The sequence below is a fragment of the Enhydra lutris genome, unplaced genomic scaffold (assembly GCF_002288905.1).
Source record: "Enhydra lutris kenyoni isolate GAN:26980312 unplaced genomic scaffold, ASM228890v2 scaffoldscaffold24, whole genome shotgun sequence".
Lineage (NCBI taxonomy): Eukaryota > Metazoa > Chordata > Mammalia > Carnivora > Mustelidae > Enhydra > Enhydra lutris.
Window position 1 is genome coordinate 196,980 of NW_019154108.1, and position 143,549 is coordinate 340,528.

Consider the following 143,549-nt stretch of genomic DNA (forward strand, 5'->3'; position numbering starts at 1 on the left):
GGCCCAGGCTCTCTGTGGCTTCCACAACCACAACTTCTCCAGCCCTTAATACCTTATCCCAGCCTGGCAAGTCTTCCCCGGCCAAGGCCCCTTTCTTCCAGGAAGCCATGTCAAGGTGCGCGCCTCTCCATTTTGTCCTCCCACAAGCCCTGTGTGGTTCTCCCCCAAATCCTGTGTTTTAATTGCCTGTTTGTTCCCTTTGAAAGGAGCTTACCTGAATTAACTCCTATCAACCTATGAAGGCAGCCAGTATTACCGTCCCCGTTTTAACACACGGGAACTGGGGCGCCTGGGGGGCTCCGTGGGTTACAGCCTCTGCCTTCGGCTCTGGTCATGATCCCGGGGTCCTGGGATCGAGCCCCGCATCGGGCTCTCTGCTCAGCAGGGAGCCTGCTTCCCCCCCTCTGTCTGCCTGCCTCTCTGCCTGCTTGTGATCTCTGTCAAATGAACAAAATCTTAAAAAACAAAAAACAACAAGGGAACTGCCCACGAAGAGGTTAGCCTGCCCAAGGACACAAAGCTGGTGCCTGGCCGTGTGGGGATCCCGTTCAGCGATGTCCCGGACCCACGCGTCGGTAACTACCAGGCAGACGGGCCCTCACAGGCCTGTCCTCGAGGCTCCAGCACAGAGCCCAGCCCCCGCAACTTGTGCGGGTCACCTTTGCTCATCTCCATTAGGGTCCACGCGGTTCAGCCGCTCAGTGCACGACGGGTCCCAACCTCTCGGGGGCCTGTGGAACGTGAGCACCTCCCGCCACTGCGAGCTCTTCCCGCCCACTTCCTGCGCGCCCAGCCCCTGGGCCCCAGCCTGGCGGTGGAGGAAGAGGACAGAGCCCCAGGCCTCCAGCGACCTGCAGAGGGAAGGGGGGTCAAAGGTCGTGCTTAAAGCAAGAAGCCTACATCCTGTCTTCTCCGTTCCTGGCGCTCCTGAAGCCTCATGGATTAGGCGCCGTCTCCAGGGAACTCTCGGCCGGACACACCTGCTCCCGCAGTGCTGCAGGCGGGGTGGGGGCAGCCGGGCACTGCCGTGGACGTGGAAGTGGTTCGAAGGGTCTCAAGATGCGTGCGACCAGAACGGGTAACGCTGTGACAGCGGCCACAGCGGGAGGCGGCGCTGCCATCTGCTGGCCAAAGAGGGGACGTGCCCGCGCCCGTCCTGTGCGTGGGAGGCGGCGCGCCACCTGGGCGGGAAGCAGGCCAGGACGGCCTCCCGGTGTGTGTACTCTGGATGTGGGCAAAGTGACGGGAAGGTCACATAACTGGTTTGAGGCAGGCTGGGGGCCGGAAGTGCAGGGTTCCTATACAGCCTGACGCAGTCCCCTGTGGGCTGAGCGAGTGCGACGGCTCATCTTCCCAGCGCAGTCTGGGAGTTAGGGGGCTGCACCTCCAAGAACCCCTGCCTTCTCCCTGTCCACCTCCGTCCACCTCCCAGCCTTGCCCCTCTTCGCTCTGCCAGGGGGGAGGTGGGGTGGCTAGGGAGGGGGACCAGGCTCACTCCAGGACGGGGCAGCCTCCAGAGCATCTGCTGGCCCAGAGGGGCTCACGCGAGGCTGTCATCCACGCCCACCCATCTGCACCCCCACCTGCCCTCCACCTGCTCACGAAGAGACAATGGAACCCAAAGGACTCGTTTCTGAGGCAGCGCAGCTAAGTCTTCTGAGATGGCTTTCGTGGGTGCTGCTCCCCACCACTCGATTTTTACCCTGCCGACGGCGGGGGCTTCACTGGTGGCCCGCTTCCTCTAACGGCTTCATGAGCTGGTCAAGGTCAAGGATCAGCCCTTTATGTCTTTGTGTCCCAGCCTCCCCTCCGTAATCAGTTCCTGGTACGTTGGGACTCGTCAAGATGTGTTGGTTGGATGAGAAAGTGAATGAATACGATGATGTATGAAATAATGAAGAAAACAAGTAATTTTTATGTAGCACCGGAGACGAGTCCCCAGCTTCCAGACAACCCGACAGCTTTGAAGGGGATGATACTCCCATGCAGGCTACCATTGGATGTGTTTATTTTAAAAGCAGTCCTCTGTCAAATAATAACTTTTTTTACTTGGACGGCACGTTGTCTTTTCCAACACCTTTCCCCTCTGTGACCTGCGAGCCTCACACATGTGCTGAGACAGGGAAGTTCGGAGACGAGCCACGGGAATAAAGCTTGTGTGTGGCAGAGCGGCTGGAGCTCAACCCTGTAATTTCCCGGGCTGCTCGTCTTCCCACCGTCCCAGGCCCCCAGGCCTCTGTGCAGCACAGTTGTGCCACCAGGATGAAAAATACACACCTTCACTTGGCAGGACAGTGAGATTCCAGCCTGCGAAAGAAATGCCGGCCTGGGGACACTGCCGTGGAAGTCACTGGGAGAAATCTGGGCGTGCGTTACAGGAGGGCAGGTCGAGGCCCCCAGGAGAACCTGCTGCGGGATCAGAAGATGGCTGGAACCCACGAGTGGAAATCCTGGGAACCTGCTTGAGATGGCCACCGGGGCCCGTGGGATGATCCGGCACAGGGAGCTGGGCCGTGCAGCAGTGGGCTGAGTCCCCATGGGTCCCACACACGCAGGGGCACGAAATGCCACTGAGAGCAGTGCTGTCTGCGGCGCCCGTGGGGCTGCGCCGGGCTCAGGTCAGGATCCCCGATGCCGTGCTGTCGCCCAGCCCTGCTTATGCTCTCGCTCGCTCGCTCGCTCTCTGCGAAAAGCTTAAACAAAACAGCTGTTCTGTCTGCCAACAGGAGAGAGACTCTGCAGGTGGCTCCCCGCGTCTGGGACACGCACCTGAGTGCTACCACTTTCCTTTTTTTTTTTTTAAGATTTTATTTATTTATTTGACAGAGAGAGACCAGAAGTAGGCAGAGGCAGGTGGGGCGGGGGGAGCAGGCCCCCCGCTGAGCAGAGAGCCCGAAGTGGGGCTGGATCCCAGGACCCAAAGATCATGACCTGAGCGGAAGGCAGAGGCTTCACCCACGGAGCCCCGGCGCCCGGAGCGCGGTCACTTTCTTAAGACAAACAAGCGGACTCCGAGCTGCACCTGTGCCCACCTCGGAGCTGCTGGTGTTTCAACCGCAGCGAAACCCGTTTCCACCGAGAGCGGCTGCGGCGCGCACGAAAGACGGACGCCCAGACGCGTGAGTAACCGTCGGTTTAATGGGTTCACCCGGAGCGTGTCTGTCCCCGCACGGGCCGCGTGGGCCGCAGTGAGCCGGGCGAGCCGAGGACGAGAGGCGGTTGGGCGAGGCGGCCAGGGCGTGACCCCGCGGGCCCTGCTGACCCTCCGGGAGCGGCGGGGGACGCGGGAGCCTGGGGGCCGCGGCCGCGGGGAAGGGGTCGGACCGGGTCCTCGCGCGCCCGGCCGGAGCTGCGGTCCGCGGGGCTAGAACGGGTTGTCCAGGATGTTGACCCTCATGAGGAACTTGTTCTTCTGCACGTCCTGCGCGCTCGCCTCGCCGGCCGCCACCTTCTCCCAGGACGGGAGGCGAGCGAGCGTCTGCGGCCAGCGGTCGTCCGTGCGCTCCGAGCTCGAGTACCAGCGCTCCTGCGCGGGCGAGGCCGGGCGTCAGCGCGTGCGGCCGGGCCGGGCTCCCGCGGGGTCCGCGCTCGTGCGGGGTCCTGGCCCTCGAGCCTCCCGGGCCCCGCGCGCCCGCGGACAGACGCCGACCCGGCCCGGCCGCCCGCGCGCAACCAGCCCGGGGAGGGCGCGGGGGTCGCCGCGTGTGGCTCGCGCCCGGCAGGGGCTCACGTGCCCCCGGGGGAGGGACGGGCCCCGGGGAGGGACGGGGACGGGCGAGGGCCTCGGAGGGCGAGGGATGGACGCGGGCGCGCCTGCGAGAGACGCTCCGCGGGCCCCGAGGGAAAGACGGGGACGCGCGCGGGGCCCGCCGCTCGCAGCCGGGGCCGGGAAGGCCTCCGGGCCTGGGAAGCCGGACCCGCCGCGAGCTCCCGGGGCCCCCGAGGAAGGCGGGCGTCCCCGTCCCAGCTGGCTGGGGCCGCACCTACTTTGCTCATGTTCAGCCAACACTTCTCCAGCACGTTCCCCTGCGTCTCCGCCAGCTGCAAGGCCGTGTTCAGGAACAGGTCGCAGTTCTGCCCGTCCCCCATCAGGATGCACGCGTAGGCCATCAGGTGGTAGAGCCTCGGGTAGAAGACGGGGCCGGTGGTGTTCTGGGCCACCAGACTCTCCAGGCCCTGAAGGAGACACGGCAAACGCGAATCAGAAAGCGGTCGCAAGCCGCCAGGATGGCTGCCGCCCAGACGACCTGGGCACGTTCCAAAGCTTCAGCCCATGCGCGCTCCGGAGCCTCAGTCCGAAGCCGTGGCCAGGAGGGGACACGCGTGGGGGCGTAGTCTCAGCTGTCCACCCAGACCAAGAGTGAGAGGTGGGGGCTCGCTGAGAAAACTCTTTTATTCTGATTACCAAAGCAATAGAAGTTACTGTTCAGAACTCGGGAGCATAGAATAAGAATTACCCATAAGCCTAGCGCCCAGAAAGAGTCTTTGTCACACTGGGTTACATGCCTTCCCACTTATTTCTCCGTCCTTCCCCTTCTCTAAAAACAAACAAACAAACAAACAAACAAAATAAGCAGGCTGGATGTAGCCTGATAAGAAGCAGAGGTATGCTTTTCATGTTGTGACAGAAGACGTGTCCTTTCCAAGTGTCATCTCTCAGTCCCAGCCAACGGCTGCCTGCTAGGAATGTGGGCCTAGAGTCACCAGATATACCAGATTTTAAAAGAATCGGAAATTCAGAATTTTTATGTCAAATATCCCAGTGTTTAAATGCACCGTGTCCAGCTTAACCAAGACTTCTTTGTGAAGTATATATAGTTTTTCTTTGCGGGGGGGAGGTTATTTATTTCTTTATTTGGGAAAGAGAGAGAACAAGCTGCGGGGAGGGGCAGAATGAGAAGCAGGCTCCCTTTAGAGCAGGGAGCCCACCCCAGGGGTCCCAGGACCCCAAGATCATGACCTGAACGGAAGGCAGACGCTTAACAGACTGAGCCACCCAGGCGCCCCTGCATTTAGTTTTTCTTTTCTCCTAGTTTTATAATGCTGTCAACCTGAGATCAACATCTTTATAGATAAATTTTTTTGCCATCTGATTATTTCCTTGTGATAATTCCCCGGGAGAGAAATGAGGCGATGGGGGTATCTGAAAGCTGTTTTGCCCGAGTGCTCCCTGGAAAGTTAACGGGGGTCTCTCAGAGTAAGGATGGGTCTTCCTCACGTCTTCGCTAATTTCACGGTCAATGAACTAGCGTCTTACTGTGTTGTCGCACTTACTGCAGTATTACAGAGACGGACCCAAAACGCTGAGGTTTCTGGACTGACCTCTTCCATATCCATTTAGTCCATCGATTATTTAAGAAATGAAACATCTAGGGACTCCTGGGTGCCTCAGTCAGTTAAGCATCTGCCTTCGGCTCGGGTCACGATTTCAAGGGGCCTGAGATCGAGCCCCACCACGGGCCCACGTGGAGTCTGCTTCCCCCTCCGTCTGCTACTCTCCCTGCTTGTTCTCTCTGACAAATAAATGAGTAAAATCTTAAGGGAAAAAAAAGGAAATGAAACACCTACTGTGAACAGGACATTGTTCTGTGGGAGACACACTTTGCTCTCCATCCGTGGTCCTGTACTCTGTTCCCTCCCTCCGTCATGTCCTCCCAGCCCCAGGCTCCGTCCCCTACCTGCTTCTCCAACTCTGAGAAACCCCAGACTCCTTGTGAGTGCAGAGAAGGGTTTTCTCATCTTTACTCTAAGCCCAGTGGTCCCTGCGGTATTTTGAACCGCCCTGACTTTGGGATGGGGTTTCATCGCTCACTAAGATGTGCTTCCCTTTCAGCACCTGCTGGTTTGTCTAGTGGATCCGCACTGGTCGCTTTGGCGGGACACATGGTGCACCTTTGCTAGTAACCGATCGCTAGAAGGGATAGTGAGAGTTGATTCGCTTGTCACAGGTAATGTGCCTGGTACTTGAGGAGAGAGAGAGGACGCTAGAATAGATCACGTGCAAGATGGTTAAAGAAAATAAACAAACACTTCTTTCTTCCGAGCACCGGGGAGTTATACATGTCTCAAGTCCCTCATAAGTCCTTTCCACTTAGGAAAGACGTTTACTCTATCAAATTACACGAAGTCACACAATACATAATTAGTCCATTATGTATGCTGTCAGCCTGAGATCAACATTTTTTTTTTAAAGATTTTATTTATTTGACAGACAGAGATCACAAGTAGGCAGAGAGGCAGACAGATAGAGAGAGAGGTGGAAGCAGGCTCCCTACAGAGCAGAGAGCCCGATGTGGGGCTCGATCCCAGGACACTGGGACCATGACCTGAGCCGAAGGCAGAGGCTTTAACCCACTGAGCCACCCAGGTGCCCCGAGATCAACATTTTTATAGATAAATTTTTGTGGTTTTAAAAATATTTTATTTATTTATTTGACAGAGAGAGAGAGAGAAATCACAAGTACACAGAGGCAGGCGGTGGGGCGGGGGGGGGGGGGGGGGCAGGCTCCCTGCTGAGCAGAGAGCCCGATGCGGGACTCGATCCCAGGACCCTGAGATCATGACCTGAGCCGAAGGCAGATGCTTAACCCACTGAGCCACCCAGGTGCCCCTAATTTGTGTTATTTAAGCTGTTAGGTTTGTGGTAACTGAGGACCTGGCAATGGGGACTGGATTCCTCTGTGCTCAGTGTTTAAGAGAACAAGGCAGGCAAGGGTCAAGCCCACCCAGAGATTCAGCTCCTCACTCCCTTGGAGGGCTTGCCCTGTCCAGGCTGGAAACCTAGAGGCGGGCACCAGGTGTAACTTGCTCGCCCGTCCCACTCCCACAGCTGCACCTGCTGTTACTGCCTGTTAGCTGCTGTTCTAATTAGACGTGTGATTTTGCACTCAGCGCGATTTTGTTCAGTGAGTGGAAGATACGCACGTTCTGATGCTTACACTGAAGTGTTTGAAAACTCACTTTACGAGTTTGTTTATTTTTTTTAAGAAGTTCACTTAAAAGACACATTCAGGATCAGCTGAATATTTTAAACTTGCACGTGCAAAGACTTACCTACCAAGATGTCTATCACAGGAGCAGCAGGAAAAAGCTACGAAAAGGGGCGCCTGGGTGGCTCAGTGGGCTAAAGCTTCTGCCTTCGGCTCAGGTCATGATCCCAGGGTCCTGGGATCGAGCCCCGCATCGGGCTCTCTGCTCAGCAGGGAGCCTGCTTCCCTTCTTCTCTCTCTGTCTACCTCTCTGCCTACTTGTGATCTCTGTCTGTCAAATAAATAAATAAAATCTTTAAAAAAAAAAAAGCTACGAAAAAATTTCTGTCCCAGAACAGTTTGGCATAGTGATTTTATCTATAAGAGAAAACACTATGCTTCCCTTTAACTCGTGCTGTAGAAAACAATGTACTGACAGGAAACCATTCACAATTTATTTTATTTTGATAGCACATTTTATAAAAATGGAAACGTGTGTGTGCGCACACACAGGAGAAACCTCAACAACGGTGTCTCGATAGGTAAAAAGCTGTTATCTCTGGGTAGTAGGGTTGTGGGCAATTGGTATTTTCTTCTGATTCGGAGGGGAGTGGTTACCTTAAAAATTCGTACTATAAACATGTAAGTTCGGAATCCGAAACAAGAATTATCACAAGGAGGTAGACAGAGTCCACTTAAGGCGCGGCTCAGCCTGGACTCACCTTGAGCAGCTCGACGCCACTGTCCTGGGCATTCTCGGACTGACCCTCGATCTGCTTTTGAAGGTAGAGAACTTCCCCCTCCATGTACCTACTGATCCCTTCGTAGTAGAGCGTGGTGGGCGTCCTTCTGGGCACCAGGTGTTTAGCTCTGCTGGAAAACACGCGGAAGCCATCCCAGTCCTGCAGCCGGGCGTACCTGCGACAGCATGGAACGAGGACGTGAACCCGGGGCGCTCGGATGGGCTGCGGTTCTGACTCGGGCCTCTGGGCCCCGGGGCGCTCGGATGGGCTGCGGTTCTGACTCGGGCCTCTGGGCACCCGGGGCGCTCGGGATGGGCTGCGGTTCTGACTCGGGTCTCTGGGAACCCGGGGCGCTCGGGATGGGCTGCGGTTCTGACTCGGGCCTCTGGGAACCCGGGGCGCTCGGGATGGGCTGCGGTTCTGACTCGGGTCTCTGGGCAAGTCCAGCTCCCAGGACCTGGGCCGGGCAGCCGGCCGTGCGCTCCCCAGGGGGGACCGTGGGCTGGGACGCCGGGCAGGATTAGAGGGCTCGGGTGCTTTGAAGCAAACAGGGTGCTCGGACGCTCAGGTAACATTAGCAACCGGTCATTCAACTCTTTGGGCTGTTTTAAAGCAAAGGCAGTCGGACGCTTGGGGCTATAAATCCTAGAACTTAGACGTTGCTCCAAGTCCGGAGAGAGGTGGCCTAGGCCAGTGCTGCTGCAAGCGGGGGCCACAGACTGGCGTCACCATTGCCACCGATGCTCTTTAGAAAGGCTCGCAGGTCCCGGCCACGCCTGCTGAATCACACACGGGGGAGGGGCAGGACGCCGTGTGGACGAGTGTGAACCAGCTGTGCCCACTGAAATGTGACAAGCCCTGGCCTAGGCCACAGCTGTGGAAAGGGGTAGAGCAGAATAAAAAATTAGGATGAGTTTTGGACCTTAGATGCCTTGAATGTTAATGCGCATGGGCAAGCTGTCTTGACTCTTTGGACTTGGAAGGGTAGTTAAGTTTTAGGGTTTGATTTCTCCAGGGAATTTGTAACGGAGTTCTACTCAATCTTGGAACGGCTCTGGTGTGGGGCATTTGCCTAGGAATGTCCCCCTGTTGCCAGGTAGTCTCAACACGACACTGACATACGGGACTAGAGAAATGCGTGGAGGAGACGGGAAGTCGACGTGGTGACGTGGGGAATTGCTGTGGAGGACGTCAGTGAACGTTCTGGAACCTTGCTGCTGATCTGCTTCCTTGAAGGTACGATGGTAGCTGCAGCTTTCTTGAGGGAAAAACTTGATGCGTTAAAGGCGTGAAGCCCCAGGCTTGGTGGGTTAGTGGGTTCCCAAGGGCGCTGCTTCCCCTCCGGCGGTTTCCTTGCGTGTGGGGGAGCCCCGTGACCTGTCCTCCCCTGCTTCCCTCACTGCTCCAGGGTCCAGAGGGACGGGCGGTCAGTGACAGTGGGACCCGAGGTAGGCGGGGTAGCCCAGGACCTGGCCCTCTCTGTCCCCCACAGGGAGCTTCGTGCGGCTCCTCTCTGCCTCGTGGGGGCCAGAGGCCTGTCTCACTGTGGCCGGACAGCGGCCTTCCGGAGCTGCCTGCTGAGGAGTGGGCAGGTCTGATGCTGGGGTTCAGAACTAGGACGCCCACCCACCTGCAGACACCGGCCAGCGTCATTCCATCTCGGTGGGGGCGGGTGGGCAAATGGTGCTGTTGGGCCTCTTCCTCAAGCCCCAAACCCTCCCCAGAAGCAAGGCTTCTTACTCCCCTCTCCTCACCACACCTGTTGCACTGAACACAGCCCAGGTGGCCTTGCCTGGAGGAGATGAATTAGGGGACCCCCAAGTCCCCTTCCAGTGGGAGCCCACGCTGCTGCCTTCAATCTAGCTCACATATAAATTGTATATTCTTTCTCTTTTCTTTTTTAATCTCCTAGAAGTCTTCTTCAGGGTTCAACCTGTTCAAATTCGGGACTTCGGTGATAGGCGACCCCCGTTACCAGATAGCCACGGAGGAGTAGAGACCCAGGAGGATGCCACTCTGGAACTTGAGGATTCTGTTGTCTTCATTCTGGCGTATGAATTCCAAACATTCTTCAAACGTCTTATAAACAAACCCTAAAGAAGAGAGAAGCAGAAGAGCTCTGGTGGTGGGACGGGGTGGTCCTGCTCTAGCCTAGAGCCCCTGGGGGAACTTCCCACCTGTGGGGAGAGCCCATAACCCGTTTACTTTAGGAATCGAGAGGCTCCCGTGGCAGGGAACAAGCTCGAGACCACGCTGCCCAGAGGCCCAGCTCCCACGCAAGCGAGCACGCACGGGGTACCATCCCACAGTGCCGGCCAGGCGGCAGTGGGGTGACCCAGCCGTCCCCGGGGCAGCCCTGCTGGAGTTGGCCTGAGTGCGGCCCGGGCTCTGCCGTCTCCCGACCCTTGCCTCCCCTCCGGCCGCAGCATCTGTATCCCTTCCCAGAATGCCAGCTTGGCACCCTCGGTTTACTGTGGACACTGAGGGCTGCCTCCTGGGTGTAACCAGGAGTATCCAGGCGGCGCTTCTTTTCCAAACCTCCAACAGCTACCAGGGCCTGGACCCATTAGCCATTCTGCCCTTTGTCCTAAAGCACGAAGCCTTTAGTACGTCCTGCTAACAAGTCCTCTAGAAAAGGCACACAGAAGACACTGTCGGTCCCTGCACTGGGCTGAGGTTGGACTCACCCTTCAACTGGCAGCTCACACCCCACAGTTTCCTCGGGACCGAACTGTCCTCCTTGCACCTCCCAGAGGGCTCCTCAGCTCTCCCACCACGCTCTGCCCTTCCCGGGCCTAGAGGTCTTTCCAACCCGAAGCCTAGTGGTCTCAAGACCCCACACGTGGTCCCAAGCCACCGCACCCCGCCGGCCCACCCACCATACCCCGCTTTCCTGTATATCCCCAAGCCACACGCACCAGAATAAAGCATGATGTCCAGGCAGACAAAATAGAAGAATGCCTTGCTGAAGATGTGCTCCTCTGTTACCGAGAGGTCCCACAGCCACCCCAGCACCTGGATCAGTTGCTTGTTTCTGCGGGAAAGGAAGGGAGTAAGACCAGGAGGTGCTGGGAGGACAGGACAGGACAGAGCCGACTGCTGGCCTTGCTTCCATGGCACCCACGACTCCAGACCCACACGGCCCTTACGCAGATTTCAGACACCCCCACCCCAAATCTCAGATGGGCTCTTTGCTTAAACTGTTGTCCCAGACCTTTGTATCAGGGCAACCAGAGCCAGGCCACGTCAGCTGGAGCTTCTGGCCCCGGTGCTCTTCTCTGGGCATTTGTCTCCCCTGTGAGGCTCTGCCCTTTCCCTCCAGAGAAAGCCTGATCCCCACAGCAGCACAGCTGGTGGACCCTCCTGCAGTCACTGGCCAGAGTAAACGGACTAGGGACGTCGTATGTGCAGGGGCACCTGACCAGCTTGGTCAGGGGAGTGTGTGACTCTTGATCTTGGGGTTGTAAGTTTGAGCCCACGTTGGATGTAGAGAGTACTTTAAAGAATAGTAACATCTTAAAAAGAAAAAAAAAAAAAAAGAACGCTGTGCGAAGAACAGGTATCCCAAAGACTATGATTATCAGTTGCGTCTTACTGTAAACCCTGGCCCTTTGCCACCCAACGGCCAGGGTAAAGCAAGCCCTGGAAGCTCAATTACCACAGCTTCCTCCCTCTAGTTTTGAAAAATGCTTTCAGCTAAATACCTGCTTTGCTTTTCTTTTTCTTTCTTTCTTTCTTTTTTTTTTTTTAAGATTTTATTTATTTATTTGACAGAGAGAGACGCAGTGAGAGAGGGAACACAGGCGGGGGAGTGGGTGGGGGGAGTGGGAGAGGGAGAAGCAGGCTTCCCGCTGAGCAGGGAGCCCGATGCGGGGCTCGATCCCAGGACCCGGGGATCATGACCCGAGCCGAAGGCAGAGGCTTAACCCACGGAGCCCCCAGGCACCCTGCATACCTGCTTTTCAAGAAGAGAGATTTGCTGAGCCAGCAGAGGACTATGTAATGTCTGTTGGGGTTCCGCAGCAGTGCCCACATCTTGTGGGCTCGAGAGCCTGGGAAGGAAACAGTTCCGGTGTAGTCCAGTGTTACCTGTACCCCGCGTGCCCCTTCTTGCCCGACAAACCTTACCTAAGTCAATGGCCAAGTCCAAGTGACCCATGAGGAGCTTGGTGTAGCCCAGTGTATCAGCCACATACGACACGATTTCGATGCCCACGCCTTTCAGGGGGAGGTGGAAGATCTGCTCCATAGCCACAAGCTCTTGTTTGAACCACACGCCCTGGTAGCCGGCCAGCTGCTTGTGCAACGCGTAGTCCAGGTAGGCCTTGATGATCTGAAACGGCAGCAGTGGGGAGAGGAGGGCGACGCTGAGACGGAACCGAGGCAGGAAGTCCAGGGTCGCGGCCCAGGGCTGGCCCGTGGACACATGTTTACTGAGCTTGAGGACAGAGCTGGTCCTTTGGGCGAGGCTCGGGCTGGGGGGCAGACATTAGCCTGTTTATTGGACAATTCAGGACACGCTCAATGGCTCCCACAGAGTCCTTAAGCCAAATATAAGGTTTTTAATTTTGTGAACAATGAAAGCAGCGGCTTCTCTATGTGACTGTATGGCCGCAGAGCAAAGAGCTGGGCAGGGTTCGCTCCAGGGTGCGGTACGCATCTGGGGGAGGAATCTGAGGGACAAGGGGGACTTTACTCTTCACCTTCTACATCTCTGTGATGTTTAATTTTTATAGCAAGGATGTCTACTCCTGTTATTTAATAAACAAGAAAAGGGGGTTTGGCTTGTTTGCTTTCAAAAAGAGGAAAGCGTGCTTTGAACGGAATCGAGAGACCTCCCGGGAAGTCGGCTGCTCCATAAACAACGCTTTTAAGCGGTCGAGTCGCTCCAGGGTATAAAAGCTTGGGGCCAGGTGAGCAGGAGGCAGCTCCTGCTCAAGAAGGTTCTGATAGCGGAAGGGCTCGCAGTAAGGGCCACCCGCGGGGAGGAATTTAGGACAAGGGGCTTCTTTCCCAGAATTCTTCAAGTCACACATTCTGTGTTACAGACAGTACTGCGGGCACCTGTGCAGCCACAAAGCCCGTCAGAGGGGTTCTGTGTTTGCGGCGGGGCTGCCAGAGGGGACGGGCAGCTGGAAGCTGTGGGCCAGGAGCCGACGGCCAGGACGATGACATGTCCACCGCTGTAACGGAGCCCGGGACCCCTTGGATTTGGACCCAGAGCACAGAGTCCAACTGCTTTACTTCTTGGAGAAAGTAGGAAGCTCAGAGGTTATGTGGCTTGGCAGCGGTCACGCCGCAGGAAGGGGAAGTTCCGGAAATCGCTCTCTCGGGGCTCATTCTGGTTCCTTCTGTTGTCCAACAGTGAGTGTCTCGTCAGCTTCTGAGCACCCAGGGGACCACTTGCCAGGATGCTCTGCCTTCAGCCACGGGCATATTGTTAACGAGCCTCTGTGGATTCACTTTCCAGTTTTGGCTTTCCCATCGCAGTCTCCTGTCCCCCAACGCCACTGTGTTCTTAAGAGACAGCCCCAGTGGGGAGGGGGATGAAAGGATTTCATTCACTGAACGTTTGTTGAGACCCCACTATGTGCCAGACGTTGTCCAAGAGGAAGTCACTGCCCCACAAGAAACCCAGACATGATGTTCTTTTTTCTAAAGGGACCCGATCAATCTTTAGATGAAATGGCTTTAGCTTCGTGATCCTTGTTTTGTCTCCCGGAGTTTTCCACATCCAGCTAAAGACTTCCCCGTTTATCATTTTGTAGGGGCCAAGGGCAGTTTGCTCCCAGATGGGCCATCAAAACCCAGCACATTCAAGAAAAGCTTATTTTTTAAGGCTTAAACAAGTTGATTTATTTCTTCAGCTGAAACAAAATTAACATCTGGTGTTACGCCAGTTTCAAGGAAGGGTGGGTTCCCTGTCTTTCGACTGGCCCCGCTTCACTAGGAAGAGAGCGACTAAGAGATCCCTCTTCCTCTAAGCAATTCCTCTGCACAACAGGGCAACACCCTTGTTTTCCCAACCCACCTTCCTGCTGACAGTCCTCCTCCCCTTTGTGCCCTCAGGCCCCAGCCCCTCTCCCTAGCTCCTAGAGGCCTCGGGTTGCCTCCTCGTCTTTGGAATTTCTGGTCTCTGTGGATCCCCACACAGACGCTGTAACACTTGACTTTCTCCTGTTAATCTGTCTCACGTCAACTGACTCTTGGTCCAGTTAGAAGGACCCTGAAGAGTAGAGGAGCTTCCTCCTCCCCAACAACATGGACTCGTAGTTCTGCCTGGGGGTCCTGAGACCATTCCAGGGAGGGCACGAAGAAGTCCCAGCTACTTTCAGGATTTCAGGGCATTGCCGTGTGCGGGAAACACGGTGCCAGGCCAAAACCACCGCAGAAAATCTTCAGAGGGTGGTCCTGTCCAGCTCCTCGAGGGCATCTCTGCCTTTCACTGTCTTTGGGCTGAGGAGGGAGAAGGACTGGCCGAAGACCAAGCGTGAGCTGTCACCTGCGGCCTCCTCCTCCCTCAACTCCTGGGGGGAACAGTGTGACATTCTTCCAGGAATCTCCCAACTATCTTACCCTTAATGCCTTGCTAGTGGGGGAAAACAACCTTAGCTTGACAACGGCAAGGTGGTACCCTGTAGGTCTACTTTAACATGTAAATATCCTTTGGAACCTCCCTTTTTCCTCACTCCCCCAACCCCATAGTCTATAACCAGCCACCCCTCACAGCCCAGCTCTTTCTGCCCACGGGTCCTGTCCCGGTGTTTTAACAAACCGCCATTCTGCACCAAAGACGTCTAGAAATAAAAAGCTCCGAGGTCCTCGGGGATTATTGAGTCTAAAGTGATTCTGGGACCAAAGTGTCTGAGAGTGGCTGACCTTGGCAAACAGCCCAGCCCTGAAGGGCTTTATCCTCCACCTCCATGATCTTGAAGAGTTTCCCTCTAAATGAGATGCAGAAATTAAAAACCGCTACAAAAACAGCCTACCTGGAAGTCATCTTGCGTCTCCAGGGCCGTGTTCACTTGCATGAGAGCGGCCAAGTGGCCGTAATACTTGTGGTGGAAAAAGTAATTTAAGCTGTAGATCTGCCAGAGCAAGGAGAAGCAGGCCGTCTGCCTGTGGAGCTGCGCCAGCCTCCTCTTCCTGTGAGAGAAAACAGACACATGCGACGGAGAAAGAAGGTGTCGTCGCCCGCGTACTGGAAGGGAACGCGGGGACAGAATCCTCGCTCCTGTCTGGGAGGTGGAAGCCGGGGGAGCGCGAGTCCTGCCTCCGTGACGAGCTGGAGAAGCCCAGGCGCCTGCACTTTGATGCAGCACATTTCCCCCACGGAATGGGGGCGAAGCACCGGCTTTGTGATGATTGATTAAGATAATTTATGCAAATCAGTTGCCCCCTGTCAGGTCATCGCTACTTAAATGAAGTTACTTTAGAAGCAAGTTTATATAATTCATCCCATTGGATTCTGAGAACAAGCCTAGAAGCAAGGGAGAGATAATGAACCCCATTTTACGCCAGCAAGCGAGACTCAGGTTAAACGACTAACCCACAGTCACACAGCCGGAAGTGGCAGTGCCGGGGCTCTGTCCCCTTCAGCCTGGCCACTCCAGGGGTCCTGTTCTCCAGTGAGCATCACTGCTGGGAGCTGGGCCTCAGTGCTCAACAAAGGAAATGATCATTTTTCACAGGCGCATTCTGCCATGATCTGAATTCATACGTTGAGTCCCAACCCCCAAAGTGAGGGTCACAGGAGGTGGCCCTCTGGGAGGGAATTAGGTCATGAGGGTAGAGCCCTCACGAAGGGGGTTGGGCTCTTATAAAAGAGACCCCAGAGCTCCCCAGCCCCTTCCCACCATATGAAGATTAAAACGTCTGTGACCTGGGGGCGCCTGGGTGGCTCAGTGGGTTAAGCCTCTGCCTTCGGCTCAGGTCATGATCCCGGGGTCCTGGGATCGGGCCCCACATCGGGCTCCAGAGAGCCTGCTTCCCCTTCTCTCTCTGCCTGCCTCTCTGCCTACTTGTGATCTTTCTCTCTGTCAAATAAATAAATAAAATCTTTAAAAAAAAAAAAAAAAAGTCTGTGACCTGAAGAGGCCCCTCCCTGACGAGTGGGTCTCTGACCTCAGACGTGAGCAATAGGGCTCTGCTCACTGGAAGCCAGCCAGTCTGCGGTGTCCGTTACAACACCCGAGTGGACTAAGACACGTTCCAGCAAGGGAGGCAGTGAACCGCCTGTGCCGGCGGGTGTTCAAGGGAGGACGCAGGAGCGCCTACAAACAGCGTGTGGGGTCCCCATCTCGGCTTCAACAAGCCGTTCGCCTGGTCATGCAGCCAACCGTCCCTTCTAGGACGACAGAAACGTGAACCTTATCTTTATGATAAGCGAGCCGGCTGCAACATTAGAGAATTAACAAAGCCCAAAATTTAGGAATTAACAACATTGACTCTGTTGTGGAAATTATTTTTTAAAGCCTCCCAGGAAACAAGGTAAAATCCCTCACAGCGTAAGACAGTCATGAGGGCCATAGGAACTCTGACATTAACATTGCTTCTTGTCCTCGTTTTGAGATCAGAACCTTTTGACCAGGTGGTGTCGGAAACCCACAGCTCTGCGGTTTCCTCCTCCCAGCACCTCCCCCTTTTCCTCATGCAGGGAACTTCTTACTCCTGTTACAAAACATGACTGTTAACGACCCGGGTCAGATTTCGGGAATGAACATGTGAGATGCCCAGTTAAATTTGCATTTCAAAACAATCAATGATATGTTGAGAGTGCATGTGATCAAAATATTTGTGTGACATGTATGTATCCTAAAAAATACTCGGGGCTCCTAGTTTCAGCTCAGGTAGTGATCCTGGGGGTGTGGGATCAGGCCCCCCCGCACTGGGCTGGGCCCCGTGCTGAGCACGGATCCTGCTTAAGAGGGGGTTAAGCCTTTGCCTTAGGCTCAGGTCATGGTCTCAGGTTCCTGAGGTCGAGCCCCGCATAGGGCTCTCTGCTCAGCTGGAAGCCTGCTTCCCCCCACCCCTGCCTGTTGCTCTACCTACTTATAATCTTTCTCTCTCTAATAAATAAATAAATAAATAAAATCTTTAAAAAAAAAAAAAGATTCTCTCTTTCTCCTTCTCCCTCTGCCCCTCCTCCTTCATGCACACTCATTTTTTCTGTCTTTAAAAAAAAAAAAAAAAGAGTAAAAAAGGGATTCATGGCTCCTCTGAACTTCGAAGTGAACTCGGTAAGCAGGCTGTGCTTGATCAGACAATCCGCCGGTGACCCAAACTCTGATTCCCTCCTACCTCTTAGAGAGATCTCTGCTGAACTCTTCCAGCCCCCTCCCTCCTGGTGTCTCCTGAGACGGGGGCCACCGTTCCCACAAGCCTGTCCCTAACCTGCAAAGGAGCTCATTTCCACTCCAGGCTCCCCCACACGTCAGGGAGCACTTCTGGGGGAAGGCAGTGGGCTCAGAGGGGTGCGTAGCGACGAGCTCCTAGAAATAGATGTTTGCGTCGCAGGCAGAACCTGGAGGGATATTGCCCTGGCCTCTCTCAGCGTGGGAGAGGTGGCTTCTGTCAGCTCTGCAGATGCCCAGCGAGGTGGCATTCCCCTTGGTGCCGAAGGGTTAGGCGGAGTACATCCAAAAATTTTTGTTGTGGAAGATTCCAAACATACACACAGTAAAGCAGAAAAATATCATGAACTACATGCACGGAACACCCAGCTTCAATGACTCCGAACCCAGGACTTGAACTCACACCCTGAGATCGAGGCCTGAGCTGAGATCAAGAGTCAGATGCTTAAGTGACTGAGCCACACAGGATCCCCTCCCTCCCCCGCCATTTTAATTTTTTATCGTTTTTTATGGGTACAATTTACATCCATTGAGAAGTATAAATCTTACTGGTTTAATCTTGACTGACAGCTACCCCCCTCACATCCCCACATCCCCATCCAGATCTGTACATAGGGGGGGCGGTCTGTCCTCTGGCCAAGGTCTTTAGGACCTTCTACTGCAGTCTGGGGCAGGGACGATGCCCAGTGTTGTGTCTGTACCCCTGGCTGGAAAAGGGCTTGTGACTGAGGCTTGTGAGGAGCAGCGGTGCCACCGGCTTCCAGGAAACATGTCGGGTCAGAGGGATTGAGAAGGGATTGACCGGGGCAGGGCACCGGCACTCAGCTTGCAAGGGGCTCCCTGCACTCCCCTTCACAAAAGCTGCTGGGACGCCATCTGGGGCAACCCCACCTTGCCTGGGAGCCCCTCACTCCCTGACTGGCTCCCCCCGGGCACCAGTGAGCCTCAGGGCAGAGCCGCCAGGCCTTCCCGAACCCATTGGAGGCCCAGGCTTTGGGGGCTGGTGGCATGTGTGCAAATCTCTCTCCCAGGGACTGAGACCTCCAGCTCATCCCAGCTCCTTCCCTTACCCTGGAGGCGAGCTCTCTTGGGCCTGCGGATTCACGTGGTAGAAGTGTCTGTTTTTCTCCACGTGGGTGTGAAGAAACAGGGAGATTAAGTTGTAGGGAAAGACCCTGTTGAGGAGCTTCAGGGCCTTGCGCAGCATTTTCTTGGCAAGCACCATCTGGCCCATGTTGAAACAGACCTACAGGGAGAAGGGAGCGGGACAAAGTTCATGTCCACGTTTGGAGCTTGTTAGAAAAACCTTTCATGACGACGTCCCCACAAAGACGAGGAGGAGCGCGCTGTCGGCGAGTGACCGCAGCAGACGGGAGCGGCCGGGCTTGAGGTTCTGCTGTCCGTCCGGGCCAGGGTTGGTGGCTGGAGGGTGGCTGGAGGAAGGGCAGGGAGGGCTTCTGCTGCTTCTGTCTAATGCCCCTGGGACCGCCAACACATGACCACGTCTGTAATGGCTTCTTACCTGACCTTTGAGGCTGTAAAAGGTAGCGGACTCAAAAGTGTGACTCCAGGATTTGTCGTCCTTGAGCATTTTCAGCAACCTCTCTCCCTCCTTCAAATACATGTATGCCTGCAGCCGGCGGAGGGGCACAGAGTATCCGTTCAGCGGGGGTCCGGCCACAGAGGGCCACCGCGCAGCCTCGATCGAATAGGCAAGAGCGGCTACCGTTGCAGGACCCTCTTCCACCCTCAGCCCCGGCTCCGGACTAGAAGGGCCTCCCGACTCGAGGCAGCCCTGGGTGGGTCAAGCCCCTGCTGAGGATCCTGGACACCGGATCACTTGCTCGAGGGGATGGAGCCAGGGCAATTTCCTCCTCTGAGTAACTCCACCCCCGATGGCCCCTAATTCCAACAACGTGCGCCCTGCCCCCGATGGCGTCCCCACAGCTATGAGAAGCTGATCTCCATTTTTGAAACAAGTTATGAACCACTCCCATTTCCTTTGCCAGGGCCATCTTCAGGAAGCAAGGTCCTGAGCAACTCTCCCTACCTCGTTTATGACCTACTAGGACGTGGTTAGACAGGATGGCCTTGGTACTCGTGAGCACCAAGGCAAGGTCAGATTTGAAGAGTAAAATAAGGGAAGGTGATATCCTCAAGTGTCACATAGTCCAAGATGGGAATGAGAGGCAGAAGAGGGAATGTGAGTTGACCCGAACCTACTAGATTATTTTTGATGGGAGAGAGGACACAAATGGCACATTCTGGGTGACTTGCATGGGGCTCTGCTTCCCTTCACTGTCTTCCTGGCCATCCCCACTCCCTGCTGACTGAGAGGGGCGCTTCACAAGTTGGTCCTCAGGGCCACTTAAACCTTCTCTTCTTGGACTCACTGACCATATCCTCCTTTTCTATATGTCTCTGAGTGTGTATACATACATATATTAATACGCATATTGATACCTCATACACATGGATGTGTGTATGAGAGAGCTGGGGCTTACCAACATTTTTAATGGTTTAATTTTAAAATTTTATAAAAATCTAAAGTATGAGGGTCGATCAGGCTGCTGTGGTTGTAAATATGGAAGAGACCACCAGCGTAGACAGGAACCGCAGGCCTGTCTACTCAGAAATGGGGGTCAGATGGAGCAAGGGCTGGGGGCGTTTCCTACAGTGAGTTCATGCAAGGTCAGTCTAGCCAGCTGCTCTACGGAAAGTGGTCTCTGGTCAAGTATGTTGGAGAAACACAGAACTAGCCAGACCCTGTAGACGATTACACGTGTCTTAGCATATTAAGGCCTTGAAATATTTGCAGGAAAGAAACCCATGTAGCTATTCAGCTCAGTGCTTCCCAACTTACTTAAGAATGAATTCTTATTTCATTATACATTGAATCCCCACATTTCTAGGGGCACATTGCCCTGGAATATTATTTACAATTATCCTAAGAAACACTAGTGTTTTGGGGTCTAAAGGAAATGCATGATAATGTAGCACAAATGACACGAGGACCAAAGTGGGTGAGCTCCTTTGGGGACCACAAGACAAAAACCGGATCTGTGCTCATCCAAAGACCTACAGGTGTTTGTGCTCACAGGTGTTTAGGAAAGACAGAAGGCCGGTGCCATGGGGACATTACTGAGGAAGCCTCTGCTGAAACGGCAGCATCGATACATTTTGGGGATGAGATAGGACGTCCACCCCCTTCCCGTCTAGGTAGACAGTTCTTGGCAGGTTTTTCAAAACGGCACTCTTTTAAACAGTGTGTGATGCTAGTTGCAATTTGGTCTTTCATTTCTCAATCTCAGGTCATTTCCCTTCTCAGGATTCGATTTTCAGAGTAAAGGGGTGCTGGCAGGTGTCAAGAGCATGAAGTATGACAAGAGAACCCTAGAGCTGCCCTTCAGGTGTTGTGTCTCAACTGTCTCAAAGGCAGGGCGGGGGGCTGGGGAGGTGGGAACACCTTACCATATAATTGTCACCCAAGTTGAGATAAGCAGATGTAATTTCTAGGAAGTAGTATAAGGCTTTGTTGTTTTCTCCCAAAGCCAGAAAATGGTGGGCCAGAGGCATGATGACCATCTCTACGATCTCCTCACACTGGCAAGACTCCAGAGGAATGATGTCTTCTTCAGGCATCTTCATTTTTGTTATGATGACATCAAAGAAACTCAAGATCTTTTCTCTTATTTCCTCAGGACTGTCCAAATGCAGAAATAAATAGGAGGAATAAGTGGTAGCCACACCGCTTTCGATGTGAAAATATCTTTAAAAACTAATAAAAGAGCAAGATAACCCTGACGTAGATGCCATCGACCAAACTCACCATGCACACACCCCGACATGTCCCCACTCGCACCAAAGAGGCCGAAAAGAACTGGCCAGACAGAAGATTTTAACAGTATTCTGTACTCAATGACAAATGTTTATGCCTAAACAATTACGTATGCCTGTACCTGAGATTTTCAGAAAATATCTCCGATTTCTTAGGAGTCTCTATTTTGGAAAAGGTGATCTCTTCTTCAGCTAGAAAATAAACAAAGAAATGAGTCGTGTGCGTCATGACATGTTCCATATGGGAGAAATGTCGGGTCCGCCAAAGACTCTCGCTGCCCCTCTCCTGACCCAGCGCAGGCTGCCCGCACAGCCGCCGCAGGTGAGCCCACACGATCGTCCAAGATGGAATTCTGTCAGACGTGCTGTATGGCACCTGTGAGCTGAGATGGTCTGGTACCGCCTCCACTCTTTCCTTCTGCCAGAGAGCAAACAATTATGAGTATCTAAGGGACGGCAAAAGGACAGAATGGAAGCAGCCTGTGCCCCTGACTTACTGTGTTCAAGACCGTTTGTCAGAACTTTCACTGGATCATTACGTGTGCAGGAAGAAAATTATTCTCTTGTGTCATTGGGGAGGACGGAAGAACTTCCTCTGCCCAAAGACAGTGAGGAGACATAAAGCTTATAAGAGCCAAGGACAAGGGGTCCGGGGGGTGTCCTGAGGATACAAAGGAAGGAAGGACCATTAGCAGGACGGTGAGAGGAGATGTTTGGGAAACAAAGGTCGTCATCTTATGCAGGGAGACGTCTTAGGTCAGGAGGAATCCCTGTTTGAAATGCTGTCTTGCTGGTAAAGCAGGCCGTTGAGGGGCAGGGGAAGAGCTTTCTCTGAATCTGCTGGATCCAGGTTGCTTTTAATTCAAAATGATGTTTGTGCAAAACGGCCCATGTCAGAGGGACCTGCGGTGGCTCTGAGAGTGTTAAACCACTGCAATGTTGGGGTTGGTTATAGATGATAACATTATACTAATTTACCCTGCAGCAACTAAAACTGTGAATAAAGGGTCTGTTTCCAGTGGAGAAATATAGACTTTAAGTACGTACTTCAAAGGCTACCTAAAGGGCAGAGAGCTTTGAACTCATAAACCTTCTGTCTATCCAGACTCCAAGAGGTTAGAAAATTCCCTAATGATCTTAAAACAGAAACAAATGAGGATGGTCGGATCTTCCCCATGCAGAAGGAAGGAAGAACCCTGGACAGGGGAAGGGACTGCCTCAGATTGTCTGTTAGGGATGGAGGTAGGACTGGAATCGAGGTCTCCCAGCTCCAAGGGCAGCGCATTACTCCACCAATCATTCGATTTCTAAACATGCAGTTTAAGCATCCAGTTATCATCTTCTTTTGAAAGTCTTCTGTGCCCTCGTCCCCATGGATTTAGTGCCCCGACTCACCTGTGCCCTGTGCAGAGCTCCGTCATGGTCCTTACTGTCACACTGTGTAGAGAATAATTTGCCCACCTCTCTCCCTAGACATCCAGCCTAGTGTATTTCTAGTGACGAGATGTGGAATAAATTGAATTATGCCTTTTCCTTCTACTCTTCTAAAATTGGTCCTGTAACGGTTACCTGTGGCTACCATGTTGCCAGATCCAAAGTTCACGTCTGTCCACATGTTACTACACCTCTGAGCAAGCACTCAATACAATCAACCACTCCCTCTTTTCACCAGGTTTTCTAACAGCCGTTCTCTTGGTTGCTTTTGTCATCGGCCGCCCACTTCGCTCGCGCCTACTCCTCTATCAACATCCCCAGTGCTGGTGAGCTTCCCTTTGGTCCTGGGCTCCCTTCTCCATCCACGTTTTTCCCAGGTGACCTCCTCTGCCCATGACAATGAATTCTAGTCACATGCCCACGACTGCCAACTGTTTAATCTCTGAGCCTGACATCCACCCTTAACTACAGATTCGTGTACCCAAACGCCTCTTCGGCAACGGCTGTTTGAATGGCTGACAGGCATTTAAAAATTAGCATAATCCAAGCAGAACTCGCGGACCTCTCTTTCAACCTATACTCTGATCTTACTAAGCATCAGAGCCATATATCGGTTTTCTCAATGGCAAAAAACCTAGGCGCTGTTCTGGATTCTTTCTTTCCCTCATCACATTCAGCCCATCATAAGTCCTGTTGACTTTCCCTCAAAACACACCTGAATCCATCTTCTTCTGTCTTTACTCTAGCACCACCCCAGTCCACCACCAAATTTTATCTGGACAAGCATGAAACACTGATCTCCCTTCCAGTCCCATCTCCGTAATCTGTTCTCTACAGAGAAGACAGAATGTGTTTTTAAAAACATGACTCAGATTTCCATGCCAGAGATTGTTGGTCTCCTATCTCAATTCTATTGTCCTTTTTCTCCTTACAAATAAAATTCAGTTTTACTCAGGGCAGCTACATTTTCCAGCCTCCCTTGCAACTAGATATAGTCGTGTGACTAAGTTCTGTATAGGATTTCTAGAAGATCCCTTAAAAGGGAAGGGGGCATCCCTTTCTTTCTTTTTCTTTTCTTTTTTTAATTTTTTAAAAATTTATTTATTTATTTTGGTTTCTCTTCTTCTTCTAGTGTTAAATGTAAATATGATGGTTGGAATTCCAGCAGCCATTTTCAGACCAAGAGTTTCTGATGATGATGAAGCCTTCACATAGTCCCAATGATCAGACAAAACATTTTACATGAGAGAGAAATAAATTTAACAGTAAATAAATTAAAGCCACTCTAACTGGGTCCTTGTCACATGTAGCCAATACTAATTCTAATTAATAAATCTCCAAAGTCTTCCAACCCCCTTAAAATAGAAGTCAGACTATTTATCAAAGCCTAAAAGGTTCTTTTATGGTTTTCTTAATTAATCTGTTTATTGTCTATCACATCTATCACCAGTCTTCATGAAAATTCTAATATATGAGAATAGACACATGTCTATCATTTTCAGCACTATATCTCTGGCACCTAGATCGCTGCCCAGCACATAGTAGATGCTCAATAAATATTTGCAGAATACATATTTTTTGAAAAAAATTAATATGGGGAGCCTGGGTGGCTCAGTGGGTTAAGTGCCTGCCTTCAGCTCAGGTCATGATCTCAGGGTCCTGGGATCAAGCCCCGCATCGGGCTCTCTGCTCAGTGGGGATCCTGCTTCCCCTTCTCTCTCTGCCTGCCTCTGCCTACTTGTGATCTCTGTCTGTCAAATAAATAAATAAGCAAATCTAAAAAAAAAAAAGATTTTATTTATTTATTTGACAGAGAGAGAGAGCTAAAGAAGGAACACAAGTGGGAGCAGAGGGAGAAGCTGGAGAGGAAATAGCAGACTTCCCTCCAAGCAGGGAACCCATGGGCATCGATCCCAGCACTCTGGGATCATGACCTGAGATGAAGGGAGCCGTCTAACGGACTGAGCCACTCAGGTGCCCCCAGTGTCTCTATTTTTTTATGTTTCAAATTGTAATAGTGATAGAATGGGATGCGGAAACAAGCAATATTGGCTAGAAAAGGAAACAAAGTTGGGGAGTACAAGATACGCTTTTGTCACTCTGTCATTTACCCCGCAGGTGAATCATATTATTTTTAGTTCTCAATTTTCTTCATTTATGAAGGATATATTTTTTAAAAGTTCCCTACTTCAAAGGGGATCTGTAAAATTCAGAAGAAAAAATATATACAACATGCTTGTAGGTTCTCAGAAGCAAGGAGAAAAGCAAAGATACCACTTGCTCATCTCATGGTTTCAAACACCTGGAAATAAGACTTCAGGTTCAAGGTGAGAGTCTGAATTCCTTTGTTTATCTCTAGTACCTCCGGGTCCAGGACATTTTACCCCATTGAAATGAGAATAAAACAATCTTAAAAACCATAAACCCACAAAGTATAGAATGGAAGGGATCAGTTCCTGTCCAGGGTCATTGCCGGGGCTATCCTCTCTGCCTGGACTGCCCTCCCTGGCCATCGTCACTTCCTTGGTCTAGGAATCTCACCTCTCAGTGCTTCCCTAATGACTCTGCATTGCTCATCCCCCTCCTACCAGACATTCTTTCCAGTTTTCTTCCCTGCAGTGGATTTTACCTCCCACAACATATTGTAGATTTCTTACTTCTTATTTGTTTTTTCCTCCATTGCTTCTCCACAATAGAATGAATGCACTTTTGTTCACTGATGTATCCCAGTGCCTGCTGCAGGGACTGGCACAGAGCAGGAACTCAGTATTTGTTGAATGAGTAAACAAACTGTCGGGTGGGGTTTCACTACCTGTTCAGAAGGCGAAGGCTTGAGAGGAGTGGTCTCCGATGAAGTGGGTGGAGGGCTTTGAAGGGCAGATCTTTGGGGATCAAGACTTAAGAAAATAACTTAAGAAGGACTTGAGGAAAGAGAGAATTGAAAAGAGAATCAACTTCCTCGCTACCTAATCTATGCCTATGGTCTTTGAACCTCTTCCGATTACAGCTGACTCTTGAACAGCACAGGGGCTTAGGGACGCCCGACCCCTGCGCCCCCCAGCACTGGAAAATTCACATATAACCTTTGACTGTCCCAAAACTTTACTTAACAGCCTGATGTTGACCAGAAGCCTTATTGATAACATGAAGTTAACTAACCCGTATTTTCTATGTTTTATGTATTATATACTCTAGCCTTAGGATAAAATAAGCTAGAAGAAAGAAAATGTTGCTGAGAAAATCATAAGAGAAAATACATTCATAGTACTCTACTGTATTTATTGAAAAAGATCTGCATATAAGTGAATCTGCACAGTTCATACCTGTGTTGTTCAAAGGTCAACTCTATGTCCTTTACCAGTATTACCTGCAGTCACAAGGTTCAAGGGTAATGGACAGAGTATCCAACCAAGACAGGATATTATAAAGAAGACATTGCCAAAAAAATTATCCTAGAAACGCAAGGAAAAATGGACTTTCATTAAGAACTCCATTTACAGTATATTACTTGGTTCTGGAATGAATAGCATTTACATGGTCTTCCTAATGATTTATCCAACAATGGTCATCAATGGTACCGGTCCTGAGGAGTAGTATGACAGGGTAAGTTTTCACCCTGACATGCTGTATCTGTTCACCAAATTAAGAAGAAAACAGATAATGCCAGAATTTGTTTTGTTTTGTTTAACTGTATGAACACATCATTTCGTCCGTGGAGGCGATGACCAGAAAGAACAGCTAAGTTAAGATGTTGGCCCCTGAGAAGTACTGAAAGTGTGTGGGGTACTGGGGCTTGGCATTATTGCTCCTATTGTGAAACTTTTAGGAAAAATTTTGAAGATGTCTAGTTGATAGCCTTTTAAACAGGTGGAAAGTTCTGACAAGAGAAATAGTAGCGCTTTGGCCTCAAGCAGGCAGAGGAGTGGACAAAAGCACAGACATTACCCAGAGTCACAGGAGGGCACGGAAGCACCCGAGAGAAACCGCTAAGGTATATGGAGAATCCAAAATTACCTGAAGTTGCTTTCTTTGACAGCCCTCGCTAGCCTGCTCGAAACCAACTGCGGGTGCAGCTGGGTGGCTCAGTCGGTTGGGCGTCTGACCCTTGATTCTGACTCAGGTCATGATCTCAAGGTTGTGGGGTCAAGCCCCGTGTCGGGCTCCACTCTCGGCAGGGAGTCTGCCTAGGATTCTCTCCCTTAGCCCCTCCCCCCTCTCTAAAATAAATAAATCTTAAACAAAAATCAATTGCAATTCCCCCCCACACACACTGCCACCAAAACATATATATATATAAAGACATACATGGAGAGACTCACTGGTTCCACATAGTCTGGAATCTTCCTTCCTCATTCATTCATCCATTCACTTGGTAGGGTCCACACCCAGCATAGAGCCCAACACAGGGTTTGAACACATAACCCTGAGATCAAGACCCTGGCTGAGATCAAGAGTTGGACACTTAACCAGCTGAGCCCCCAGGCTGCCCCTTGCTTCCTCTGTCTCTTATCTCCCTCAGTCAACGCTCTCCTACTGGCACTTGCTCTGGTTCCTTGAACATGGCTCTATGTTGGGATCATCCCTGAAGCTTCTTGGGTTTGCCCATGCACCCTGGTCAGCCCTCATTGCCTGCCCTCTGGGCACCTGTTTTGTTTGTTGTAGGGGTCTGCCCTCTCTCGGTCTTCAAGTCCTTAAAAGTTGTTATTTTCTTGAGTCTTCCATTCCAACATCTAGGGCTCTTCTCATACTCCCAAGAAGTACTTAAAATGGCTCCAGGCTGGCTTTTTCTCCCATCTGACCCATGAGAATCCGGACTCTAGGAATCAGAACCTAAAGTCTGACTTCTCTTTTTTGAAAAGGGAGATGAGCAAGTGTTGGTTCCGGGTCAACACTAGACTTATGCCACAGTGCAAGCTGCTTTCTTCCTGAACGAGGACGGAGACAGCATCGTCTTCTTTACTCTCTGATTCCACTGATGGCTGCATCCAGAAACCTCTTCCAATCTCCCCTGCCAGCCTTGCCCAAAGGTCCCACCCTGCACTTGGGAAGCTCAGGTGTACTGGGCACAGCATGAGTGTGGGAATGAGACTGACCTGCGATTGAATAGTCTATCACTCATTCTGTGGCACTGGACAAGCTATTGAATCTTCCAGAACCTCAGTTTTCTCATGTATAAAGTAACAAGAGCCTTCCACCTTGAAAGGTTAACATGAAGATCAAAGGAGAATGCATGTGAAATAAAGAATGAATGAGAATAAATATTTATTTGGGGGGGGGGCGCCTGGGTGGCTCAGTTGGTTAAGCATCCGCCTTGGCTCAGGTCATGATCCTGGGGTCCTGGGATCGAGCCCCACATTGGGCTCCCTGATCAGCGGGGAGCCTGCTTCTCCCTCTCCCTCTGTTCTGCCCCCCACTCACATTCTCTCTCTAGCTCTCTCACTCTCTCAAATAAATAATTAAAATCTTTTTAAAAATTATTTTTGTACCTACTATGTGCTAGGAACTTTAGATACATTTCTTCCTAATTTTTAATATCCATAAAATATAAGAATCCTGTCCTTATATCCTCTGCTTTCCCAACCAGATTTAGCCATAATCACCAAGGCCTCTGGTTCGGGCGCAGAGCCCCGTGATGTTCCCTGATCACCCATGAGGGAGGGCTGGAGTTGGGGTTGCTGCCTCTAGCCTCACGCCCCTCACGCCTGTGCTAACAGTCCCTGGTACCTGTTCCCTTGAGTCCAGACTGTGTAGCTGATTCGCGCCCCCAGACTGCTGCTTCCTCACGTTTGCGTCACAGATGATCTGGAACGTCTGCCCTGAGCCGGAGCCCCTGACCTGCTTAGCCCTGCATGGTTCCCCCCACTCACATTCTTTCTCTGAGGGAACCTTGTTTCAAACCTGACTGCGAGCAACATTCTCACCTGCCAGGAAATGGTGCTCCCTCTCGCTCTTGTTCCCACTTCAACATGTGAGGACCCCCCCCTCTGCCCCCCCCGCCCCCAGCCCTTGGATCCATCCTTGGTGTGAATTAAGCCGGGTCAGTGTCATCCCTCTGGATATTTTCCTTTGAGCTCAGCTGCACCCCATTTTGCCAGAGTCCTGATCTCCGAACCCCTGTGAGTGTCACAGCAAGGCTGTTTCTGATGCACTCAGCTGCCCACATGCCCCCACCCCGCCCCCGTGATCTAGGGGACTCAAGTCTTCAGCCGCTCGCGGAACCCACGCCTCGGGGGACTTGAACCCTCAGGGTCCAAACCCATGCCGTTCCCCAGGAAGAGAGGACGGACGAGGCCCGAGGCATATTTACTTTTATATCCGTGGGACTTGGCCATCTTCTGGATGGTGTCCACGTCGAGCGTGTTGAGGCGGATGTCCACGGTGAAGTGGTGGTAGGGGATGAAGTCCCCGCTGCGGCAGTGGTCGCACCGGTGCGCGTCCTCCTCCAGGAAGCGCGCGCACTTGAGGTGCATGGCCCTCCTCTCGGCCTTCAGCCACAGCTCGTACGCGGTCTTCTGCATCACCGGCCGGCAGAAGCGGATGACGTGGCACTCGATGACCTCGCTTTCCAGCTCGTGCAGCTCTTCGCCCTCGTCGCGCGCTGGGGGGGCAGGAAGGCACCGCTCGGCCCCGCGCCCCACGTGGGGTCCGCGGCCGGAGCGCGGGGGAGCGGCTCCCGGGGCGCACTCACCCATGCCCAGGCCGGGCCGCAGAGACAGCGAGCGGTGACTGACCTCGCACGAGGCCGCGTTGTGTTTCAGGGCGGTTCGCAGCTCCTTGCCGTTGCGGAAACAGTCGAAGACGTTGGAGTCCACGAGCGTCGCCAGGGCCTTGACCATCATCTTCATGTTCCAGCAAGGCAGGACCTCGAACAGCAGCTCCGTGGTGAAGGTCAGGCCGATGATGGCGGCGCACCTCACCAGCATCTGGTGCGACAGGCTCATGCTGTCCAGCTGCACCAGCGAGATTTCTGCGGGGGGAGAGCCACGCGGCGGGCCGGCGCTCAGTGCCCGGGGCAGGGGCATCCGGCCCCGGCCGCGGCCTGCCCCGCGCTGCCCGGCGCGCGGGAGCCCGGCCCGGCCAGCCCAGGAGGGGCTCCCCGCCGAGGCCTGCCTCAGAGCGCGAGCTGGGGGCGCCGAGCGCGCAGGGGCCGCTCCCCGAGACGCGCCGGGCGTGGGGGCCGGACCGGAACGAGACCCGCTGCGGGGGTTCGGGTTTGGGGCCGAGCGTGACGGGGTTTGTGCGGCGGCGGGAGGTCACGGCGGGCCCGGCAGTGGGAGGAGCGCGCCCGCTGGCCGCCAGCTGCGTTGACTTCTGCAGCTGTCCCTCGCCTGCCCCCGCACTGCCCCCCGCACTGACTCCCTCACGGCCTCTGCCTGAGGCAGCCTCGTTCCTGGGACAGCCGCCGCCATCCCTGCGCTCAGGGCACACGCCAGAGAGCCTCGAGCGCCAATTCCGACCTCTCGCCTAAGCGCGGCCTGCTGAGATCCTGGCCAGGATGACCTTCCGTGACCTCCCCTGTCGGGACAAAATCTGAATCTCCTGCCCCCAGAACAGTGCGGAAGCCGAGCCCGTCGCCCTCCTACGCGGGCAGACGCAGCGCTTGAACAACGACGCTTTCTGAAGACCGAGAACCTGGACGTGTCCCCAGGTCAGCCTTCAGACACTTTCAGTTATCTGTGGATGGCATGACTTGGAGCCGAAGCCGCACCAGAACACTGCCTGAAAGTCATTTTTCTTTAAAGGAGTAAAAATACAGCTTGGATATAAATTCTACGCTTGCCATTTCTTATAAAAGTAAGCGGCAGGAAAAGTGTCAGGTTTTGATTTTCTCCCTCATTATTTGTTTGTTGCTTTTTTTTTTTAAGATTTTATTTATTTATTTAACAGGCAGAGATCACAAGTAGGCAGAGAGGCAGGCAGAGAGAGAGGAGGAAGCAAGTTCCCTGCTGAGCAGAGAGCCCGATGCGGGGCTCGATCCCAGGACCCTGAGATCATGACCTGAGCCGAAGGCAGAGGCTTAACCCACTGAGCCACCCAGGTGCCCCATATTTGGCTTGATTTAATGAAAAATGTATACATCTTATTCGTCTACGCAGTTGAACTAAACTTTGTTCAAATCAGATTCCAGAACATGCCCCAGGGGAGCAGGTGCTCCAGGTCAGAGGCAGAAAAGCTAAGCCTTCCCCGGAGATCCGACTGTCTGGGTCCACACCACGCGGGTGGCCGCCGCAGTCTGTTACTATCTCCCTCTCTCCCTTTTCGACAGCCACGCTAGAGAAAGGAAAAGGGGAGGCAAGGTCCTGGAACACCGGGCCCAATTTTCTTTACCTTTTAACGATGCTGGCGGTGACAAGTTTTTCAGTCTGACACCACTGGCGAGGGTACAGACTTCTTCACTTCTCTCCTCGTAATTAGGGGTCAATATTTTTAATTCCTCAGTTGGCCTACTAAAATTCTCTGAAGGGAGACGAAAAGGAAGAACAGATGAGAGTTACTGTCACCATCTCAGTTTCGCAATAAACTTCAAGGTGGGTCTTAAAGATTTTATTTATTTGTCAGAGAAAGAGAGAGAGAGCACAAGCAGGGAGAGCAACAGGCAGAGCTGAAAGCAGACTCCCCACCAAGCACTGAGCCCGATTTGGGGCTCAATCCCAGGGTCCTGGGATCATGACCTGAGCTGAAGGCAGAGGCTTAACCGACTGAGCCACCCAGGCGCCCTTCATCCAGTATTTTGGAATAATGATTTAAGTAAACTAATATAAGACAACCTAAATGTACTCAAAACGTTCTGCCCCCCCCCCCCAAAGCATTGGGAATCACTATTAGAAGTCTTCTGTAGTATATGCAGTTTAAGAGAAGTTCGATCCAAAGATTATCAGGGTGTATCTTGCAGTACACACCAGCGTACACCGTGTGCACATTCAGGTGCCCACTCGGATGCCCACGCACTCTGGGAGACAGCACTCGGCTTACAACACGGTTATCTGAACGAGATACTTAAAATGGTGAGGCCGGCGCGCACACTTGCCTGGTCACTGTGTGTCCCGGCACTCACAATGCGCCACTCCCTGACTCCTGCAGCCACTTGTGGGTCCCCGTGGGCTGTGGCGTGGGAACATGAAGGTGAGCGCGGCTCCGCTCCTCATGTCCTGGAGGGAAGGTGTGTGCACGGAGCTGCACTTCCAGGCGGGAAACGCGCCACGTGAGGGGCGCCGCCTCGAGATGAGCCCAGTGTCGCTAAGAGTGAGGACCCCTGGCGCACCGTATGGCCGGGGACAGCGACAGACGCGAGCGGTGCCTGCTTCCCACCTCGAGGAGCTCAGTGTCTTAGAGACAGACACGGACGTGACCAGTCAGGCGCCGGCGGGACACAGGAGGTAGAAGGCAAAGTGCAGTGAGCTGGGAGCCCAGAGAGGAGACACAGCTCCGTCTTCGTGGATTCCGAACGGCCTCATGGAGGAGGACGTAGCGCGATGGTGTGTAGGAGGAGGAGGTTTTCCAAGTGGAAGGGTGAGGGCCGACCAGGGCAGGGCACAGAAGCCGCAGACGCCCTGCAGGTGAGGGGAACGTGACGTCACCCGGGCCGTGGGCTCCAGCGCGTGGGGCGCGGGAGCCCCTCCAGGGCACGTGCGCTGGGGATGCGGTTTGGGAGCAGACCGCGGCGGGCGTTTGACGTCGCACTGTCAAGTCTGGACTTGACTCCTGGCACACTCCTGGGACTGACAGGTGCCTGGGAAGGGGGAAGAGTCGGCCACCAGCCACTTCTCGGAAGGCAGCCCTGGGTGCGGATGGGGCAGGCCAGAGAACGGGAGAGGGGACACTGCGTAATACCGGTCACGATGGAGCGTGACGACGAGACGGCGGGTAGGACGTCATGGTCCCGCGTGGCACAGCGAGGAGCCGGGTCCCAGCCAGGCGGGGACGGAGCTGACGGGTGTTGCTAGGAACCCAGCGGGGAGACGCGGGAGGAGGTGCGGTGGGGAGGGCGGGCGCTGCCTCGGGGTCAGGCGGGTGGAGTCTGAGGGGTGAGCGGGTCCAGAAGACCGTCCACGGGCAACTGGAGGGGGGCATCCAGAGAGGAGCGCGCAGTGGCTACTGTGGGAGACGACTCGCGCGCAGACACCACGAAGGCTGGGGACAGAGGAGTCCCACGGGGAGAAGGAACCAGCTGGCGAAGAGGAGGGCTAAGGGCAGAGCTTGAAGCGACTTGTCATTGCCGGAGACCCACAGACGGGAGCCACGCTCTCAACTGCCTGGTCAGAGAGGTGCGGCAGGGGACAGGACTGCAGATTCTCCCTGAGAATGGGGAGGCCACGGCAGGGTGGGACACCCGAAAAGGGGCCGCGTGCGAGTGTGCGCGCGCGTTAGGGTGGGCGAGTGGGGTCCCAGGGTATGACGTGGCCCGTGCTCATTCACACGCTCTCGTGTCCCTGTCTAGGACCCAGCGGCTTTCAGCGCTCAGCCAGGGTCCACCGAGCGCCCCGAGGTCCTGGGCGTCGTTCCGCTGTCAAAGATCCCGGAGCACAAGACCTCCTGCCGCGCGAAGTTCGACTTGCAACAGTGGCAAAGAGACAAGGAACAACAGATACATAAATGCGGAGGCTAATGTCACCATGTGATTCAGTTTGTGGCAGAAATAAACCTGGTGACAGAGACTCACAGGAAGGTCAGGGCCAGGGGGGCTTCTTCGGACAGACCGAGGTGGAGGTAGAGAAAGTCACGCTGGGCAGGCGACACCTGAGCTGCGGGGAAGGAGCCCTCCATGGAAGGCGCCTGAGGAGGGGGACGGCGGTCTGGAGCAGAAAGGAGCAGGGCCTGTGCCCCAGCCCTGGAAATGCCAGGGACGCAGCCCGTGCAGCGGGAACACATTTCAGAGCACGGAGGAGGCCACGCAGGTTGGGAAATCAGGTCCTGGAGCGCTTCCCAGTCCTCGTTGGGACGCGGCATTTCATCGCAAGCTCCGTGGGAAACAACTGAATGTCAGGTGTTTTTAAAAAATCTTTTTATTTAGGAAGTTTCAGACTTAACCAAAAGTTGTAAGAATAAGACTGTGTACTCTTCATTCAAATTCACCTGTTGTTAACGCTTTGCCTCATCTGCCACAGCCTTCGTTTTCTCGGTATGTACAGATTTTTCCTGAAGCATTTGAACACAAGTTGAACAATTCATGTCCCTTTACCCCAAAGGCTTTATTCGGTATTTCCTAAGAACAAGATCCTCTTACACAACTGGAGCACATCTTTCAGTTTCAGAATATTGCACATTGAAATAGGAATTTACTGTCCATTTTCCAATTTTGTAGAGTGATGCAATAATGTCCCTTGGCGTATTTTTTTTTCTTCCAATATAGGACCCAGTCTAGGATCCTGTATTGTGTATAGTTGTTGTTTTTTTTAATTTAGGTGAAATTCATGTACAGTTAACCAGTTTAATGTTCAGAGCTCAGTGCCATGTGCTGCATTCACACTGTTTGCAACCAAAACCTCTATGGTTTCAAATTTTTTCTTTTTTTTTCTTTTAAAGATTTTATTCATACATTAGGGAGAGAGAGACGGAGGGAGAGAGAGAGAAAGCGTGAGTAAAATAAATAAGTAATATCTTCAAAAAAAAAAAAGGGTAAGATGTCAATTTGTCCCAAATTGATCTACGATGTAATGCATATATATTGAAATTCCTATCAAAATCCCTCCAAGGTGGCACCTGGGTGGCTCAGTTGGTTAAACAGCCAACGCGGTTTCAGTTCTGGTCATGATCTCAGAGTCCTGGGACTGAACCCCACGTCTGGCTCTGCACTCCACACTCAGCAAGGAGTCTGCTTCCGGATTCTCTCTCTCTCCCCTTCCCCAGTTCACTGCCTCTCTCTAAAATAAAAAACAGATCTTTAAAAAAAAAAATTCCCCAAAGATTTTTTATAGGTACAGACAAGATTATTCTAAAGATTTATTTATTTATTTGAGGGAGTGAGGGAGAGGGACAGAATCCAAGCAGACTCCCCACTGAGAGCAGAGCTGACTCGGGGCTCGATCTCATGACCCTGAGATCATGACCTGAGCTGAAACCAAGAGCTGGACCCTCAACTGACTGAGCACCCAGGTGCCCCCCAGACAAGATTATTCTAAAATTCATATGGAAAGGCAAAGGAACCAAATAGCTAAAACAACTTTGAAACAAGGAGGAGGAATCCGTTCCCACGGTTTCAAGACGAGATACCTATAGTAATCAAAATTGAATGGTATTGGCAAAGGGATAGACACACAGATCAATGGAACAAAATAGGAAACCAAAACCCACCCACACAGACACGTCCAGCTGACTTTAGACAACGGCGCCAAAGCACGTCAAGGAAGAAGATAGAGCCGTGTGACCGATGGTGCCGGGACAGGTGGACACGCGTTAGGGGTAGGAAGGGGAAGAGAAGGGCCTCAACCTAAGTGTCACACTTTACACGAAAATTAACTCAAAATGGATTACAAACCTAAATGTGAGATGTAAAGAAAAAGGAAAACAGAGGAGGAACCTTTGACCTTTGTTTATCTAGGGATGAACAAAGACTTCTTGGATTTGGGACTCCTGGGGGGCTCCGTCGGTTAAGTGTCTGCTTTGGCTTCGGTCATGATCCCGGGGCCCTGGGATTGAGCCCCGCATCGGGCTCCCTGCTCAGCGGGAAGCCCCCTTCTCCCTCTGTCGCTGCTGCTCCCCCCTACTTGTGCCCTCTCTCCCTCTCTGAAATAAATACATAAATCTTAAAAAAAATTTGGATTTAACATGACTCATAAAAGGAAAAATTGATAATTGAATTTTGTCAAATTTAAAACACTTTGAGAGACCCTTTGGTGAGAATGAAGACAAGCTACTGAGAGAAAATATTTGCAAACCCTCATCTGACAAAGGACCCGTATCTACATAGATTAGAAACTCTCAGAACTCAACATTTAACAAAAAACAACAAAAAACCCAAACAATCCAATTAGAAAATGGGCAAAATGCATGAAGAGATAGTTACCAAAGAAGATGCAGCGATGGCAAAAAAAAAAAAAAAAAAAGCACATGAAAAGATATTCAACATCATTAGCAATTGGGGAGAAGCAAATTAGAACCACAGTTAGATATCACCAAATACGTAAAAAAGGATTTGAGTTCCTTTACCCCCATCTTAATCACAGCCTGACAAAGAAAGTCCAGGAATTTTCTCCCCTCACTTAACGTGGAGCTCCTGCTTCAGTGTTACTGGCTTTCAGGTGCCCCAGTGTTTTTCCGTGTTCTTTCCCGAAGCACATGTTCTCCCACCAGTCCCGTCAACTTCTCTCGCCATCTCAGATATTGGATACCGGCTCCAGCACCCCTCACCTCCCCAAACCTCCTGACCCTATAGGATGGCGTCTATGGAAAAGCCCCTGCCTGCCCGCTCTGCAGAAGCCTTAACCAGGAGACTTAACCAGGTGACTTAACCAGGCGACTTAACCAGGCGACTTAACCAGGAGACCTAACCAGGCGACTTAACCAGGAGACTTAACCAGGAGACCTAACCAGGAGACTTAACCAGGCGACCTAACCAGGAGACTTAACCAGGAGACTTAACCAGGAGACCTAACCAGGCAACTTAACCAGGAGACTTAACCAGGAGACCTAACCAGGCGACTTAACCAGGAGACTTAACCAGGAGATCTAAACAGGCGACTCACTGAACAGGTTGTTCCAGGTCATATTGGTCTTTTCCTCAGACTCCACGGGTTGGAAAACGAGGACCCTGTGATGGTCAAGGTTCTTCAGCAGTTCTTCACAGTAAAACGGAATCCCACAGCTTCCCTCCACCAGGTACCTGCAGTAGAAACACAGCGACCTGTTTACACCAAACAACCATCTCTTAGGAAGGAAAAATATTTGACTCTAATCTAATTATTTGAAAATAACTCCTTATTTGAAAATAATAGTATTCTCTATTTGTTTCCACTTGCTTTCCTTTTTTAGGGTTGCTTTCCCCCTCTTTCATTTTTAAAAAAAATTACATTTACATTTCTTCAAAGTATTTCAAAGCACTTGAATACAGCAATACATTTATTCAAAGATAATCTATATAATCGGTGTTGCCTCCCTTGCTCGCCTTATAAATAACCATATCAGTTAGTTTCTGGCTTATCTTCTCAGTGTTTGTTTTTAAAGATATCAAAAAAGCACACAGATGTATTTCACTCTTTCTTACCTAAAAGACAGCTTGTCACCCCTACTGCATGTTCTGCTACACCTTGTTCTTTCACTCAAGAATATATCCTGGGGCGCCTGGGTGGCTCAGTGGGTTAAGCCTCTGCCTTCAGCTCAGGTCATGATCTCAGGGTTCTGGGATCGAGTCCTGCATCGGGCTCTCTACTCACAGGGAGCCTGCTTCCCCCTCTCTCTCTGCCTGTCTCTCTGCCTACTTGTGATCTCTCTCTGTCAAATAAATAAATAAAATCTTAAAAAAAAAAAAAAAAAAGAATATATCCTGACCGGGGTGCCTGGGTGGCTCAGTCGTTAAGCATCTGCCTTTGGCTCAGGTCATGATCCCAGGGTCCTGGGATTGAGCCCCACATCAGGCTTCCTGCCCAGCGGGAAGCCTGCATCTCCCTCTCCCACTCCCCCTGCTTGTGTTCCCTCTCTGTCTCTGTCTCTGTCGAATAAATAAATAAAATCTTTAAAAAAAGAAAAGGTTAAAAAAAAAAAAGAATTTATCCTGCCCATCCCTCCCTATCAGTAGATCTTCTCATTCTCTTTAATGCTCTGTAGTTCTCCATTGTGTGCACGTATCCTGTTTTATTCTACCTATCCTCTTAGAGATGGCCTTCCGGGTTGTTTTCAGTCTTTTGCTAGCACAAACAATGCTTCGATAAAACTTTGTCCATATGTCTCTTTACAGTTTTGTTAATATGTCTTTGAGATAGATTCCTAGAATTGGGCTGCGAGATCAAGAGGTAAATGCACACACACACACAAAATGTACACGTTTAGAGAGAGAGAGGATGAACGAGAGGCAAAGGGAAGGAGCCGGATTCATGCCTGGAGTTACTTTAAGTGAGACTTTGTCCCAGACATTAAGCAAAAGCAAAGCAAGCAGCAAAGCAAACTCATTAGAAAGAACGGACGCAGATACCAAGGTGGGTTGTAAGTGGCCGTGTTGTTAAGGTGACCACTGTCTGGACCCCAGTGGGGGAGTCCCCAAGAAGCTCGGAGAGCAGTGGTGGAAAGAGCCCGCCTTCGGCACCTGCCACAAACAGTGATTCCAGCCGACGGCACCGAGAGCCGAGTGAGACCTTGCTTCGTCGCAGGTTGTGTCCTTCAGGCTTACCAGTTGGCCTCTTGTGACAACCGTTGTGCCCATGACAATGCCCTCTGTCACTGCTGATTAAATGGAGCGTGCCCACACCCAGCATGATTAAAGGGAAACAAAACTGACGTCACTGAGTGAAGCTGGAGAAGGCGCGACGGAGGGCTAACCGGGAAAAGGGCGGCACGGTCCATCACACCAACCGCGACAGACGGCTCTTTTGAAAGGTAGGATCAGCGGAGATGCTGAAATAGGCACCGTCAGGTGTGTTTTAAGAATCGTGATCAAGTCTGGATCTGGGGAATGGACACGGGCAAGAAGACCTCCAGAGAGAAACAAGATACCCACGTGTCCAGTTCTTTGGGGATGCACCTGACGTTGAGGTCCAGGCAGACCTTGTTGCGGATGTCCTTAGGCTGCACGGCCCCGAGGGTCACGTAGGTGGTGTTCCTGTTCTTCATTATGGTGCGGGCCGCTGCGCAGGGCATGTCCGTGAAGGGAGACAGGGACATGATGATGAAGATAGGAACCGTCCGGATAAGCTTCTCCATAAAGGCCCAGGAGGCTGAGTCAATAAACTGGCCCTCGTCGATGATGAAAATAATCCTTTCCTCTCTCACTGTCTGGACAAAATGGAGAAACAGAAAAATGCTGGAGGACTTTGGATTTTTATTCAAAAATTCAAAAAACCCATTCATGTATGGGTATGCATGTGTATGCATTTTTTTTCAACTTCTAAGATTTTGTTAACATGAGTTTTTAAAAACAAGTATCCATATCAGTGTTGGGGTGAGGATGGGAGAGGGGAGGGGAGGAGGAGTGAAGGGAGGGGACGGCATGGCAGGGTACAACAGGGGAAAGGAATTCTGCTCTATTGGTAATAAAGCTCCAGGTTCATCCCATCATGGATTTCATAGTCCTCCAGGGACACATGGTCCTTATGTGGTGCTAAATTAAAGTCTTTCCAACAAATTTATACTAATTTAGAGTCTACTATCTTGGAATTTGTGGCAGTTTAGACAGAGCTGGCTGGAATGGATTCTTACTTTGTCAAATCCTCGTGTGAATATAATGCAAATTTTGTAGTGTAAATGGGGTTGTAGCCAAGTGAAAGTACCCACTACATTAGAAGAATTAATATGCGGGGCACCTGGGGGCTCAGTTGGTTGAGCGTCTGCCTTGGCTGGGGTCATGATCCCAGGGTCCTGGGATGGAGTCCCGCGTTGGGCACTCTACTGGGCAGGGAGTCTGCTTCTCCTTCTGCCTTCTCCCTCGGCTTTGCACTCTCTCTCTCTCTCAAATAAATAAGTAAAATCTTAAAAAAAAACCAAACTGATAAGTTTACCACACGTCATTTTAATCTACTGGCAAACGAAGAAGATCTCTTGGGTTTATCTAATGGACATTTGCTCAACCGACGTGTATGTATCCAACACACACTAACTGGGCACCGACTGGGCTGGGTGCTCCATGCGCAGGGCTGAGGGAGACTAAGCTGGCCGGCTACCTTTCCCTCGCAGGTCTGCACTAGTTGCTCATGCGTTAACCATTTGTTATGCACCCATCAGGGGTGCACAGAGCTGGGGATATGGCACTGAACAAAGTAAGAGCTCACGTGGTCTCAACAGAGCGGGAGTCCCGTGGAGAAGACCTCCCCACTCTCGGGGCTCCCCACAGCTCTTCCTTTCTCTTGGCTCCTTCTGGGAACACAGTTGGTTAACCCATTCTCCCCCTCCATGTCTTTACAAATGATAAAATTTCAGATTTTAAATTTTTTCACTTTAAAAAATTATAAAGTATCACACCCTGTTTGGTTACATGAACTCAACAAGACTACTTGTCGGGCCCCGTTCTGTCACCAGAGATTTACTCTTCACTGACCTTGAGGACATTTTGATTAACGGGGAGGTTCGCATTACATTTTTTTTTTTTTTTAAGATTTTATTTGGCAGAGACACAGCAAGAGAGAGAACACAAGCAGGGGGAGTGGGTGAGGGAGAACAGGCTTCCCCATGAGCAGGGAGCCCAATGCAGGACGAGGGGCTCGATCCCAGGACCCTGGGATCATGACGTGAGCCGAAGGGAGACGCTTAGCAACTGAGCCACCCAGGCCCTGTTCTAAGCGTTTTACACAACCCCGTGACCCAGGTACTACTATTTCGTCTTTTATGGACGACAAAACAAAAGCACAGACAAGGTGAGTCGCTTGCTCTAGGTTACCCAGGCAGCAAGTGATAGGCCTAAGGGTTCAGATGTTGGTAGTCTGTCGACGGAGCCTACCTACAAACCACCTGGATCTCCCTCTGATCTCAAGCAGAGGGAGAAGGAGAGAGGGCTGGTTTTAAGAAGAGGCTGACCCTCCAGGAGTCATGAACACACTCTGTACCGGAGGTCTGGGAGGAGGAGGAGATGTGGGAGGTGTGAGGTTTCAGCTTTCACACACTTCGAAGCTCTGAACCCCTTGGGCCACCTCCTGCTTTCCCACCCCATCGTTTGCGACTGTGGTGCTCTTACTTGCTCCAAGATCTTCAGAAACAAGGCTTCCAACTGCTTTTGCTTTTTTAAGGTGGTCATCTTGGAAACCTCTCGTGAAATAGGGAACTGCATAAAGAATTATGAGAATATTGAGTCTGGGAAAAAGCAAAAGGAGGTACTAGCTGTGTGGCTTGGGGCAAATCACTTTACCATTCTGGGCCTTCAAAGCCTCATAAGCCTCATGTGTTAGACGGTTCATAGCGCCCTTTCCAGCTGTCTCCCCTATGTCACTGAACCTAACAGATGCAGGATGTGCCAGGACATACTCCGTCTCTGCCCTGGCAGTCGCCTGCGGGAGCACAGGGACTCTGTGCCTGGCCTCAGCTAGTACAGGGGCGCTCTGACGGAGAAGTGAGGGAAGACGGATCCGCAGGGCCACATGGATTTTCTCGGCGTGCGGAAGGTGGAAGGAAGGTGGCGGCTCACTCAGGGGGATTGGGAGCCGCTTCCTCATCACCCAGACTCTCCACATGAGAAAAGGGAAAGATGATCCACGGCCAAGAGATGCTAAGTCGCCCGACCTCAGGCAGCCCCCGCTGCCAGTGCCCACGTCTCTCTGCTGCGGAGACGCACTCCCGCCACTCGCCTGGACGTGGAAGATGTCGTTCAGGAGACAGTAGAACTTCTCGTTCAGCAGAGTCTTCACTTTATTTTGAAGGTTGGTCTGTCGTTCTTTATAATGTTTACAGGTATCCAGACCTAGAACATTGGCCATGAGTATCTGGATGGTATAGAAATTCTGATGGAAGCCGATCTTCGTCAACACAATAGCAATGGTCCTGTTTGTGAGAAGACCAAGCAGCCCAAGAGAGCACTTAAACACATTTTGTGAAAATAATCAAGGCTGAAGGAAAGCTCTGCTCTTCCTGTTCAGTTGCTACAACAGCAATTTCCTAAGCTGTCTGGAAGGTGTTGTTGACTCCTGCGTCTGACGCAGTCCCTCATCCCTCCGTGTCCCAGAGCCCTCCTACTTGAGCCTAGCCATGTCCTCTTCTACAGTCCCACGCCCACCACTTTGCCCCAAACCCGCAGACTGTCACCCACACTGCTGAGAAACCCGCCTAGCACCACGACTCCGTGAATCCCTTCCAGATGCCGGTGCTGGACCAATGCAAATCCTCTCTCCCATTTACAAGTTTTTAGTGGCCCCCACCGCAGCCTGCCACTCTCACAGCCCCAGCTGATCCCTCATCTCCCGCTTACCTGCAAATCTCCGCTCACGTGCAGCCTCCTGGAAACCCTCCCCAGTGCCCTGACGTTGCGTCCCGGACCCCTCTCTGTCATAGGTTCCCAGTCCTCGCTAGCGCACTTCCGTCACCGTCCCCACCGCAACCTATTTTCATTCTTGCTCTCTCCTTCTCTTCCGTGTGAGCTCTGTGAGGGTGGGGACCGGATATTACTCATCTTGGGGACATTGACGCCTGTCATGGGGTGACTCATGTCACCCCCAATTTCATGTGTTGGAATCTTAGCTCCCAGTATCTCGGAAGGTGATCTTCCGAGTGATCTTGGAATAGGGTCGCTATGGATGGAATTATGTAAGTTAAGCTGAGGTCATGCTGGTGTAGAGAAGCCCCTAATCCAAAATCACTAGGGTTTTTATGAGAACACAGACAAGGCCAGGAGAACACTACGTAAGGATAAAGGCAGAGACTGGGTGATGCAACTTCAGCTCTAGGAGCACCAACATTTGCCAGCCAACCCCTGGAAGCTGGGAAAACCCACGGGACAGACCGTCCCTCAAGGCCGTCAGAAGGAACCAACCAGCCTGCACCTTGATCTCAGACTCTGAGCCTCCAGAGCTCAGAGATGGTACATTTCTGTTGGTCGAGCCACCCAGGTCGTGGTGCTGTGTACACAGCCCCAGCAAAGCAATTTAGCTCTCCGCTGTTCCTGGAACACGGTAGGTCCTCGGTAAGGGTCGGGATAAACAAACGAGAGAGTGTCTCCTCGTTACGAAATCTCTCCTCAGCAACGTTAAAGATACTTACAAACCAGTCCTTCTTAGGCTTGACGTGACAGAGGAAGAGAAAAACAGCTTACAATAGTGTATGGTTTATAAGGAGACCCCATTGTCCTCATCTTAGTCACCGTCACTGGTCACTGCTACCGAACACCACACAGCCCCTTGCCACAAAGTGCCACGTGGGCTGTCCCAGAGTGCCCTTGTGACATTTCTCCTACGGAAACAGCTGAACGGTGTGAGAGAAGTACCTTAGCTCTGCCTTCCAAAGGAAAATCCAGAGGCCTGTCCTTCTCCATCCCCACTCACAGGGCTAAGTGGTTTGAACTAGCGGTTCTCTGGCGCTGGCTGGACACCTTTCTGGGCTTGTTCTGTAGTTCCCGCCCAGCCTTGCTCTCAAGGTTCATGCCAGCCACGCTCCAACTGCACACCCGGTGACAGAGAGTGGTATCCTAGCCCCAGCTGGCATCACAGCAGCATCTCAGGGGTCAGCCCAGCTTCTCATTTCTTAGTTTGACATGTTTATCGTCGATTATCTACTTAACACAGAGGGCAGGACACCCCATAACTGACAAGTTGTGGGAGGGTTACATAGGACACATGACAGAAGGGAGAGGAGCACTAGGATAAACGAATCCTTTAAGGACATTTCTCTGGGTTCCCAAGAAGTGGTCACTGCAAGACCCTCACCTGTGGTTCTCTCCTTGGGCCAGATACTCAATTTCCATAAGTATCTGGCTTTTTCCGTATCCTGATAACCCTTCGTACATTAGGACGCGGCTGCAGTTGGACACCAAAAACTCCTTCATAGTGCACATGAAGTACTTGATCTCCTTATCACGTCCTGTTGTTTTATTTTTTAAAAAAGGAGCAAACCTAATCAACATAAAATAATCTAGAAACACAAAAAAAGCACATAGTGATACAACTTCTAAAAATACCTTTGGAATTTCCATGGAATTGTTCATGAACTTTCTTGAGATCCTGTGCACTTTAAAAATTTTAAAATCTTTCTCTGGAGCTTTCCAGTTAACCATGTAGTTTTACAGTTTTGTTTGATCCCCGCAAGCTATGAGGGCAAGTACTTTTATAACGTTCATTAAAATGTAGCTTTAGCACAGACAACCAAGATTCAATGTGACCAACTGCTTAGATTACACGACCAGAACTCAGCCAACATTATCTGGCCCTGGAGCTTGTGTTCCTTTCCTTTTTCTTGTTTTCCGTAACACACTAGAAGTAATCTGCAGGTTTTTACATCGGAAAATAAATGTATTAAAGTTAGGGTTCCTATATTGAACAATTACAGATACAGTATTTTTTTTATTTCTAATTCTGTGAAAGAAACTTGCTCTTTATCAATGAGAAATTATCCTTATCCCAGGGCCACTAGAAACATGACTAGTGTTAAGAAAATTCAATTTGCTCTCGGAAATCGTGTATAGATTAGCTCTTTCCTAGGAACAACCTTCATTCTTAGTGAAAATAAATTACAGTCTTTTTCTGATTATAAAGCCAACACATGCTCAGTGTGAAAAATATGGAAAACTTAGGTGAAAATAAACGTCACCGTGGTTACCACCTGATGCGGTTATTTTTTTGACGTGTATTTAAATATATGTAACAGGATGCCCTGGCGGTCTTTGAAACCTGGCGGTCAACAAGGAGGGGCAGAGCTGTCGTTTCAAAGAAGTGCGCAGCTTCTGCGGAAAGTGCCGGAGACCCTCTCAGGGCTGCATCTTCCTCCTTTGCTGGATTGGTCCCTGGAGTAAACACATCCCCAGGCGTGAGCTAATGTCTATTGCAAAGCAGGACCATCCTCTAAGTCTGGATGCTTTAGACCAAGAAGCGAAGTGTTTACGTGGTGGTATAAATTTCTGGGCACGGTTTAGTGGGAACCAGCCGCAGACTAGGTGGCTTCTTTTGGGTGAAAGATTCCCTTTCTGAAAGCGCATCTGCTCTCCGGTATTGTGACACGTGGCCCGAGGCTCGTGCGGTAACTCAGAAGACAGACCCCAGACGGCCACCGAGCAGCGTCTCGCAGCTCTCTGTGTCCTGTTCGCATGGAACCCCTCCATGTAAGACCTCAGGGACTGTCTTCCCACTGGATTCTAAACTAAAGTCTAGGCGTCTTGACGTAAAGCACATGCACCTCGCTTCTGGCTAAACCAGCCCTAAGATCTGGGGCTGTTGCACATATTTTTGATCTTAAAAAAACACTTTTTTGATTATAGTTTCATTGACATCTGTGCTGTTGGTGAGCACACAATTTCATTTACAGGAGCTCTTGTAAAAGAAGGGCACTTCCTATAGTCCCAACTTCTGACAGTCTCTTTCTCAGCTAGAGCTTTAAGGAAAAGGTTTGTGGGCTTAATGTTTGCCTCTCACAAATGGAATCAGGGAGAAATTGTATATTGTGCCACCGTGTTCCAATATGACTGCCATAATGAGTCCTTGGTCTTGCAGAGGGGGCCTAGGACTTCCTTTTGCTGTCGCTCACTACCACAGTGAGCACATCCTAGGCTAGACAGTAAAGCCCCAGAGGAGGGAGAGTGAGCATTCTTCCTCCTTTCCGGCCTTTGGGAGTCTGGGGTCTGGAGTTACAAGAAGTGATCAGACTCTGAGAAACGCCTGCTACCAACCCTCTGCCATTCTTTTAGGCTCTGCTGAAATCAGGATTCGGTCCCGACATTCCCCCCCAGTGTGGGACGGAGCCTCCTCCTCGTGGTCCTAATGCAGTTGGGCCCGGGATTTAATCTATGATGTTGCTTTTAGGGATGTTCAAGTCTAATGGAAGGAAATTGCAAGTGTTCTTAGAAATGGCTGCCGTCAGAATCCACAGACAGATCTTTAGGAGGGTCTCTCCCCAGAGGGTATATCCCTCCCTCGTTTTATGTCCACTTCCCTGTGTGGTCTAGTCCCAAGTCAGCTTTCTTATGATAGGGTCCCTGCCACCACGAGTCACAAAAAGAACACTGCCACTGCCAGATTCAGATCACAGATCTAAATGTAAAAGGTAAAACAAAATTTCCGGAAGAGAATCTTAAAAAAATTTTCCATGACTATCAGGTGAAGAAAAATGTCTAAATAGGATATGAAAGTACTAGCTATAAAAGACTGATAAGCTGGATTACATTAGAATAAAATATCCTGGGGGCGCCCGGGAGGCTCGATTGTTAAGCCTCTGCCTTCAGCTCAGGTCATGATCCCAGGGTCTTGGGATTGAGCCCCGCATCGGGCTCCCTGCTCGGCGGGGAGCCTGCTTCTCCCCCTCCCTGTCTCTGCGGCTCCCCCTGCTTGTGCTCTCTCTCTGACAGACAAATAAACACAATCTTAAGAAACACACACACACACACACACACACACACAATTGAAAGGTAAGTGCAGAATGGGAAAAGTTAGGTACAGGAAAAACAAGAGACTGTACCCATTTTTAGGATATACGAAAAATTCAAACAGATCTATAATAAACATAGAACCTGATTGAAAAATAAATAGCAGAAGATCTGTATAGACACTTTATGAAAGATGATGTCCAAAGGGTCAACAAACACGTGAAAAGGGAGCTCAGCCGTATCAGGGACATACGAATGGAAATCACAAGGAGACGCACGATATACCCAACCGACACTGTTAAAACTACGTTGTCGGTAAGACAAGGAGCGCCCAGAACTCTCATAATAACCCTGCTCATCAGAATACAAACGAACACAGCCATTTGGGACGATTCTTTGCATCGCCTTCCAAAGCCGTGCCCCGTGTCCTGACAGCTTCTTCCCGACACTCAAGCTCCACAGAAACACGCACGTGTGTTCACCAAGAGACAAGTACCAGCATCTTGATGGCAGCGTTTCCCACAGAAACCAAGAACAGGAAGCCACGGCAGTGTTGCGCGAGGACGGAAGGACAAACTGCGGCCCGCGTACAAGACGGGCTGTGGCGGCGCGGGCAAACGCACGCACGAGCCCTACACCTGCCACCGCAGAGCAGTCTCGCAGCGTAAAGCTGGCTAACGGGAGGCGCGTGTGATGACACGTTTGCAGCTTCACTTACAGGACGCCCCAAACAGGCCGGAGTCACCTCAAGTGTTAGACATCTTGGGGCGCTGTGAGGGCCCCTGGAGGATGGCTATTTTGCTACTGCTTTGCCTGGATGGTGGTTGTAGGCTCATTCTGTGGCAGTTCAGTAAGACGCAGACGTAGCGTTGCTGTATTTTCTGTGTGTTTTGTTATGGTTCAATAAAGAAGGTTAAAAATCAAGGCCCACTACCTACCCAGCAGAGGGTAGCCCTCGTCCCTGCTGCAGATGAGGTACGCCATGCCAAACATGCTGGAGACAAGAAAAGAAAAGAAGTTAGAGTCATAACAGGGAAATACCGACACTGAGAGTGTTTCATTCTCAGCTCCCGGAAAGTCTCCTATCTCCTGACTTAAGGGTTGCAGATGCCTGGGGGAGGAGAAAAGAGAAATTCTTACCTGGGAAGAAGGAGCTCAAACAACTTTGGAGCCTGGGACAGTTTCAGTAAATGCCTGTTGAGTCTGCACTGGTGGAACCGAAACCCTTTCTGGGGAAACCAGACACCATGATGGGACTCAAGGACACGCATGTGGCATACGGCATCACAACCCGAAAGCACCACCAGGTGCTCAAACAGCAGCGGCCCCCTCTCTGGCGAGCCCACGCTTTGTGCCTGGTGTAGTTCCACGTGCTCTGCATATATCATCCTTGACTTCTGACGAAGACCTCATCGAGACAGCACTAGTATGTCCATTTTACAGAGGAGAAAACCGAGGTTCAGAGAGTTTAGCTTGCCCAAGATCCCACGGGTAGTGGGGACAGCGCCAGAGAATACCGACAGAATCCGCATTGACAACCGCTGGTGCCTGCGCTTACCCACTGCATATCACTCTTTTTTTTTTTTTAAGATTTTATTTATTTATTCGACAGACAGAGATCACAGGTAGGCAGAGAGAGGGGGGGAAGCAGGCTCCCTGCTGAGCAGAGAGCCTGATACGGGGCTCGATCCCAGGACCCTGGGATCATGACCCGAGCCGAAGGCAGAGGCTTAACCCACTGAGCCACCCAGGCGCCCCTGCATATCACTTCTCGAAGGAGCCTTTTTAGGCAACGGGACCACCCCCTTGCCAGCACTACTGCACTGTTTTGTGATGTCTCTGCTGCAGCGTGCGTGGCATACAGCTCATTTTGTCCACTGCATACGCTGGTGCCTCCCTATGAAACGGTGAGTTTGGGGGCAGGCACCCGGTCCGGTTCATATTTGCATATTTGCACTCTTGTATTTGCAGAAATGGTACAGAAAAACTATGAGGAGGCCAGCCTGCGATCGGGTAGTCCTGGGTTTCTGGGGTAGACAGACTGATTAACGGCCCCCCTTTTCACCCCTACCTGTGTCTGTGCCCTGTGCTGTTCACTCTGGGCTCCGCCTGGTGAATGCTTTGTCAGTGCGACGTTACCAACCCTGACCCAGGGACTGGAGAGATGCTCGGGCGTTGGGCGCGCTCGCTCTCACTCTCCTGATATTGCTGTGACTGCATGTCTGGGTCAGGGTGAGGCAGGCTGAGACACACAGAGCCAAACCATCCCCGTCGGTCACCAGACTCCACAGTTATCCTCCCTGACATCGTCCTGGATCAGCCGACGGCCTGTTGAGCCCCAGGCGTGGGAACAAGCCTAGTCAAGATCAGCCAAATCCAGCCAAGATCGGTTGAACCCCACGTATTTGTGGGACCAACAAATGTTTATTGTGGTCTCTACTAAGCCACCAAGGTTTTGTGGCTGCCCAGAATGCAGCCTTATTGTGGTATTTCGAAACCCGGCTTTATTCATTCATTCAAAGAGCGTTTTATTGACGGTCCGCGCATGCCACGTGCAGTGCTGCCCCCAGGGACACAAAGGTCCATAAGAAAGACTCCTTGACCCAACTGTAGCCCTGACTCTTTTGTCTGACCGCTGAGACCTAGATTCTAGCTAACACGAAGAATCGATACCTTCCCACGTCCCATTTACTCACTCACGCGTTCACGACTATTGGTGCCCACTGTGCACCAAGCCTGGGAATATAAAAATGAACAAGAAATAGCCAGTCTCTGCAAAGAGCTCACAATGTAGGAAGTGAAAAGCCTATCGGGTCAGTAATTGTGCTGGGTACATGCCAGAGAGGTACATAGAAGAGGTAACGCTGGGCTGCCTGAGCTGGACTGGGCCCTTCCAGAGCCAGCCTCAGGGAGGAAGAGATCCCTGAGCTAGATTTCAAAAGTTGACTGTAGTATCCCCAGCAGACTGGGGACGGGGTGGGTCATGGAGAAGACAATCTATTCCCCCCCAGAGAGGGGGGAACAGGAGGAGACAAAGTTGGAAAGGCAGGGGATTACCCTGTATGTCCTTTCAAGGAAAGTGAACGTTATCATGAAGATGCCTGGGAGCCACTGAGGGGTTCTGAGTCCCAAGTAACACCCACACGTCTAAGCCGGGCTCAGGAGGAACATGGCTCACCGCAGGCCGGCAGGAGCAGCGATCTCTTACTCGCTCTAGCCCCATCGAGGCCTGGCACACGGTTGACATGATCAGTAAATACTTCATGGTTGGCCACTGTGTCCATCTGAGTCCAAAGAGATACTCCAATGAGGGACTCTGTTCTGTTTGGACAACCTGTGGAGACGCACCCACCAATGATCAGTAATGAGGGTAGAATGGGATCCTGCACCATCTACAGTGTCAGTAGGATAGAGAAAGTTGAAGGATTTTGAAATCGGGGCCTTGGTCTGGGGAAGGCATAGATTTTAATTTCATAAGTTGGATTCAGATCTGACATGGGCAACCAATGGGTTGTTTTGGTTTTTTTGTTATCTTAATTTCCCCACTTCTTTACCAAAAAGTACCACAAAATCCGTGCCCCACACTCACACTTTCTCGTTAAGCCCCAGACACTGGTAGACCGGTCCGGAGTCCGCAACACCCTTCATGACCTTCTTTGGAAGCTCTTTGAAAAAGTAGGCTGGGAGGTTGCTGCCATTGTAGGTGACGGAGTCACACGTCACAATCCCTGGGTAGTACATCATCATTCTGGCTGCTATGTTGACTTTCTGACCAATAACTGAAACAGAAAGGAGGAAGGCAAAGACCAGGGAGAAAACAGCCATTGAACGATTAGAATGTGATCTGAAACATACTGTCCCCAAGGGGCATTTTCAATCCTTACTCCTTTGGCCTCTCATGAATGACACAGAAATCCTGCCTTCGACCACCCTCATTCTGCCCATGGTTTTTAAAAACTATACAGGGAGTTAACCTGATTAGCTATCCACAAGTTTCTACCTCTCCTGGGAGGCCACAGGGACAATGTGGTCGGAGATTAAAGGGTCTTGAATATGGAGAAGGTTCTGTATGGGCAGTGACTATAGGCCTGAGGGCTCCCAGAGGAGCTGTAGCTGGTCTTCTGCTACAAGACAGACAAGCACAAGCTTGGGTGGGGGACACTGACCTCCCAATGAGGCACAAAATTGCAACTTTTCATTTTCAAAACGAATCACCTTCATTTGGGAATGCCTTTTTTTTTTTTTTAAGATTTTATTTATTCATCTGAGAGAGAGAAAGAGAGTATGAGTTGTAGGAGGGGCAGAGGAAGAGGGAAGCCCGATGCAGGACCCTGGGATCATGGTCTGAGCCGAAGGCAGACGTTTGACTGATTGAGACACGCAGGCGCCCCATTGGCAATTTCTTAAGATTGAGTAATTAGGGCTAGAAGGGGTGAGTGTGCCAGACAGACTCGGGATATTTTAAAGGATGACACACTAGTGTACAGCTGAAGGAAGCCGTGCAGCTTCGATCCCCGTCTCTATCTGTACGTTAGCAAATTCCTTGGGCAAGTTAGTAGTTTCAGACTCTCCCATGCTTTCATTTCCTCATCTGTAAATGGGGATGTAACAGTATCCCTCTCAGGGGACAGTTTATAAAAATTAGTGAGTGAGGACACCCCGGTGGTTCAGTTGTTAAGTGTCTGCCTTTGGGTTAGGTCATGATCTCAGGGTCCTGGGATCGAGCCCCGCATTGGGCTCTCTGCTCAGCAGGAAGCCTGCTTCCTCCTCTCTCTCTGCCTGCCTCTCTGCCTGCTTGTGATCTCTGTCTGTCAAATACATAAATAAAATCTTTTAAAAAAATTGATTATTAAAATTTAACCATGCAATAAAGCACAGTATCGTGCATCTCCATATACCTGTCACCCAGCCCCAAAAGCCCCAGACTTGTGGCCAGTCCTGCCCCATTCCCACTCCCATCTGCTCTGCACCCTGCGTTATTTAAGAAATCCTATCAGACATCTGGTCGTTTCAGACATAACTCTTCCAGTATTCTAGATGCTTTGTTTCTGAATATCTTAAACGGTAATAGGGTAATAGGAGGGAAGTCAAAGCAGTGAAACCATGAGATAACATTTACTTTCTATTTCCTTTTGAGATTTGTGTTGTTTATCAGGAATACCAATATCCTTAAATTTCTTTAGGATTTTTAAACAGTAATTAAGAGGCGTAACTGTGGAGCGCCTGGGTGGCTCAGTGGGTTAAGCCGCTGCCTTCGGCTCAGGTCATGATCTCAGGGTCCTGGGATCGAGTCCCGCATCGGGCTCTCTGCTCAGCAGGGAACCTGCTTCCTCCTCTCTCTCTCTCTCTGCCTGCCTCTCTGTCTACTTGTGATCTCTGTCAAATAAATAAATAAAATTAAAAAAAAAAAAAAGAGGCGTAACTGTCTCATGTTAATGGGCAACGACTAGAAAGTCCCCTCATTCCAGGAGCCGAGAGCCCCCACTGCTCCCTCGAGGACTACACATCCGTAGTTGTGCAGAGCCCCAGAAACGCGCACTTTGCGAGTGTCGAGCTGCCAGTGGGCGAAGCTACAGGGCTCGGTTCCTCCTGGAAGACTATATGCTCTACAGGGCAGGGCCCAAGTGTCACTCAGCTCCATCCTTCCTCCCACAGAGCTGGGGGGCAAGGCGCGGGGAGGCGAGCTAGCCCAGCACACCTGTGTACTCGTGTCTCACAGAATGCCCGACGATTCCGCAGAAGACAATCCCGCTGGCCACGCCGATGGAGACAGTACTGGGGCCCGGAAGAAAGCAAGAGAGTTGTAAAGCAAAAGGGAAAGAAAATGGGTAGAGAAAACGTGGGGAGGGCGGGGACGTGACGATGAAGGGGGCGGGCAGGGAGGGAAAGGATTTTCAACAAGTAATTCTTCCATGGTGGGGAGTCTAGGGCCACTGGACAGGGTCTAGAGCTGTGAAGGGAGGATGGTTTGAGACACAGAACTAAGTCCTTAGAAGTGATAAATCAGTTCACTTTTCTGCTATTTTTAAGTATTCATCTGAGCCACTTTTCTAGAAAAGAACCCCTCATCGCCCCAAGTGGACTTTCAATGGAGAGTGGCTGTGGCTGGAGGTAATTTAACTATCTTTGCTGTTGCTCGAAAGAACAAAGTCATTATTTTGAAAGGAAGTAACTCAGATGTAGTATGTGGCATCAAAAGCTAACTTCGTTGGTCCCCGAGGATGGCTGCATATACAGATGACCGGGGGCTGACACAGCAGGGATATTTAGAGCAGGGGGTGATACGCGTTAAAGTTGAGCTACAAGTTGGGTCCTTGGGGTGCTCGGGTTAGATGAACCCGAGGGCCTGGGCTCTCAGGCAGCCAGGGCTGGGGACAGTAACCCTTACTCATCTTAACCATTTTACTGTGAGTAGATCATCTGGAGGCCAGATCAATATGTAAATTTCCAGCCCAAGGACTCATTGTATCTCCTAATTATTAAAAATCAGTGCAGGTGTCCAGCTTAGCGCTGGTGGTTCAGCCTCTACCAAGAAGTAAGCCAGAGCATCGAGACACAACCCCATTCTGTTTTCTTGCAAACCTACTGCGTTTTGACTTTGTAAGGGTGTCCTTTCTGCACTTGACCTCTACCGTCCCTTTATCACTGCACCGGGGCTGGGTCAGCCCTCAATAGTGAATGCAGACAGCCCTCTCCTCACTTCCTGTTCCCTGCTCCTTGTCTTCTCTCCCTAGATACTACAAAAGGCTCAGGGACCACCGGATGGGATCAGGGTCAACACTCACTGGATTTTGTGAACCTGAGAGCAGAAGTCAAATATATCCACAGCACTCTCCAAGGCATGAGTGACCTCATCAGGAGCCTTTTCCCCAGGGAAACCAAAGACACAGAGGAAGGAGCAGCCCTGTGAGGGAGAGAGTCAGCAAACACAGCACGGTGACCTTTAAAGGGGACCAGCCAGAAGGCCCAGGGGAAGGTGGGCAGCAACTTTCCCTGTTGGGTCCCATTTCATCATGATTTCTCTCCTGCCTATTTTCTGTTTAGTAAATGTCATCTAACTTCTAGTGCATCGCCAACAAGGGTTCCAGCTGGAGGAGAGCTCGCTTTTCTCCAGAGAGAATGGGTTGTCCTGGGCTACGGGTGCCCCCACGTGCCTCTTCCCTTGCCTCCAAGATCTCCTGCTACAGGGTGTTAAGCGTCCGTGTGAGAAGCAGCACAGAGCAGGGGAGGAGGCATGAGAAAGTCTGTGTTCTCAGGCCCCTTCACAAGTGTGGAAACGTGGGCAGCTACACTCTGTGAACTTCAGTTTCTCAGTCTGCGAAGGGATGTAGCACAGAGCTGCCAAGGTTCCTTCGGCTACTAGGAGGGTGTGTGTGCGTGTGTGTGTGTGCGCGCGCGCGTGTGTGTGTGCGCACGTGTGTGTGCGTGTGTGTGCGCGCACATATGTAACTTTGTAAACTACTTTATAGTATGTGTAGACTTTTGTAACCTTGATGTTCTATTTGTAAACTTATGTATCACAGTATATACATATACGATATAAACTTGATATACAGTTACACCTGGGGGGCTCTAATGTTCTTTTCAGATATTGTTGTTATTCTGAGGGAGAAAGGCTTCAACGGAGAGTGCTTTTCCTTGGCATGACCTTAGCTGTTCCGAGCAGAGATTAAGCTCGGAAGCTCCCGTTCTTAGTATCAATCCCTTAAAAATTACCTCAATCAGATGCTGTTGTCTGTAAGGAAAGAGGATAATAATTGAAGGACAATGGGCTACAAATTTCAATCTAAGTTCTAGCCTCATGAAATGCAAAAGAGAATGCCTTGATCTCCTCAGCCCTCTTCACAGATCCTAGCTGGTGCAGGGCTCTGTCTTGGTGGGAGAAAGGAAGCCCTGCTTCTCGGCTGTGTGAGGACTCAAGGGTAACCCTTTCTCCAGAAAGCCCCGTAAATGAAGGAGGGAGTGTGGGGTGGTCATCGAGTGCTCTGCTCACGAGATGCAGACGCGCACGCACACTCATACACTCGCGCACACTCATGCACGCGCACGCACTCGTCCACACACACGCGCACACTCATGCACACGCGCGCGCACTCGTCCACACACACGCGCACACGCGCGGAAACCCCGGAGATGGGGAACCGATGCTCACCAGAGCTTCTGCGTAATTCGTCGGTCCCCCTGTTCTTCTCCGACGTGATTAGGAGCGGATTAAAAACACCCAGAAGCAAACAAAACCAAACAAAACGCCCAGAAGCTAGAGGTGCCACCCCCCAGCCCCTGCCTCGCTCCCCTCTTTGGCCTCCCTCCCCACCCCCACCCCGTGAAGCTGAAAGGGGGACCTGAGGCTTAGACACGGCGGGTGCGGATTATGAGAAACAGGCTCCGGACACCTGCCCTCAACGTCCCGGCAGACGCGGCGCCATAGGTGCACCTGCCGGGAGCGCAGGCCCCGCGCAGCGCCGAGGGCAGAGGCCGGAAGGCGGACCAGGCGGGTCGGAATCCACCCGTGCCCGCTGGCGGACCTCATCTCGCCCGCCGCGGCGCCTCTGCACCCGCCTCTGAGAGGAGCCCCGCTGGCGAGCCGGGTCGGTGCGCAAAGCGCCGGGAACAGCGCCCAGGGAGCGCGCGGCCGCCGCACAGGCTGTGTCCGGGTCAGGACGAGACGGTGCTTTCGGGTTAAAAGCGTCTCCTCCCTCTCCCCGGCGGAGGCGCACCGGTGCGCCCGCCCACCTCAAGTGCCCCGCCCGCCGCTCACACCCACCTTGTCGAACATGAACACTTTGTTGATTTGGCCTCGGAAGACCCTCAGGACGGAGCTGATGTGCACGCAGGCGTCCTGGATGGCCGAGCCGATGACCTCGGCCTTGTCTTGGTCCTTAAACATCAGGTTCACAAACACAATGGTCACCGGGCGCAGCTCAGACAAATAGCCCCGGAGCTGCTTGTCGTCGATCTGGGGAGCAGAGAGCGGCTGTCCTCAGCGTGCGTCCTTGGCACCGGGCTCGTCGTCCCAAACCCACCTCCACGACGTCGTCACTGGGGAACCCCGCAAAGCTGCACTTCTCGGAATCAGGGGCGCAGCATGGCAGACCCGCCCGCAGCGGAGCCGCCGGACACGGAGCGCACCGTCCCCGGCTCTCCGGGGTGGCGTCCATACCGGCTCGTGCGCACCACGCCCTTGTCCCCTGCGGCTCCCCGGCGCCAGGAGGAGCGTGGCAGTCCAGAAAGTGATGCTGCTCCTGTTGGCACTCTCACAGTTTAGGGGTAAGAACAGAGTGTTACGTAATCCAGCCTTAAATTTTCACAGCCTGGGACTGTCCAGGACACTCTCCCGTTCTATCCCTCTTTATCTCCCAGTGAAATAAAAGCAGATTATCCCCACTTCACTGGTTAGATAACTGAGACATGAAGCAACACTACAAGCTTCTCAGGGTCACAGGGAACCCAATCTCCAGGCTCCTCGTCCAATGCTCCATTCACAACTCGCACCGGCGCCCCTGGCCCTCTGTTTCATTCCACTCCCCTCTGCTCTCCACCCTCAGCCACAACCGGCCCGGGAAAGGAGAGAAGCGCATTCCCAAATCGTGCCTGCTTATCATCATTCTTGAATTTTGTTAAATCAAGCGCATAGCAAACCAGCGGGGGAAAATCATTGCATTTTCTCTCCAAATAGTACAAAACTGTCAGAGTTGCCATTGACGAAAGAGGGAATTGTGCGTGGGGCCTGCAGTCCTGCCCCCTAACTGGCTGGGACAGTCCTGGTTTTAGGTAATTTTATACTTTTCATAAAAGATGATTTAATAGGGGAGCCTGGGCGGCTCAGTGGGTTGGGCCTCTGCCTTCAGGTCAGGTCATGATCTCAGGGTCCAGGGATCCAGCCCCGCATCGGGCTCCTTGCTCAGCGGAGAGCCTGCTTCTCTCTCTCCCCCTCTCCCTGATGCTCTGCTTACTTGTGCTCTCTCTCTAACTCTCTGTCAAATAAACACATACAGTATTTAAAAAAAAAAAGATGATTTCATAATGTCTAATGAATCAATGTGATAACTTTTCTTCAATAAATCACTAAATAAGAAATTAATATTAAATAAAGATTTAAAGATGAAATCTAGCAAAGAAATGAGTTCAAAATGATTCCATTGGACTGTGTGCACCTCTGAGGATCTCTGTGCTCTAGGTGTAGTCTTGGTACTGTGGGGAAAGGTTGTCTTTGCTGCTTTCAGCCCCCGAGCTGTATCTTTTTAGCCGGTGTTTGTCATTCCTCCCCACAGCCTTCCTGCGGACTCACGGAGTCTACCTTTTACCCTGTTCCTGGAAGCCTTGCTCTCCGCTGGCTGCTGCTCTCCTGGAGGCAGGGAGGGAGGGTTTTCCGGAGCTTCAGAAATCTCAGGGGCCCCACAGTGGCAGGTAAGGGAGGCAGGGCTTTTAAATTGGGCTGAAGGTGGAGGGTGAGTTTGGCTACCACTTCCTACTGGGAAGGCACCCGTCCACTGTGCAGGCTTGCCAAAGAGGTCCTCCACGACACAACTGAATTTTGATGGAATTAAGGGTTAAAACATGCATGTATCAGGAAGATGTACAGCCTGTGCAAAAAAATATAGGATTCGGACAGAACAAGGTTCAAATCCTAGCTATGTCTCTTACTTTAATAATCTCAGAAAAGTTCCTGGTATCCTTCCAGGTCTCGGTTTTCTCATATATAACGTGGGGACAGAGCTCTCCAGCAAGGACTGTGAAGGATCAATACGTGAGAGCAGAAGGCCCAGCCTATGGTGAGTGCTGAGGGTCACATGAATCAATATGTTTAAGGAACCCTAGATCTAAGCAAATAAAAAGGGAAAATTTTAGAGGGTGAGGTAGTTCTGGGCATTGTAATTATCCATATTGTTAACTCCCAAAGCTCAAGATAAGGCGAGCCAGTGACTGAGAGAAACAGTATAGCAATGCTAATTCATTTGAGTTCTTTCCACTATGGCTTAGACAAAGGGTGGCCACATGTTCTTGTTTGCTGGGAAGAAGTTCCCATTTGCCCAGTTGTATAAAATGCACAGTCCTGGTTTATGCCTGTAGTCAGAGTGTAATTATGAATAATGCCTCCTTTAACTCTTAAAAATATCCTGATTTGAAGAACAAATTTTGTAATCTCCTACACATGGAGAACGTCAGCCCCATCTTCTTTCAGTTCAATGAAACATTTTACTGGCTACTGGTTTTCTCGATCTTTCCTGATGTCCAAGATCCCTGATAAGAAAAGCCAACGAATCAAATGTGCAGATACCTGCTTCAATATGCTTTCCATCACATACTTTTGCAGGGACATCTCGAGCTCAGGGTCGGACTCCAGCATGCACGCAAGCCTCAGGAGGTCTAAGAGAGCAGGAGGAGGGGCGGGATCAGAAAAGCAAGCGTGGCTCTGCAGAGCTAGAGACGGGTCTCCCTGTCCCCGTTCCCTTGGGTGGTGGTCTCCACAGGCCAGTCAGGGACTCTGGGACACCTCGTGGCCAAAGAGAACCAAAGGACGTCCAATGAGAGATTCTTTGAAGTTGCAGGCTTTCCAGAATTCTGTCACATGGAGCTCCAAACCCTGTTATATTTGTCATCATGCTTTGGAATGTGGGGAGACTTTTACATCCAGACCTGAGCTAAAGCAATGGCCACAGGGGATGCGGATGGACAGATGAGAGGAGGACAATGAGAAGGAAGACAGACGGAAGGGGCTGACAGAGGAGAAAGAGAACGATTCAGGAGACTTCTGATCTCTGGGCTTCTCGCTCCCGGTTTGATAGCAACTCGTTGTGTGAATCTGGACAAGTCACCTCACTGCCCTGGGGGCCCCCCATTTCCTCATCTGGAAAAATGGAGGTTGACAGTTTCATACTCAAGAATAGACTAATAGGCGGTGGTAGGAATGAGTGCAAAGAAATAAAAAAATAAGGGAGAAAAAGTGGCGAAAAGTTTTCAGCATGTAATGGAATAACAATAGTGCAAAAAAATGAGATGAAAAATAAGGATGAAGTCTGAAAAGGATATAAATTTAGAAGCAAATTCCATTTAACCCATTTATTGAATATATCCCAAGCCTACTGTATTCAAAATACCACGTAGGCACTACGTGGGAATAAAAAAGTAATGAGGAAGCTTGGGCAGTTTCCTGGAGGCACTTCCTCACAGGCTTCCAAACATTATATGCATGGAAATGCCACACAGAGAAAGAAAAGCTCAAACGGGCGAATAGATCGTAAAGAGGAAGAAGTGGTCAGTGTGAGGTGGCCTCATCGGGGACGGGTTCACAGGAGAACTAGACAATTCTACTGCATCTTGAATGACTTCTGGCATCTTTCTAGAAGGACTGAGGAGGGCATGCCTAGCAGAGGGATGGTGTCAGTGAAAGTCAAGAATGAGCACAGTGCTTTAAAGGACTGGTGAAGTTCTAGCCTGGCTGGCATCCCCGGAGTACTGGAGATTAAGAAATGATGATGGGGACGTTGGCTGGGTAAGAGCCTTACTCTTGGTTTCTGCTCAGCTTGTGATCTCATGGGTTGTGAGATCGAGCCCTGTGCAGGGCTCTGTGCTCAGCAGAGAGTTGGCTTAAAGTGTCTCTCCCTCTCCCCCTCCTCCCACCTCTCTCTCAAATAAATAAATAAATCTTGATTTTTTTTATTTTTAATTTTAATTTTTTTTAAAGATTTTATTTATTTATTTGACAGACAGAGAGCACAAGTAGGCAGAGAGGCAGGCAGAGAGAGGAAGGGAAGCAGGCTCCTCGCTGAGCAGAGAGCCCGATGTGGGGCTTGATCCCAAGACCCTGAGATCATGACCTGAGCCGAAGGCAGAGATTTTAACCCACTGAGCCACCCAGGCGCCCCTAAATAAATCTTTAAAAAACAGGAAGAAGAAATGATATGGGACAGACTATGGAGAGAGACAAGGGAGCAGGAGTTGTTATAAAGGTCTAGGTTAGGGGCGCCTGGCTGGCTCAGTGGTTAAAGCCTCTGCCTTCGACTCAGGTCATGATCTCAGGGTCCTGGGATCGAGCCCCACATCGGGCTCTCTGCTCAGCAGGGAGCCTGCTTCCCCTCTGTCTCTCCACCTGCCTCTCTGCCTACTTGTGATCTCTGTCTGTCAAATAAATAAATGAAATCTTTAAATAAAATAAAATAAAGGTCTAGGTTATCACAGTGGCAATGTGACAGAGATGTACGTGTGCCTACAGGAAAGTAAAGAATCTGGCTGGTCCTTGTTCTTGGTACCTGGGGCGTAACTCCTAAGTCTCTGGAATTTCTCAAGTGATGGGATTGTCTGTTCTTCTTGGACCTTCGGACCACAGCTGGGTTTCGGCTAACGGGGTCTCAGGATGGGGTCGGTTGTGCTGAAAAACGCCAAGTGCGTGAGGAGAGGGTTGGGGCTTCGAGCCATGTGGTATGAGCCTGACCTCCGACCTCTGATGAGGCCAGGAGCCTGAAGAGTGAGTCTCATCACATGGCCAATGAGTCAATCAGTTACGTCTACTTAGCCAAACCCCAATAAAAACTGAAACCCCCGAGCCAGGGTGGACTGGTTGTGGTTGGCGATCACACAGCGACATGCAAGAAGGGTGATGTGCCCTGAGGACACAGAATTTCATGGCTGGGACTCTCCAGATTTTACCCTAAGTGTCTTTTGATTTGGCTGGTCCAGATTTGTATCCTTTACAATAAAACTAAAATCGTGAACTTAGCCATTCCCTAAGATCAATGAGTCATTCTAGTGAATTATTGGGAGCACTGGGGGAACCCCTACATTTATAGATAGTTGGTCAGAAATTCAAGTGGCCTGGGGGTCCCAGAGCTTGCCTCTGGTGTTCAAAGTTGCGGGGTGCAGGGGGAGGGGCTTGGAGAGAGCATAACCTGTGAAATCTGTGCTAACTCCCAGTGCTTAACATCAGAATTGCATTGTGATACTGCAGTGCCCAAAGTGAAGCCTGAAGAGGCCCTGTACTGAAGGCACCAGTAAGACCTAGGAAACGAGATCAGGTAGAGCTGGCTCAAGGGGTGTCCAGTGGACCTTCTCCATCTCTGGAGCTTTTGGGTTCTTGGCCTTTCTTGGTCAATTCTGCAACAGTTTCCATCCTGCCCAACCTCCTGCCCCATTACATACTACAGCTTAGTAAAAGTATTATCTACTCTTTGTAATGTTCAGAATATCTAAGACCCGTATGTAGATGGCAGAGAAGAAGGATGATTCAGACATGCTCCTGAAGTTCCAGTGTGGAGGAAGAAAAACTATGGGAGAAAGAGAAGTAGCTCAGAGCTTAGACAGGGTCGAAATCAATTCTTAGGCCCAAGCCTGTGGTGCTACGTCAGCAAACCAAAACTTGAGATACTGTCACGTCCCTGGAAATGCCCCACTTGACCGGAAATGCAGTATATCTAGCCAGCCAATCCCCAAATGCCAAGCCAGCCTCCGGTTTCTCAGCTCAAACAAGGTTGACCATGTGGCCCTAAGCAGCTGGATATTTTCTACTTGTTGCTTTCTTGTTCTTTATTGCCCGTCTTATAAAAGCTGCCTTCTGCCCCATTTTGCAGGTCTCCTAAAGAAGGATTTGAGTTTGTTTCGAGTCACCTAGATTGTCTTTAACCATTTTTTAACAACATGTTAATGTTGGAGTACCTGTTTGGCATTCAGTAGAGATGACCCATGGGCAGTTTTTTTGAGTCTAGAAATCAGATAAAAGCCTGGGCTGGATTCTGGCAGTTAGGGCTGGATCTTATGTGAGGCAACTAGCAAGACCATGAGTAGCGCCTCCTTAAATTTCGCACCTGAGGCTTCTCCTTTCCTCACCCTAGGCCCAGTCTGCTGGGAGTCCTAGGAAAGAGGAGCACGGATGAATAGAACAGATCTCCAAGAGGTCGGTAGGAAAGACTAGAGGGTCAAGGAAAGAGCCCTAGAATAACCAACATTTAAGGAATGGGAAGGAGACAAAGCAAGGGCAGTGGAAACAGGTGGCTTAAAGTGTAAAAGCAAAACTGAGAAAGAATATTCATGAACCCAAGGAAAGAGGAGAAGCTCATGTCCATAAGAAGAGAATAGTCTCAGGCCAACCAGTTAGGATGAGGCCTGAAGAGAGGTTACCTGCTTTGGTAAGTTGATGGTCATTGGTGGCCTTGACCTCAACAGTCTCAAGAGACGGGAGAAGTGGCTAGAAGCTAGAGGTCAGGGGCTCTAGACGCTAGAATAGGTGAACACATGCCCCCGAGGCACAGGCAATTTTCTTGCAAGTTTCCTGGGTGAATAAATAAATGAGAAGATAGGAGGAGGCACAGACATACAGATTACTCTTCTGAGAACTTTGGCGGTGAAAATCAGGAGGGGAAAGTAGGGTTCACAGAGGTTTTATTTTTCCTTTCATCATGGGGCAGACCTGCACATGTTTAGAAGATGAGGGGGGAGAGTCATTGCCAGAGCAGAGGAGGGCGGCCTGAGGAGGGTACTTGGAATCAGCATCCTGAGGAATGGGAAGGAGGTCCCTCTTGTGTGCTGCTGAGGACCAGGAGCCGTACTGAGAGCCAGTTATAATAGAGCCCTGGGTGTTGGTAAGACCCTACTAATCACTGATAAAGGCAAAGGCTCTTGTCCACGGAGTGTACTTACTTTTGTGGTCACCAGAAGGATAATAATTCATGAAAGTCATACACTTTGTGAAAAATTCATCAAAATTAAAAGTAGAAGGCGGTTTTAAGAAATTAACCTAAATAAAGAAAGAGAGAAGATTTTGGTTATCCCGAGGGTTGTCTGGTCCTTTGAATAGAATTTCTCAGCAGAAAGGGGAGGGAGTGTGCTTCTGAATGTCCAGGACAGGGTAAACAGAGACTGCATACTTAGACAACAACGATCTTTCATTTGGATGTGATTACATTAAAAATATTTCTTATTATTTCATAAGATCTCAAACTTCAGTGTGTACACACAAGGCCACACTAGGGGCTCGCCTGCATACTTTTCCACTCCTACAACTTTCTTCTTTCTTTCCTTCATAACATTTTAATGTAAATAAAACCCGGTTAAACCATCTATCATTTCTTTCTTATATCATAAGGATAAAGGGACAAAGGGGGCCGATGCCCAAAAAAGTAATAGGAGCAACCCCAGCAGTAAGAGTCACACCATGGGAACCCGGTGCTGCGGTTCCTTGAGAATGACACAACCTCGGCTCTGCGGTGTTCTTGCCTCCCAGCCCAGGTGAGTAACCTTAGTCCAGAAGTGAGAAAGGGTCCGGCAAAACCAAATGGAGGGACATTCATCAAGACGGTCAATGCTCTTACTAAGTATCAGGGTCAAATGAGGAAACACTGAAGAATGGCCATCGATTGCAGGAGACTAAGAACAACGCCCAAACGCCAAAACGCAGTGCGCGATCGGGGATAGAGCGCCGGAACGTCCCACCGAGAGCCTCCCGTAGGAAACTAGTGAGGTCCCCGGGAGGCCTTTCTTCAGCGAGCAGTCGTGCTGCCGTCGGTTTTCTGGCCTCGACCACTGCACTCCGGTTATGGAAGATGTTAACCTCTGGGGAAGCTGAGTGAGGAAACTGTACTAACGTTGAACTTTTCTGTGAGTCTAAAGGTCATGAAGATTCAAACAGTTTCTGAAGGTGTAAGGAACGACCGAAGAAGTCAGGGAACGGCACTGTTAGCCAGCTAGGTCGCGCGGCCTGGGTGCAGGTGGAGGGCGGCCAGGCGTGGGGGTGCCCGCTGATGCCCGGTGTGGGAGAGCCTCCCGCCTGCGCCCCTACCCCGGCGGCTACCCCGATCCCCACCTCCCGTCGGCCTCGCGGTCCACTCCGGTTCAGCCGGGGGCACAGCCCTGCTCCCTGCCGCACACGCCCAGAGCCCAGTTCTCCGACCGGCCGCACCCCCCGCAGCCCGTCTTCGACTCCGGCACGGTGCTTGCTGCCGGGCAGGGCTGTGGGAAGCGTCCCTTCCCGCCCTGGACGGCTGCCCCTCCTGTCCTCACCACAGTGATCCCCTCCCTGAGTCGGGACGGTGCTGAGTCGCGAGAGCGACGGCCGATGGCAGCCTCAAACGCCAACCCTCTGCTCCCGGGGCATGCGCAGGAGACCGTCCTCTTCCTTCCCTGGCGCCCTGGCTCCGCCGAAGGCCTCAAGCCCAAAGTCCACCTCCTCGGGTAGCAGAGAAGCCCAATCTCGTCCTCTTGAACGCCCGGCCGTGGCTCCTGGACGAGAGCCTGTCCGTCACTCAGGCTCCCACCCAGGAGCCTCGCAGGACCTGCCTTCCCAGTAGCGTCCCGACGGGGGTCCCCGGCACAGACCGACAGAACTTTCTGGAAGCGGCCGCATCGCACCTACCTTAACAGCTCTCTGATCCGGGATCCTCTCAATTTCGACCATGCTCCGGTCGCAGAGCTGCCAGCAGTTTGGTGACAGGATGACGTCATTCATCTGCGCCATGTTCTGCGCAAGGCGCACGTCATCCACCGCCTGCCCAATCACCAGAAAGTAGTTGCGTGTTTCGTCTCCGAAGACCAGCATGGTGATGTGGCCGGCAGCCAGGGCTGGCGCGGAGGCAAGCCACAAAGTTCTGGGTCAGCCCCCGGCACAGCCCGAGTCTCGTGCGACTGCGCTACCTCAGAGCAAATGCAGCTTCTGGGACTTGACGGAGGCGCCATAGGATGCGCCTGCGCCAGACCTTCCCAAACTCTCCTTCCTCCCGAGCTAGAAACTCGGCTCCTGGTTTTCACCTTCCGGTGACGCCTCTCGCTGTAGCTGGCCCTTTCAGTCCCCCAAGTTATTTTATCCCCTTTTCAATTTATTTGTACTGAAGAGCAACAGAGAACAACTTTAGTAATTCCTTTTGGAGGGGGTCTGCATTTTCTCAGAGACTGAGGCTTTGACTAAAAGGAAACCCTGAGGGTTGAATGTGAGGCACCAGCCAGAGGGGAAAAGGTGGGGGGAAGGAGGAGGTATTTTGGCAGTCCGGGCCCACCCCGACGACGTGCCCTCTGGTTGTGTCCCAGCTGAGAGCAGAAGGTGTCGGTGCCAGAGCCACAAGACAGAATGCGGCAGACACGACAGGCGTGCGAGACGCTCTGTGGGAGGGCTAAGGCGAGCCACGGTTCTGTCAGCGACAGCAACAGCAGCAACAGCAGAACACAGGTTAGTTTGCGGGGTGCTTAGCACGGCCCGTGCTACCCTCAGAGCTCACGCTCCCGTGTTTGTAAGGGCCCGCGAGGAGGCTGTTGGGATGAGCCCAAGTTCCTCAGGGTTCGCCCGGATCTTAACCGCTAGGGGAGGGAGCCACCACTCCTGGTTAGCCTCATTCCAGAGTCCAAGACGTGACGGGTGGGCTGAGCCCCTACGTTCCACTACATTCTGGGTTTCCTCTCAGGGAGAGATGCCTCAGCGTGGGGACCCGCTTCCAGAAGGCGGGGGCGTCTCTCCGTCCTGGGGCTCACCGATCTTGACGCGCACGTCCAGGCCTTCTTCAGACTCCTGCGTCTCAAACAGCCCATGGATCTCCAGGCTGCACTTAATCACCACCGTGATGATGTTCTCCAGCTGCCTCCGCTCCACCTTCCACAAGGCCAGCAGCGCGTCACCTTAAAGGGACAGACACACCCGAAGGCTTCTGAGCTGCCCTGCGGATCTGTTTTGTCTGAAATCTGTATGGACACTCACTCCTCAAACATGCCTCCAGCCAGCCTCAGCCTTCTCCTAGGCGCCTCCTCTGTCGCAGCACAGGCACCCCCGCACTCCTCCCTACCCACCACCTCAGCGAGCCTCCCATACCTGCAAATTTTAAGATGTCTCCTCCAAAAATTAACACTTCTGAGAAAAGGAGAAAACAAGGTAAATTAAACTCCAATTTCTTAATCTTCATCCATGGAATAGAAATTCAGTCAAGAGATCAGTTTGGAGAGTAAACTTATCCAGAGAAGTGTCACACAAGTCACTCACATCCACCGAGCGTGACAGAGCGCAGTGCATGGCACTAGCTGGCGTGCGTGCTCTTTTCCCGTGAATGGGAAGAGGCAGGAGAGAAGTTGGGATTTCTGGTGAGGCCTGCAGCAGCGGCCCGCGCCCATGACAACGGGATGCTCTTGACTGATCAGTACATGTCATCAGCTGGGGCGTGAGTGGCACGGGTGAGGGGACGAGGGGCAGGATTCCACGGAAGTGAGAATCAGGAAACTGGGAAACCACTACGACGGTCAACTCGGGTTTTATTACCAACTTCCCTTTCGTTTAGGCTTTACGACTGAAGTGGGCATTTTTTGCTCTTATTTGTGCCTCCTTACAAATTTGTTGAGCCCTGTTGTGCTGAGTGGGACACAACCAGGAAGTAGATACAGTTTCTGCTTTTAAGGAGCATTAACTTGTGTCTGGCGTGTGACCTTAGCCCGTCAGCCTGATGAAAGACTAGACCCTGAGTTTACCTTAACCGAATAAATATTTTTCTTCATGAATAGTTCAAATTAATATCACAAACAAGATGGTAGGCAGAGGTTGAAAAGTCAGTTGTGCTTCTGAGTTCGTCATTAGAAGAAAGAGCACTAATGAGTTAGTGAAACTCACTTGTCTACTCATACAGCGTTCTCGTCATGACGACATCGGGGTTGTGGCTACGCTTGCTTTTTCGAGTCACTGAATATAACTGAAGTTCTTTAAAGGGAACCTCAGAGTCAGTCTTTCAACTGGTGCAAACACTCTCTCCCTTAAACAGTCTGCGTAGTGAGGTGTGATTACTTTCCTTCACTCGCGCTGTATTGTATTTCAAGAAAGATTGGTTTCTTACACATTTCATGAGGAAAACAAAGATCACATTCTATCAGGCAATAACCAAGAAGTACAGGAAGACGGTCAAGGAGACATACTCAGGTCAGAAGCCCAGGGACACTCACTCTCCACTATTGCGCTGATGTAGTGGTTGAGGATCTCCACCAGCTGCTCGGCCCCTCGGTCCATGTACATGGCCGTGCTGAACTTCTCAGTCATGGCGGTGAACCCTGTAACGAACGTCCACCTCATTTCCTTGGCCGCTTGGAGGAACCAAACAGCCAGGGAAAGAGGAAGCCACTGGAGAGCACTGAACCCTAGCTTTGAAGAACGGGCACGGTTTCTTCTCCATGGCCTTCAGCTGGTCCAGGTCAACCATGGAGCCTCCCATCAACACTTATTATTTAAGGGGTCAGGGAAAGAGGCCCGCTACCTCTGCCCTCCAGATGTCCCACCCTGTACAGGGATGACTGCAATTCCTTTAACTGGTATAGAACTTCCATTCCATGGTAATGAAAACACACGAAATGGAAACATGTCTGAAGAGGTGACACGTTTACTGCTAAGATGTAAACAACACCTGCGGAGGTCAAGTGTGCAGGGCAGGGACATGGAGCCTGAAGTTCCAGGCCTGGGACTGGGGCATCTCAAAGGTTTGCCCATGACTGGACATGCTGGGGAAGGGAAGACGAAAGGGCCAGCACACAGGCTATCCCTCCTCCCTCCTGTCTTCTCCACAGGAATGCCTCCTGTAACAGCGCAAACTCAAAGAAGGCACCCCACTGTGCAGGCGATCCCTGTGTGTTCACCCACATCAAAGATTCCCTCTGCGCTTGCCTGAAATATCGACAAACATCAGGACTCCATCAAAATAATCCACAGAGGGTCGCTCTGGAGAGAAGTCTCCATAGACGATGAGGTCCGGTAAGTGAGCTGCTATCCGGACGATGGCTCGGTCCTGTGATTCTTCTCTTCTGGAGCTCATGTTCAGGGCAAACGTTCAGGAATTTGTGGTCACAGCAAACTGTCCTCAAATAGACCTTCTACAAAGAAAAGCTGAGAATGGAGGGGCACTAGTCACTCAGTCTACACTCCTTGGGCTTCTGTCCCCATAGTTCATCCTCCTCTCTCCCTCCCTCCCTTTCCGTCTTCATCCCCTCTTTCTCATTTTTGACAATTAAAAAAGAGAAGTGCAGATGTGGGTTTACGTGGGTGAATATTTATATAAAGGTGAGAAGCAAAGCAACATATCACCTACTAGCAAGTAAGTGTATATTAAGGTACAGTCTTAAATTACGAGAGGGAACGAATTCAAAGGGATGAGTGTGCGTAGGGCTTTAAACTGAAAGTTAAAAGGCAAATGTTGAAATTTTAATTTACTGCCCAGTTAGTTCTAAGAAAAAACAGAATTTCCTAAGGCCTTCTTTTAAGCTGTTGGGGTCAATTAAATGTTCATGCCTGAATGTTGTAAAAATCATGGTCTATCCCCGTGAACAGAAATGGCATACCCAACATTTTCAGAGCAATCCAAGTTCTTGGAAGAAGCGATACAGATCTTCTTTTTTTTAAAGATTTTATTTATTTATTTATTTGACAGACAGGGATCACAAGTAGGCAGAGAGGCAGGCAGAGAGTGGGGGGGCGAAGCAGGCTCCCCACTGAGCAGAGAGTCTGACACGGGGCTTGATCCCAGGACCACGGGATCATGACCCAAGCCGAAGGCAGAGGCTTAACCCACTGAGCCACCTAGGCACCTCAGTGATAGAGATCTTAAGAGCGTTAAAAGAAAAAAAAAAAAAAAAAAAAAAGGAACTGTTCCTGATTGTCAGGGAGGAATTGGTTGGTAATTTCAACCAGACACAGGTCATACTGGGGTATGTGAGAACATTGGAAGGAAAAAGTGAGATAGATAACATCTATCATAGACTTAAGAAAAACATTTAAGAAAAAAAAGGGAAACTAGTATATTTAGCAAAGTCTAAAATGTAGAGAAACCTCTAAAATTGAGTACTAAATATTAAGTATTGAATAACCTTTGAAAGGAAAAGCCCTGGCAAACTCAAATATTAAGAAGTGAATAAAAGATAGAGAAATGTGCACCTAAGGTTTAAAAAGGGGGGGGGCAGCATTTAAAAATTCAATGAAAACCATAGCATGTCTAGGAACAGCTAATAGAGAACACATAAATCAAATAAATAATTGCAGATCGCGCATTTGGTACGTGTCACGTGAACTTACAGGGAGGCGCAGAGGACGGAACCCCCAGAATGAGCTGGGACTCAGGGAAAATGCAGAAGTTAAGAGAACTTAGAGGGAGTTTTAGGCTTTATTGAAAGCAAGGAAATTATTACAACAGGAATAAGGACAACATTTCTGCTGTCTTCACTGTGGAGAATTGAAAAGCACAACAGAGATTGCTGAGAAAACTGAACTCCAAGCTAAGAAGGTAGTGATAAAGCACCCAGTCACTTCAATTAAACCCGAGTAGCCGGCCCCGGGGAACCTATGCACACAGACACGAAGGACGGACAGATGCAATCTTGAGAACGAGAGAGGAAAACTGGAGATGGTCACTTTCTTTTCTGCCTTTCCAGAGATGAGGCTACAGACACACAGACTAGTAAACACAGTGTATCCGTCAGCAGAAGCTGGGTTTGCTCCATTAACAAATACTCCAAAATGACAGTGGCTTGAAATAACAAAGGCCTATTTCCTGTTCATTTCTCCCCTTGTCTGTTGTAGGTAGTCTGAGGCTTTGCTGTTCCTGCCCTCACTCTGGGATCCAGGCTGGGACCTTCAGGTCAGCAAGACGAGGATTTGCTGGAGCAGACTCATTCTTTTTTTTTTTTTAATTTTATTTAAACAGTTTTTTTTTTTTTTTTAAAGATTGCATTCATTTACTTGACAGAGATCACAAGTAGGCAGAGAGGCAGGCAGAGAAAGGGGGAAGCAGGCTCCCTGCTGAGCAGAGAGCCCGATGCGGGGCTTGATCCCAGGACCCTGGGATCGTGACCTGATCCAAAGGCAGAGGCTTTAACCCGCTGAGCCACCCAGGCGCCCCAAGGGCAGACTCATTCTTAACGTGTCCTCTCGGAAGCAACCTATTTCTCTTACCCTCACAGGACACTGGCCAAAGAAAATTATGTGAGCATGATTTCCCGTAAGTGTGAAAGTGCAATTCTATGGTGTGCAGTGGGAGGCAGAGCGGGAATATTTGTAATAATTCAGATATGTGCTGGTAGGTGAGCACTTAGATCAGCAAGAGGTGGTTGAAAGGAACCAGGCTCAAAGCTATGAGCAAAGTGATCTCCTTTTTTGAAGAGTTATTAAACTTTTGCACCAAGAGAATACTGTAAAGCATGTCTCGACTTCAACAAGGCATTTAGCCAATTTCCCACATCCTTGTGGGTAAGATACGAAAGTTTAGGTGATAAAAACATAGTTATCTGTTAACGTAGCCAACTATCCTACCTAAAGGCTATCGATTCATGTGCTATAGTCCACTCGGAAGGAAGCCTCCATGGGCAGGCCAGAGGCCTTAAAGATACAACTGGAGAAAAAGTCAATGTCCTGAATACAGAATCAGGTTCTTAAAAAGATTTTATTTATTTATCTGACAGAGAGAGAGAGAGAGAGAGAGAGAGAGCAAGTGCACAAGCAAGGGGAGTGGCAGGCAGAAGGAGAGGGAGAAGCAGGCTCCCCGCTCAGCAGGGACCTTGATGTGGGGCTTGATCCCAGGACCCTGGGATCATGACCTGAGCCGAGGGCAGACGTTTAACCAACTGAGACACCTAGGTGCCCCAAGATATTAAAATATCTTAATTGACTGAAATAATAAAATTCCATAAGAACAAAGGCAAAGTTCTATATGTAGAATTTTAACGAAATCAAATGCATTAGATTTTGGTGTGCTAAACTAGATTTACTGCAAGTTCCATGCTATCTTTTTTTTTTTTTTTTAAGATTTTTAAATTTATTTATTTGACAGACAGAGATCACAAGTAGGCAGAGAGGCAGGAAGAGAGAGAGGAAGGGAAGCAGGCTCCCTGCTGAGCAGAGAGCCCGATATGGGACTCGATCCCAGGACCCTGGGATCATGACCTGAGCCGAAGGCAGAGGCTTTAACCCACTGAGCCACCCAGGCGCCCCCCCCATGCTATCTTTTAAAAAACACTTTTATTAAAGCATATCATAGGAAAATGAATAATTCATAAGTATATAGTTTTATGAATTATTATAAAGTGAACAATCCATGTAATTGCTACTGATATCAAGAAAGAGGACATTACCAGCACTATGGAAGCTCCTCTCATGTCATGGCCCAGGCACACCCCCAGTCTTCTTCCCCAAGGTGACCCCTTGTCCTTTTCTTTATTTAAGATTTTTATTTATTTATTTGACAGAGAGACACCAAAAGAGGGAACACAAGCCGGGGGAGTGGGAGAGGGAGAAGCAGGATTCCTGCTGAGCAGGGAGCCCAATGCAGGGGCTCGATGCCGGCACCCCGGGATCATGACCTGAGCTGAAGGCAGACTGAGGTCACTGCGCCCCCCCTGGGCGCCCTGCCCTTCTCCTTACTTCTTACACCATAGGTGATCTTTATCAGTTTTTAAAGTTTACATAAATGGAATCATACTATATATACTCTTTTTCTCAAATGTTGGTGATATTCATCCGTGTTGTATGTATATCAAGAACCTTCCTTTTCAGTGCTGTCTAGTACTCCACCAGTTGATTATACCACGAGTACTTATGCACTGTACTGCTGACCTTTTGGCTGTTCCCCGTCTTAGGCTACTAGAAACAATGCTGTTAAGAACACTTGCACGTGTGTGCACTGTGCTTGGGCGTCTCCTTAGGAGTTGGTGGGTCACAGGACACACATATACTGAACTTGAGTGGATCCTGCCAGTCTTCCAAACTGCTTGTACCAATGTATGCCCCACAAGCAAGATGTCAGACTTCAGAAGCTCTGTGTCCTGGCCGACACTCACTAGTGTCAGTCTTTCGATTTCAGCCATCTTGGCAGGTGAGTGTTGTGTGTCTGTGTGTCTCCCTGGTGCTACTCATGATATTAAGCACCTTCTCATATGCTTATTGGCACTTTGGCTACTATGCAACCTGTTAAGGGACATGAGTCGTGTTCAAATCCACTCCGGAGCTGGTTAGTTCTGCCCCCTTTGTTTAAAGGTCAATAATGAGTGATGGGAGAGATTGGAAATGTCAGATGATGACATTCGGGTGAAATGCCAGTTATCTTCAAATATTTGGAAATGTTGTGAGGAAACAAAGAGACACAGTCCGTGTGCAAAGTCTAACACAGGCCCTTCTTTGCACACACTAATCCCTCGGCTTTCGCCCTCATGCAGGGACTGAGTGTGGCCGAGCGAGAACGAAGTTCACAAGAGGGTTGAGGAGTGAAGGCTGGAGACGTTTGCTCAGCAGAGGGTCCGTTTGTCAAAGCACGGGTGGCCCTGACAGCACGGCCGCTGCAGGCACGGCGCTCTGAGAGGGTGGCAGGGTGTGCGGAGCAGCCACAGCACCGAGGGAGGCTTGAAGAGAAGCGAGGGGGCTGGCGCTCCGTTCCCTCTGCGGCCGCTGCTCACAGACTGCTCAACTGTTTTCTCTTTGGCTACCATTTGCACAACCACCAGAGTGAGCACAAGATACAGGACATCCAGCTAAGCTTAAATCTTAAATGAACGCTGCATAATTTTTAAATATAAATATATTCCAAACGTTCCATCTTCTTCAGCAACCTGCCCCAGCCTGTCGGTTCCAGCCAATACCACACCCTCCGCAAGTACGCAGTGCAGGCCGCCTTGCTTTGGTTTGAATGCTGTGTGGAAAGTGGGTTAGATTTATTTTTTGTTGCTCCAAAAGGAGGAACTAGGATCAATGCTGGCAATCACTGGACGGCAAACTTAACAATGTAAACTCCCCAACTAGGCAGTGTAGGAAGCACTAGCTTTCCTCTGGAAGGGCATAGCTGTCTTGCCCGCAAGGTTGTAGTGATTCTTACATTTAATGGAAAGATGATAGCTAAGATTCCACTGTTTTAAATAAGGTGATCTGAGAACTTAGACAGTTTTTAAAAAAAAGATTTTATTTATTTATTTGACAGAGAGAGAGATCACAAGTAGGCAGAGAGGCAGGCAGGGAGACCGATGTGGGACTCGATCCCAAGACCCTGAGATCATGACCTGAGCTGAAGGCAGAGGCTTAACCCACTGAGCCACCCAGCCACTTCCAGTCATTTTTGTTTTTTTTTTTTTAAGTTTATGACTACTAGGCAAGGAAAGCAGATGCATTTGGCCACTAAGATGACAAATGTATGAGGGAATCTAGAGTAATAAAATGATTTGTTGGGGCGCCTGGGTGGCTCAGTCGTTGGGCATCTGCCTTCGGCTCCAGTCATGATGCCAGGGTCCTGGGATCGAGCCCCACATCAGACTCCCTGCTTGGTGGGAAGCCTGTTCTCCCTCCCCCACTCCCCCAGATTGTGTGTTCTCTCTCTCGCTGTCTCTCTCTCTGTCAAATAAACAAAATCTTAAAAAAAAAAAAAAGAAAGAAAGAAAGAAAGAAAGAAAGAAAAAATGATTTGTCCGTGAGCTGAAGAGGCACAGACATATAAAATGAAGACCTGAGTTTGTCTTAGGAACCCTCATAAAATGGCAATAGAAACTTTCTATTTTAGAAGAGTAGATGAATATTTACCTGTGACACATACATTTCAATTAATTAAGACCTCTTTATGTGCAGCATTCTACACAGGTTGCCTCAAAACAGCACTGTGACGCAGGCCCCAGCCCCATTCCATAGACAAGAGAAACTGAGGTTCAAAGAGATTAATCTGCCTTAGGCCACACAGCTGGAAGCCCAGGTTGGTGGGATCTGAACATCCATGTTCTTCTTTCTGCCCAACCTTGCTACAACCCACTTGTATATGTTTTATGACACCTTGGGGGTACTTAGGCCCTAGAGAAAGTATGCGGCTAACTTCCGAGTACTCCCAGCGCACGTGGATAGCACAGTCATCCATCATTTACCAACTCAGTCACAGTCAAGAAGAAAGCGTGCCCGAAAGTCCTGAGGACTGAGGCTATCGGGAAGACTGAAAGAGCCAACAGGCAGATGAGACCCCAAAGGCAGACCAAGAAAGAGTTTCCCGAAAGAAGGAAGGAGTGTGTGGTTTCATTCTACTTAAAACTCAGCAGGATCCAAAAATGAAAATGAAATTCAAGATCAGTTAGATCCATTATGGTTTCTCTAAGTATCTCTTCTAGAAACTTCTAATGGATTTCAGCTTTCATCCTGTTGTTACCACCATGTAAAATCAGGTTTTACAAGAGCCCAAAGAGGAGATACTCTGAATTTAAAGGGGTAATGTCATGTCAGGAAAGCCTGCAGACCACTCGAACCAAGGCAACTTTTCCTCTGAGTTATAAGGACATTTAGTATCTGTAAATGGATGTGCCTTATTTTCTACTTAAATATCCTTACTTATCTATTGATCTGCTGTCTTCCTGTGAGTTGTAAACTCCTGTTTTAGAGACCATATTCTACATGGCCTTGTTTCCTACCACCCCGCCTCACACGGTACGCATTTGCTATTGGAGGACCAATAAAAAGGAGGCTATCATGGGAGAAGTTGGGGACAGAGGTAAATGAAGACGGCAAGCCAGAAAAATAGAGCATCCAAGATACGTAAGATGAGGCAACATTTAAGATTTCAAGTTTCTAACCTCACTTCAAAGACTGACACAGAGAGATTTACATCTGTCTATCTATCTAGGGTTCCTAGCCAAGGACTCCCACTTGCCTCTAACGCCAGCAGCCGGCTGGCTTCTCCCCAGTGGGCTGATCTCACCTCCACGTGTGCAGCTGCTCTTCCTACTGAGACTCCACATATCTCCTCTTTCTTCAAGGCAGAGGGAAAGCCAGAGCCTAGATCAGGTACTGGCTCTTTCAGGAGTGCAGAAAACAGAAAGAGACCTGGGTGACATTATTCTGAAGACAGCAGAAGTGCCATGTCTGTGTATGGCCCATAAAATGACAGTTTTGTCTAAAAGCCGTTTTCCAGGCCACACCCTCCTCAGAAGCTCATTGTTTCATGCACACTGACCATGCTTCTGATTGGCTGGCACTGCCCTCCCCTCCCCCACCAGTCCCAGTGGCCTATCTCCTACATGGACTGGTTGGTTCAGGTTCTCCATCTGGACATGTGGGGCAAGGATCGGGGAGATGGACATGACCCCAAAGTAGTTTTCATAACTCTCTGACCTCGTAGAGGGTGGCTAAAATTAGGCAATAGTAGGATATCATAAAGCCACGTATCTCCTGAATAAGCAAACACCCAATTTTGATCAATAATGATTATGGCTTTTATCAGGACTATGAAATTTATCAACTCTGCATTCAGAACTTTAGGGATTTTTGTGAGGTAAATTTTTGTTTGAAGAATTACATTCCCTGGCCAAAATTAACAAGACAGTAAACAATGTGTGTTGGAGAGGATGTGGAGAAAGGGGAACCCTCTTACACTGTTGGTGGGGAATGGAAGTTGGTGCAGCCACTTTGGAGAACAGTGTGGAGATTCCTCAAGAAATTAAAAATAGAGCTTCCCTATGACCCTGCAATTGCTCTACTGGGTATTTACCCCAAAGATACAGATGGAGTGAAAAGAAGGGCCATCTGTACCCCAATGTTCATAGCAGCAATGGCCACAATCACCAAACTGTGGAAAGAGCCAAGACGCCCTTCAGCAGACGAATGGATAAGGAAGATGTGGTCCATATACACTATGGAGTATGATGCCTCCATCAGAAAGGATGAATACCCAACTTTTGTAGCAACATGGACGGGACTGGAGGAGATTATGCTGAGTGAAATAAGTCAAGCAGAGAGAGTCAATTATCATATGGTTTCACTTACTTGTGGAGCATAAGGAGTAACAGGGAGGACACGGGGAGATGGAGAGGAGAAGGGAGTTGGGGGAAATCGGAGGGGGAGATGAACCATGAGAGACTGTGGACTCTGAGAAACAAACTGAGGGTTTTGGAGGGGAAGAGGGTGAGGGTTGGGTGAGCCCGGTGGTGGGTATTACGGAGGGCATGGATTGCATGGAGCACTGGGTGTGGTTCATAAACAATGAATTCTGGAACACTGTAAAGAAATTAAAAAAATAAATAAAAATAAAAAAGAATTACATTCCTGTCTTTTTTTTAAGATTTTATTTATTTATTTTACAGAGATCACAAGCAGGCAGAGAGGCAGGCAGAGAGAGAGGAGGAAGCAGGCTCCCCGCTGAGCAGAGAGCCGGATGCGGGGCTTGATCCCAGGACCCTGAGACCATGACCTGAGCCGAAGGCAGAGGCTTAACCACTGAGCCACCCAGGCGCCCCACATTCCTGTCTTTTTGACTGGTCAAGTGCATTTCTAATCAAATTCACACCAAAGGTAACTTGCAATCCAACGTGGCACTGGATTTGGGTTTCTCAGTCCAAAGTGACGATGGCAAATTGTTTCAAGAGGGTTGCATACTTTCTAACAGCTTAAATCCTGTTTTGATTTTCTAGTTGTTCTTATGTATGTCACAACTACAACAAACATTTAAGTGACACTTAGTTAAAACTTGAATTTAAAAGAGTTGAACTGAAAAAGCAAGTAGTCATTCTCAAGCAAAGTCCAGTTACAAAACACAGTTGTCTTAAGGGAGGAGAAGATCCATTTAATTATATTTTGTCAAGAAAATTTCCTGATGTTAGTTGTGGAAACCTGTCTTAATATAATTAGAATCATACCTCATCTAATTAAACAGACCCCTTAGGGAGAAAGCCCATTTTAATACCAGTGCTTTCTATTTGCTTCATTATATAAACAAGCTCCAATAGAAACGGTTTTGCTTTATGGAGAGGAACCCGGGCTTTGAGGTCAATCCTTGTTAAGATTCAACCTTTCACCATCATTTGACAACTTAAAAAGAAAAAAAAAAGACAACCTGTTTACTATGGAGAAATGCACTGATGCACTTTGGATCAGTGTTTCTTTGAAGTGAATGCCAAACGACAAAAAAGATCAGGTTAAAGAAATTTCTTTTTTAAAGAGTCGATCTCTTATTGAACATTCTGCAGCCAGCCTTTGGACCCTCACCCCAAGCAGCTTGTTTTCTGCTTTAACCTGTGGAAGCCTCAAGAGTTCCAACAGTTACTACTCCAGAAGGTTTGCAAACAGGTTAACACAGTATACCCTTTTAGCAGGTATACTTTGGTTCAAGAAAGTACCTTTGGGGTCTACCTTCAATTAATAAGCTTAACATTTTCTGAGACTTCCTACGTTTATTTAATTTTACAGCAATCATCAACCAGGTCTTGAGTTAAAACATTATTTCAATTAATTTTTACAACAATCCTATCAAGTACTCTCATATCCCCATTTTACTCTTGAAAATACTAAAGCCCAGAGACAAAGGTTAATAAGGTTTCCCAGGTAATATGTAGCAGAGTTGAGCTGAAACCCAGGCCTATTAAACCTGGCACCCAGTACTTAATTAATGAAAGTTTCCAGAAGGACGGGTTAGAAATTTTTTTTTTAAGACTTTTATTTATTTATTTGACAGAGAGAGAGATCACAAGTAGGCAGAGAGGCAGGCAGAGAGAGAGGAGGAAGCAGGCTCCCTGCTGAGCAGAGAGCCCGATGCGGGACTCGATCCCAGAACCCTGGGATCATGACCTGAGCCGAAGGCAGAGGCTTTAACCCACTGAGCCACCCAGGCGCCCCGGGTTAGAAATTTTGACATAGAAATCACCTCAACTGATCAAGTGATTTGTACCACTGTGAAAAATACTTTTACGGACTTTAGTACATACATTGGTAGTAAGGACTTCAGGTATATAAATTCTTTTTCAGTTTTTGGGACTAGTTGTGAGACTGGTCAGTGGACTGTATGTTTCAAGTGGTAAGAATTTTTGATTGGATACTTATTAGAGTCATTTAATTTTTAAGATTCAATAATGGGATGGATGAGAGTTCTGGGACATAAAGAAAGCATGGGCTGGTGGTGTGTCAATGGAACTTCTGACAATCAAAAGGAAGAGAACTGTGATTGCATCTAAATGCTACAATTAGGGGCGCCTGGGTGGCTCAGTGGGTTAAGCCTCTGCCTTCAGCTCAGGTCATGATCCTGGGGTCCTGGGATCGAGCCCCACATCAGGTCTCTGCTCAGCAGGGAGCCTGCTTCCCCCTCTCTCTCTGCCTGCCTCTCTGCCTACTTGTGATCTCTCTCTGTCAAATGGATGAATAAAATCTTTAAAAAAAAATAAATGCTACAATTAATTTGACTGACAAGTGGGGCTTTGGAGAACCCATATAGGAAAGAGCAGTTTTTAATGAAAAGGAAGGGAAACATCAGTTCAACATATACATTTTAATAAACTTTTAAAAAATAAACTTTTTTCTAAGCACAAGCATCCTCTGCCTTTTTTTTTTTTTTTTAAGATTTTTATTTATTTATTTGACAGAGAGATACAGAGAGAGCACAAGCAGAGAAGCAGGCAAAGGGAGAGGGAGAAGCAGGCGCTTTAAGCTGGGAGCTGGATGTGGGGCTCGATCTCAGGACCCTGGGGATCACGACCTGAGCCGAAGGCTTAAGTCGCTTAACTGACTGAGTCACCCAGGTGCCCCAATAAACTTTTTTGTGTCTCTGTCTTATTTCATAATAGATATTTTCTCAAGGCTTAACCCTAGGAAACACACACACGTGCTCACACACGCCAGACTAACAACATGGTTTCTACAAGGAAAGCGGCAGTAACTGGGCTCTTCAGGACCTCTTCACTTTTGCCTACGTCAAATTCTCTAAACCTTCCTCCTCAAAGACTAAAGAGAAGGGGTAAGTGACAAAGAGCAAGGTTTTCACTAATTGCCAAATTTTGATCACACACATTATTTTAAAAGTTCTTTTGTCTTTGCTTCCTAAAACTTAGAAATAACTTGCTTTGCTGATTCCTCTGACTACAGTTCTACAGAGGACCAGCTCTCCTAGGATTTTTAGACGGAAACTCAGTACTCCAAACAGGAGCTCAAATCAGAAAGTCTGCCGATTATTTCTAGCACAGAGTAATCTATGTCCAGTCTCTCTGTTCATAACACGGACAAAGGTCACAATGTTCTCAGAGAGCTGACTTATGTCCAGGGTACCCTACCAGACACTTGAATCTGCCCAAAGTCATAGATTACAAAACACAGAGCTGGGATTCAAATTTAGGACTCCAAAGCCTTTTCTGCCACAGTGTATCCATTACAGAATGTAATTCAACAACGTAGAGATCCTTGGGCTTGCCATTCTACTACCCAGTTCTCACTCTCTTCAGCTCTATTTCCTTTTACTTCTGGCGACTTCACCATTCTTCACTATACAACGGATTATTTAACCTTTCAACCATCTCTGGGATATTAGAACAGAAGGAAGCCAAGGGTCTGTAGGAGCAAGTATGATTTATTATGGGTAAATGGTAGGAAAAAATTTACTCATATCCATAGATAAGTTCCTTAAGTCATATATAAAGAAACACTGTTATTAAAAGTTTGCTTTATTTTTCTGTTGAATCGTATTAGCCCCCAGTTTACAATCTGATTTTTTTATGCCTTCCAAACAGTAGCACAGTTAATATCACCTTATCCATAGCTAAATAGTAAGTCAAATTAGTCCCAGTGGTTCTATCCACGTCTAGATTGTTCAGCTGGTCAGGAACTCTTACTTGTTTGCTTTAGCTTTTAGTTCTTGGTTATATCTATAAAGGAAACAGAAAGAAACACAATAACGAATCACAAGAGATAAATGTGTGGTAAGAAGGGAATGGGAAGTATACTCCACGTTCTTTCTCTATCAGGAGGCTGTATCACTGTGGCTCTATGGTCTTCTCAGGGGCGTGCAGGTAAACCAGGCAGAAGGGAGAGTGACTTCAAGATTTTATGTGCATCTGGCTTCCAATGCCAAAGAGTTTTAACAACGAACTGACATGCTGTTTCTTATACAAAAGTATTATTTGGGTGAATACTTTCATTCTTGAATTATATAAGAGTATAACAAACATACGAACATACATATATATAATTCAGCAAAATCTGGTCATTTAGAACTTTTTATTTTATACTCATGGAACATCTTTCCTAAGAATAAAATAAATTGGGAATGGGATCGTGTCTAATCATTAAAAATAAAATGTACTTTTGTGTGTAGGCAGGTTACTGAGTTATTAGCCGACTGTAAACTCTGGGTCAGCAGGAGAGTAAAGCTAAGGCCTCCTTTTCCAACTCTCATTCATCTAAAGAAGAACAAACCACAAAGCCACAGAGCCCTTCCCTGAGCTTCACTGGCCACTCTTCCCAGACGATGAGAGTAGACAACACTGTAAGCACAAAAAGTAACGTGTTGCATGAAGTCTACCACACCTCCCAAGTTTCTCAAAAGGTTCTGATTTCAAATACTCAACAGGATTTTTCTAAATGCTCCAGTGTCCAATATTTATATTTTTAACTAGATCTCCCAACTTGCTATTGTGACTGAAAGGTGCCAAAAATCCTTTTGTCAAACTGTATCTGCGTTTTTGGTCTAGAAATAGTTCTGAATGTTGCACTTAGCATTTCCTTAGCTCTACTACTGAGTTAATATAAAGTTAAAATGAAATGGTGGATGAGAAAAATACTTGTGAATAAAATCACTGTACAAATTGAAGTTTATATTGACATAAGTTAGCTTTTAAAATGCTGGTCAGACAGCAGACATACTGTAGAATGAGTTATTCATTCATCTATCCAACCCGTGCTTGATGATTATGAAAGGGTTAAATTATAAACCCAGGGATCATAAAGATGAGTAAAATGAGGATATACTATACTCTGCAGAATAGAATGCCTTCTGAGAGGTAAATTAAAACTGAATATTTTCTATTTCTTTATTGAGATCATTTATTTTTTTTAGCCAAAGAACATTGTTTTGTAATTTAGAAAGGTTCTGGGGTTCAAATAAAGCCAGAGCCTTCATCTAAGATGCGCTCACTCTAGAGTGTCAGCCAGCCACCGACACCGAGCACAGGCGAACTTCGGAAACTGCGGGTTCCGTTCCAGACCAGCACAACAAAAGCAAGTATCACGATAAAGCAAGCCAATGAGTATTTTGGTTTCCCCGTGCACATAAACGTGATGTTTATACTGTATTATAGTCTATTAAGTGTGCAATAGCATTATGTCTAGAAAAAAGGTAGATACCTTCATTTTAAAATATTGCTAAAAATTCCCAACCATCATCTACGCTTTCAGTGAGTCGTAATCTTTTCGCTGCTGGAGGGCCTTGCTTCAGTGCTGGTGGCTGCTGACTACCTGGGTGATGGTGGTTGCTGCAGGTTGACGTGGCAGTGGCAGCTTCTTAAAACAGGACAAGAAGGAAGTTGCCACATCAATTGATTCTTTCTTTTACAAATGATTTCTCTGTAGCATACGATGCCCTCTGATAGTATTTTACCCCAGAGTCGAACTTCTTTCAAAACTGGAATCGATCCTCTCAAACCCTACGTAATATTCTGAATCCTTTGTCGTCATTTCAACAGTCCTCACAGCATCTTCACCAGGAGCAGATTCTAACTCAGGAAACACTTTCTTGGCTCATCCACAGGAAGCAACTCCTCGTCCGTTCAAGTCTGACTCTGAGATGGTGGCAGTTCTGTCCCATCCTCAGGCTGCACGTCGCCTGCTAGTTCTCTGGCTGTGTCCACCCCATCTGCCATTACTTCCTCCGCTGAAGTCTTGAATCCCTCAAAGTCATCCATGCAGGTTCGAATCAACTCCTTCCAGACTCCTGTTAACATTGATATTTTGACCTCTTCCCATGAATCACAAATCTTCCTAATGGCATTTAAAACGGGGAATCCTTTCCAGAACGTTCTCATTTTACTTGACCAGATCCATCAGAGGAATCAAAATGTACGGCAACTATGGCCTTACAAGTGTATTTCTTAAAGAAGAAGACCTGAAAATTGAAACAACTCCTTGATCCACGGGCTCCAGAATGGAAGCTGTGTTAGCAGGCATGAAAACAACACTAATCTTGGTGTACATCTCCATCAGAGCTCTGGAGTAACGAGGTACATTGTCAATGTGCAGAAATGTTTTGAAAGGAACCTTTTTTCCCCAAGCAGTGGGTTTAAAAATATTCAGGAAGCCATGTTGTAAACAGATGTGCTATCATCCTGGCTTTGTTGTTCCATTTGTAGAGCACAAGGAGAGTAGATTTAGTATTATTCTTAAGGTGTTTAGGATTTTCAGAATGGTAAATGAGCACTGGTTTCAACGTAAAGTATTAGCCCCTAGCAAGAGAATCAACCTGTCCTTTGAAGCCTTAAAGTCAGGTACTGACTTCTCCTCTCCAAACTATTAAAGTCCTGGATGGCATCTTCTTCCAATACAAGGCTGTTTCACCTATACACTGAAGATCTGTTAACTGTAGCCGCCTTCATGAACTAACTTGCTAGATCTTCTGAACAGTTTCTACATCAGCACTCACTTTTATGTCATGGAGATGGCTTTTCCTTGAACAACGTGACCCAACCTCTGCTGGCTTCAGACTTCTGTTCTGCAGCTTCTTCATCTTTCCGAGCCTTCACAGAACTGAAGCGAGTGACGGCCTTACCCCGGATTGGGCTTAGGCTTAAAGGAACGTTGTGGCTGTCTGAGCTTCTATCCCGATCACTAAGACTTTCTCCATGTTAGTGATAGGCCATTTCACTCTCCTGTCAGTCACGTGTCCACTTGGAGTAGCACTTTTAAGTCCCTTCAAGAACGCTTCCTTGCATTCGTAACTTAGCTAAATGTTGAGCACAAGAGGTCACCTTTTGGCCTATCTCACTGGCTTTTGACATGTCTAAATCAACTTAATTATTTTAGCTTTTGTTTTAAGGAGAGACATATAACTCTTTCCTTTCACTAGAAAGGAAAGAGACCCACTGCAGGCTTATTAACTGGCCTATTTTTAATATTGCTGCATCTCAGGGAATAGGGAGATAGATTTGAGGAGGGAGAGAGACGGGGGATGGCGGGTCGGTGGCGGGAGTCAGAACACGCACATTTATCAGTTAAGCTCATTGTCTTATGCGGGCGTGCTTTGTGGCGCTCCCCACCCCCCAACAATGACAGTAGTAACATCAAAGATCACTCATCACAGATCCTCATAACAAATATAATAATGACAATTTTTGAAATATGGTGAGAATTACCAAAATGTGACACACAGACATGAAGGGAGCAAATGCTGTTGGAAAATGGTGTGGACAGACTTGCTCGATGCAGGGTTACCACAAACCCTCAATTTGTAAAAATGTACAAGATCTGTGAGGCACAATGAAATGAAATGAAAGAAAATAAGGCATGCCTATAAAGTTTTAAACATTTCCAAATGCTCATGGAACACTTAGACAAAACCAGTAGCCTCCCTCCAAAGAGCATTTCCAACACTACATAACCATACATATTTAGGTCCCACTTTATTACATATAATTTAAACTGAGTGATAAAAGGTTCATGGAGAAAACTATTTAATATTTCACAAAGTGTTGCCTTAAAACAGATTGTATGCACAGGCTACATATCTACATATTACACAGATTGAAAACCTAGGTAGCAAACATACTATTTAACACTTTTAACTTAACCCCCCAACTTATCTGGAAATTTCTGCTTTAGGCATATCCCATCCTAGCATTATACATGAATCTTAAAAACAGACAGACAAACAAACAAACAAACAACAAAAAAAACCCAGCACTGCCACCTGGGTGGCTTCTGAGGCAGATTTTTTTTACACCTTTGATAGGCTTACCTCCAAATACGGAAGAGCTGAGAAGCTCCTGCTGCCCCCACAAAGAAATTAACAGCAAACAGACTCCAGTTTTTGGGGATAATTACAAGTGAGTATCTTGACCAAATAAACCCTGTTGAAACAAAATATTTTTTTTTTAAAGCATAGGTACTGCTGCAGTATCTTCTGAACACTCAGTATTAGAGTAAAATAATTATAAATAAGACCATGACAACATTATGTAGGATAAAGGAAAAGGAAATGCTATACTTTGAGTGTAATAAAGTTGCTGTAGTTCAGTGTTAAACAAAATATGTAATTCTTATATCAACAGGGAATCTTTACAGGGCAAACAATTATTTTTTCCCACTTTTAAAAACAGGTTCATGGCAAACACATAAAAAACTAAATCCATGCAGATATTTACTCACAGTAACCCTCTTCTGCCTTCTCTATCTATAATAATTTCCCAGCGAGAACACTGTTAATTCCTTGTGAGTGTGTTTATGTGTTTGAGTGTGTGTAGATGCTTCAAACATTAAACTGTTAAATAAACCGATGTAAAACAAAACAAAAATACTGAATGTCCTAACTGGAACACAGAGACTATTCATTTGATTTACCTGTGGCCATCAAAACAGCAGACTGAGCTGTGCTCAGTTTCTCAGCAGGTCTGGCCATGTCAGCCAAGCCAGCACACACCAAGCCCTGGAAACGTTAACACACAGCAAGAGAAAAGGTATCATGACTGTGCAGTAATAATTCTTAACTTTACATAAAACACAAACCTATTTCGGAGATTTTCACACGACTGTTGCTACTGTTTTAGTATCCATGCAGTAAGGAAACGTATCCTTGCGAAAAACTACAGTGAGTTCAGGAATGCTTTCTGAATTTATGTTTTGTTAACCACATGAAACACCCTCATAAACCTGAAACTCAGTAGTGTGCAGGTATCCTCACAAATGGTACTTTTTCCACATAAGAAATTATACATGTTGGAAACCACTGGTGCGGAGGGTGCTGGAAAACTACTTAAGGTAATCTGTAGATTCCTCCTTTCATATTTTTGTCAATGTTAATTCTTTTTTAAAAAGTGGGAATACCAGGGGTGTCCGGGTAGTGCAGTTGGTAAAGCATCCTGACTCTTGGTTTCAGCTCAGGTTGTGATCTCATGGTAGAATGGACTCTGCTTGAGTTTCTCTCTCCTTCTCCCTGTGTCCAACAACCCCACCCCCACCCTCGCAACCTCGTGTTCTTATGTGCATTCTCTCTGGAACAGAAAGATAAATCTTAAAAAAAAAAAAAAAAAGTGGAAGTATCAGAAAAGCTCTGTTGTAATTTTAGTTTTCAAGTTGCATAATTTTTCTTTAACGTCAAAGTATACAACACAGTCACTTCTTCTCTGCTTTTTTTTTTAAATTTTATTTATTTGACAGAGATCACAAGTAGGCAGAGAAGCAGGGGGAGGGGGGAGCAGGTTTCCCGCTGAGCAGAGAGTCCAGTGTGGGGCTCGATCCTAGGACTCTGAGATCATGACCTGAACCGAAGGCAGAGGCTTAATGACTGAGCCACCCAGGCGCCCCAGGATTGTGATTGTTAAAAAAGATTTTATTCATTTATTTGAGAGAGAGCAGAGAGAGAGCACAAGCTGGGGGAAGGGCGGAAAACGACACAGGGAGAGAGAAGCAGGCTGCCCACTGAGCAGGGAGCCCAACACGGGGTGCACGCCACTGACCAAGCCAGCCAGCCCTGAAGTGAAAATCATACAGGGTGCACCACAGCGTGATTCATCCAAAGTAGAAAATGTGGAACTCAAAACAAGTGGATCCATCCGCAAATAAAAACTTTAGCCTTACAGAGGACTGGCAAATGAATATATACTAAGGGAAAATAAAATATTTAAGGTATGTAAGGTTCGTTTTTTACGATGATCCACTTTGCCCTCAATGACTCTGGTTTCAACACAAGCGGCTAAGAAGGACTCCACACCCGTTCTGAGCAAGTATCGTCTGAAATTCTTAATTCAGAGCATACGAGGCCCGAGACGGCAATATTCCACGTCGAGGATAACTGCCATAGATGAATGAGCATCCGACGGTCCGGAATAATAGGTACATAAAGTAAAGACGTAACAAAAGAAGTGTCCTCACCAGAGAACAAGGCAGTTTGCACCGTGATGCTGTCATCAGAAGACTATGCATGATTTCAACATGAACTTAAAATAGATGCTTTTAAAGGAGACAGATACCCAACAAGGCACTTAGGAGTATATCATACTGTCGGTGTTTCAAAACATTGGTGGATCAGATCAAAGAAACACCAGAGTATTGATAAAATAAGTAAACTTCTAAGTTGTGGCAAATTTGAGGTCAAAGAGAACCCCAAATTTGTTATAGAGTAAATAATTCTTACTCTTTTAATAATGGTTCTAGAAATAATACTTAAGCAATCAATTATACTTTTATAGATATATGATTACTATATAATTTCCAGTGCTGAGACAGAGAAGAGGAAGAAAATAATAATATAATTTCCATTAGTTTTTTTTTTAATCACACTAGTTTTGAATGTTTGTTTTGGCTTTGATCTGCATTTTAGTTAAATTAATAAGCAGATAACACATTATAAATATTAAAAAAAAGACATTCATACATCATACTAATAGGGTTTCTTACTGGACCATTAGTGGCAGGCACCAAAAATTTCAAGTGTTTTTTTTTTCCTGTCCCACTGACTTTTAACCTGCTCAACCTCAACTGTTCTATTTCTGCTCTGTAGGTATCACCATTTATGTTAAACATGTGCACAGTTTATAAAAATTGTGTTACGAGAAACTGCAGGAGAGATTTTCCTTCCTCTGCCGGTGCTCTACACCACCTATTCCTCCGTCATGGCTCGGCAACCAGATTACCATAATCTCTATTACCATTTAAAAAGCATCTGAAATTCCATTGTAGTCATGAGAATTACTACATAAACGTATTTATTCAAAGTAAACACAAAACTATGTGTGAAGTTGAATGAATAATGAAATTGAATCTTATCTTTAATAGTTACTGTAGAATAATTTCCATCATGTCCTTTACGAATCCCATTGTGTTAAGGAAAGTAATTCATGTGAATGTATAACGTTTACAAATAGAATAAACCAGCTTACAAGACAAACTTGGCTACTAAAGTCTACACTAAAATTCAGAATTCAGTCTGGACCCAGACCTTTTTTTTAAGATTTTATTTACTTAAGAGAGAGCGAGAGACAGCATGAGAGCAAGCGCAGAACAGAGGCAGAGGGGGGGGGCGGGGGGAAGCAGGCTCCCCGCGGAGCAGGGAGCCCGATGCGGGGCTCGATCCCAGGACCCTGAGATCAGGACCTGAGCCGAAGGCAGAGGCCTGACGACTGAGCCCCCCAGGCGCCCCTGGACCCTAGAATTCTAGTCCTGGGCCTCTCCTGCAGAGTCTTCTCCCAGCAAACAGGACCGTGCACGCGAGGGGCCGATCTCGCCTGCTGCGGGAGGACGCGGGGTTCGGCCGCGGAGGCGGACGACCAGACCGGCGCCCGCGCCCCGCGCAGTAAGGGTTCCCACGGCAGGACGGGGTGCAGGGTGCGGCGACATCGGCGACTCCCGTTCGGTTCACGGCCACAAAACCACAAGCCCATGTACAGAATCCCCGTCTTTAGTAACCGAAAGTGGGTGCAGAGGACTTACTAATTACCTACCAAGTCCAGAAAAAACCCGACGGCGTGCGGGGCGGCACAGTTAGGGAAGCGACCGTTATTCTCACTTCCGGACGGCGCCTGCTCTGCGGAGGGCTTGAAAGACGCGCGACCAAAGCAGCCTCGCTCGCTCCTCAGTAACCTCCTCAGTAACCTCCGCGCCGGCGGGGACGCGGCTCCGCTCTGGCTCGGCTCGGCCCTCCGCGCTTGGCTTTCCGCCCTGAGTAGCGGCGGCGCTTTCGGGGAACACCCGCAGCCTCTCTCCTGTGGCGTTCGCGAAGGCGCGGTGGGAAAGGCTGTGAGAGACGCCACGCAGGACAGAAACACGCTGCGTCTGCAAGAGCCCGGCAGTCAGGGCCGCGCCGACCCAGCTAACGCTCGTTTGCGGGGTTTCCGGTGAGGCGACAGAAGGCCGGCGAGGACAAAGCAAACGGCTGACACCTTGCACCCCCAACTGCTCGGTGGGACATGTGTGACATTCTTTAGGAACCTCCCAACTATCTTAATAGCTTGCTAAAAAGGGCAAAAGTACCCTGGCGACGGCAACGCCTCTGGTATCCGGGATCCTGCAGGTCCTCTTGGCACACGAAAGTCCCACCGAACCCTCCCTTTTCCTCACCCCCCCACCCCCATGGTACATAACTGCCACCCCTCACAGCCCAGGGCGGCAGCTCTTCCTGCCCACAGGCCCTGTCCTCCGGCTTTAATAAACCACCATTTTGCACCAAAGATGTCTCAAGAATTCTTTCTTGGTCATTGGTTCCAGACCTCACGCACCGAACCTCACGTATGTTCTAGAACTTCATCATTTTGAGGGAGCACAAGCATTAAACATGATATGCTTAAACTTTTTTTTTTTAACTGATGGGACCTTTTCTCAATATATTGTTAAAAAGAAAACCACAGGCCCAGAGTGGCGTCACTTAGGCCAAGTCACCAATACCTAACGTGGCCGCACTTTCAACCTCCCCCCCGAATGCAGTCCTAACCAGTCACTTAGGAATTTTCTGGTTCGCACCAATGAGGTCACCTGGGCACTCTCTCCCTGTTCCCCAAAGAAAGGAGATAATTCATCTACTAAGATCCTTTCTTTTGTCGCCAACTGAAGGTGACCTCACCTGGAAATAATCCTTTTTTCCAAAAGTTTATGACTTCCTTGTCCTGCTTTGAAAAACATTCTCTTTCTATGGCCCTTGGGAGTTCCCCTCTACTCACTAAATTGGATGCTGTGGTTGAATTTTGATTTTTAACAATATAAATAATAATAACAAAAAGAACTTCTCCCTAGTTGTCTGTAAAATGCAGCTCCCAAGCATGAATCTACTCTAGTCATTTTATGGGCCAGGGGACAAAATAGCTGACTTAACTTGCCCGAGGTCATAAGATTGAGGGGGAGCCAGTTCTAACATTCTCAACTACTGAGATTTTACAACTGAATTTCTGACATTGTTCTGACAATTGAAAACAATACGATTATGAAAATTAAAATGGCCGACAACTCAACAAAAAACAACTCGATTAAAAAATGGACAAAGGGCCTGAATAGACAGTTCTCCAAAGATATACAAATGGTCAGTAAGCACAGGAAAAGAACAGATTCTCCCCGTAACTAATTAGAAAATGCAGATCAAAACCACAATGAACTACTGCTTCACACCCACTAAGAGGGCCGTTAGGAAGTAACTGTGCCGGAGGGCGATGCAGAGAAACCGGAGTCCTTACCAACTGCTGGTGGGGATGGAAAACGGTGCTGCCGGGGCAGGTGCTCAAAGGAATACTGACGCCGCAGCTCCATCTCCAGGTATATGGCCCAGAGACCAGCAGGCGGCGCCTGGGAGAGATGTATGCCCGCGCACGCGGCACTGTTCAGAATGGCCAAAAGGTGGAAGCAACTTAAGTGTGAATCTACAATGGATGGTTATGCAAAATGTGGTATCTGTAAAATGGAGTATTATTCAAACTTAAAAAAAAAAAAGGAAAATTTGACACTTGTTAACATGGATAAACCCAGAGGACATGGTGCTAAGTAGCCAAGAACAAAAAGACAAATCCTGTAAGATCCACTTCTCTGAGATACCAAGAGTAGTAAAATTCATAGAGACAGAAAGTAAAATGTGGTCGCCAAGGCTGGGGCAGGGAATGCAGAGCTGCTCAACTGGTGTGGTGGCTTGGCTCTGCGTGACAAAAGGAGTCCTGGGGATCAGCTGCACCAAGACAGGAATGTACTTAACACGAAAAAAATGGTTAGGATGTTAAATTTTATGTGTAGTTTACTACAATTAAAAAATAAAAAATGACTACCAGTCCTTGTACAGTACCAGTACTTGACCAGTGCTTTCCGAATTCTAGAAGGGGTCCGAATGACCTGGAGGGCTTATTAGAACACAAATTACTGGGCATTCCATCCCGAGTTTCAGATTTAGTACACCTAAGATGGAGTGAAAATCTGCATTTCTAACACATTCCCGGCACGCCAAAGCATCAGGTCTAGCGGCGACACTTCGAGAATTGCTGCTATAGCCCAAACTGGCCTTTTCAAGAGAAAATGAATTATCTGTTTTATTGTTTTCACAATTACCTCTTTTCAGCTAAATGAGAACTTTAGGAATGGAAACTCTGGCATAAGGTAAAAAGCATTGGTCTTGGACTCCGAAGTCCTAGCCTCTGCCATTTACCAAATGTTAATACACAGCCTTAGATAATTTTTTCCTATTTTTTGAGACTAACTTCCCTTGCCTGCATTTTGGTATTGGTATCTTCAGTTCACATACTAAATTAATAATAAAAGTTAATCTGGGGGGGTTCTAATTAGTTAAATGTTTGCCTTAATCATAAAATCTTGGAAGGAAGTTTCAGTTTCAAGGGCTCACAATTACAGGTTTTTGTTTGTTTGTTTGTTTGTTTTTTAAGATTTTATTGATTTATTTGAGACAGAGAAAGCACAAGCTGGAGGTGTGGGGGGAAGGGATTAGAGGGAGAGGGAGAAGCAAGCTCCCCACGGAAGCAGGGCTTGACCCCAGGGCTTATGATCTGAGCAGAAGGCAGAAGCTCAACTGACCCTGGCAACCCAGGCGTCCCAATTACAAGCTTTTTGGTAACAATTATGTTCAGAGAAGGTCTTTTATCTCAAGAGCTCAGTACAATCCAACTAGGTAGTGCACTTTATGCAGTAAAAATGGCACATCTGAGATTATTTGAATGAAATCATCTCCAGACAGGCCATGAATATTTAAAAAGTACATTCTTCATAAAGATGACTTCAAATTAGTAAGTTCCATTTAAAGAAATTTTTTTTCAGTAGCTTCTGTAAAAACTCAAGACTTACCCATTTCATAATTGGAGCCCAGAAAAAAACTGTTCTGGGACCTGAAAAAAAAGAAAAAATAGAAAAATTTAGAAACAAACTAACTACTTTATATGTCCTTTTTTTTTCTTTTCAAATTTTTAATTCAAATTTTGTTTACTTAAAAAAAATTCTTGTTAGTTAACATACACTGCAATATTGGTTTCAGGAGTAAATTCATGGATTCACCCCTTACATACAACACCCAGGGCTCTCATAAGTGCCCTCCTTGCTACCCATCACCCATCTAACCCAACCCCCACCCACCTCCTTCCATCAACCCTGTTTGTTCTCTATCTTTAAGTCTTTTACGGTTACACAGGTCTTTTAAGCCATCACCACATTTCAAAATCCCCAAAATTTAGCGATCCATTTCTAATCATTTGTACTATCCTTTCTGCATCCTGTGTATTTGTTAACATTTAGAAGGTCACCGCAGTATCAACCTCATATTCAAGTTGTTTTGATTTCCTTGTCAGTTATTTGTATTTTTGTGGCCCATTAAAAATTATCAAAAGTGTAACAGACGGTGTGGAAACCATTACCAAAGTTCTGCCTTGAACATGAAACTTCACGTTAGTTCGCTTAAGGATAATCTCTAAATTGGAGAAATTAGAAATTATAGAGATTTTGTGATATGAGCCTCAGTAAACTATTAAATATTCACTAATTCTATTAATATTTATTATAAATGATGTACTGTCATATGTATGATAGTGAAAGCTCTTATAAAAAGTCTATATATTGTAGTAAAAATTTTTTTTTTTTAAGATTTTAGTTGAGAGAGAGAGAGACAGAGCAGTGGTGGGGAGACAGGAGAGGGAGAAGCAGGTTCCCTGCTGAGTAGGGAGACTGGACTAGGGGCTTGATCCCAGGACCGTGAGATCATGACCTCAGTCAAAGTCAGAGGCTTAAACCACTGAGCCACACAGGCACCTCTCTAGCAAAGTAATGAACCTAGGGGCACCTGGGTGGCTCAGTGGGTTAATCCTCTGCCTTCGGCTCTGGGTCACAATCCCTGGGTCCTGGGATCAAGCCCCACATCGGACTCTCCGCTCAGCAGGGAGCCTGCTTCCCCCTATCTCTCTGCCTGCCTCTCTGCCTACTTGTGATCTCTCTCTCTGTCAAATAAATAAAATCTTCAGGGCGGGGGATAAAGTAATGAACCTAATATTAAGGTTCACATGAGAAAGGGGAAAGACTTAGATCTCTAAGCTCCGTAACAGCGGGGTTGTTATTTTAGCTATACTGGTATCCACTGGCCTTTTGCAAAATGTTAAATAAATGCTGGTGGCATTGAAAAAAATTCTGGTTTCCTAGATAACACAGAATTTGAGAAATACAATGTTTCAGAGCTGGAAGGAAACTCCAAGTTCATCTAACCTAAACCCTTCATTTTACCATGAGCAGATCCGTGACCCTGTCCAGGGGGGACGGCCAGTAAGCAACAGAACTGTGACTGGAACCTAAGCCTCCGAGCTCTTTAACTACATGACTGCCCACTTTTAACTCTTCTAAATCACATATCTCATTTAACCTTCAAGAGGCTACAGGGACAGGAAAGAAACAGACTTTGGTCCATGATAATTTAAAATATAACTAAGCAGGCTAAATCCAATGTATGTCAGACTACGTGATGTGGTGGGTGTGCTCTCACACACTGCACCAACAAACACGCGTCTTTCTTTTCTTCCTCTCTTTAAGATTTTATTTATTTATCTGACAGAGAGTGAGAGAGACAGCGAGAGAGGGAGTACGAGCAGGGGGAGTGGGAGAGGGAGACGCAGGTCTTCTGCTGAGCAAGGTGCCCGACACGGGGCTCATTCCAGGCCCCTGGGATCATGACCTGAGCCGTAGGCAGTCGCTTAACGACTGAGCCACCCAGGCACCCCACATTTATTTCTCAACACACAAATTAAGAAAACAGTGATTTACTAGCAAATTCAAAAGTTTTAAAATCCTATTATACTCATGACTATTATTGTTGCCTTAGTATTCTACTTTGCTTTGCAGGAATAAATTATTTGTTTTTGTGGATAACCAAAATCACACCTGCAACGGCATCATCATCCAAGCATAACACGTTTTACTTCTCTGCATCTACTCCCAACTAGTATTTCTCAACAGCACCAGCAGGTAAAGACGCATTTATCCAGTCTTCCCACAGAAGGCAAGCGTTCACTGTCACTAATGATTACGTATTTTTATTCACTTATGAATAACATTTAAAAGATAAATCTGACTTAAACTTATTATTTAGAAACAAAACAAAGGAAAGATAGTGGGGCACCTGGGTGGCTCAGTGGGTTAAGCTCTGCCTTCGGCTCAGGTCAAGATCTAAGGGTCCTGGGTTTGAGGCCACATTAGGCTCTCTGCTCAGAGGGGAGCCTGTTTCCACCCCCGCCAAACCCCGCCTGCCTCTCTACCTTCTTGTGATCTCTGTCAAATAAATAAATAAAGTCTTTAAAAAAAAAACAAACACAAAAGAAAGACAGTGAAGCTGAAAAGGCAATGAGTTAAGTTAAAACCTAGTTGTGGTTCTGGGTTTAATTTGTTGCAGAGAAGACCATTCATTCACCCACAATAATTACTGCATGCCTTATAGTGTACCTACCACTGGGGATATATTGGAAAATAAAATACAGTGCTGGTTTTTATTAATTAAGCACAAGAATGCTGTTTAAGTAAAGTCACACCTGGAAGCTAACATTTTAGGAAAACTTAATTCTAATGTGCTTTTCTCAAAGTTGCAACTAGTTTCACACATAGGTAATACCATCATCTCAAAGTAAAAATGAGCTCAATGATAACACTCCTTTTTGGGGATTGCATTTTGGCTAAATTACTATCAAAAGCAGTTAGTTTGTGGCACCTGGCTGGCTCAGTTGGTACAGCATGTGACTCGATCTCAGGGTTGTAAGTTCGAGCTTCACGCCAGGTGTAAAGATTACTTAAAAAAAGATAAAATAGGGGTGCCTGGGGGGCTCAGTGGGTTAAAGCCTCTGCCTTTGGCTCAGGTCATGATCCCAGGGTTCTGGGATCGAGCCCCGCGTCGGGCTCCATGCTCAGCAGGGAGCCTGCTTCCTCCTCTCTCTCTGTGCCTGCCTCTCTGTCAAATAAATAAAATCTTAAAAAAAAAAAAGATAAAATCTTAAAAAAAAGGTAGTTGGTTAATAACACTGAGAGAAATTTGAAAAATGTAAAAATGGCATCTGCTGTCTTTATAACTTTTGCTTATTAAGTAGTTCTACAAAAGTGTCACATAAATAGTATAAACTATTGCTTGCCTTTAACATTATTAAGTGATGGCAATGTTACACATTTTTTTAATATCTTCCACAATTTAACATAGTCATTAATATTTCTGTATCCCTCTCAAACTAACTCACATTGTTCTTACAGCTATTAAATTCATTAATTCAATGTGATTTTAATACAAAGAGATTTAAAATCAATCGTATTGTACTGTAAATACTGTACTATAGTTAGTAGTCTATCCACTTACCAATCAAATTATGACCTCCTTGAAGCTAGTGGCTAGACAGTGTTCACACTTGTAGCCCCACCTAACAGACGGCGGACTGATAAGCTAGGCAAGCATGCAACTAGCTTCCTGCTGTTTAATGACTCTAACCCTTAGTTTATGCTTAGAATATCCCAGTATTCTCCCTCTCCTTCACCTGGCTAACTCCTGGTATCCTTTGAAAACGTATCTTAGATTTCGTCTCCGCAAGGAAGCCTTCTTTAACCGCTCCAGGTTACATCAAATGCTCCTTCTCTGAACCCCCGAAGCAGCCCCTATAATGCTCTCCTGTTTTCTGCACTTAACAATTAAAATGATTAATTTATGCATCTGTCACTTTAATTAGACAAGGTGAAGACAAGGCCAATGTCTTAGTTTTCCTTAACAAATAACATTTGTGAACAGAACTGAATTGAATGAACCATGTCCAGGACAGTCATTAATCACGGATATTCAAATTTTAGGTCTGACCAGATATGCCTTGACATGGTTTCATCCTCAAGGGCAGAATCTGCAATTTACTCCTCTCCAGGGACACCAGGTTCCCTTTACATCAGGGCTGTACCAGATTTCCACTCATTAGTTACTCTCTCTACTCTTAGACCATAACACTCCCCTATCTGGCTCCCGAAAATTCTTCCCGTAAGTCTGAAGCCATAGTGCACTGATCCTATAAGTCAATCTTTTCGAACTCTCTGGTTCAGCTTGAGCTTCTGGGATTCCTATCACAGCACACCTGGCTTATTTTTCTTTCCCATATACAAAGTCTCTGAGTCATATGCAATATCAATTACGAAGTTTACTTTTTAATCCCTGTAGGAGGCTGGCGCCATCACTCAAGGGTACGTCAACACATCATTTTGGTCTCTGGCTTTGGACTTCTCTGCCAATTCCTCTCTTCCTACTTCAAAACTGTTGCTTCCTTCTTTGCCACCCTCAAAACTGTTTCCTGAACAATGCCTCTAGGTTCTTCTGGTTTCTTTATGAGTTTAAATATTTGCTCCTTCAGAGTTAATGAACAGTAGAGCTTTTCAGTAAGTGTTTGCTTGGTAACTAATTTACTCAACTGCCCTAAGCCAGATGATAGTTTTAAAATATTACGCGTTCCTCTTCCTCACAACCAAACCGAACAAAATACTTCAAACATGTAATTATGGTTGCTAGAACCTGGACCAAGAGAGGTATGAATATTTTAGTTAGTGAATAATTTTAAACTATAAAACAAACCTCCAATTATTTTAACAACTGCTAAGCACTAAATTTAAAAATATCATTAGCAAATATGTATTATAAGACATTCTAAATTTCTAATGTTTCTGAGATATCAGAGGATGCTGACAAGTGACACGAATAATCAGAGTTGGAAAGCTATATATGCAAACAAATAGTGTCTTCTTCATTGTCAAGAAAACAGTGGTTGAGCAATACCTATCGTACAAAGAACAAAAAATTTTCAAGAAAACTTATTTTATTTTATTTTTAAAATATTTTATTTACTTATTTGACAGAGAGACAGAGATCACAAGTAGGCAGAGAGGCAGGCAGAGAGAGAGAGGGAAGCAGGCTCCCTGATGAGCAGAGAACTTGATGCGGGACTCGATCCCAGGACCCTGAGATCATGACCTGAGCCGAAGGCAGAAGCTTAACCCCTTGAGTCACCCAGGCGCCCCAAGAAAACTGACTTTAGTTCACCTTTTCATTTTATCTTACTGATCATTTTCAAGTCAAGAAAATTTAGTCAAGTCAATTTAGACACGTATGAATTCAGGTACAGAGGAAAGACTTCCTTCTTGGCATAGAATAACGTCACATGCATGCAAACACGCACACATACAAATATTGAGATGCTCGCGATGTGCCAATGTGAAAAATAAAGTTTCTCATTTAATGTTTTTCACTGCTTCTTCTTGTCCCTTTCAGATCGTTTCCCTATGGTTTGCTGCTTTTAACATTCCTCAACATTCTTCTAAGTTTCATATACTAAGAAATCCCCTCTTTGCTATCATGTGACTAACACAAATCCTTAGAATTTGTAAATGTTACTCCTTGATATAGATATGGACTGTCAAAAGTTACTTATTTTTATTTGTACTAAAACTAGTTCTGATTTTACACTAAGAACATGATTGGGTTGCCATTTTAGAATCATGTAATCTTTGTACTTTTGGAAAGGCCCTGGAAACAGCCATCACTCAGATAGCCCCTAAAACATCAAAGGTATATAATGATTCTTAAAATGTCAATTGAAAACAGGCTTTGGTACAAATGCCTAAGTAAAATAACAGATGAAACAATTAGCTAAAATAGCTAATAAACATTTTAGGGTTGACACATTTTAAATTTATATTATTTGTTCAGTTACAAAGAATCAATGACTTCTAGGTTTAGGAAGATAAGGAGGCCCAGAAACATGGAACTACCTGTGTAAAATACATAGCACAGCAAGGGTTAAAAACTAAGATCCCCAAACCCTAACTTAACAATAATTACATAGTTGACCCCAATGAAATGAGTTTCTTGAAAGGTCCGAAACTAAGAAAAGCTCTAGTAAGAGTACCAAAGTGAAGATTATTACAGCTGAAAGGACCTTAAAGAAAATCCAAGCTCCTCTATTTTAACAGCTGAAGAGGAAAAGGCACTTAGATGTTATGGTAGTTCCAGATAGAGCAAGGACAAGAAAACAAATCTCTGACACTCCTTTCTACTATGTCATACCATACTTTAAACATTTTCATACCCTCTTATAGCCAAAATTAATGTTCTTGCATGACTTGGAAATGTCAACTTATTTATAGCCTTCCTTAGGTCTTGCTTCTCCTTTGGTCTATCTGTTGAATAAAACTAGGTGAAGCATAGTCTTTCTTAATTTCTTAAAATTAGCTTAAAATCAGGTTAGTGGACAAAAGTTGTAATAAGTATCAAACTAACAACTACAGCCAGACTATTTTTACGATCTCCTTTGAGAATATAAAATCTCTGTGAGTAGGGAATTTTACTTTATTCACTAACACATCCCAAGGGCCAGGACAGGACCTAGTATCAGGAGACCCTCGATAAATATGGAACAATTCAACCTTCTTGGCAGCTACCGGTTTAAAGATATCTTACTTTTCACCAATATTTTACAGTTGTATGTGAAATCCCAACTTTTTATTTTGGTTCTCATTCTTTAAGTTTAAGGGTAACAGAGGTTATTACTGGAAAAAAAAAGATATATGTATATCCATATATTCAGTATATATCAACATAATATATATTAGACATGATATATAATATAATCCAGTTATCTAAATATATATACACACACATATATGTACATACATACATATCTATTCTAGACTGGCATTAAAATTCTTCAATCTCTGAAGCAAGAAAATAAACAGTTCTAACAGAAATGCTAAAGAACTATGTTAATTCATAACTACGTGGCCATCTACACTGTTTATTTACTTGATCTATATTTGGCTTTATTTATATAATAAAACAATATATATTCTGAACTAAGTTGTATTAGACTGTCTAGTATAACACCATTTCCTTTAATATTTAATTTTTTTTAAAGATTTTATTTATTTATTTGACAGACAGAGATCACAAGTAGGCAGAGGCAGGCAGAGAGAGAGAGAGGGGAAGCAGGTTCCCCACCGAGCAGAGAGCCCCACGCGGGGCTCGATCCCAGAACCCCGGGATCATGACCTGAGCTGAAGGCAGAGGCTTAACCCACTGAGCCACCCAGGCGCCCCTGCTTAGTATTTAATTTTGAATTTTCATGATAAAGATATCCCCTTATGGACACAGTGAATGTGGGTTCGCCTAATATGTTTTTATTTTATTTTTAAAGATTTTATTTATTTGACTGAGAGGGAGAGAGAGCAAGTGAGCGAGCTCCAGTTGGGGGAGAGGCAGAGGGCGAGAATCCCAAGCTGTACGCACTCAGCGCAGAGCTGGCTGCAGGGCTCAGTGTCACCACAGTGAGATCATGACCTGAGCCAAAATCAAGAGTCACACGCTGAGCCACAAAGATGCCCCTGTTTTTTATTTTAAAACACAGTCTTTAGATACTTAAGATAAAATGGGAAAAACCTAGGAGAAATGCAAATCTTACCGAGATCTGAAGCCTTCACAGGGAGAATATCATGTAATGGAGAGAAAATTCCCAGTAACAGCCCACTAAGCACTGCGACAGACTTCACAGAACTATTTTTTCAAAAGTTCTTCCACTTAAGGCAAAATGTAACTCAAGAAAAGCAGAGCTACGGTGAGGTACCTAAAATGATATGGTTCAGAAAACTGTTTTCTGGGCTGACTTAGTCAAAGGATAGTTTTTATGTATTTTTATTATTTGTTATTCATTTCCCCCGGTTTTATTGAGATATAATTGGCATATAACAGTATATTAATTTAAGACATTCAACATGATGATTTGATATATATTTATACTGCAAAATTATTACTATAATAAGTTCTGTTAGTAACCATTGCCTCACTTAGCTCATTTTTTTCATGTCATAAGAACTTTTAGGATCTACTCCCTTAGCAGCTTTCAAATATATAACACAGTATTGTTAATTACAGTCACCATGTTGTACATTATATCCCCAAAACTTGTTTATAACAGGAAGTTTATACCTTGAGAACACCTTTTACGATAGTTTTTGGATTCTTTAGAGCTGTGGTCTCCTAACTACTTTTGAACACTGGACCCTATCATTTAAAGAACCTTTTTTTGAGCATGTATCTTCTACATATATATTGTATGTATTTATATACTATATATATAACTTACACAAATGTGTATATGTACATATGTTGACTCCAAAGAACTCTCAATTGTGTTCTACATAACTATATATACAACTATACTGATTTATTTTTATAAGATATATGCAGAATAGAAAATGTAAAAGGATAAAATAATACAAAGCATTAATAGAAGCTGTACTGTTTTCTTCCTACATTCCAGTGTTTCATTTTGTGCATACTTTGAGACAAGTCACCCCATCTGGGGACTCAAAAATACAAAGGAATGACACTCCTTCACTAATGTTTTTTCCTCCCGACTAAGCTTTTAAGTAAACACTGGTCATCCTGACTTCAAGGTCATTTTTCTGACAAATGCCTGGAGTAGAGCTGTGCAGCTGGTTTGTGCAGAGTCACATACTTTCACAGTCAGGTGGTGATGGTGAAGAGTTAGGGTTAGTGACATACCTTATGAGAACCGAGTTTGCTAGGACACACATTTGGTTGGAACTCTATTCTTACTCTATAAAGGTGGATCACAATGTGCCGGGAACAACACATACATGAATGATGAAGGCTGCAGGTCTAACGACAATATGTATCATTACGATATAGTGATATAAAATAGTACTATAATTCTAGTATAAATCTATATAAAGACACATTCTTGTTTCCTGACTAGACATTCTGCCAGTGATAAAATTAAATCTCAGATATTTAGAATCCTCAATGTATGATATCCAACTATTAATATCCTAGCCTTGCATATCATTGTAACAACCTCCAGGATGTGAAGGTAGTCTAAGATTTAAATGAGGATACAGTAAGATACTATTACGCAAAATAGCACATAAAAACCTTGCGTAGTCACTATGATGAGTCTTGGAGAATAATCAGTATTTCCTCAGATTTTATTCAATACCAATGGACCGACAGTTATGTTTTTCATGCTTTTGCATTTTTTCGTGGATGTGCCTCCAACTTTTTAATCACAAATACTTCTGAATGATAGATATTCTTACTATGTATATTGGTTAAAATCTTAGAAGGGAGGGAACCAACACTTTTTGAGTCTAAGTACAAACACTTTGCTAAATGTTTTATTTAATTAATTAATTTATTTAAAGATTTTATTTATTTATTTGTCAGAGAGACACAGCGAGAGAAGGAACACAAGCAGGGGGAGTGGGAGAAGAAGCAGGCTTCCCACCCAGCAGGGAGCTCAGCATGGGGCTGATCCCACCTGGGATCACCATCCTAGCCAAAGGCTGATGCTTGACAACTGGGCCACCCAGGCGCCCCCGCTAAAGGTTTTAAAGCCATCGTATCTTTTAGTTTTCACAACAATCCTTAAGTGATAATTATTATCTCCATTTTACAGACCAGAAAAATAAGGCTGGGGGCTTCAGGGTCTAGGTCACACAGCCAAGATTTCGACGTACCTCTGTCAGGCTTCAGAGCCAGGCCTCCTCCCCCTACACTGAAAATGGAGTTACAGGAACTGAACCAACCCAGGAATTCCCAGGTGAGATGCTCAGTCTACACGTGAAGGTAATTCCTCCTGACACTGAAAGACGACTAAAGCAGGAATGACAAGTGGTTAGAGCCGAGGTCCTGAAAGGATCCTACAGAACCACCCTTTGCTTCTGCACCGGAGCATTTTAAGGCTGCTCCTCCTCTGCCCTCCTCTGCCTTACCCTGCAGCCCAAACACAAGGCTTAAGAGGGTCAAAGTTGACGGCACACAATGCAGTCGACTCTAACAGCCAGATTACTGCAGAAGCATTGCTCAATCCTCCCTCCTGAAAAACCCGTCAAAAAACATAGCACAGGGGCGCCTGGGTGGCTCAGTGGGTTAAAGCCTCTGCCTTCGGCTCAGGTCATGATCCCAGAGTCCTGGGATCGAGCCCCACATGGGGCTCTCTGCTCAGCGGGGAGCCTGCTTCCTCCTCTCTGTCTCTCTCTCTCTCTCTCTCTGACTGCCTCTCCGCCTACTTGTGCTCTCTGTCCAATAAATAAATAAAATCTTAAAAACAAAACAGCACAACTCCCAAAAATTTAGTTAAAAAAAAAACCTAAAAGGCAAATAAACTGAATAAGCTTCTTAAAGAATTCTCCTTGAACTCTCCTTAAAATTCCGCAACGGTCCCCGCTGCGAAGGGTGCAGTACACACCCCACACGACCGTCCTGCCCGTCTCGCCGGCGCACCACTGGGACAGTCCGCCGCCACCGCAGACTCCGGGGCGGACGGGCCACCTTCCCGCGGACCCCGACGGCTGAGGGCCTTGACCGCGTGGGCGGGAAGCGCCGCTTCTGGGCCGCACGTCGGTCCCCAGCCTCACAGCACGTCGTCCCCGCGCTCCCGCGCGGCCGACTCCACGGCGTCCGGCTCAGCCCTGCCGCGGGCCGCGGGCCCCAGCCCCCTGCCCAGAGCGCGGAGCGGGACCGGCGGGACCTTCCGGGCCTCCCGGGGCCGCTCGCGTCCCACCCACGCGCACGACCGAGCACGACCGAGCGCTCCCGCCCGCGTCCGGGAAGGACCCACGCGCGGCGCCGCCCACGTCCCACGAAGCGGTTTGGCCGCGACGAGCCCATCCAGGGTCTCCCCCAAGGTCATGCCTACGCGCGGAGACCGCGCGGGACTCGGGCCGGCTGCGTCCCGGGGGCAGGGAACGCCGGCGCCGCATCCGTTACACCGGGGCCCCGGGGACGGGACGCGACTGCGGCTGCGGGCCCGGCGCGTCTGCAGGCCTCCGGCCACCGGCGCGGGCGGCGGCGCGACCTTCACCGCAGAGCCGGCGGGCGGTCCCCGGGGCCCCGTCCGGCAGCTGTAGGGGCGAAGGACCAGCCCGAGGCCCCGCGCGGGAGGGCCGTGCGTCGACGAAGGTCGCGGAGCGCGCCCGCTGCGACCCGGCCCACGAGCGACGCGGACGCGGGCGGCGCGCACGAGGCCGGCCGCCCCAGCCAGGCGGGCCCCCAGAGGGCAGCGGCTGGGCCTCGGCCGGGAGTGGGAGCGGCGCGGCGCGCCTTACCTGCCGGGTGGTTGTACAGCGGCCTCAGTTTCTCCGGCAGCAGCAGCTCCACCTTGTCCAGGGCCCGGTGGTAGGTGGCCCGAAGGCCCCGGGCACCGGCGGCCGACATCTCTGCGGACCGGCGCGTCGTGGGCGCCCGAGGGGGACAGCGGCCGCGGGCTCCTCCTTGGATGACAGCGAAGGACACGCGTCACTTTGTCCTGCCCCAGCACCTCGCGCCCGCCTCTCGCCCGCGGCGCCCTTCCCGCGGCTCCCACGAACCGCCGGGTGGCCGGGCCCTGGAAACACGGAGGGGCGTAGGCTCCGCGACGGCCCGCCCCGGGTCCGCCTCCTTCCCTCCCGCCGCCCGGAGTGGGGAGGAGTCATGGCAACAGGTGCCAGAAGGACCGCCTCCCCAAGCCAACCTGACTTCCTAGCGGCAGCGCGCCTGCGCAGGCTGAGCGGCCCACGGGGATTGGCCCGCGCCGCGGCGGGGGCGGGGTCCAGCGCGAACGTCCCGTTTCTCCTTCCTGCCCTCGAGGCCATGTTGGAGAAGGGAAAGTGAAGCTGCCCAGGTTCTAATTCCCTTGCTTTGATTAAGATAGCCCGTAGTTAACATGGGCTTTTGGGGCCTTCATGCCCCAACTAAAGATGACGGCGCACAACGCTCTTGCTTCCTCTGGAAAGAGACTCGTGACTGAGAGGCTTCGTGTCTCAGCTTCCTCTCTCTCCGGCCCTCATTCACCCACAGAGAATCAAGGATTTAGCGACAGTGTCCCGAGCCCACCTTTCTCGGGCGAGGGCAGCCGTGGCAAACGGGGGCCTCAGTCCCGGGGGAGGGGGGGCGTCCTCTCGCGAGAAAGGCTGGGGCGGGCGGGTGCCGAGAACGAGGAGAGGGAGGAGTCGCGGCCGCCTCCGCCTCCTCCTCGCGTTGGAGGGGCGGAGGGAGGGGACTGTGGCTGGTCTCTGGCGTTCGGGCAGTCTGAGGAGGGGAGCATGAGGCGAGCGCCGGTTCGGGCACGGCTCGGCTTCGGGGGCAGGGGCGCCGCCGCCGTCTGAGCCGCTGCGCCCGCGAGGCCCGGCGCGCGGATGGTGCCGGTGCGGCTCGGCTGCTGAGCCGCGTGTCCCGCCCCTCCCTCCCCTCCCCCACGCGGTGGTCTCCCCTCCGGCCCCGCCCGGCAGAGCCATGTCTCGGGGCGGCTCCTGCCCACACCTGTTGTGGGACGTGAGGAAGCGGTCCCTCGGGCTGGAGGACCCGTCCCGGCTGCGGAGCCGCTACCTGGGTGAGCGGGGAGCCCCGGGGGCGGAGGCGCTGAGGTCGCCGCCCGGAGTGGGGGAGGGGGCCGCGCCGCGGGGCTGTTGGCCGTGGGACGGCGCCTCGGCTGGGGCGCCCTGCGGCGGGGTGCCGGGTGCGCGTCGGCCGGCGGACCCCGCGCGGGCGTCTTCCCGCGGCCAAGGCCCCCCCCTGCGTGCCGCCGCCGGCCGCCGCCCTTGCCGGGTTTTCCTCGGGGGCCGGCGGACGCTGCTGGCCGGCAGGTGTTGGGGCGCGTGTGGGGCGGGACTCGGGAGAAGACGCCGCTCCTCCCGGAGCGGCTCGGTTCGGAGCCGAAGTTGGCGCCTGTGCTCGCCGCCGCCGTCCGCGCTCCGCTGAAGGACGAAGTTTCTGCCCGCGGGCCCGGGGCGGCGGCGGCCTGCGGGGACCGGGCTGCGGACGGACTGCGCGCCCACGACCCGGCGACGTCCGGCCGGAGCCTCGGAGCGAGAGCGGCGCCCCCCGGCCCCGGCCCCCCGCCCCCGGCGCGCTCCACTCGGCTCCGGCCGCGGGGACGGTGTCGGGTTTCGCGCGCCTCCGCCCGCCCTGCAAAGCGCGCCTGGCGTCCACGGGTTCCCCGTGGAGCTTCTAAAAACAACCTCCGGGCTCGGGGGCCGGGCGCCGCCCCGTTTGCGTGTCGGCGAGCCCCGGGCCGAGCGGAGCTGCCGAGAGAGTGCGGAGCCTCGGAGCGGCCGCGTTCGGGTCGGGTCGGGTCGGCTCGGCTCCTCCCGCGCGCTGCGCTCGCTCTTGCTGGAAGGCGGCGCGCGTGAAGCCGGTGCCGGCCCGTCCTGCCCCCTTTTCCGGGTTTCGAGGGCTTCGGTTTTGCCTTCGAGTCCGCAAGAGCAGCTCCGGCTCCTCGCAGCGGACGGGCCGGGGGTACGTTGTTGGGAGGCGGAGCGGGCGCTTCTCGGTGGTGGTCGGTGACGCGGGCGACGCGGGTCCGTCCCCGCTGCCCGAGCTGGGTGGGACCGGGACGGCCGCCCCGTGCCGCCGCCCGCACCGGCCGCTTCTCCGCGCGCGTCTTCCGCGCTTCTGCGGGCACACGCGTGTCCACCTGCACGGGTGCCGCCGCGCGCGGACCTGCGTGGACGCGGCCCTGCTGTGACCGTGGCGCTGCCGCTTGTCTGTTGCACGTTCGGTCTCGGAGATCCTCCTGGCAGTAGGGACAGACCGGTCCGGTCCTCCAGACGGCCGCGTCGTGTCCACGTGGGGGACGGTGCTCCGCGGGCGCGGACTCTGCTCTGCAGCCGAAGCTTTGCAGGGACCGTCCTTACCCCACGGTAAGTGCCCGGAGTGGTCCCGAGTTGTTTTAGAGTCAAACCTCGGTGCGGGGCAGTTTTTTGCACGACCTCGAAAGATGTGCGGTGTGTCCTTTAGCGTTTGCTGAGAAAGAACTTTGTGTTCGCTTGAAAATCCCACTTTAGTGCTGCGCTCCCCGCGCGTGATGTCGGCCGGCCCTGCGCCAGTTGGGCGGTATCAGTTTTTGTCCTGCCTCCTGTAGTTCAGCTGTATTTACGACGGTTAAAATACGGAGCTACACGTTTCCTTCTTCCCTTCCTCGCTTCCTCCGTCTGCGCGTGCGGTTTGCGCTGGGAAGCGGGAGGCGGCGAGCGGGCTCGGTTCCCTGCAGGCGAGGCCGGGTTTCCGGGTCTGCGCCTGCGCACTGAGATACACAACCCGGGCAGCTTTTTATCTTAGATAATGCTTTAAATGTGTTAATAATGTATCCTTCATAATTAGCATGCTCTTGAAACAGCACCCTTTCAAAGTGGTTTTCTAAATATTGGAAAATAGCTTGGGAAGTAATTTCTTGGCCTTAGTAGACCTTCTTTAAACCATTACTTTCTCTAACTCTTTCACACCAAGAACGCTAATCTTGGTTTAGGGTTCGGGAAATAGTAAATTGCACCTTAGTAGTGCCTGAATTAATGAATTTTTTAAAAAACAATATTTTGAAACACTACTACAAAGCCTTTTAAAAAACCCAAGTTCAGAAGTTTTATTTTATTTTTTTAAAGATTTTATTTGTTTATTGGACAGACAGAGATCCTAAGTAGGCAGAGAGGCAGGCAGAGAGAGAGGAGGAAGCAGGCTCCCCGCGGAGCAGAGAGCCCGATGCGGGGCTCAATCCCAGGACCCCGGGATCATGACCTGAGCTGAAGGCAAAGGCTCAACCCACTGAGCCACCCGGGCGCCGCAGCAAGTTTTAGAAAGTGGACTTTTTTATTGTGAGACTTCAAACATTTTGATTTATTGTAGATTATTATTCCAATTTATTTCCATTATTTGTACTTTTAATAATTACTACTAAATAAATAATTCACAGATAGAATTGACGGATTTTTCTTGTAACATTGACATTTCAAATTATTTCACTATAGCATGTGTCTTTCCAATAGTAGTCCAGCTTTGTAGGTGATTTTAAATTTGATTAATTACTGCTTTTCCTCCTATCAAAACTGGAGTTCATAAAACATCATTTTATATTGTGGGAAAGAAGATAATTTGTCATATGTTATTTTTTAAAAATTTTGAGAGTGAGAGTGAGCATGAACAGGGGTGAAGGGGGGCAGAGGGAGAAGCAGACTCCCCACTGAACAGGGAGTCTGATGTGAGGCTCCATCCCAGGACCCTGGGACCATGATCTGAGCCTAAGGCAGCTGCTTAACCAACTGAGCTGTCATAAGTTATTTAGAAGAAAAAGATACATATGTTACTTACAGCCTCCAGATTATCAGATTTATCTGAACCTACAGACTGTTGTTTGCTTTACCATGGATTCAGAGGCTAGGCCAGCTTTTGTAATTTTTTATGGGCCAGATGTAAATTTCAGTATAGTATTATCTTAAAGAGTAATTATCGAAGTCCAGAGTCAGAAACACCTGTAGATTTAAATGTTTCAGTTTCTTAAGATATTGTATAGCTATAGAGTAGTATTTTGGAAATCAGTGATTATTATAGTAACTTACTGGTTACATATTATTTTTACACATACACGCATAGCTTTGTAAACGTGAACATTGCTTGTAGAAGATACTGGTTTCTATGCATTTCCTCTTTCTGTTCATATTCCTCTCATTTTAAAGACTTGCCCACAAACTTTTATTGCGTTTTAAAGACTTGCCCACAACCAATTTATACTTTCTAACCCTTCTACATTAAGAGACAGTACCTGACAAAAGAGTAATGGAAATTTTCTAGGGAGTTGTTTGCCATAATGTATAGTATCTTTTTTGGCTTTTGTTTTTGTTTTTAAGATTTTATTTATTTATTTGAGAGAATGAGAGAGAGAGAGAGAAAGCATGAGAAGGGAGAGAGTCGCAGGGAGCCCGATACAGGACCCGATCCTGTAACTCCGGGATCGTGACCTGAGCAGAAGGCCCCCAGGCACAATGTATAGTATGTTTAATATGTAATGTATAGTACGTTTAGTATGTATAGTATGCTTAATATAAAATGCTTAAGTTATGATTAGGCAGTGTCCTGGTCAGCTTGGGCTGCTGTGACAAAATAGCATACACTGGGTAGATTATAAACAGCAGAAATTTATTTCTCACAGTTCCAGAGGCTGGAAGGCTGAGAATAGGGTGCTCATAGCAGGATCTTGGTCCTGTGAGGAGGGCCTGCTTGCTTCCAGGCGCTAATTCTCTGTGGTTTCTTTATAAGAGCACTAATCCTAACCTAATCACCTCTCAAAAATCCCCCTCCTAATACTAGCACCCTGGGGGTTAGGATTGCAACATGGAATTTTTGAAGGGACACAACCATTCACACTACAGCAGGCAGCCGGCGATGCCTTTGTACTGGAGTTAGGAAGTCTGTGTCATTTGCCTATCATTTGGAGTTAGTATTTATTGAAATGGATGATTTTGCATTTGGGTTTTTGTTTTTTTTTTTTAATATCTTTATTTATTTTAGAGAGCATGCCGGGGGTGGGGGTGGGGGGAGAGAAAGAGATTGAGAGAATCTCAAGCAGATTGCTGAGCACGGAGCCCAACGCAAGGCTTGTCCCACGACCCTAGGTTCACCACCTGAGCTGAAATCAAGAGTTGGATGCTTAGGCGGCTGAGTCACCCAGATGCCCCACATTTAGATTATCCTTTAGCATATCCTTAATACACGTACTTTACCTAGTTCTTTGTAATGTCTTGCCGAGTTACAGTGTACTATAGGAGAGTCTGTGAATTCTGATTATGCTTCCTTGTTAGCTACTAGGGAAAAGTTAGTGAAGTATTTGTACTTTGTTTCTTTAGTTTTGAATTCTCAATGGAAGTTGAAAGATGTCTGACTTTAGTAGGGAACAATGACTGTCAAGTATGACAAATACATGTTAGAGAATAAGCTGGTAATTCCTGAAAATAAGACCACGACAGGCATATCGATCATACCAACTACAGACAGTGAAATGGCTCTACTATGGATTTCATCCCTCCCTGGTATAGGATGGAAATGTTTAGAAGGGACAGCAGCTGCTGGTAACATAGAATTTATATTATGGGTGTGTTTTAGGTCACTATTTCTAAAATGTTTGACCATGATCCACAGTAAAAATACATTTATGTGGCAACTTATGATACACACATAAAACTAAAATGAAAGATTCTCCAGGGGGTGGTTAGCCTTACTATTTTCTGTTCTGTGTCATGTTAGAAATGGTGCTGTTGACATACCAGATTATTTCATGGATCTTAGACTTAAGCTTTGCAAAACTATTCTAGATGGCTTGTATTTTTAATAATTATAATTGTTATTAACTTCAATAGTTAATAGGGAGGGTGAGTTTACCAAGTACTTGCAGTAGATTAAAAAATTTAAAACACTGCTGATGACTAATAAAGAAAATACAAATAATGGAACTTTGTTTATCCTTGGGAAAAATACCTAGAGTAGGACCCCTTTAAATTCTTATTTCTTGGGTAATACGTGCAATCGAATTGCTGAGTTGTAGAAGTATATTTAACTTTATAAGAAGTTGCTAGACTGCTTTCCCACGTAGTTGTACCGTACTACACTCCCACCACACTTGGCATTCTGAGTCTTCCCAATTTTAGCCTTTCGAGATATGTAGGTATAATAATGTCATTATCATTTTAATTTGCATTTGATTTATTCCTAATGATTAATGATGTTGAGTATCTTTTATGGCTTATTTGCCATCTGTATACTTTGGTTAAATAATCAGATTCACCTACTTAGTATTATAAGAATTCTTTATTCTTGATACAAATCCTTAATCAGATACATATTTTGCAAATATTTTTCTCCTACTTTTTCTTAACAGCATCTTTTATAGTTCATCTTTTATGTGTCCTATTTAGGAATCCTTACCTAATCCAAGGTCACAAAGATTTATACTGGGTTTTTTTTTCCCTAGAAGTTTTCTATTTTTAATTCTTACCTTTAGGTCTATGAATAATTCTGAGTTAGTTTTTATATATGCTGTGAGGTAAGGATCATTTAATTTCTTTGCATATGAATGTGCAGTTGTTCTAGGATCATGTGTGAAAAAACTGTCTTTTCCTCTTTGTTAAAAATTTATTGGCCATATATGTAAATTAATGTCTCTGCCATGTTCCATTGATGTGTCTGTCTTTATGCCAGTACTTCATGTCTTTATAGTGAATATTGAAATCAGCTTGAAGTATTTTGAACTTAGTTCTTTTTGTTCAAAATTATTTTGGCTATTCTGGGTTCTTTTCTTTCTTTCTTTCTTTTTTTTTAATATACTCTACCCCTATCATGGGGCTTGAACCCACTACCCAAAGATAAGGAAAGAGCCAAATGTTCTATCGACTAAGCCAGCCAGGTGCCTCTCATTCCCATATAAATTTTAGAATCAGTTTGTCAATTTCTGCAAAAAAGACTGTTGGGGTTTTGATTGGTATTGTGTTGAATCTATGTTATTTCAGAGAATTGTAGTTTTACAGTATTGAACAACCAACCAATGATGGTCATTTTTGTTTCTCTGTTATTTGGGTATTCCCTCATTTTTCTGAGTAATGTTTTCTATTTCTCAGTGTACGATCTTACACATATTTTGTTATGTTTATCCTTGTAACATAATGTTTTAAATACTATTTTAGATGGTATTGTTTTTTAATTTCAGTATCCAGTTGTTCATTATGGGTATATTAAAATACAGTTGACTTTTTTTTATTGGCCTTACATCCTGCAACTTTACTAAAGCTGCTCATTTCTTTCTTTCTTCTTCTCCTCTTCTTCCTCCTCTTCCTCCTCTTCTACCTTTTCTTCCTCCTTTTTAAATATCTTTACCGCTAACGTGAGGCTTGACCTCACAACCCTGAGATAAATAGTTGCGTGTTCTACCAACTAAGCCAGCCATGCACCCCAGTCACTTCTTATATTTTTATTTTGCAGATTTAGGGAATTTTTATGTAGATAATGTCACTGCATATTAAAATAGTCTTGCTTCTTCCTTTTTCACCTGTATTCTTATTTTTCTTCTTCTTTTTTCCTTTTTCTGGATTAATTGCATGGTCCAGGATTGTCCCAGAATCTTGAATGGAAGTACTGACAGTGAGCGTCCTTGCTTCATTCTTCAGCTTGTAAAACATTTCAGTTTTTCACTATTAAATATCTTGTTAACCGTGTGTTTTTTGTAGGTACCCTTTAAAGAAATTTCCTTCTTTTCTTGGATTGCTGAGAATGTTTGTTATGACTAGCCATTTAATTTTGTCAGGGTTTTTTCCTGCATCTGTTAGGGTGATTATATGATTTCCTTTTCATTGATTCTGTTAATTTGGTGTATTTGCATGTTGAATGATTTTTTTAAATATTGAACCAACATCCAGTTCCTGGGCTAATACTACTTGGTTATGATAGATTATCTTCTATGTATTACTGGCTTGAGTTTTGGTAGGAACTTTGTGTCTTTGTTCATAAAAGATCTTAGCTTATAGTTTTCTTTCTTTCTTTCTTTCTTTCTTTCTTTCCTTTCTTTTTTAAAGATTTTATTTTATTTATTTGACACAGAGAGAGAGAGTGGGAGAGGGAGAAGGAGGCTTCCTGGGAGCAGGGAGCCCGATGCAGGGCTTGATCCCAGGACCCTGAGATCAGGACCTGAGCCAAAGGCAGATGCTTAATGACTGAGCCACCCAGATGCCCCTTATAGTTTTCTTATAACTTACACGTTTATAATTTTAGCTGATAGTTCTATTTTTGCCTGTTTTTGATACCAGGGTAATGCTGACCTCATAAATGAGTTGGATGTGTTCTTCTTTTCGAGAAAGGTTGTATAGAATTGAAATGACCTTTCTTTAAACATTTGATATATTTTGTCATTAGAGACTTAAGAGCTTGGAGCTTTTCTTTCAGAAGGGTTTTGTTTGTTTGTTTTTTTGCTTTCTAACTTGGTACTTTCTTTAATTTTTTATTTTGAGATAATTGTAGATTCATGATGCAGTTGTAAGAAATTATTTGGAGAAATCCCATATACTCTTCAACCAATGCTGCCAATGGTTATACAACGTACACAAACTGTGTTATAGTATCACAACCAGGAAGTTGACATAGATAAACCCATGAACCTTATTCAGTTAAATATGTACTTATTTGTGTGTGTACGCCGTGCATTTCAACATTAATTTTCATTTTAATAAAATAACATGGTACTACCACAATTAAGGTAGGGAATAGTTCGTCACAGTGATCCTTTGTGATACTGTTTTAGAGCCACAGCTACATTCTTGTCTTCCTATTGCTAACCTCTGGCAATTAGTAATCTTTCCATGTCTGTATTTTGTCATTTCGAGAATGTTACATATAACATGTATGTTAACATTATAAATAACAGCAGGTAACCTTTTGAGATTGGCTTCTTTCACTCGGCATATTTCCCCTAGCGATCAGCCGCTCTGTTGTGTGTTTTAATAGCTTATTCCTTGTTATTGCTGGTTAGTGTTTCATGGTATGGAAATGTGGTTATTTAACCGTTCACCTGTTGACAGGTATTTGGATTGTTTCCATTTTTGGCTGTCAAGTGTGAAGCTGTGTGAACATTCAGTTTTGTATGAACATAAGTTTTCAACTTTTGGGGAGAAATGTCGAAGAAGTGCAGTTACTGGGCTGTATGGTAAGCACATTGGTTAATTTTCTCAGAAATGCCTTATTCTTTTACAAGTATGGCCATGCCATTTTACATTCCCACCAGCCATGTCTGAGTAACCCAGTTTCTCTGCATCATCTCATGAAGTGTGTAGTGGTGATTCATGGTTTTAGTTTACATTTCTCAAATGGCTAATGTTGAGCATCTTTTTATGTACTTATTTGCCATTTTTATATTTTCAGTGAACTGTCTCTTCATGTTTTTTTGCCCATTTTCTGTTTAGATTATTACCGTTCTTTACTGTTGAGTTTTGAGCCTTACCCATATAATTCAGGAACAAGTCCTTTGTCAATGTGCAGTTTGCATGCATTTTCTCCCAGTCTGTAGCTTGTTTTCACTGTCCGCAGGGGGTCTTGTGCAGAATAAAGGTGGTTAACTTCAGCGTAGTCCAGTTTACCAGTTTTTCCTTTTATGGATTATGTGTTTGGTATCAGGTCTGAGAACTCTTAACCTATCCCTAGGTCCTAAAGATTGTCTCCTAGGTTTTCTCCCTTTAATGGTATTTCAGTCCGGGGTCCATTTTGTGTTAGTTTTTGTATGATGTGTGGGGTAGCTGGAAGCGCACTTTTGTGTCTGTGGGTGCCACTTGCTCTGGCACCACTTGTTGAAAGGGAAAAGACCACATTTCCTCCATCGAATTGCTTCTGCACCTTCATTAAAAATCAGTTGGGTGTGGGCGCCTGGGTGGCTCAGTGGGTTGAGCCTCTGCCTTCGGCTCGGGTTGTGATCTCAGGGTCCTGGGATCGAGTCCTGCGTCGGGCTCTCTGCTTGACGGGGAGCCTCCTTCCTCCTGTCTCTCTCTGCCTGCCTCTCTGCCTCTTTGTAATCTCGCTGTATCAAATAAATAAATAAAATCTTAAAAATCAGTTGGGTGTTTTTGTGTGGATCTAATTCTGTGTTCTCTATTCCCTTTGTAAATACCACACTCTCTTGCGTATTGTAGCTGTATAGTAAGTTTTAACATCAGGTTGAGTGATCATTCCCCCCTTAGTTTGTCTTTTTCAAAATTGTCTTAGCTATTCTGTGTCTTGTGTCTTTCTGTATAAATTTTAAGATAGACTTGTCCATATCCCCAAATTACCTTGCTGAGATTTTGATAAGAATTGCATTGGATTTATAAGTTAGAGAGCTAACATCTTTCATTGTGTTCAGTCTTCTGATCTATAAATATGGTACACTGTATTAGTTTAGGTTGTTGGTATCTTTCATCAGCGTTTTGTAATGATCAGGATATACATCTTCAACATGGTATATTTATTTCTTTTTACATTTATGTTTAAATGTTTAATTTTCTTTGGAGCAATTACAAATGGTGGTGGGTTTTTTTTGTTTGTTTTTTAAGGCATGGGTGGGGAGGGACAAAGGGAGAGTGAGAGAATCTTAATCAGGCTGCATGTCCAGTGTGGAGTCCAATGTGGGGCTCCGTCTCAGAACCCTGAGATCATGACCTGAGTCAAAATCAAGAGTTGAATGCTTAACTGATTGAGCCACCCAGGCGCCCCACAGATGATTTTGTGTTTTAAGTTCAACTTCCAACATTTGTTTTTAGTATATAAAAATGCAGTTTTGTCTATGTTATGATCTTGTGTCTTGTGACCTTGCTGAATTCACTTAGAGTTGTAGGAGGGTTTTTTTGGGTATATTCTTGGGGATTTTTACATGGAAAAAAATGTCATCTTCCAATAGGAACTGTTTTATTTCTTCCTCTCCAATCTGTATGTCTTTTCTTTTTTTTTTTTCTTGCATTATCACATTGGCTAAGACTTCCAGTACAGTCATGTCTTGTTTTATTGCACTTTGCAGATACTGCATTTTTTTACAAATTGAAAGTTTGTGGCAACCCTGTGTCAAACACTGGTTTTCTAATACCATTTGTTCCCTTTGTGTCTCTGTGTCATATTTTGGTAGTTCTCACAATATTTCAGACTTTTCCATTTTTATAATAATTGTTGTGGTGATCTGCAATCAGTAATCTTTGGTGTTAGTATTGTCATTGTTTTGGGGCCCCACAAACTGTGCCCATATAAGACAGTAGACTTAATTGATGAATGTTATGTGTGTTCTGTGTGCTCCACTGACAACCTGCTCCCCATGTTTCCCTCTTTTGGGGTCTCCCTATTCCCTGAGACACAAAAATATTGAAGTCAGGCCAATTAGTAACTCTACCATGTTCCTTTCAAGTGAAAGAAAGAGTCGTATATCTCTCACTTTAGATTAAAAGCTAGAAATGATTAAGCTTCGGGCACCTGGGTGGCTCAGTCTTTGGGCATCCGCCTTCAGCTTGGGTCATGATCCTGGGGTCCTGGGATTCCGAGTCCCATGTCAGGCTCCCTGCTTGGTGGGAAGCCTGCTTCTCCTTCTCCCACTCCCCCTGCTTGTATTCCCTCTCTTGCTGTGTCTCTGTCAAATAAATAAAATCCTTAAAAAAAAAAAAAAAGATTAAGCGTAGTGAGGAAGGCATGTTGAAAACAGATAGGCTGAAGGGTGGCCTCTTGTGCCATGGGTAGCCAAGTTGTGAATGTGAAAGAAGGAGTTCTTGAAGGAAATTAAAAGTGCTACTCCAGTGAACACATAACTGATGGATAAGAAAGTGAAACAGTCTTGTTGCTGTTACAGAGAAAGTTTTGGTAGTCTGGATAGAAATTCAAACTAGCTACAACATTCCCTTGTGCCAAAGCCTAATCCAGAGCAAGGCCCTAACTCTCTTCAACTGTATGAAGTCTAAGGGAGGTGAGAAACCTGGAAAAGAAAAGTTTGAAGCTGGCAGAGGTTCATTTATGAAGTTGAAGGAAAAACACCGTCTCCGTAATGTACAAGTGCAAGGTGATACAGCAAGTGCTGATGTAGAAATTGCAGCGTGTTCTCGAGAAGTTCTCACAAGTTAATTAATGAAGGTGGTTACAGTAAATAACAGATTTTCAGTGCAGATGAAAGAGCATTCTGTTGAATAGTCTTCCGTAAGAAAATGCCATCCAGGACTTTCATAGTTAAAGAGGAGAAGTCAATACCTGGTGGCTTTAAGGCTCCAAAAGACAGGTAGTGACTTTAAGTTGAAGCCAGTGCTCATTTACCATTTTGAAAATCCTAGGGCCTGGGGTGCCTGGCTGGCTCAGTTGTTTAAGCATCTGCCTTCTGCTCAGGTCATGATCCCAGGGTCCTGGGATCGAGCCCCGCATTGGGCTCCCTGTTCAGCAGGGAGTCTGCTTCTCCCTCTTCCCCTGCCCCCCACCTTGCCTCTGCTCTCTCTGTCAAATAAATAATAAAACTTAAAAAAAAAAAAAAAAAAGATGGTTAAGAAAAATGAAAATCCTAGGGCCATAAGAATTATGTTAAATCTACTCTGTCTGTGCTCTAGAAATAGAACGGTAAAGCCTGGATGGCAGCACATCTGTTTACAACATGGTCGACTGAATGTTTTAAGCCCACTGTTGAGGCCTGTTGCTCAGGAAAAAATGGTTCCTTTCAAAATATTTCTGCTCACGACAATGTACCTGGTTATCCAAGATCTCTAGTGGAGATTTACATCAAGATTACTGTTGTTGTTGGGGCGCCTGGGTGGCTCAGGGGGTTAAGCCTCTGCCTTCGGCTTAGGCCATGGTCTCAGGGTCCTGGGATCGAGCCCAGCATTGGGCTCTCTGCTCAGCGGGGAGCCTGCTTCCCCCTCTCTCTGCCTGCCTCTCTGCCTGCTTGTGATCTCTGCCTGTCAAATACATAAGTAAAATCTTAAAAAAAAAAATTACTGTGTTTTTTCACCTGCTAACACGACATCCATTCTATAGCCCCTAGACCAAGGATTCATTTCAACTTTCCTGTCTTACTATTGAAGAATTAAATTTTGTAAGGCCATAGGTGCCGTAGATTGTGATTCTTCTGATGGATCTGGTCAAAGTAAATTGAAAACCTAGAATGGATTTCCTATTCTAGATGTGATTAAGAACATTTTTGATTGACAGGAAGAGGTCAAAATGTCATTGTTAACAGGAGTTTGGCAGAAACTGATTCTAATCAAGGACTTTGAGTGGTTCGGGACTTCAGTGGAGCAAGTAACTGCAGATGTGGGGGAAGTAGCAAGAGACCCAGCATGAGATTTGGAGCCTGAAGATGGGACTGAGTTGCCACCATCTCAAGATCAAAATTAAACAGACGAGTTGATTCGTGTGGATGAGCCAAGAAAGTGTTTCTTGAGATGGAATCTGCTCCTGGTGAAGATGCTGTGAGGACTGTTGAAACGACGACAAAGGATTTAGGGTATTGCATAAGCTTAGTTGATAAAGCAGCCGGAGGGTTTGAAAGGATTGACTACAGTTTTGAAAAATGATTCCTTATGGGTAAAATGCTGTAACAAAATAGTGTCTCTGTCATGCTACAGAGAAATTGTTTGTGAGAGGAAGAGCCAGTTGGTAGGAAACCTTCACTGTTGTCTTATTTTAAGTTGTTGCCCAGCCACCCCAGTATTCAGCAGCCACCACCCTGGTGAATCAGCAGCCCTCGGCACTGAGGCAGGACCCTCCAGCAGCAAAAAGATTAGGACTCGCTGGAACTATAGATGACGGTTAGCATTTTTTAGTAAAGTATCGTTTAATTAGATCAGGTATGTATGCTGTATTTTTAAACAGTGTGCTTTGCACGCTCAACAGACTACAGTATGATGTAGACCTAACTTCTATGTGCACTGGGGAACGGAAAAGTTCATTTGATGCACTTTATTGTGATGCGTGCTTTATTGTGATGTGAAACCAAACCTTCCGTATCTCGGATATATGACTGCGCTATGTTTAATGATAGTGGTGAGATTGGGCGTCCTTGTATTATTCCTGATGTTAACTAGAAAGTTCAGTTTTTCACCATTAAATATACCAGACAATGTAGGTTCTTTTATAGGCACTTTTTATCAGATTGAGAAAGTATCTCTCTATTCCTAGTTTGCTGAGCGTTTATGAATGGGCTCAATCCAAGAGGCAGAATCATTAGAGGATACACATACATACGTACAAAGATAGGTTCCTGATACTTGGTCTTATATTATCGTGGGAACTCATTAAACTGTCTTCGCAAAGTTATTTTCTAAATGTCTGATGCTGGGGCTTGACATCCTTTGGACAGACAGTTGGCAAGGGAAGATGGTTGTAAATTGGGGTGGGAAGGAAAAACGAACTCATGAAGGGATAGGATCTGTGTTCTCACTGCCTCCAAACTTATTGATGTTCTACAGGGATGTTCTGTAGGGGAAGCTAGCACCTTCTGTCACGAAGCAAAACACACAATTTCCTCTGTATATTAAGAAGTCAAAGGAGGATTCATGGGAAATTGGGACACTCGTAGGCCTAGTTGTTGCTCATTCCAGGAAGGTGAGCCAGCAGATAAGTAACCACACTTGTATAAGCAGCATGAGCTTTGCTCCAACCTTCTGAAGGTAAAAGTCAATATGACTGTGAACTTACTTCCACCCACCAGTCTTGTGCAGAAATGACTGGTGATGCATCCTAAGAAGAAATATTCAGGGAAGGAATTCTGAGAACACGATTCAGTGTGAGTTGACGCATTTCAATGCCACCACGCTTACCGTTAATTATTGATCAGATGGGAGGAGGTTTCCTGCCTTTCCTTAAGGATAGGGAATATAAGCTTTTATCACTTCCTCAGGGCAGTTGCCTTTGCCCAAAATAAGAGTGAGGGTGTCCTTCCTCTCAGAGGTAGTAGGCATTTGCCGAGGCCATTTCTAGCTGGGGTTTCCCCCGTGGCTTAAGGCTTTTTTTCCCCTGAAAGGTGAGTGGAGTTTCATTCCTGTGTCCTACCAGACAGGGACTCTTTCTTGTCTCCTGCCCTATTTTCAGTGTTGTGAGTTCTTGGTGGAAGCTAATGGAAATGAACTGGTGGCTAAATGAGGACTCTGCCTGTGTCTAGAGTCTCAGAGATTCTCAACCATCTTGCTAGCCCACAATTGGTTAGATGCCGTGGGAGCCAAAGAGGAATATCATTTCGAGGAGATAGCAGTCAGCTATGACACTTAATACTGTGAGGTCATGAAAAAATGTGTCTTGAAAGGGCCCATTGGTTTACTGGTAGCCTGTGATTTCTAAGAACAAAACCAATGGGGAAGAGGAAGCTGCAGGGGCCGTGCAGGGAAAGACCTGGGTGAGCCAGGGAAGGCAGCGTGTAGAGATGACTGGGAGTTGGCATTAAAGATGAAGTAGCTCAAAGGGACAATAGAGTGAAGTAAAGTAAAAATTTTTGTTAAAGTGCTTTTCCATCTCAATTATCACCAGCCTTATTCTTTTCCTTTAATCAGCTGAACTTACCTCAACTCCTAAATGAGGTCATTAAAAAAATTCTTTCCTTTCTTTTTGGGCCGTATTAACTTAGAACAATCCACCTGTACATATGGAGAGAACTAAATGTAAGCGTGTAGTGTATCAGGCACGTTTATAAGTTTTGAGTATGCTAATTAATGTACTCCTGACAGTAAGTCTGTTCCCATCAAATGTAAAACTTATACAAATGTAAAGTGAGGCTCTGAGAGGTTAAATTTTGCTCAGCTTATGCATAGTATGTTCCAAGTTAGGCATTTGAACCTGGTCTGATACTTCTTAGATCAAGCATCTCAGTCTAATAAGGGAGATAGATATGTGAGTCAGTTACACAGCTGTTTCATCAGCTATACAGCTATTACAAATGAGCTGTAGCTCTGTGTTGTCCTTGAAAGATGCTCGCCCTGTATCACTGAGGGAAAGCACATTATAGAACAGAGTGAATACTTCACTGACGCAGCAAATGGGTATCAGAGGCTCACTTTGTCCTGGCATTGTTCTAGGCACGTAGAATACTTGGGTGAACAAAAGAGTGTTTCCCTTTTTATTGAGCTTAGAGTCTATTAAGATAGAATAGAAGGTCAAAGCAGTGATAGAGTTATGAGAGACCGCGTGGGTTGCAAGAAAGACTTGAGAGTAGGAAACCACAGGTATAACTAGATCCATCCGTAGCAAGTGTGTAATTGTTGGGAGTGCTCCATGTCTCTCGCATTTATGCACATTTGTGAGCAGAGGCACTGGCCACTTTGCTCTGGACTATCTTCTTATTGATGTATATATAGGGAACAACTTTGGAAGTTATAATATCTCCCTCCGAAGCAGAGGGCAGATTGATTTATTATCCAGTATAATAAAGATACTGTCACTCTTTGGGACACAGTTCAGGCAGGTTTGCTTGATACTTTATAAAATTTGGGTTCCCTCAGTTAGAGTTCCCCAGCTGTGATTCAGACCCACTGCATGTGCAGTATTCACCCAAGCTGCACCCCATTGCCCTGTGGGAATTGGGGGACAAGGAACCAATGTGGACCTGAAGCTTCTGCTGCTTCAGTAGAAAAGTCTTGTGTGCCTAACTTAGGAGTCTTGTGTCTTCTGTCGGCATTCGTGAGATGGTGGCCAAGTGCTTAGGTTACCAGTATCTAGACTTAACAGTTCTTAGTAACAGGTATGAGTTTATTTTTATTTTAACTTTAGTTTCCTGACTTGCTAATTTCAGCCATTCTGACTGGTGTGAGATGGGATCTCATTGTGGTTGTGATTTGTGTTGTGGTAGTGCATTTAATTACTAAAAGGATAGAGGAGGTTTACACTAGTTTGTTCTAGAAGCACATTTAATGGGGTGTGTAGACAACAGTCATTTTGATCTCCAAAGTCACATGTAGAAATACCATTCAGAAGCTGTTATGTAACTGTCATGTCTCAGTGCATATTTTTAGGTGCAGGTTTCATGTGTAAGAGTTCCTGCTAGAAGAATTCACTTTGTCTTCTATTCTCATGTCCCACCACCATTTTCTCTATACAGAGATGGCTAGAGCCCTGTTTTCAAACACAGATTTTAAAAATTTGGAAAAAAAAATTTTGTGCTGCTTCTTTTTTTTTAAAGAACTTTAATGAATTTTAATTAGTGTCATGTTGTTAATTTGAATACTGTTTCTTAACTCTTAATTATAACAGTAGGAATGCCAAGCCTGCTGTTGTTGGCCAAAAGGGGGAAAATGTAATGTTATCTGTTTAGTACAGTTAGCATCTTTTTAAAACTGAAAATCAGATTTGAAAAGTTAATTATATAAAGTACAACCAGTTAATGAAAATAGTGAATTTCCTTTTTTTTTTTTTTTTTTTTTAAGATTTTGTTTATTTGAGAGAGAGCCTCCAAGAGAGAGAGCACGAGCAGGGGGAGGGGTAGTCAGAGAGGGAGAAGCTGACTCCCCACCAAAAAGGGAGCCTGATGCCGGACTCAATCCCAGAACCCTAGGATCATGACCTGAGCCAAAGGGAGATGCTTAACTGACTGAGCCACCCAGGCGCCCTGAAAACACTGAATTTTTGTTGGTTGTTTTATTCCAATATGTTCAGGAACCATAGAGCATTCATCCACACACAAAAAGGGAAAAAATCCTGTAACCCACATGTTCATCCTTTACCTAGCCAGCTTACCAGTTAGAAGCAAGGAGAGAGAAGGAAAACAATTCGGCTTCAAGAAGATCGTGATCTTTACGTGGAGTGGCAAGAAAACATAATAAATAGAGAAATCTGTCCCTTGTGACAGGATACAGAGAGCATAGTCAAATTTAATTTTATTTGAGATCTCATCAGCCTGATTACTTAGCTAATTATCGTTCTTTGTCATATATTCAGCTTCTTTTCATTACAGCTTCTGAATAAACATGCAGCTTTTTGGTTCTTCTTTGGTAAAGATGATTCATTTTTTAAAGGGAAACATATTTCTCTTTTTCAAAGGGATTTGTTCTATTTTTGCAGTATTCTGTTACTGATGGACATTTAGGCTGATTTTATATTTTGCTGCCATTTTTCATCATTATAAGATGAACTTTAAAATACTTCAACATTTCTGAAATTGAGATGTGTTCAGAAAATAGGTGATATCTTATAAAACACTGTTTGCCAACCTGTTTAAGATTTAAAACCCCATCCCCCACCTCCAGTCCTTTCTTAGCTCCTTTCTCTGCTTTATTTTTCCTTACAATACTGTGACCGGGTGACGCGTAGTTTAGAAAGCTCATTAGAGTGCAGGCATCTTACTCTGTTTACTTCACCACTGTGCGCCTACCTCCTAGAGCACCACCGGGAGTGGAGTGAGTTTTCAGTATATTTGTTGAATGAATGGTTGAATGAAGGGAATATTTGAATGATTACTGTGGTCCAGACACTGTCCTTGAATGTCTTAATCCTTGCGAACGAATAACTACACGAGGTAGGTAACAACTACCTAATAAAGAAATGAGGGCCGAGTAGGTCTGTCTCCCCCAGTATTACTCAGCCTGTAAGTGCAGGAGTAGAAATGAAGAGTTTCCTCATGCTGGATCCTGGGCTCTTCATTTCATTGTCACACTTTCATCAACAAAAATGACTTATGATTCATTTAGTTCTTTCTTTTTAAACAGGAAGAAGAGAATTTATCCAACGACTGAAACTTGAAGCAACCTTGAATGTGCATGATGGCTGTGTAAGTAATGATTAATTCTCAACTGTGAAAGACTTGAATACCAAGTGCTCCAATATTTGATGACATGCCCCATCCTCCCAGAAGAGATTATGTCTGACTGTAATCAGATATAAATAAAGTTTTACATTAAAACATAAAGAAATAGGGGTGCCTGGGTGGCTCAGTGGGTTAAGCCTCTGCCTTCGGCTCAGGTCATGATCTCACGGTCCTGGGATCGAGCTCCCCATCTGACTCTCTGCTCAGCAGGGAGCCTGCTTCCTCCTCTCTCTCTCTGCCTGCCTCTCTGCCTGCTTGTGATCTCTCTCTGTCAAATAAATAAATAAAATCTTTAAAAAAAACACAAAACCTAAAGAAGTATATTTTGAATTTAGAAAAATATGAGAGTTTTTTTTTTAAAGCAGAGATGAATTTTCTAATATTATTAAAAGGCTTCCAAGAAAAAAAAAAAAAGGCTTGCATCTCTTTCAGTCTACTAATACTGCTTTTGTAGAAGTTACTAATGATTCCTCGTGGCTGCTTCTTAGGGAGCTTAGACATTAATTGAACACATTTGTTTTTGGAATGTTTTTTCTCTTGGTTTCTGTTACTACCACACTCTTGGTTCTCTTTGTATCTCATGGACTTGCTGCGTCTTCTCTGTCTTCTCAGCGGACTCCTCCACTTCTTGATCTTTGATGTTGGATGTATCGAGACTTGGTCCTGGCTCCTCCAGCCTGTTTTCACTTCACTTTTCTTTCTTTCTTTTTCTTTTTTTTTTTTTTTTTAAGATTTTATTTATTTATTTGACAGACAAGCAGGCAGAGAGGCAGGCAGAGACAGAGAGAGGAGGAAGCAGGCTCCCCGCGGAGCAGAGAGCCCGATGCAGGCCTCTATCCCTGGACCCTGGGATCATGACCTGAGCCGAAGGCAGAGGCTTTAACCCACAGAGCCACCCAAGCGCCCCTTCACTTCACTTTTCTAGGACATGCTCTCCTGTCCCATGGCTGAAAAACACGCCTTCCATCTCCTCATTTCTTCCCAGAACTCCAGGTTCATGTATCCGGCTCTCTACTTCACATTCCCAGCTGAATGTCTGATGGCATCCTGAATTCAGCAGGGCCAAAACAGAATCCTTTTCCTTTTAATTTCTGTTAGGAAAATTTCAGACATACTCTTCATATACTTACAGGTGGATTTAGCAGTTACCAAGATTGTAACACACTTTCCACTTCATTTTTCTTTTTATTCCCTTGGTGAAGTATTTCAGTGCAAATCCCAGATACTATGTCATATCACTTCTACATGTAGCCTAAAAGTAATGGACGTTTTCTTATGTAACTAAAATGCCATTATGTAATTTAACAATATTGACAGTATATTTTTGATAATCATCTGATACACAGTCCATAATCAAATTTCCCTCATTGTTTAAAATGTCATTTTATAGTTATTTGTTCAAAAGAGGATCCAGGCAAAGTCCATTCCTTGATTGCCATGCCTCTTAAATCACTGTTAAGCTAGAGCAGGCTTCCTTTTTTTTCATTCCTGACATTGACTTGTTAGAGAATCTCAGTCAGTTTTCCTGTACACTGTCCTACACTCTAGAGACTGATCTGGTTTCTGTGTTGTCATTTAATTTGTTTTTATATGCTTTGTATTTCTTCTAAGTGGAAGTTACTCCTAGAGGTTTGATTAGATTAAGATACAACTTTTGGAGTGGGAATATTTATAGGATGATACTATATGCTTCCTATTATGTTGAATAAAGAGGCACACAGTGGGGGCGCCTGGGTAGCTCAGTGGGTTAAAGCCTTTGCCTTTGGCTCAGGTCATGATCTCAGATCCTGGGATGGAGCCCCACATTGGGCTCTCTGCTCAGCAGGGAGCCTCCTTCCTCCCCCCCCACCCCCCCACCTACCTACCTCTCTATCTACTTATGATCTGTCTGTCAAATAAATAAATAAAATCTTAAAAAAAAAAAAGAGGCACATAATGTTTGTTCTACTTTTAGTAATGGTAAGATTGATCATAAGATTCAGGTGGCTACAATAACCAAAAAGTTGCTGGAGGGGAGGGGGTGTAGGACACAATAGACATTGAGGAGGGTATGTGTTGTAATGAGCACTACCTATTATATAAATAGGACTGATGAATCACAGACTTATACTCCTGAAACAATATATGTTAACTAATTGAATTTAAATTTTAAAAAAGGATTAAGGTGGCTAAAACAAAGACTTGATTTTCTCCCCTAAATCTATAACCTTCTACATTTCAGTAAATAGCACCACCATTCATCCAGTTGAGAAATTTCACGTTACCCTTGATTACTCTTTTTCCCTCGACTTCCACATCTAGTCTATCCATAAATAAATTCTACCTCCAGAATATATCTGAAATCATTCCATTTCTTTCTCTTTTTATGCTACCACCTAATTTAAGCTATCTTCCCTTGCCTGGACCACTGCAGTATCCTCTTAGTTGGTCTTCTCATTACACTACAAACTCATTCAACACACAGATCCTAGATTATGCATATAAATCAGGTCATATTACTCCTTTTATATTATTTCCTCCTTTTTATATTATATTGTGTTCCTCCTATTTTATATTTCTCCTTTTTCCAACCAGACTTACAGTATGGTTGAAAAAAGCAGAAAGGTTGAAAACTGTCTTGATCTCAAGCCCTATGGTCTGAGTTTGCTGGCCTGTTTTTTGATACCTCCGAGACTCATTAGACAAGTAGGGGCCAGCAATTATTGAAAATCAGTGTATTCATTTACATTCATGAAAGCATATTACTTCTGTTCTCTGAGAATACCCTGTTTCATACCCTTTTTCGTTATAGGAGGTTATCTTAACACTATACTTTTTTTTTTAACAGTATGCTTCTAAACTGGTATTTTTTAAAGATACCAAAGATACTGAGATACCAAAACAAAGAAACGCAAAACTCTGAGATGTAAGGCCAAAGAAATCTGTAGTCTAACAAACACTTTAGATGATTTTGATCTAGGTTACCTGTGGGTCATACTTTGGAAAATACTGCTGTAGCTGCCTATTGATAGCACGAGACTAGAAAAGATACTACAAAGAAAGAATTACAGAAAAAAGAGAAATAACAGTGATAAGAGGGTCTTGACCCTTGCTCTGAGGAACCCAATTTAAGTGAAGAGGGAAAAAGTATCTATAGTCCTGTCCACCAAACTTATCTTTTTCTGTCCACAATTATGGAATTATCATTATGCTGTAAATACAGTTTAGGTATATTTTTTTAATTTTATTAGAATTATGTTTTTATATAGGCTCCATTCCTAGCCTGTAATTACCCTAATGTGGGCCTTGAACTCACCACCCTGCAATCAGGACCTCAGTTGAAATCGTGAGTCAGATGCTTAACCAACTGAACCACCCAGGTGCCACTATATATTTTAAAATGAAAACCATTTTGGGGGGGAATGGGTCAAAATAATATATGCACGTGATTAAAAATGGATCATAGCAAAAAGTAATAAAAGTGTCTCATAGTCTCTATTTTCTTATTCTCCAAAAACAAACCTCTTTTCATCTATTTTTATTTCAGATCTTCTGATTATTTTTCACATCTCTGTATAATATTCTTTTTTGTTTGTTTTAAACACTTTAAAGTTTAAGTTAATTCACATATAATGTATTAGTGGTTTCAGAGGTACAGGTCTGTTGTCCTTCAGTCTTATATAAAACCTAGTGCTCATTACATCACATGCCCCTCTGGATGTCTGTCACTCAGCTACCCCATCCCTCAGGCCTCTCCCCTCCAGCGACTTTCAGTTTGTTTCCTGTGCTTGAGAGTCTCTTGTTGTTTATCTCCCTCTCTGGTTTCATCTTATTTTATTTTTCCCTCCCTTCCCCTATGATACTCTGTTTTGTTTCTTAAATTCCACATATGAGTGAGATCCTAAGATAATTGTCTTTCTTTGATTGACTTATTTCGCTTAGCATAATATCCTGTAGTTGCATTTACATCATTGGAAATGGCAAGATTTCATTTTCTCGTGGCTGTGTGATATTCCGTCGTGCGTGTGTATACACCACATCTTCTTTATCCATTCATCTCTCAATGGACATCTGTCTCTACTTTGGCTATTGTGGGCATTGCTGCTATAAATGGGGTGTAGGCGCCCCTTCAGATCACTGCATTTGTATCTTTGGGGGTAAACTACCCAGTAGTGCCATTGTTGGGTCATAGGGTAGCTCTATTTTCAACTTTTTGAGGAACCTCCATACTGGTTTCCAGAAGGGCTACATGAGCTTGCATTCCCACTAACAACGTAAGATGGTTTCCCTTTCTCCACATCCTCGCCAGCATCTGTCATTTCCTGACTTGCTAATTTCAGCCATTCTGACTGGTGTTGGGTGAGGTAGGATCTCATTGTGGTTTTGATTTGTGTTTCCCTGATGCCAGATGACGTGGAGCATTTCTTCATGTGTCTGTTGGCCACCTGAATGTGATCTTTGGAGAAATGTCTATTCCTGTCTTCTGCCCATTTCTTGATTGGATTGTTTGTGTTCTGGGTGTTGAGTTTTATAAATTCTTTTTAGATTTTGGAAGCTAGCCCTTTATCTGATGTTTACAAATATCTTCTCCCATTCTTTTGGTTGTCTTTGGGTTTTGTTGACTGTTTCCTTTGCTGTGCAAAAGCTTTTTATCTTGATGAAGTCCCAAGGTTCATTTTTGCCCTTGCTTCCCTCGCCTCTGGAGACCTGTCTAGCAAGAAGTGGTTGTGGCTGAGGTCAAAGAAGCTGCTGCCTGTGTTTTCTAGGATTTGGATGGATTCCTGTCTCACATATAGGTCTTTCATCCATTTTGAGTCTATTTTTGTGTATAGTGTAAGAAAATGGTCCAGTTTTTCATACTTTGGAGAAGTATGGCTGTCCAGGTTTCCCAACACCATTTGTTGAAGAGACTGCTTTTTTCCCATTGGACATTCTTTCCTGCTTTGTTGAAATCTGTGTAAAATTCTTTCTGTTGGTCTTTTTTGATTTCGCAACTTTGAACATTGTCTATTGAGTTCTTGCTGTGATAGAGGAAGATTTAACCTACTTATACAACTCCTACTTTCTTAAATGTAGGCTTCTCAGAATTTTTATATTACTGTTCTTAGTCTCTGCACTGGTCACTTGAATTTTAAACAATATACAAAACATCCTTTTGTCTGTCTGCCATTTAGAGACAATGCCTTTGGAACCTTCATTCTGTAAGAGAGACACTTAATTCTTTCATCCTCCCCTCCACCTTTTTTTTTTTTTTTTTTTTTAAGATTTTATTTTTAGGGGCGCCTACGTGGTTCAGCTGGTGAAGCAACTGCCTTCAGCTCAGATCATGATCCTGGAGTCCCCGATTGGGCTCCCTGCTCAGAGGGGAGTCTGCTTCTCCCTCTGACTTCTCCCCTCTCATGCTCTCCCTCTCTCATTCTCTCTCTCTCAAATAAATAAAATCTTTTTTTTTTTTTTAAAGATTTTATTTATTTATTCAACAGAGAGAGAGAGGTCACAAGTAGAGAGGCAGGCAGGGCGGTGGGGAGGAAGCAGGCTCCCCACTGAGCAGAGAGCCCAATGCGGGGCTTGATCCCATGACCCTGAGATCATGACGTGAGCTAAAGGCAGAGGCTTAACCCACTGAGCCACCCAGGCGCCAGTAAATAAAATCTTTAAAACACACCCCCGCGCGCGCACACACACACCCACACATACACACACCAAAATGTTTTGAAGATTTTATTTTCAACTAATCTCTCCACCCAGTGTGAGGCTGGAGCACACAACCCTGAGATTGTGTGCTCTACTGACTCAGCCAGCCCAGAGCCCCTTTCCCTCTACCTTTTTATCTCTGTTTCACACCTCCATCAGCTCGGACACTTTTATATCTTCAGGTCAGTTACATGTACCCTTTATTCTGTCATCCTGGTCATCTTCTGTAATTTGTCTATGTACTGCAGAAGTCAAAATTTTTAATAAACAGTGCTTATAAGTCTTTCTTAATTTTTGTTAAACTTTCATAATAAGAAGAGGATGGAAAGAAAATTTATAAAGAGAACTGTGTGATATGTCATCTGTTCATAAAACTCAGTGGCTCATAACCCTCCATTGGGTTTCCAGCTTACTTGCAGTAAACCCAAAGACCTGATTGTTCCGGCCCTATGATTTGGCACTTGCCTTCTTCTCCCGTTTCATCCCTTACTGTGTTTGCTGTTACACTTATTTGTTCCAGTCACACTCGTTTCTTTGCTGTTCCTTAAATACACCAAGTACAGTTTTGCCTTAGGTATTTTGTGCCTTCTACTCAGAACTCTCTTACCCCATATATTTGTAAAGCTCACCTCCGCATTTCATTTAGCTCTCCATGTTACCTATCAGAGAAGCTTTCCTTGACCACCCTAGTCAGATAGCTCCCCGTTCTGATCAGTATCTTTTTTCTTCTGTTTTTTTTTCTCCTTCACAGTGCATATCACTATCTGACATCATAATTATACAAACACATTTATTTATTTGTTCATAGTATATACACCTGCCCCAGAACAGTGGGCCAAAAAAATACCTTTAGAAATTTATTTACTTTATCTAGTGTCAGGAGAAGTGCCTTGTACATATGTGGCACTTCTGATTGAGGAGGCAGAGTGTGTGTTATGTGTTAGACTTCATGTCTTTCTTTAAAGATCTAAGGTCACATCTTCCTCCTTGCCCAAAGGAGAATTTTCTAGTATTAATTTCAGATGGATTCTCCCATAATGGACAATTGTCTTTATGATATTCTCAAGTTTTTGCAAGCTGTGGATTCTGTGTCTTCTCATTTTTAAATTTACTTTCAGATTTTACTGAGTATATTCTCAAAATATTTTTCTAAGGATGAGTGGAAAGTAAACTTCTTGCAAGCTTAACCATATTTTTTTCTGCCTTCACACTATTTTTAAAACATGTTGTCCTTATTTTTATCTTGCATTTAATTTTAAAAATAGGTAGTACTTTCTCATTGTATAAAAATAATTTTTAAAAGTATATAAAAAGTGGCTTCCACCCTTGTTTCTCTCTCTCCCATTCCTTTCTGCTCCCTAATATGTACAACTACTTGTTACAGTTTTTTAGATATCTTTTTGGTTTTTTCCGTCTTCCTTGAGATTTATTTACCTATAGCATTGTGTAAGTTTAAGGTATACAGGGGGCGCCTGGATGGCTCAGTGGGTTAAGCCGCTGCCTTCGGCTCGGGTTGTGATCTCGGGGTCCTGGGATCGAGTCCCACATCGGGCTCTCTGCTCGGCAGGAAGCCTGCTTCCCTCTCTCTCTCTGCCTGCCTCTCCGTCTACTTGTGATCTCTCTCTGTCAAATAAATAAATAACATTTAAAAAAAAAAAAAAAGTTTAAGGTATACAGTGTGATGATTTGTACACAGATATGTTGTGAAATGATTGCAGTAGGGTTAGTTAACACATATATTGCCTCATATAGTACTGTTTTGTTGGGGTGGTAATGGTGAGAACATTTTAGATTTACTCTCTTAGCATCTTTCAAGTATACAACATAGTGTTAAATGTAACCACCAGCCATGCTGCACATGATAGCCCCAGAATTTATTCATCTCATACATTAGATATATATAGGTACATAGATCCCCGTTAGATCTTCAGAACTCATCTTGTAACTGGAAGTTTGTGGTTTTTCAGCAGCAGCTCATCTCCCAGCTGCTGGCAGCCACCAACCATTCTACTACCTGTTTCTACCAAATGGGTATTTTTAGATTCCACATATAAGGGATATCAGACAGTCTGTCATTCTTGTCTGGCCCTAAGGGTTTATCCATATTGGAGCAAATGACAGGATTTCCTTCTTTTATATGACTAATATTCCATCTCCTATATATACCACATTTCCTTTGTCCATTGCTTCATAGAGAAACACTTCGGTTCTTTCCATGTCTTGGGTGTCGTGAATAGTACTGCAGTGAACATGGGAGGTACAGGTATTTCAAGATAACAATTTCATTTCTTTCAGTTACACACCCAGAATAGGATTGCTGGATCATATGATAGTTTCATGCTGAAGTTTTTGAAAACCTCTGGACTGTTTTCCACAGTGGCTGCACCGGTTTTCAGCCCCACCCGAGTGCACAGATGCTCCCTTTCTCCCACATCCTCCCCAGCACCTGTTCTCTTGTCGTGTCTGTTTTGATGGTACCGTTCTCATAGGTGTGAAGTGATGTTCCACTATAGTTCTGATCTGCATTTCCCTCTGATGCGTGATGGTGAGCACCTTTCATCTTTTTTTTGGCTGTGTATACTTTTGGAAAATGTTGATGTAGGTCTTTTGCCCATTTTTAAATCTGATTATTTGTTGTTTTTGTTGTTGTTGTTAACAGTGTTGTATGAGCTCTTCATATATTTTGTATATTAACCTCTTATCAAATATATGGTTTGCATATATTTTCTTCTATTCTGTAGGTTTCCTCTTCCTCTTACTGGTTTCTGTGCTGTGCCAAAGCTTCCAAATTTGATTTTTCCTTTTGTTGTTTGCATTTTTGGTGTTATATTAAAAAAAAAAAAATTCTGCTAAGGGGCACCTGGGTGGCTTAGTGGGTTAAAGCCTCTACCTTCGGCTCAGGTTATGATCCCGGGATCCTGGATCGAGCCCCGCATCAGGCTCTCTACTCAGCAGGGAGGCTGCTTCCTCCTCTCTGCCTGCTTGTGATCTTTGTCTGTCAAATAAATTAAAAAAAAAAAAAAACTTAAAAAAAAAAAAAAAGGCACTACAAAGACCAAGGTCAAGGAGTTTTTCACTCTGTTTCTTCTAGAGTTTTATAGTTTCGGGTCTTATGTTTAAGTACTATATCCATTTCAAGTTAATTTTGTCTTATTTTGCTTGTGAACATCCAGTTTTCCCAACACATTTATTGAAAAGATTGTGTTTTCCCCATTGAGTATTCTTGGCTCCTTTGTTGTAAATTAATAGACCATATATGTTTGGGTTACTCTTTGGGTTCTGTATTCTGTCCCATTGGTCTGTGTGTCTGTTTTTATGCTAATACTGTACTATTTTGATTACTGTAACTTTGTAATATAGTTTGACTCAGGAGGTATGATGCCTTCAGATTTTTCTTTCTCAACATTTCTTTGGCTATTTGGGGTCTTCTGTGGTTCCATATAGACTTTAGGGTTTTGTTTTGTTTTTTCTATTTTTGTGAAAAAATAAGGGATTGCCGTAAGTCCATAGATGGCTTTGTGTAGTGTGAACATTTAATAATAGTAAGCCTTCCAGTACATGAACTTGGCTTATCTATTTATATGTGTCGTCTTCATTGTCTTTGAGCAATAGTGTGTAGGTCTCAGTGTACAGATCTCTCACCTCTTCAGTTAAATTTGTCCCTAAGTATTTTATTGTTTTAGATGCAATTGTAGCTCAGCATCAGATAGTTTATTACCATTATGTAGACATGACATGCAACTGATACTTGTTTGTTGATTCTGTATCTTGAAACTACTAAATTCATTTATTAGTGCCAACAGTTCTTGGTGGTGTCTTCAGGGTGTTGTATAGGTAAGATCATGTCATCTGCACACAGAGACAGTTTTACTTCGTCATTTCCAGTTTGGGTGTCTTTTATATTTTCTTGCCTAATTGTTCTGGACAGGATCTAGTACTGTGTTAGTAAGAGTGATGGGAGTTGTTCACCTTTCCTTTTTCCTGATTTTAGAGGAAAAGCTTTCAGCTGTTCACCATTGAGTATGAGGTCAGCTGTGGGCTTGTCATATACGACCTTTGTTATGGTGAGATATGTTTGCAGTTTGTTGAGAATTTTTATCATGAAAGATGTTGAATATCGTCACATGCTTTTTCTGCATACATTGAGATGATTGTGTGATTTTTCTCGTTCTTTATATCAATGTGGACTGTCACATTTACTGATTTGTGTATACTGAATCATCCTTGTATCAGGGATACATTCCACTTGATTATGGTGTATAATTCTTTTAGTGTGCTGTTGAATTCGATTTGCTAGTATTTTGTTAAGGATATTTATATCTGTATTCATCAGGAATATTGGCATGTAGTTTTCTTTTCTTGTAATATGTTACCTGGCTCTGGTATCAGGGTAATTAATGCTTGCCTCAGAAAATGAGTTTGGGCATGTACCCTCCTCTTCAGTTTTTTGGATATTTTGAGAAGGATTGGTGTTTATTCTTCTTCAGATGTTTGGTAAATAGGCAAAGCCCCTGAAGCCGGAAAAAGAAACCTGCCTGCTCTCCATTTGTATAGGAAGAGGAACAGAAAATGAATGTATGAGAGGGTAACTATCAAAATGCCTGAATTCAGCACTAAAAACATCACCCATGAGTTTCCACTGCTATTTGATCTCTGAGAGAGTGTAAAGAGCTGGTGACTCTTAATTTTTTTGGTGGTTTTTCAGTGGGTTTTGATTACGGATTCAGTTTCCAGATACAAACAAAAAAAATTACTTGTTTTTGGCCTGAATAGATTTTTAATTTTTTGTGTGTGATTTAGTCTTGGTAGGTTATATGTTTCTAGTAGATTGTCTAATTTATTGGTGTATAACTGTTCAGTGTATTCTCTTATACTCTTGCATTTCTGTGGTATCAATGGTAATATCTGCTCTTTCATTTATAATTATTATTTATTTGGGTCTTTTCCCTAAAGGTTTGTCAATCTTGTTTATTTTTTCAAAAAACTAGCTTTTAGTTTCATTGATCTTTTCTGTTTTCCTACTCTTTTTCATTTATTTCTGCTCTGATCTTTGTTGTCTCCTTTCTTTTGCTAATTTTGGCCTTAGTTTGTTTCTTTCATTAATGTGTTAAGTTCTTTTGCTTATTTGTGACCTTTCTTTTTTTTAGTGTAGGCATTTCTTGCTGTAAAATTCCTGCTTATAACTGCTTTTGCTGCATCCCATATGTTTTATTTCTATTTTCATTTATTTCAATTTTTTTTATTCTTGGACCCACACAGATTGTCCAAGAATATGTTATTTAATTTCTACATGTTGGTGAAATTTCCAGTTTCCCTGCTGTTACTCTCTGGTCTTATAACATTGTAGTCAGAAAGGTACTCAGTATGATTTAATTCTTTTAAAATTTGCTAATACTTGTTTTGTGATCTCTCATGATTTACCCTGGAGAATGTTCAGCATGCACTTGGGGAATGTCTCTCTGCTCCTGGACGATGGACTGTTCTGTATATGCTCTAAAGCATGGTTCAGTTCTAATGTTTCCTTACTAATTTCCTGTCTATATGATTTACCCAGTGTTGGAAATGGGGTATTGAAGTCTGCTGCTGCTGTTTTTGTTGTTTCTCCCCTTAGATCTGATGTAATAATTTTTAAAAAACGTTTAGAGATCCCTTCTCTGCCATTTGGCTAAAGATCAAGTGTAAAAAACGTTTAGTCATTTTAGTAGATATCTGGTGATACCATGTGGTGGTTTTAATTCTCTGTCCTGTCTAATTTTGCATGTTCATCTGTATCTCACAAACTTCCCAAACTTACTTGTTAGTTCTAGTATTTATATTTTCTCTAAATTTCTGAAGCTATAGTACAGAATTCTCATTACTTATTTAAAAAAAAAATGTTTTGGCAGAATTCACCCATAAAGCCACCTGGGCCTGGTTTTCTTTGTGGAAAATCCTAACTGCAATCCCTTAATAAAAATAGACTAAGTATTGAGTAAATTTTGTTTAGCGTGTGTGTTTCAGGGATTTTGTCAGTTTTATCTACATTGTTGAATTATTGGCATAAGGTTGCCCGTTACTGTTCAGGTATTATAGAACATGTAATTAGTGATTAATGTTATCCTTCTCATTCCTCATGTTGGTGGTATATTTCCCCTGCCCCCTTTATTTTTCTTGATTAGTTAAGCTACATGTTCATTAGTTGTGTTTGTCTTGTCAGAGAACCAGCTTCTAGTGTTCTTGTGTGTGTATTTTTTTCTCCTCTTTTTCTGTTTTCTGTTGTTTCTTGGTTTCTGATCTGATACTCATTATTTCCAATCTTCTTCTGACTTTGGGTTTCATTTGTTTTTTGATTGGAAACTGAGGTCATTGATATGAGACTTTTATCTTTTCTAATATAGGTATTTTAGTGCTGTAAGTTTCCCTCCAAGTTCAGAGTTAGCTGCAACCCATCAATTGGGTTATGTTGTGCTTTCATTTTCATTCATTTCAAAATACTTCCTAATTTATTGGGTAATTTCTTTTTTGGATATCTTGTTATTTTGTAGTTTCCAAATCTTTCTGTTAATGATTTTCACTTAATTCCATTTTGGTCAGAGAATATACTCTGTATTTGAAATCTTTTAAAAATATTGAGATTTGTTTTATGGCCCATAAATATTTTCTATATTTGTAGATATTTTTTATGTACTTAAAAATATTTAGGGTTCAGTAGGTTAACCATCCAACTCTTGATTTCGGCTCAGGTCATGATCTTGGGGTTGTAAGATTGAGCTGCATGTCAGGCACAGAATCTGCTTGAGATAATATCTTCTCCCTTTCCCTCTGCCACATCTGCTCTTGTGCATGCATACTTGTGTTCGCTAAAAAAATAAACAGATACAATCTTAAGGGAAAAAAAGACTGTATTCTGTTTTTTAGTTGTTTCAGATGGAATAGTAAATCTGCCTTCACTAAAAGTGGAAGTCTTTTTTTGTTGAGATACAGTTCCTTTATCATAAAATGTACCCATTTTGAGTATGCGGTTCATGAACGTGGTTTTTTTTAGTGTATTCATAAAGTTGTACAGTCATCACCATTGTCTAGTTCCAGTATATTTTCACCATCTGAAAAAAAAGTCCATACCAGTTATCATTCACTCCCATTCCCCCTCTACCAAGCTGTTGGCAGTCACTAATCTACTTTCTGTTCTACAGATACGCCTAATCTAGACTTTCAAAATACATGGACTCATAGAATATATGGCCTCTCAGACTGGCTTCATTGACTCAGCATAATGTTTTCAAAGTATTTACATGTTGCAGGATGTATCATGATTTCATTTTGTGGCTGAATAATATTTCATTTTATGGGTATTTTGTTATGAGCAAATGCATAGTCACATTTTGTTTATCCGTACTTTAGCTGATAAATGTTGGGATTGCTTTCACTTCTAGCTCTTAGGAATAATGCAGCTGTGGGTTTTTGTGTACAGGTTTTTGTTTGATACATGTGTTTAGTTCTCTTGGATGTATCCCTTATTGTGAAAATGCTGGGTCATGGGCTAACTTTCATTTTTTGAGGAAGGGCCAAACTGTCTAAATAGGGATACAGTTCTGCATTCCTATCAGCACTGTGTTAGCGTTCCGATTTTTTGATACCCTAGCCAACTCTTGCTATTTTCTTCTTCTTTTTTTTTATTGTAAACCTAAAGATTGATACCTATGTTTCCTTCTAATAGTCTTACAGTTTGGGCACTTACGTTTAGATTTTTGATCATTTTCAGTTCATATTTGTATATAGTCTCCCTTTCTTGAGTATATCCAGTTGTCCCAGCATGATTTGTTGAAAAAATACTCTTTCTCCATTGAAAGGTCTTGGACCCCTTGTCAAAAATGACTTGAACATAACTGTTTACTTCTGGACTCTCAGTTCTGTTCCATTGATTTATATGTCTGTGATCATGACAGCACCATACAGCCGTGATTACTATAGCTTTGTAGTGAGTTCTTTTTAAAAAAAAAAATTTTTTTTTAAGATGGCCTTGTTGTTTGTGTCTCTGGGTATAAAATGAATTAAAGTAAATTTAAACAATGAAACTTTAACAATTCAGACGTTTCATTGTGAGTTTATAGAATACTGTGTTTGCTAAATGACAGTATATATTTTCTATAGATTAACTGGTAAATACTCCTTACGAGAGTCACGATTTTATTAGTGATATAAATTTTGAATCATCAGTTAATTGAAAGATAGCATACTTGTTTATATGTCCAGTTTACTTAAATTTATTTTTGCTTTCTTTTTAGGTTAATACAATCTGTTGGAATGAGACTGGAGAATATATTTTATCTGGCTCAGATGACACCAAGTTAGTAATTAGTAATCCTTACAGCAGAAAGGTAAAGTGGCTTAAAAAGATTTGTAATTTAATGAGAAAAATTAAGAAGCTAGAAATTAAGAAATTGTAAATAATTATGGGATGGACATTTGTAATAGAATATCCTTATTTTGCTCAAAGTAGTTATGTAATTTGGAAGTTAAATCATGCCTACCCCTTAATCTTCTTAGGAAAACAGTGGATTTCACCTAGCATTTGACTCTAGCAAATTTAAATATGCTTCATTTTATTCATGTAGGTAAAATTGCCAAAAGTATCATTATCTCAGTAAACCAATTCTTAAGGGGAAAAAAGTCAATGTGATTATTTTTTTCTTTCATGCTCACAAAATCTACTCTTCAGCTAAGTGGTTTAAGAAACATTATTTATTCAGTTTGCAAAAACAGTATCTAGGTTCTAGTGAAATGATTCATGATACCTAATACCTTAAGCTGGCATAATCATTTGAGTTTTAGGATTATGTAATTAGAATTATGTTCTGATTTTTATTGGCTCTTCTTCTCTGTATATAGAGACACTATACACCTATTTTTGTATCAGTGAGAACTTGATTGGCAGACCAAACTGTTATTTAATAGTAGCAATCTTACAGAATAAATTATTCACATATTTCTTATTTTTCCACATTTAAACAGTTAAGATTTTTAAATAAATGTTGTAGTCCTTTATCCTGAATGAGATTCATATTGAAGATATCCTTGATTAAAAGACAGGTCATAATTTTATTTCAGAGATAGCGTTACTTAATTGTCCTGACTTAGCAGAGAGAAACTTGATATTTTCAAATCCTACTTGTGTTAGGTCTGCAATTACTAGGTCTTTTAAGGAGCCTCTACCCGATTCCAGCCTGGAGCTTAGGGCCTAGATCAGTGGCACATGAAAGCCTTCTGATTCCCCAAGTTTGGAAGCACTGCAAAAGGCCAAAAAAACTGTCCCCTTGGTTTTTTTTTTTTTGTTTTTTGTTTTTTGTTTTTAAATTCATTTATTGGACAGACAGAGATCACAAGTAGGCAGAGAGGCAGGCAGAGAGAAGGAGGAAGCAGGCTCCCGGCTGAGCAGAGAGCCCGATGTGGGGCTCGATCCCAGGACCCTGGGATCATGACCGGAGCCGAAGGCAGAGGCTCCAACCCACCGAGCCACCCAGGCGCTCCTCCCCTTGGGTTTTTATGGGGGCTTCATTACATAGTCCTGATTGACTAAAAGTCTTTGGTCACTAACTGATTCGACCTCCAGCCCCTTTCCCCTCCTGTGTTCCATCTCTCCAGTCTCAGGATAGCTTCTTCTGGCAGCCAGTCCCTAGCCTTTGGTGGGGTTCAGAAGTCGTCTTCATTAATAACAAGACACCCGTCTCACCTTGTCTCTGAAGCATTTTCAAAAATTCTTGGTGAAGACCATATATATATATATATGGTCTATCTCTATATATGGTCAGTTATGTATATATATGAGAAGACTATATATATGAACACAATATATATATATATATATATATATATATATATAGTCATAAATATATCTTTGGTCATCCAGATGACCAAAGATATATTTCTTATAAATCATTATATTGTACTAGGACAACTTTTTCCTTACAGTAGAGGAAATTTCCTGGAAGGATGTATATGTGGAATGCTTTTTGACTATCACTATCAGAATTTTAATGCTTACAGTACTCATAGTAGTTGAGTAGACACCAAAGGAATAATCTTGGTGTTTTTGAAAAGATGCAGTGCTTCACGCTTTAAAAAACAAAAAAAAGGCTGTAGTAGAAAACACTTACCATAAAATTAACTATCTTAATAATTTTTAGTAACTATGTTCAATGACATTAAGTATATATACATTGTTGACACTATGGCTACATCCAGGTATAGAATTATTTTCATCTTGGAAAACTGAAACTCTGTACCCAATAAACAATAACTCCTTTTTCTTCTCTCCTCCCATCCCTTGGCAACCACCTCTTTTTGCCTCCATGAATTTAACTACTCTAGATACCTCATATAAAGTTTTACACAATATTTGTCTTTTTCTTACTATTTCATTTATCATGATGCCCTTAACATTCAGACATGTTGCAATATATATCAGATTTTCTTTTTCTTATGGCCAAACAATATTCTGTTGTGTGTAAATACCACATTTTTTCCCATTCATTTTTCTTCTTTTTTCTTTTTTTAAAGATTTTATTTATTTATCTGACAGAGATCACAAGTAGGCAGAGAGGCAGGCAGAGAGAGAGGGGGAAGCAGGCTCCCTGCTGAGCAGAGAGCCGGATGCAGGGCTCGATCCCAGGACCCTGAGATCATGACTTGAGTTGAAGGCAGAGGCTTGACCCACAGAGCCACCCAGGTGCCCCTTGCGTTCATTTTTCAATGGACACTTGAGTTACTACTTCTACCATTTTGATATTGTGAATAATGCTGCTAGGAACGTAGATGTACACATATCTCTCCAAATCCCTGCTTTCAGTTATATTGTGACTATACCCAATGGAATAACTTTTTAAAAATCTTGTTTCATCTTTATTTTTTGGAAAATGTGGACATTCATTTTGATGCATGGTTCCCAATAGAATGTATATTTGAAAAGTGATTACTTGTTCTCTTTTCCACTTTAAGAAGTGAGTAATTAAATAATACTCCTAAAGAGTTTAAATATAACAAGACTTTATCTTTTTCACATACTGGTTTTATTAGATCCAAATTTGCTATCACATAGGAATATTTTTAAAAATTTTAAAACACAGATAATTACATAGGAAAAGAAAGTGATCCTGAGTCAAAAAGACCTGTTCTTAAAGTTTGACTTTATTTTTAGGTTCTGTGAATACATGGAAAGATTAATTGAATGCAAATAAAAGTTTTGAAACACTTTTTTTTTTTATAGAGTTAAGAGATTTGAGGTGTTCCTTATTAATGGTAACATACCCTAATTTTATATATAGTATGTCTCAAATATAAGAGAGAAGTTTCTTTTTCCAATAATTATAGTCTAGTTTATTTGGACCAATCCTCCCATTGAAAACTACTAAAATATTCTTGATTAAAGTCTTTAAAAATTGTTGTAAAAGTAACAAGTAACTTGCCTTAATAGTAAGGGATTATCGGTCCAAAATTGAAGGAAAAGGTAAGTCCAGAGAAGTGAGCATTAAAGCCACTTTCTCCCTGAAGGTGTTTGTCAATCCAAGCATGTATAAACTTTAGGTTTGATGGTCTTGAAGGTCAAGGTAAGACAGAAACAAAGCTCAGGACCCAAATCAAGTATGGAGTGTATTGATTCCTATAGCAGACTCTCCACAGTATGCTGAGACACTCCTTCCCCCGGCAAAGGACCACCTCCTTAAGGTACAGATGAAACTGAAGGAAGGTAATTACCTTGTAAAATCTAATATAAAGGAAGGCCTGAGTGTACCACATGTGCAAGATTTTTTTTGATTCGGCTTCAGCCAGCTACCTTTAAGTTCTCAGAGCATAAGATGTTGTTTCTTTACTCTGTGCTTTTGCTTGCACTGTTTTCTCTTCATGGCATGTTCTCCTGTTTTGGCGAGCACCTCCCACCTATTTGGCAAATTTAAATCCATTCTTCAGTTCTTGGCTTTTAGCTATGGTGGTATACCTTTCTTGTTGCCCTAGGCAAATGTAGGCACTCCTTCCTCTATGTTCTCATTGTACTTTGTAGATAATTAGATTATTATATTATGTTTGTTTGCATGTTGCTCACCATTAGACAGTAATTTCTTTAGGGCAGTGACAGTTTTTTCTTTTTTGTTTCCTCAACACTTGGTAAATCACCTGTCACATAGTAGGTGCCCAAAAAATATTAGTAAAGGAATGGCAAGGAATTTCTGTATTTAATTCCTTAGGTGGGGGTATGGGTTGGGTTTAGAGAGGAGTGATTTTTACCAAGAGATTGAAGAACCAACATTTTCTATCTGGATATTCCTGGACCAAGATTAAGGTTTTCTTTTTAAAATTAAATTAAAATTTTAAATTTATTTTTGTGAGGGGGGAGAGAGAGAGAGAGCATGAGAACATGAGTGGGGTGGGCAGAGGGAGAAGCAGACTCCCCACCAAGCAAAGAGCCGTATGTGGGAATCGATCCCAGGACCCCAGGGTCATGATCTGAGCCCAAGGCAGATGCCCAACTGACTGAGCCACCCAGGTGCCCCAAGCTTAAGGTTTTAGAAACATTGTGTGTGACGTATTGAAAGAAGAAAGAGATACCTAGTTGGCCAGTTAGATTAATCTGATGCTCAGTAAAGTCATAGATGTTACAACTAGTTCACATTCACATTTATTACTAATTCCAGTTAACAATATGTCAGTTACATCTTCAGTTAAGTTACTCTACCAACTTCTGTCTCCCTAGGCCATTATACTTAGATGTTTTCTGCATAAGTATTTTAAGACATTGATTCAAGGAAGCACAAATAAGAAAATAAATCCAGCTACCAAAAATAACCATTTCCAAGTGCATATCATTTTTAAAAAGATCAACCTTGTCACTGTTTACCTCCAGTAGAATATATAGCTGTATTGATTGTATAGATTTAGTATTGACGACTATACACAAATTCCAGCCTTTGTTGGAATTACTGATTGTATGCACCTGAGTACTTGTTCTTCCAACAATTACCTATTAATTAGGAAGCGAGTGGTTCAGAATGTAGTTAATATGGTAGGCAGTGGTCAGATAGTAGGCTTGATAGGCAGTATTAAGGATTTACGTTTTAGTGTGACTGAAGTAATCACTGGAGTGTATTAAACATACAGGTGATTTGCATTTTTAAAAGAGAGCTCTGGCTGCTGTTTGGAGGGTAGAGTTTGAGTAAGATTAGAAGTAGGAGATAGGACTCCATTGAGTAATCCCACTGAGAAGAGATGGTGGTTTGGACAAAGATAATGGCATTGAGGTGATGAGAATTAGTTTGGAATGTGTCTTGGACCTGGATTTGCTGATGGATTTTATATATTTTATATAAATATATCTTATATATTTTGCTATTTTATAGTGGATGAGGGAAGGGGGTGCTTTTTTAGTTTTTGACTTGATCAGCCGTGTGGGTGGATACTGCTGCCATTGTGATGAATTTGGAGAACGCTGGAAGGGCAGTAAGTTTGGAAGACAACATCTGAAATCGAGATGTGTCCAAAAGGAAGGAGGTTCAACTGTTTACTCTTTAAATCTTGATTACTTTAATAAAGAAATCCATATCAATTTGTGAATAATATGTGATATGTCAGTACACGTATTAGTGTATTGAGTGCTTTTGTTTCTGAAGCTATGCGTAAACCTGTTAAATGGAGATAAATCATGAACTGTTAAGAATAATGTCTGCTGAATATGATTAAAGCAGAGACAAAAGCCTATCGGATGAAGAAACTAATATGTACACCGTACACAGTGACTGTTATATATTTAGCTACTTGGTAAGCCATGCTAAGATACCTGACAGAGTTAAATAAAGGTCATGAGATCTATCTTGTTTAAAGGCTTTACATTAATTATTCTTAGTTATTTTTTATACTTAGTCTTCCAGATCTTAGTGTCTTACACTTGGAGAGAGGAATTTTTAATTTTTTAAATTTTTAAAATATTTCAGTTTTATTCTCCATTGGTTTTGGTTAATGCAGGTGCAAAAAACACCCCTCCCTTTTTTATTTGACCCTAATTATATGTGCATTATAAGATTTACTGTGGGGTAATTTATGATATTCAGCCAATCGTTATTTTGGCCATAATCCTGTAATCTAGGTCTTAACTAAAATGAGGCGACTTATATATTCAAGGTGGCCAAGGTAAATGGCTGCTAATACTCACTCCAGACTTACACTATCATTCGTTACGGCAGTCTCTGGCAAGAGTTTGGCAGTTAGGGTTATATAGTAAATACTTAAAGCCAAACCCAAAACAGACTTGAAATATATTTTCTTAACTTTGTTTTAAAATTTTAAAACTTTGGAAAAACTTAAAAAATAATACAATGAACATCCACAAATAGATTTTTTTTTTTAAAGCAATTGAGCACAAGTTGGAGGCATCATGCACTTCATTCATGAATGCCTTGGTGTATATCTACTAAAAACAAGAACATTATTCTATTTTTTTTAAAAGATTTAATTTATTTATTTGACAGAGATCACAAGTAGGCAGAGGGGCTGGCAGAGAGAGAGGAGGAAGCAGGCTCCCCGCTGAGCAGAGAGCCCAACGTAGGGGCTCGATCCCAGGACTCTGGGATCATGACCTGAGCCAAAGGCAGAGGCCTAACCCACTGAGCCACCCAGGCGCCCTGCATTATTCTATTTTTAAAAATATGTAATACTGAATATGGAGTTGATCCTCATTACTTGTGGATTTCGTATTTGCAAATTTGTCTACTCATGGAAATTTACATTTAACCCCTAAGTCAGTACCTGCCTTCTTGGTCCTTTCATGGCCATGCACAGGAGCAGAGTCACTCAGTACAGGTCACACTCACATTGTCAGCTGAGATAGACAAGCCGACACTCTGACTTGTGCACACTGTATCTCTCTTGTGGTATATTTCATGTCGCATTTTTGTATTTTTGAACTTTCAGTTGATGATTTCACAGTTTAAAACGTCCCCAGGTACCATGCTGAAGTACTATCTCGTGTTCCTAAGCACCAGAAGTCTGGGATGTTTCCTACGAAGAAAAAACGTTAGATAAGCTTCTTTTAGGTATAATGCTGTTGGCCATGAGTTCAGTGTTCATGAATCAACAGTATATATTAAATAAGGTCTTTAAAGAGAAACATATAAAACAGTGCTGTGTATTGATTGAGGAAGGTGTTGTGGTAAGAGGCTGAAAGGAACCTAACCACACATTTCTCTAGGAGCAGTGATTCAATAGTTGTTAATTCAGCATTGGCAGTGACTTATCAGGCAAGACGAGAGTCAACTCTGTGCTGTTATAGATAAGATTTTCTATTTGATGACGTACACACATAACACACATACACACGTAGATGGTCTATATGCAGATTTTCTCATTGGTTTATGCTATTCTTTGTCACTGCCATGCCTTTTCGATCCCAGCTCCATCCATCATTTCACATGTTGTCATATTTCCTTAGTCTCTTTAAGATAGTTCATTCAAATTTTTGGTCTTGCATGATATTAATATGTTACTTGTTTTACTGTTGTATTAATATAGAAGAACAGTTGTTATATCGAATGTTTTCCAATTTGGATTTGATTGTTTCTTCATGAGTAGATTAAAATGTAAAACATTTTATTTATTTATTTATTTATTTATTTTTAAAGATTTTATTTATTATTTATTTGACAGACAGAGATCACAAGTAGGCAGAGAGGCAGGCAGAGAGAGAGAAGAGGAAGCAGGCTCCTGCTGAGCAGAGAGCCTGATGCGGGGCTCGATTCCAGGACCCTGGGATCATGACCTGAGCCGAAGGCAGAGGCTTTAACCCACTAGCCACCCAGGCGCCCCAATTTAAAACATTTTAGCTAAGAATTCTCCACAGGTGACATTGTAGTACATGATATTAATTTATCCCCTTACTGATAATGTTAGCTTTGATATCTCCATTGTTTGGTATGTTTACCCTTTGCAATTAATAAGCTGTTTGTGAAGCGGTATTTTGAGCCTGTGAATATCCCCTTTCATAACAATCTTTCTTATATTGGTTTTGGTGTTGATTCTTGCCTTAACCAGTTGTTAAAATGTAGTTACAAAATAGTGATTTTTTTAAAAGATTTTATTTTATTAATATTTGATAGAGAGAGATTACAGGTAGGCAGAGAGGCAGGCAGAGAAAGAGGGAGAAATAGGCTCCCTGCTGAGCAGAGAGCCTGATGCGGGACTCGATCCCAGGACCCTGAGATCACGACCCGAGCCAAAGGCAGAGGTTTAACCCACTGAGCCACCCAGGCGCCCCAAAATAGTGATTTTTGTCATTCCTTCAACATTTATTGACATTATTTTGTAAATAAGGGTATTTCTTTTGTCCCTACAACTTTTTTGAAAAAAATCACTTGGGATTTTAGATTTTTTTAAAAATTTAATATATTATAATCTATTACCGATAATACTTTTTGGTGCTTAAATTACCCCATTTGTTTGTTGGGACATTTAAAGCCAACTTTATGATTTGACATACTCTTATTTCTTTGAGCACATTTTTAAAAGTACATCAGATTCCCACCACATTAAATTTTCATTGGACATACATGTGGGGGATATATCGTGATTTATTCAATAAATCTCCCATGCTTTGCTGTTATGAATAGCTCATTAAATAACTTTGTGCATTTTCTCTTGTATTGTTGGAAGTGTATCTTAAGGGTAAATTCTTAGAAATAGACTTGTTTGGTCAAAGGGTAAACGCACATGTGGTTTTGTGAAGTATGGCTAAATTCCTCTCTTTTAGTCTTGTACCATCTAGTGCTCCCAGCAGAAATGACCAAGAGCCTGTTTCCTGGTAGGCTTATTCACATAATGTGTTGTCAGACTTGCATTTTTGCCAATGTGAAAAGTGAGAATTAGTTTCTCAGTGTAACTTCAATTTGCATTTCCCTTATGAACAAAGTTGGATGTTTTCTCACATTCTTAAAGGCCCTTTGTGTATCTTTTTGTGAACTGTGTATTCAAATCTTTTGCCCACTCAAAAACACCCAGGTTTTGTTAAATTTCTTTCTCTTCATTTTTAGCACTATTAGGGAGATTTGTTCTTTATTTTCACTATATGTTGCAAATATTTACATATTTATTTTAAACTTTTTAAAAGTTTTATTTCTATCACGGGAATTCTAGTCTTTATTTTTAAAGATGTTATTTATTTGAGAGATAGAGCGTGAGCAAGGGAGCACAAGCAGGGGGAATGGCAGAGGGAGAGGGAGAAGCAGACTCCGGCTGAGCAGGGAGCCCGATGGAGGGCTCTATCCCAGGACCCTGAGATCAAGACCTGAACGGAAGTCAGACGTTTAAGTGACTGAGCCATCCAGGTGCCCTGCAGTGTAGAAGTACAATTCAGGAAGGAGATGTTGGGACTTCTGCTGTAGTTTCATCTTACCGTTTCATGAGTCATTTAAACTCAGTTTATTTTTCTTTCTTTATCCTGGAAGGGAATAACTAAAAATTATCTAGTAAACAGTTTCAAAAGTCCGTCAGAGGGTTGCCTGGGTGGCTTAGCTGGTTCAGCAGCTGCCTTCGGCTCAGGTCATAATATCCGGGTCCTGGGATCGAGCATCCCCCTGGGCGCCTGCTCAGCAGGGAGCCTGCTTCCCCACCCCCCGCCCAACCCCATCCCCGTCCCTGCCTGCCTCTCAGTCTACTTGTGATCTCTGTCTGTTAAATAAATAAATAAATAAAATCTTGAAAAAAATTATATTCGTTTGGAATCAAATGATAATTTTTTATTGCGATAATAAGAATATTAATGAGAATTTATTCCTAGCTATGAATGTTTCTTTCTAGGAAATAATAAATTACCAAGAACTTTTTTTCTCTTTTTCTCTGTGTTTTAGGTTTTGACAACAATTCGTTCAGGGCACCGAGCAAATATATTTAGTGCAAAGTTCTTACCATGCACAAATGATAAGCAGATTGTGTCCTGCTCTGGGGATGGAGTAATATTTTATACTAATGTCGAGCAAGATGCAGAAACCAACAGACAATGCCAATTTACGTGCCATTATGGAACTACCTATGAGGTAGAGTATTACTGCAGTTTTGTATATATATATGCGTATATATATGTAAGTGTGTTTTTATGTAAGGACGTATGTGTAGATTTGTATAACTAACACTCGTGTATGTAGGCAGAGAAATTATTGACAGACTAGATTTCAGTAAAGTACTTGAGAAAGTGTACCTTGATAGGCTTGTGAGTAAAGTTAAATAAAATCTAATAGTAACAGGATTCGTAATTGCAAACAGTTGTCGGCCTTGAAAAATACTTCTGGTGCTGTGCTACAAGCTTATGTATTAGACTTTAACCTCTTAAACACTTTATCACCGTCTTATATGAAGCCATTGTGATCGTATCCTTATCAAATGTTCCTGTGGCAGAAAGAACGCTACTAGTACACCAGGCCAAAGAATCCGATTCCTAAAGGACATTAATAAGCTCAAGCCCTGAGTTGAATTCAGTGAG

General features: G+C 45.7%; 3 protein-coding genes across 3 annotated transcripts in view; 1 reads left to right on the forward strand and 2 right to left on the reverse strand.

Moving 5' to 3' along the window:
• Positions 1 to 3,364: 3,364 nt before the first annotated feature.
• LOC111150861 (adenylate cyclase 10, soluble) lies at positions 3,365 to 66,219 on the reverse strand. The gene is made up of 32 exons (XM_022508502.1): positions 66,072 to 66,219; positions 65,360 to 65,464; positions 64,248 to 64,286; positions 63,914 to 64,057; positions 62,808 to 63,013; positions 61,097 to 61,193; positions 56,745 to 56,833; positions 54,231 to 54,422; positions 52,252 to 52,370; positions 51,165 to 51,241; positions 49,056 to 49,245; positions 46,405 to 46,460; positions 42,822 to 42,975; positions 40,755 to 40,947; positions 40,148 to 40,234; positions 37,982 to 38,256; positions 36,018 to 36,154; positions 30,664 to 30,792; positions 29,024 to 29,302; positions 28,643 to 28,933; positions 21,024 to 21,093; positions 20,536 to 20,767; positions 18,587 to 18,694; positions 18,135 to 18,310; positions 14,701 to 14,857; positions 11,840 to 12,044; positions 11,667 to 11,763; positions 10,630 to 10,745; positions 9,687 to 9,804; positions 7,691 to 7,886; positions 3,988 to 4,176; positions 3,365 to 3,526 (listed from the first exon to the last, which is right to left on the reverse strand). The coding sequence occupies exons 1-32, from the start codon at positions 66,217 to 66,219 to the stop codon at positions 3,365 to 3,367; spliced, it is 4,833 nt and encodes a 1,610-aa protein (XP_022364210.1).
• Positions 66,220 to 77,714: 11,495 nt separating this feature from the next.
• LOC111150805 (mitochondrial pyruvate carrier 2) lies at positions 77,715 to 100,715 on the reverse strand. The gene is made up of 5 exons (XM_022508415.1): positions 100,440 to 100,715; positions 89,127 to 89,167; positions 82,707 to 82,791; positions 82,105 to 82,216; positions 77,715 to 78,025 (listed from the first exon to the last, which is right to left on the reverse strand). The coding sequence occupies exons 1-5, from the start codon at positions 100,546 to 100,548 to the stop codon at positions 77,989 to 77,991; spliced, it is 384 nt and encodes a 127-aa protein (XP_022364123.1). The 5' UTR covers positions 100,549 to 100,715; the 3' UTR covers positions 77,715 to 77,988.
• An 845-nt stretch (positions 100,716 to 101,560) lies between these two features.
• The window catches only part of LOC111150800 (DDB1 and CUL4 associated factor 6), a 165,124-nt gene continuing 123,135 nt past the window's right edge, over positions 101,561 to 143,549 (forward strand). The window contains exons 1-4 of the mRNA XM_022508408.1: positions 101,561 to 101,701; positions 119,289 to 119,350; positions 133,324 to 133,416; positions 142,921 to 143,106. Of these exons, the coding sequence (XP_022364116.1) occupies positions 101,605 to 101,701; positions 119,289 to 119,350; positions 133,324 to 133,416; positions 142,921 to 143,106 (438 nt within the window). The 5' untranslated portion in view covers positions 101,561 to 101,604. The remainder of the gene's footprint in view (positions 101,702 to 119,288; positions 119,351 to 133,323; positions 133,417 to 142,920; positions 143,107 to 143,549) is intronic.

What these genes read in the sequence shown, in the direction of transcription:
- LOC111150861 (XM_022508502.1), bottom strand. Translation starts at nt 66,219, where the DNA reads ATGAGCTCCAGAAGAGAAGAATCACAGGACCGAGCCATCGTCCGGATA. An exon ending in AGACATCTTAAAATTTGCAG is followed by an intron (nt 64,058 to 64,247) that starts GTATGGGAGGCT and finishes TGTCCCTTTAAG; the next exon opens with GTGACGCGCTGCTGGCCTTG. An exon ending in ATATTTTCTGAAAATCTCAG is followed by an intron (nt 20,768 to 21,023) that starts GTACAGGCATAC and finishes GCATTTGGACAG; the next exon opens with TCCTGAGGAAATAAGAGAAA.
- LOC111150805 (XM_022508415.1), bottom strand. Translation starts at nt 100,548, where the DNA reads ATGTCGGCCGCCGGTGCCCGGGGCCTTCGGGCCACCTACCACCGGGCC. An exon ending in TGCTGTTTTGATGGCCACAG is followed by an intron (nt 82,217 to 82,706) that starts GTAAATCAAATG and finishes TTGTTTCAACAG; the next exon opens with GGTTTATTTGGTCAAGATAC. An exon ending in CAGCTCTTCCGTATTTGGAG is followed by an intron (nt 78,026 to 82,104) that starts GTAAGCCTATCA and finishes TTTCCTTTATAG; the next exon opens with ATATAACCAAGAACTAAAAG.